The 106,027-nt window shown below is 39.4% G+C and overlaps 2 protein-coding genes and 2 pseudogenes across 11 annotated transcripts in view; 1 reads left to right on the top strand and 3 right to left on the bottom strand.

Moving 5' to 3' along the window:
* The window catches only part of Jade3 (jade family PHD finger 3), a 94,628-nt gene extending 73,633 nt beyond the window's left edge, over nucleotides 1-20,995 (bottom strand). For 2 of the 5 annotated variants that reach the window (XM_011247477.2, XM_030251375.1), the window contains exons 1-3: nucleotides 20,896-20,995; nucleotides 17,176-17,284; nucleotides 11,009-11,096 (exon numbers count right to left, since the gene is read on the bottom strand). The gene's annotated coding sequence lies outside the window, so the exon portion shown is untranslated. Of the gene's footprint in view, nucleotides 1-11,008; nucleotides 11,097-17,175; nucleotides 17,285-20,476; nucleotides 20,808-20,895 lie in introns of those variants that run through there. The other 3 variants (NM_001289684.1, NM_199317.2, XM_011247476.2) reach the window with 2 other exon arrangements.
* A 19,658-nt stretch (nucleotides 20,996-40,653) lies between these two features.
* On the bottom strand, nucleotides 40,654-81,826 carry Rp2 (retinitis pigmentosa 2 homolog). 6 transcript variants are annotated; one of them, NR_110967.1, is made up of 9 exons: nucleotides 81,479-81,826; nucleotides 68,761-69,426; nucleotides 64,488-64,602; nucleotides 49,001-49,086; nucleotides 42,956-43,092; nucleotides 42,228-42,258; nucleotides 42,063-42,131; nucleotides 40,983-41,099; nucleotides 40,654-40,860 (listed from the first exon to the last, which is right to left on the bottom strand). NR_110967.1 is itself a non-coding variant. In NM_001290644.1 (6 exons), the coding sequence occupies exons 3-6, from the start codon at nucleotides 69,406-69,408 to the stop codon at nucleotides 48,572-48,574; spliced, it is 933 nt and encodes a 310-aa protein (NP_001277573.1). In that variant the 5' UTR covers nucleotides 69,409-69,426; nucleotides 81,109-81,267; nucleotides 81,479-81,826; the 3' UTR covers nucleotides 45,449-48,571. The 6 variants fall into 6 exon arrangements, 4 of the variants coding, with proteins under 4 accessions (NP_001277573.1, NP_001277572.1, NP_598430.1 ...); NR_110966.1 differs by lacking the exon at nucleotides 42,956-43,092; NM_001290644.1 differs by lacking the exons at nucleotides 40,654-40,860; nucleotides 40,983-41,099; nucleotides 42,063-42,131; nucleotides 42,228-42,258; nucleotides 42,956-43,092 and adding exons at nucleotides 45,449-48,655; nucleotides 81,109-81,267.
* On the bottom strand, nucleotides 54,088-54,720 carry Gm14537 (predicted gene 14537; annotated as a pseudogene).
* Gm9085 lies at nucleotides 62,592-63,764 on the top strand (annotated as a pseudogene).
* Nucleotides 81,827-106,027: the final 24,201 nt, after the last annotated feature.

Here is a 106,027-nt window from a genome sequence, read left to right as displayed (position 1 = left end):
TCTTAAAAGTCTTGACACGTTGATCAATGGAATAGAATTGAAGACCCAGAAATAAGATCACACACGTACGGTCACTTGATCTTTGACAAAGATGCCAAAAATATACAAAGGAAAAAAGAAAGCATTTTCAATAAATGGTGCTGGTCTAACTGGCTGTCTGTATGTAGAAGAATGAAAATAGACCCATATTTGTCACCTTGTACAAAGCTCAAGCACAAGTGGATCAAGGACCTCAACATAAAACCAGATACACTGAATCTAATAAAAGAAAGTGGAGCCGGGTGTGGTGGCGCATGCCTTTAATCCCAGCACTTGGGAAGGAGAGCCAGGCGGATTGAGTTCGAGGCCAGCCTGGTCTACAAAGTGAGTTCCAGGACAGCCAGGGCTACACAGAGAAATCCTGTCTGGAAAAAACAAAAACAAACAAACAAAAAACAAACAAAAAAAAAAAAAGGAAGAGAAAGTGGGAAAGAGCCTTGAACTCATTGGCACAGGGGGAAACTTCCTAAACAGAACTCCAATGGCTCATGCTCTAAGATCAAGTATTGATAAATGGGACCTCAGGAAACTGGAAAGCTTCTGTAAGGCAAAGGACATAGTCATTAAGACAAATTGGCAACCTACAGATTGGGAAAAATTCTTCTCTAACCCCTTATCTGATAGAGTGTGAATATTCAAAATATAAAAAAGAACTCAAGAAGTTAATCACTAAAAAACCAAACAACCCAATAAAAAATGGAGTATAGGGGCTGGTGAGATGGCTCAGTGATTAAGAGCGCCGACTGCTCTTCCTAAAGGTCCCGAGTTCAAATCCCAGAAACCACATGGTGGCTCACAACCATCTGTAACGAAATCTGATGCCCTCTTCTGGAGTGTCTGAAGACAGCTACAGTGTACTAACATATAACAAATAAATGAATCTTTTAAAAAAAATGGAGTATAGAACTAAACTGAGAATTCACAACTGAGGAATCTAGAATGGCTCAGAAACACCTAAAGAAATGTTCGAAGTCCTTAGTGATCAGAGAAATGCAAATCAAAATGACCCTGACACCAATCAGAATGGCTAAGATCAAAACCTCAGGTGACAATACATGTTGGAGAGGATGTGGAGAAAGAGAACACTCCTCCATTGCTGGTGGGATTGCAAACTGGTACAACTACTCTGGAAATCAATCTGGAGGTTGCTCAAAAAATTGGAAATAGATCTATCTGAAAACCCAGCTATACAACTCTTGAGAAAATACACAAAAGATGCCCCACCATGCCATAGGGGCACATATTCTATTATGTTCATAGCAACCTTATTTGTGATAACCAGAAGCTAGAAACAACATAGATGTCCCACAACAGAAGAATGGATACAGAAAATGTGGTTCATTTACACAATGAAATACTACTCAGCTATTAAGAACGAGGATATCCTGAGTTTTGCAGGCAAATGGATGGAACTAGAAAATATCCTGAGTGAGGTAACTCAGACCCAAAAGGACGTGCATATTATGTACTCACTAATAAGTGGATATTAGTCCTCCCCCTCAAAAAAAAAAAAGAGTACAGAATTCCCAGGATACATTCCACAGAACGTGAAAAGGTCAACAAGCTGAAGTGCCCAAGTGAGGACACCTCAGTCCCACTTGGGAGAGAGAAGAAAGCAATCACAAGTGGGGAGGGGGGAACTGGGAGGGAATGTAGACAGGATGTGGGGGCAGTGGAGGAGACTGGGGAACCGGAACTGGTATTGAGTGAGGGAAAAGGACTGAAGTGCTGAGGGCCAACAGAAAGAATGTAAACAGGGAACCTCGGGAAATAGAAGGTTGGTGAGACCTTCCAGAATGCACCAGAGACCTGAGGGGTGAGAGCCTCTCAGTACTCAAAAGGAGGCATCTTAAATGAAATGCTGGAGAGTAAGGAGAGGGAAATTATAGAGCCCACCTCCAGCAGGAAGAGAGGACATCAAGTGAGGGATGGGGTTGCCATCCCACAGTCACATCTCTGACTCATAATTGTTCCTGCCTGAAAGAATTACAGGGATAGAAATGGAGAGGAGCCTGAGGAAAAGATGGTCCAGCCACAGGCCCAAAGTGGGATCCAGCTCAAGGGGAGGTCCCAAGGCCTGACACTATTGCTGAGGCTATGGAGAGCTCACAAAAAGGGACCTATCATGACTGCCTTCTGAAAGACCCAACAAGCAGCTGAAAGAGTTGGATGCAGATATTTGCACTCAACCAATGGACAGAAGCAGCTGACCCCTGTTGTTGTTTTAGGGAACGCTGAAAGAAGCTGAGGAGGGCGACCCTGTAGGAGAACCAGCAGTCTCAATTAATCTGAACCCCTGGGATCTCTCAGACACTGGACCACCAAACAGACATCATACACCAGCTGATATGAGGCCCCCAACACACATACAGTAGAGGACTGCCAGGTCTGTGCTTATTCAGAGATGACACACCTAACCCTCAAGAGACTAGAGGCCCCAGGGAGTTTAGAGATCAGGTGGGTGAGGGTTGGGGACATCCACGTGGAGACAGGGGGGTGGGAAGTATGGTATGTGGAACAGTAAGGGGGGAAGGGGGGATAAAATATGGAGTATGAAAAAAATAATAATACAAACGGAAAGTAAAATTCAGAAGTATTTGATTTTCTTCTGCCCTTTTCTTTACCTGGTCTATTTCTACTGTTTTTGATTTTAAGTACAGCAATTATATTTTGTTAGAAGACTTGCTTAACTTGCTTCCACTCCCAACCTGGGTTGAATACTAACCTTCTGGCTTTAATATTTACCCCTATAGTAATGTGATTATCTGACCATGTCTCCCAGCCGAGCTTAAATTCCTGGGAGGCAAAGAGTGTGTCAAATCTTATCTCTGTGCCTATTAACCAGCCTTAGACTTGATAGCCAGTAGGATGTTTGTAGGATGTATGCATAGACGTGTAAGTTCTTGACTGTTGGGCCATCTGTCCAGTGCCCTCCACTGTATTTGTTTCTCTTTTTAATACAGTGTCTATTACTGAAAGAGGAATATAGATTCACAGGAATACAGATACCATGAGCTCCAGGTATCTGCCTATCTCCTTCCTCCCCTTTCTACCTCAGTTCTGAAGTTACTAATGTATACCACAGCATTAGGCTTTATATGAATACTGGGAATCCAAACTCAGACATCATGATTATATGGCAGGCATTTAAAACTGAGTCATCTCCCTGGTCTTCAGGGAAAATTTTTTTAATGGAACATGGCTAATATCTTTAGAAGAAGGTCACAGAATATGGTAAGAGAAGAAACTAGAGCTGAGACTTTTAACTCTTCATCTAAGTAAGCTTTCAGTTGTACCATGCATTAAAATATCATTTAAACTGAGTGTGGTGCCACATGCCTTTAATCCCAGAACTCTAGAGGTAAAGGCAGTAAATTTCTCTGAATTGGAAGCCAGCCTAAATTTATACAGAGATCCAAACCAGCTAGGTGCAGAGTGAGAACCTTTCTCAAAAAACCAGTCACATAAACCTGGCACAAATATAGAAATTATATTCTAGAGGTATTAAATTGATCTTTGAAGGGCTAGAAAATATAAATATTCTAAGTAAACCAATGAACTGATTTAAAGAATGAACTTAAAATACTTCATATTCTATATACTGTATACAAAAACTTACTGAGTTAAAAAAGGAATAAAACACAAAAATTACTCAAAAGAAACCAAAGTGGTTATGTTAATATAAAAGTTTACCCAGGAGGGCTGGAGAGACGGCTCAGCGGTTAAGAGCACTCACTGGCTGCTCTTCAGAGGTCCTGAGTTCAATCCCCAGCAACCACATGGCGGCTCACAACTATCTGTAATGGGATCTAATACCCTCTTCTGGTGTGTGTCTGAAGACAGTTGACAGTGTACTCATATAAATAAATATATAAATAAATGAATCTATCTTAAAAATATGAACCCAGATTGAAGATATTAAAAATGACAAAATATCACTATATGAAGTAGACAGAAAAAATATTGAGTGTGTACATATCTAAATACAAACTACAAAACAGGTAAAGCAAAAACTAAGATGAAAGGATGAACTGAAAAGTCAAAATTATGGATAGAGACCAACATCCTTCCTTCAACAATTGGTAGAACTGCCAGAAAGTCAACAAGAATATAGAAAAACTACTCAACACCATCAACCGGCAGAATTTAATCAGCCCTTTTAGAACAATGCATCCAACCACAGAAAACTATGTTACTTTGAAGTATTCATAGAAAAGATATCAAGATAGACCACATAGAGTCATAAATCAAGTTTTAAAACACTGATATTATTCTGACCATAAAAGAATCAAAGTATAAGTGCAGAAAGATAAAAGAAGTATTGACATACACAAGTTTCTGTAAGGCAAAAGACACCGTCAATAAGACAAAAAGGCCACCAACAGATTGGGAAAGGCTCTTTACCTATCCTAAATCAGATAGGGGACTAATATCCAATATATATAAAGAACTCAAGAAAGTGGACTCCAGAAAATCAAATAACCCCATTAAAAATGGGGCTCAGAGATAAACAAAGAATTCTCACCTGAGGAATACCGAATGGCTGAGAAGCAACTGAAAAAAATGTTCAACATCCTTAATCATCAGGGAAATGCAAATCAAAACAACCTTGAGATTCCACCTCACACCAGTCAGAATGGCTAAGATCAAAAATTCAGGTGACAGCAGATGCTGGCAAGGATGGAAAGAGGAACACTCCTTCATTGTTGGTGGGATTGCAAGCTTATACAATCACTCTGGAAATCAGTCTGGCAGTTCCTCAGAAAATTCGACATAGTACTACCGGAGGATCCCGCAATACCTCTCCTGGGCATATATCCAGAAGATGTTCCAACCGGTAAGAAGGACACATGCTCCACTATGTTCATAGCAGCCTTATTTATAATAGCCAGAAGCTGGAAAGAACGCAGAGGCCCCTCAACAGTGGAATGGATACAGAAAATCTGGTATATTTACACAATGGAGTACTATTCAGCTATTAAAAAGAATGAATTTATGAAATTCCTAGGCAAATGGATGGGCCTGGAGTATCATCCTGAGTGAGGTAACCCAATCACAAAAGAACTCACATGATATGTACTCACTGATAAGTGGATATTAGCCCAGAAACTTAGAATACCCAAGATATAAGATACAATTTGCTAAATACATGAAACTCAAGAAGAACGAAGACCAAAGTGTGGACACTTTGCCCCTTCTTAGAATTGGGAACAAAACACCCATGGAAGGAGTTACAGAGACAACGTTTGGAGCTGAGACGAAAGGATGGACCATCTAGAGACTGCCATATCCGGGGATCCATCCCATAATCAGCTTCCAAACGATGACACCATTGCATACACTAGCAAGATTTTGCTGAAAGGACCCAGATATGGCTGTCTCTTGTAAGACTATGCCGGGGCCTGGCAAACACAGAAGTGGATGCTCACAGTCATCTATTGGATGGATCACAGGGCCCCCAATGGAGGAGCTAGAGAAAGTAACCAAGGAGCTGAAGGGATCTGCAATCCTAATAGGTGGAACAACAATATGAACTAACCAATACCTGCCGGAGCTCGTGTCTCTAGCTGTATATGAGTTAGAAGATGGCCTAGTCGGCCATCAGTGAAAAGAGAGGCCCATTGGTCGTGCAAACTTTAACTGCTTCAGTACAGGGGAATGCCAGGGCCAAGAAGTGGGAGTGGGTGTGTAGGGGAGTGGGTGGGGGAGCGTGTGGGGGGACTTTTGGGATAGCATTGGAAATATAAATGAAATAAACACCCAATAAAAAATAACAGGAAGTAATAATCCATTTTCCTTAATAACTCTTAACATCAATGGACTCAATTCTCGAAAAAAGACATAGACTAACAGACTGGATACATAAACAGGACCCAGTATTTTGCTGCATACAGGAAATGTACCACAGTGACAAAGACAGGCAATACCTCAGAGTTAAATGTTGGAAAACAATTTTCCAAGCAAATGGTCCCAAGAAACAAGCTGGAGTAGCCATTCTAATAACGAATAAAATCAATTTTCAACCAAAAGTTATCCAAAAAGATAAGGAAGGACACTTTATACTCATCAAAGAAAAATCTACCAAGATGACCTCGCAATTCTGAACATCTATGCTCCAAGTGCAAGGGCACCCACATTCATAAAAGAAACTTTACTAAAGCTCAAAGCACACATCACACCCCAGACAATAATAGTGGGAGTCTTCAACATCCCACCCTCAGCACTCGACAGATCCTGGAAACAAACTAAATAGAGACACAGTGAAACTAACAGAAGTTATGAACCAAATGGATCTATCAGATATTTGTAAAACATTTCATCCTAAAGCAAAAGAATATACCTTCTCCTCAGCACCTCATGGTACCTTCTCCAAAACTGACCATATAACTGGTCATAAAACAGGCCTCAATAGATACAAAAATATTGAAATTGTCCCATGCATTCTATCAGATCACCACGGACTAAGGCTGGTCTTAAATACCAACAAAAACAATGGAAAGCCACAAACACTTGGAAGCTGAACAAGGCTCTATTCAATGATAACTTGGTCAAGAAATAAAGAAAGAAATTAAAGGCCTTTTAGAATTTAATGAAGATGAAGACATATCATACCAAAACTTATGGGGCACAATAAAAGCAGCGGTAAAAGGAAAACTCATAGCTCTAAGTGCCTCCAAAAAGAAACTGAAGAGAGCTTACACTAGCAGCTTGACAGCACACCTGAAAGCTCTAGAACAAAAAGAAGCAATACACCCAAGAAGAGAAGATGGCAGGAAAGAATCAAAGTCAGGGTTGAAATCAACCACATAGAATCAAAAACAACTATACAAAGAATCAACAAAACCAGGAGCTGATTCTTTGAGAAAATCAACAAGACAGATAAACCCTTAGCCAGACTAACCAGAGGACACAGAGACAGTATCCAAATTAATAAAATCAGAAATGAAAAGGAAGACATAACAATGAAAATTTAAATTTATCAGAATCTATTGTTGATGTGCTGTTTTAAGGATGTTCACAAGGTGTATCAAAAGGTACATAAATATCCCAAATTACAAGGCACTACTGGGTTCAAATACCATAGTAGATGTTGGGACTATCAAAAAATGAAATTTAAAGAATTATGATTCATGTTAAAAAGCCTAATGAGGGCTGGTGGGATGGCTCTGTGGGTAAGAACACTGACTGCTCTTCCGAAGGTCCTGAGTTCAAATCCCAGCAACTACATGGTGGCTCACAACCACCTGTATTGAGATCTGACTCCCTCTTCTGGTGTACCTGAAAATAGCTAGAGTGTAATTATTTATAGTAATAAATAAATCCTTTTTAAAAAGCCTAATGAATAAAGCAGATAATATGTAAGTTCAGATAGATCATTTCAGCAAAGAAATGGAATCTAGGAGAAAAAAGCAAATACAAATACTAAAAATAATAAAGTTTTAAAAATTAGTAACTCAGTGAGCTCAACACTAAATTTGATGCAACTAAGAAAACAATAGCTTGAAGGTCATGTTTATTTATCAGGCCACTAAAAATTAAAACAAAGGAGGATGGAGAAAGAAGAAGAAAGGAAAGAAGAAAGAAGGAAGAAAGAGAAGGAAAAAAGAGGAGAAGGGAGGAAGAGAAGGGAGGAAAGGCCAGAGGAAGGGACGGAGAAAGGGAGGAGGAAAGGGAAGAGGAAAGAGAAGAAGGAAGTGAGGTAGGAAGGAAAGGAGGAGGGAAGGAAGAGGAAGGAGAAGAGGATGAGAATAACTGCCACCACCAGCACCATCAGCACCACCAGCACCACCCAGCATACTCTGGAATGATGGTTCAGTGTGTAAGAGCACTTGTTATTCTTGCTGAGGATCTGGGTTGGATTCTGAGAACCCACATGCTGGCTCCACAACATTCTGTAAATCCAGTTCCAGGGAACTCAACACTCTCTTCTGGTTTTCACAGGCATTGCACACATGTGGTACACTGACATACATGCAGGCAAAAATAATTAAAACAGCACAGAACATTCAAGAACTGTGAGCCATTAACAGTATAACTAACTTGGAGTTAGAATCCCAGACAAACAAAACAAAAGCTGAATTATTTGAAAAAATAGCTGAAAATTACACACAGAAACCACAGATAAAGGAAGTTTGAAGACTATTAAACAGGATAAATAAGAAAAAATATAAAAGCCGGGCGTGGTGGCGCACGCCTTTAGTCCTAGCACTTGGGAGGCAGAGGCAGGCGGATTTCTGAGTTCGAGGCCAGCCTGGTCTACAAAGTGAGTTCCAGGATAGCCAGAGCTACACAGAGAAACCCTGTCTCAAAAAACCAAAAAAAAAAAAAAAAAAAAAGAAAAATATAAAGCCACATCTAAGTATATCATATTCAAATTGCTTAAAATCAAAGGTAAAAAGAAAACCTTTAAGGTTGTCAGAAGCAAAGAGAGACATTAGATGTACACAAGGATAATAATTATGCCACACTTAACTAGATGATATGCAACACTGGAATAATATATTGAAGGAGGAGGAAAATCTCTTCCAGCCATTATTCTATATTGCACAAATGACCTTCAAAAGTGAGTAGAGTATGAAAACCTTCTCAGACAAAGAAAAACAATATACTACCATCAGACCTACCCTAAAAATGTTTTAAATCCGCTTTTCATTAAAATTAAGTTTTACTTTAATATAACATTTTATTAATTCTTTTGAGAATTCCAGACATACATACAATGTATTTGGATCATATTCACCACCTACACTTTCCTCTAACTCCTCCATGATCTACCCTTACCTCTCTTCCAACTTCATATGCTTTGAAAAAAACTAACTCACTTAAAGTCCAATGTGTGCTGTTCATATATGCATGTGTATAGGGCCATCCACTAAAGCATGGATAATCTATTAGGGACCACATTTCTAAAGAAAACTGACTCTCCTCCTAGTAGCCATTACTCTCAATAGCTCAACTAGAAGTAGGATCTTCTTCCTTCCCCTCCATAGTAGAATGTTGTCTGGTTAAAGAAAATTCTTTAAGCAAGTTGGGAAACTAGGATCAAGAAAAGAAATAAAGAGCACTGGAAAGGGAACAAATGAAGGTAAGTTATAACATTTTTCTAAAATGTTTAAGAAGTCAATTTTTCATCCATCAGCCAAAGGCTAATTTTACAACCAAGCCTTCTAAGATAACAGCCTCAAATCTACTAAGGTAAATTGCTTTCTACAGAAAAAAATCTATACAAACACAAACAAAAAAAAAAAACCCCAAAACCAAAATTCTACAGCCAGTATTATTCCTAATGAGAGATGGCAACAAATTAAGTGATCCTTTCTCACTACATTTCTAAAGAAGGAAAATATCAGAGTATTAATTTTACATATTTCAAGATTAACTACGAAATTACAGTACTTAAGGAAGTATACAAAACTATAGTTCTTGAGAAAGTATGTGAACATAGTATATCATAGCTGGGGATGAGGTTCGGTGCTAGAGCACTTGCCCAGCATGCTTTAGTCCATGGGATCCACCCTCAGCACTGCAAAGAAAAGAAGGTAGTATAATTAATGGAAAAATGGTTAAAACACACAGATTTATGGAGCGGAGTTGCTCAGAAATAGATGCACAGATGCAAAGAAAATTGAAGAAATAGAAGACAGACTTTTTAACAAATGATGCCAAAAAACATCCCATATGCAGGAAAATGAACTTCAACACATATCCCCTTCCATGGCTTACTGGAATCCGAAATGACAGAACCCCTTTGGAGGACAGTGTGTCCATTTCTGTCAGATAAACATCAGTAATCCCATTCCCATGTATTCATCCAAAAGGAACTGAAAACTTATGCTCACACAAAGACCTATAAACTACTATTTATCACATCAATTTCCTCTAGTCTACATACACACATAATTCAATGCTGGAGGTATAGCTCAGTGGTATAGTATGTATGTAGTACACGGAAAACCGGAAAAATCTGCATAGGCTCAATGCCCACCCCAGCACCACAAAAAAAAAAAAAAAAAAAAAAAAGTCAGAACTATACCAAGAAGCATTTCAAGGGGAAAAATCTTACCTGGAATTTCTTTTTCTTTTAATCTCATCAAGTCAAGTTGGGAAGGAGTCATGGGAATTCCTATAACTATGTATCAGCTCTTCTTAAAAACACATTTAACTTTTTTAAAAAAGATTTTATTCATTATCTTATTTATTATTATATGTAAGTACACTGTAGCTGTCTTCAGACACACCAAAGGAGGACATCAGATCTCATTATGGATGGCTATGAGCCACCATGTGGTTGCTGGGATTTGAACTCAGGACCTTAGGAAGAGCAGTCAGTGCTCTTAACTGCTGAGCCATCTCTCCAGCCCCCACATTTAAATTTTGAAATAGGAAAATAACACACCTTAAAATTCAAAAGGTATATACAGAAGAGGTTACGCAGTGAAAGATCTCACTCTCAACCACTAGTCCAGGTCATTCATGCCCCGAAACTGTCAGTGCTTAAACAGCCTGTCTATGTAATCAAAAATTTACATATTCTTGCCATTACTATCTGTTTTACATAAATGGTAATGCATGCTCTACTCTGTTTCTAATATACAATGTAACAATACTGTTTTATGTAACTAAGTTCTGACTGGTACTCAATATATCACTAATCTTCTGTTACTATAAGCAATATTCCAATTAACATATAAGTATTTGTTGAATTAAGTCTTGGATAAAGTGCTAAGTCAAATACTATGTTTATAAATATGGACAGCTCTTTTCAAGCTCCTGACTTAAATATCAGGAATTCTAAATTTTTATCCTAGGAAGAAATAAGGAAACCTAAGATTCTGCCATCACCCAAATTTCAAGAGGAATACACACCCACCCCTGTGATGCACAAAAATGAGCATTTTAACTCAGTTTCCCACATTTCTGAAGACCATTACATTTTATATAATAAATTTCAGTCCTAAAGAGCGATTACCTCTGAGATCTTCCAACGTAAGGTCAAAGTCTGATGCCCCCACACTGGTAGATCTTGGCCACTCCACAGTATGATGCTGGATTCGTCACTGCAACCACAGGAATATTTTTAAAATTGGAATAAAACATATTTACAAAGAATCCTTTATCCATACTACAATGCCCAATTTCTTCTCTTAGATAAAAATTATATTAAAGGGGGAGGGAGAGGGGTCCGAGGCAAAATTGCCACTTTTTCCTTTCATCTCCTGATGGTAGATTACCAAATCTTTTTGCTTAACTACAAATGTGATTAAACATGAATGGGTGTGGAGGAAACACAGGAACTCCTTTGATAAAAGCTATATAAGATCAGAGAGCAGTTGACACATTTGTGAGAAAATCTACTTCTAAAACCACACTGCCTCCCTATGGCTTTCCATTCATTACCAATTATTATGCATTATTGCTATAAAGGCTACCAATTTATTCACAGCTCCTTATATCCACTCTTTAAATGGTCTCCCACAATGACTTTGGACTAGGTCATGAAAGTACTCTTGTGACTTAGCAATGGAACAATAGTAAATGTAGCAGGAATGGATGCTTGAAAAAAAAAGTACTTATGTACTGGTTGGGTGCTTACTCTCCCTTGCTTCTCTCCCTTGAGACTCTGAGACCACTAGACTAGACTAGCCACCTAGAAGAGACCACAAAGAGTGGTGAGCCATCCAAGCTTAGGGCCTCTTTCCTAAACACCAGCTGGCTAAGCAAAGCCATCCTAAACCATCAAGCCACCAACTAAGTGATTTCTCTTACCTCTAAAAGTTAACTAGTACAGGCTACTTAAAAGTATGTTTGTGCAGGGCGGTGGTGGAGCACACCTTTAATCCCAGCAGAGGCAGAGGAAGGCGGATTTCTGAGTTCGAGGCCAGCCTAGTCTACAAAGTGAGTTCCAGGATAGCCAGGGCTATACAGAGAAACCCTGTCTCAAAAAAACAAAAAACAAACAAAAAAAATTATGTTTGTGACCCAATATATATGGCAAGGGGAAAAGAAAACCAATTTTCTCATGAGGTTTATGCTGTACATAAAAACAGTTCTAAATACAAAAACTTCCACTACCTGAATGAAAATATAAAAAAAATAGTAAAAAAAATGTTTCAGTCTTTCTAGTCTCATAAATGTGCTGTCTACCATCACAGATTGCAAACACACAAAATTTAAAAATGACAAATTTCAGAGGCTGGAGAAATGGCTTAGCAGTTAAGAGCATTGGCTGCTCTTCCAGAGGTCCTGAGTTCAATTCCCAGCAACCACATGGTGGCTCACAACCATCTGTCTTGGGACCTGATGCCCTCTTCTGGTGTGTCTGAAGATAGCTACAGTGTATTCATGTACATAAAATAAATCTTTTTTAAAAAGTTGACAAGATGCTGGCGAGGATGTAGAGAAAGAGGAACATTCCTCCATTGTTGGTGGGATTGCAAGCTTGTACAACCACTCTGGAAATCATTCTGGCAGTTCCTCAGAAAATTCGACATAGTACTACCCGGAGGATCCCGCAATACCTCTCCTGGGCATATATCCAGAAGATGTTCCAACTAGTAAGAAAGACACATGCTCCACTATGTTCATAGCAACCTTATTTATAATAGCCAGAAGCTGGAAAGAACCCAAATGCCCCTCAACAGAGGAATGGATACAGAAAATGTGGTACATTTACACAATGGAGTACTACTCAGCTATTAAAAAGAATGAATTTATGAAATTCCTAGACAAATGAATGGACCTGGAGGGTATCATCTTGAGTGAGGTAACCCAATCACAAAAGAACTCACATGATATATACTCACTGATAAGTGGATATTAGCCCAGAAACTTAGAATACCCAAGATATAAGATACAATTTGCTAAACACATGAAACTGAAGAAGAACGAAGACCAAAGTGTGGACACTTTGCCCCTTCTTATAATTGGGAACAAAACACCCATGGAAGGAGTTACAGAGACACAGTTTGGAGCTGAGACAAAAGGATGGACCATCTAGAGACTGCCATATCCGGGAATCCATCCCTTAATCAGCCTCCAAATGCTGACACCATTGCATACACTAGCGGGATTTTGCTGAAAGGACCCTGATATAGCTGTCTCTTGTAAGACTATGCCGGGGCCTGGCAAACACAGAAGTGGATGCTCACAGTCATCTATTGGATGAATCACAGGGCCCCCAATGGAGGAGCTAGAGAAAGTAACCAAGGAGCTGAAGGGGTCTGCAATCCTATAGGTGGAACAACAATATGAACTAACCAGTGCCCCCCAGAGCTCATGTCTCTAGCTGCATATGTATCAGAAGATGGCCTAGTCGGCCATCAGTGGAAAGAGAGGCCCATTGGTCGTGCAGACTTTATATGCCTCAGTGCAGGGGAATGCCAGGGCCGGAAAGTGGGAGTGGGTGGGAGGGGGAGTTGGGGGAAGGGTGGGGGGACTTTTGTGATAACACTGGAGATGTGAATGAAGAAAGTACCTAATTTAAAAAAATCAAAAAAAAAAAAAGGAAAAAAAGTTGACAAGTTACCATTTAGTCACAGAAGTACCTTACTTATGATACATTTAAACTAAAGCCTTATATTCCACTGTTCCATTTGTAAGTCCAAATCCAGGTTTCCAGAAATTAATTTTCCTCTCAATTCCAATTGTTTGTTTATTTCATGGGGCTTAATGGAAGTTAGATAACTTCCCTTAATGCATCCTAAAATGTAAGATATGAAACTAATTAAACTTCTTTCTACCTTTTTTTAGTATGATGGCAACTCTTCTTCTTTTTTTTTAAAGGTATACGCCTACTGCCTGACTCTTGCACAGTTTTAATTGGGTATTTTTTTTAAAAGATTTATTTATTTATTATATGTAAGTACACCGTAGCTGACCTCAGATACTACAGAAGAGGGCATCAGATTTTGTTACGGATGGTTGTGAGCCACCATGTGGTTGCTGGGATTTGAACTCAGGACCCTCGGAAGAGCAGTCAGTGCTCTTAACCACTGAGCCATCTCGCCAGCACTAATGGCAACTCTTCTTACAACATTCAGAGACAGTCTAAGCTACCTACCTATGCATTTAACATAGGTTTTATACAGAAACATTGCCTATATTGGAATGCAATATGAACAGTGAAGAAATTACATAAAGCTTTTTTTAGAAACCACTGAATACTTTTCTGAAGTACTCACACATGCAGTTAGGAAAAATTTTAATAAAATACTTTCAAGGAGGCCTATGCTTATTTATCTTTAAAATAAAGCATAAGCTTCTTAATGAGGTTCCACAAAGTCTACCAATGTTCTGCCTACCTTGTCTCTCTTCACAGATCCAGCCAAAGCTCTGTAAATCCTTTATTCCTCCATCCCACCTCAGTGCTGTCCTACCTCCTATTCCCTCCACCTGCCAATCTCTTCTCTCTTCACTTTACCTAGTTTATTATTATTATTCATTCTTGAGGTTCCAAGAGCACTCCACTGGTCAGTCACAGAGGAATGAATTCTCTCTCTTCCTTACTGTGTGTATGTATGCGTGTGTGACCTTGAGCAAGTTGGCTCTGTTTCACCATTTCAAGATTCACACCTCTAAGAGATATCTACTGCTCAGAGAGCTAGCTGTTCAGTACTCAACTTAAGAGAAAATGGTTACCAAATCACTACTTCTATTGTATTTATTATCCCATAAGGTAACTGCCGTCATCTTTCCTAATACAACTAATAATTAGGTATTTATCTAATTTATCTTTTTTTGAAAAAAAAACAAACAAGAAATTCCCGCTTGGATCCTACCTTAATATCTAATATTTTTTATGTTACTCACAACATATTGTATTTTTTGTAAGAGGAGATGAAATGAATATTTATAGAGCAACTATTACTTCAACTAAATGCTCATTACCATCCTAGAAATATGCTTTGGCATATGAAGAAACTGAGGCATAGAGAAGTAAACTAGCCAATATCAAATGCAAGAGCCAAAATTTGAGTCCAAGTTTGCCTGATTCCATTGTCTGTGGTGGATGCATGACATCAAAGAATTCTCTAACGCATGAACCTTGTCATTTAACAGCAGAAGGCCTTAAAGATATGTATAGTTGCATCCAGGTAAGTGACTCTCACATGTCTACTCTTCAGCTCCTTAACCAGGCCTCTGTTGCCATCAGCAGAACATTCCTCCTCCTGTGAGAAGATTCCTTACATTCTTTCCACTGGACATTAAACTCTTAAGGGTATGAGTATCTTTCACCTTTTATACCCCTAGCAAACAGAAAGCACTCAGTATGTTTGCTGAATGAATTAAATAGCGGCTATATTAATGGCCACAGAACTGAGGGGTTTCATAGTATTAAAATTTGACAGAGGAAAAAGAAAAACAAAAAAACCAAAAAACAAAAAAGAAAAAAAGAAAAAAAGAAAAAAAGGAAAAAAAGAAAGAACAAAAAAAAATTTTGATAGAGGAAAGCCAGGCGTAGAGGCACACGCCTTTAATCCCAGCACTCAGGAGGCAGAGGCAGGTGGATTTCTGAGTTCGAGGCCAGCATGGTCTACAGAATGAGTTCCAGGACAGCCAGGGCTACACAGAGAAACCCTGTCTCAAAAAAAAAATTGACAGAGGAAAGAAAACATGATGAGAACAGTGAAAGGGAAAGGGTACGTCTTAAATACTTTTACATTTGGTCATGACTTTTTTACCTAACATCAAAGATTCTACTAGATTTACAAACATATGCTTGGTAGCTACACGGGGTCTTTACCTCTGGGGTCCTGTCCCTCCACCAATGTTCTGCTACACCAGTGGTTGCATCTGAGATACTCTTCACAACAGAATAGCCTTGACAAATACCACCCTCTCACTGTTTATGCTCAAATGATTTGTAAAAAAAAAGAAAGAAAGAGCAAATGAACACAAACTGCTGATAACTGGTAACCTTGGATAAAGGGAATACAGTACGCTTTTATACCAATCTTGCAACATTTTTAAAAATTATAATACTTTATCAAAATTAAGTTTCAAAATCTAGAAAAGAATAATAGCAGCAATTTTCTTAGAAGATTTCAACAGAGGGTCCAGTGTACCAGCCAAGCTGATATCACATTCTCTTGTTAGCTAGTCCAAAAACAACATTCTGGCCAAGCAATGCCCACTCTTTACAATCCCAGTGCTCAAGAGGCTGATGCAGGAGGATCATGAGTTGGAAAGCCAGTCTGGGCTACACACACACACCAGCCGGGCGCAGTGGCACACGCCTTTAATCCCAGCACTTGGGAGGCAGAGACAGGCAGATTTCTGAGTTTGAGGCCAGCCTGGTCTACAAAGTGAGTTCCAGGATAGCTAGAGCTATACAGAGAAACCCTGTCTCGAAAAACCAAAATAATAATAATAAAAATAGAAAAAAAACCTGTCTCAAAACAACAACAAAAAACCTACACTGGCTTTGGTGTCTTTGCTTATCAACAGGTATTAGAGGAAAATGTTCTCTTTGGGTAGTGGGGCATAGCCACAGCTTCTGAGTTGGAGCAGAAAAATTGTTTGTAGCTTGAAGAGCACTCATGATATCATAGATGTCTCCTATTTGCCAAAGTCCCAATATAACTTCTTTTTCTCCTTAGAAATATATATATATATTTTTAAATTTATTTTTATTTAATGTATATGAGTACACGGTCTCTATCTTCATGCACACCAGAAGAGGGCATCAGATTTCATTACAGATGGTTGTGAGCCACCATGTGGTTGCTGGGAATTGAACTCAGGACCTCTGGAAGAGCAGTTGGTGCTTTTAACCACTGAGCCATTTCTCCAGCCCCCAGAAATATATTTTTTAATTATATTGTGTTTTTTCAGATTTATTTTATTTATTTATTTATTTATTTATTTATTTATTACATATATGAGTGTTCTGCCTTCAAGCATACAAGAGGGAATCAGATCTCACTACAGATGTTGTGAGCCACCATGTGAGTGCTGGGAATTGAACTCAGAACCTCTGGAAGAGCAACCAATGCTCTTACCCACTGAGCCATCTCTCCAGCCCCTATACCTTCTTCTTGCCAGATCCTTTTTCTTCAGGGCAAATCAGGACTCCTAGGTACCCACAAGAACACGCATGTCCTCATGTTCAGAAAAACAGCACTTTGGAGTTCTTACCTCCCCTTTTCCAAGTCTAGCAGATTGGATCAGACAAGTTTTTCCCAATGACTCAGCAAAGAGGCACTTTTGATTATAGGAGCCTTGCTTCTGTTGTCTATGGAAAGACCTACAGAAAGGACAAAAATGGAGCACGGGGAGTCACAAAACAGAAAACTTAAAACAATAGTAAATTATCTGTAATGATCACCTGCTAGCACCCTTTTATTCATTACTTCTAACCATCCAACCCCACCCCACAAACCTGAAAATGCTTTAATTTTCTTAGCTACAGTAAACTAGAACAATACAAATTTGTAAATCAGCTACACGTCCCCACTTTATAAAGGTATTGGGATAAGGGGTAGGTAGCTCAGTGGTAGAATGCTTGCTTAGCATAGGCAAAGCTCTGGGTTCAATTTTCAACACCAAAAATTATGGCTAGGATACAGCCAGATGGGTATCACTGGACACCCACCTCTCATTTAGAAAAATGAGGCAAGTAAAGATCACAGTAAATTAAGCCGGGCGTGGTGGCACACGTCTTTAATCCCAGCACTCGGGAGGCAGAGGCAGGCGGATTTCTGAGTTCGAGGCCAGCCTGGTCTACAAAGTGAATTCCAGGACAGCCAGGGCTATACAGAGAAACCCGGTCTCAAAAAAAAAAAAAAAAATCACAGTAAATTATCCCCTAATAAGAAATTATCTTAATATAAATCAGCATATTCTATTTTCTTCAGCTCCTGTTTTTTCTAAGCTCCATGAAGAGGTACATACATTATGTCCCATGATAATATTCAACCTCATTTTTAGCCTTCCTCTCTGCATCCATGATCAAAGCTTCTAAGAGCTCTCTAATGTCACGTTTCCATAAACACCTGATAGTTCCTGATTCCCTCAACACCCTCAAAAATATGATTAGTTTCAGCTAAACTTCAAAGTTAAAAAAAAAAACAGGAGATGGCTTTGTATCGCTTAGAGAACATTTGTTATGGTTGGTAGAACATAAGAAAGGGATAAAATAAGCAGTATAAAAAGGAGATGGCCATACAAAATCTATAAGTCTTCAACATCCTTGTACTTTAGCTTTTACTAACTCTTATCACTCGGGTATGATAACTGCCCCTGCATTATTAGGTGTGATGATACTGAGAATCTCCTCTACAGGCCAGAAAGTGGTTCGCAAATGTTCCAAAAGCTTGTGTGTCCTGAAAACAGCCTCCAAGTCATTCCTGGGTACTTCCTTTTGAACTGCCCATGACCAAGATTCATATCCCAGTGCCATGGCTTGATTCAGAAAAGAAGAAAGAGTGTGGATCCTGGAGTTAGAACACTGTAACCTGTATTAGTTGCTAACTGAAAAAATTGTGAGGAATAATATTGTATTTTAAAGTATTTTAAAGCAACAGTATTGGAATAAGAGCTCTTCTCTAGTGAACAGAGGTGTACAGAACACATGTGAAAGAAAGGTGACAATGATGGTAACTAATGTCGAGAGCTTAATATGAATTGGGCACTCTTCAATTGAATATGAACAGCATCCCCCTCCCAACTTCTGTAATCCTTGACGGGAGAGTTTATCCTCTAATAACTCAAGTATTTGAAGTCAGAGCTCATCTAAAATAAAAAAAGAAAATGTTAGTTATGGAAGTAGAACACTCTTAAGGTTAAACAAAAAAAGAAAAAAATCTATTTTTACTTATCCAGAATCATCAGATAATATGTAAGAGCCACACTATTTAAAGGGTACAAAGGCTAGGCTCTATATTCCTACCATTACAGATGTTATAGAAATATTAAACTAAGTAAAATACAATGCTTTGTTCAAGTGGACTCTGCTGTGCTCTGCTCTCCACCCCCACTCTCCACCCTCCAGGCTGAGGAGAAATGGCTGCAGGCAAGGTATTTAAGAGAAGCACTCTGGGAAAGAAGATTCTGGTTAGGTGCACTAGGCAACGAGGTTGTGCAACCAGTTTCTACCTATTTTGTTTTTCATTACTTTTCAGAGTTTTGAGAGGAGCAGTTATCTTTATCTGACTGAACGCAGGGAATGAGGTCACCTTTTCCTCTAGGACACTGAAATCTCTGTCACCATGGTTTTTATTTCTTATACAATCAAACTGTGGCGGGTGGAGGGTGAGGTTCTCATCCTCAGCCTTACAGTTAAGTGCATCTCACAAGGCGGGGTTGGTCGACCCTTGTGCACATCTTTCCTTGTGACTCAACGCCAGTGGAGTGGTCAAACAAGTTTCTTGTGAAAGCCCTACAAGGTACGTATGTCCTAGGGCTGCAAAGAGATAAACTCTTAAGTGTATCTTCACATGCCACCATTAAGGACACTCACTAAAGAGTCCCCCCCCCCCACACTTTCTTCCCACCCCACTTTCTTCCTTACAAATAATGAACGCTGTTTGCCCTGTGTAATTTAAAGCCCAATTCCACCAAAACTCTGCTCCGAAAAGCAGGAGGAAAAGGCTGGGAGGATTAAAAAAATAAAATAAAATAAAATCGATGTGGCTCCCTCAGAGGAGCTGGAGAAAAGTTAACAACTATGCCCGGTGGCAGAAAAATCTCCCCTTAATTGGCATATCCCTGGCGATTTTCCCACCCCTAGACCTCAGGGCGATTGCGGGCTTCGAACACTCACTGCGTCCTAACAATGACTGGAGAAAGGAAAGTTCGAGGACGGAAGGGCACCCGCACTCCCACTAGGTTGGCATTTCAGCTCTCAGAGTGCCTGGTTGCTCCCCACACTGCCCGTCTTGCCCTCTCCGGACCCTCAGTATCTTCCCGCTCCGCAAGGCTCAAACAGCCAGGGTGCGCCCTCTCGCTGCTCGGACCCGGCAGCCACAGGCAGCAGAAAGAGCATGCCCTCTAGCCCCGAGGTCTGGCCCCAAGAGTCCCTGATAGCACAGGACAAGCACGGAAAGGGGCACCCGGAGGGGACTCCGAAGGGAACGGCCGCCACAGTTATGGCGCTCAACGCCTCCGGAGGTGTCCGGGAGGCTGTAGCCCAGCTCGTGTGTCCGTGTCCGCGCGCCCCCCCCCAACCCCCCGCCCGGGCCACCGGGCACAGCGCGCCACCAGCAGCGGGGCGACTGGGCACTTTACCTCAGCCCACACACGCTCTGTGTTCCGGGGCTCTCGGGGGGACCCCGGGGCAACCGCTACGTGGAGCTGGAGCGACCCCGAGGGTGGCAAGGCCGGGACCCCAAGCTCCACGCCGCTCGCGTCCCACTCCTCGAGGCCGCCACTCCCGCCACTAAACCCGCACTACGCCCACAACCTCGCTGGTGCCGAGGCCACCCTCGAGAGCGCCTACCTCCGGCGCAGCGTCTCGCTCCGCTCCTTCCTCGCCGCACACTGAGGGCCCCCTCAACGTGCCGGGCGAGTCTGGCTAGGGTGGTAACCGCCCCCTAGCCGCCTGCTTTCTTCTCTTCCCTCCCTCGCACCTGCCCCCTAATCTCACCCCGCCCTCCTGGCCGGGCCTTCCGAGGAGCCGAGGGGGCCGCCCCCTAGCGCTCTGCTCCCGCCCCCGGCCCTGGCCGCCTGGCCCTTCAGGCCTCAGCTCTGGACAGGCTGCTGGGCGGCGGCGGCAGCCGAGGCGGCGCGGAGCACTATTGTATTCCTGACACTGTGCGCTCCCACGCTCCGCCTCTTCCCTTTCCTTCCTCATCACTGCAACTCCCCGCCCCACCCCCCCCCACCTCCCCCCACCCCCGCCGGCTGCGCTCGCCCTACCCGGCTGACTCCCCGCCGTCTGCTCGCCGCGCGATCTTCTGGCGGGCTGGGCGCCGTCACGAGCGCCACCGGCTTCGAGGCTCCACCCACCTCAAGCTCCCGCACGCGCGGCGCGGCGCTTCAGGTGGGTTCTCCTCCCCTCCTGCTGCGCGCGCTGCTGCCCTGAGGCGTCCCAGCCCTGCTAGGCGCTTGGGCCAGCGAGGTGCACTGGCTCCTGCTCCGGCAAAGTCCAGCCTGAGCTTTCCCACCCTCCTGACTCGATTGTAAAGTTCTACGAGTGCAATTCGTCCCTAAACTCTAAGACGACCATTATTTCTGACGTTTAGACTTGAAGCATGGATAAATAATAAAAGCCAGGAGGCAATTGACAACACATTAATCCAGTTGTGAGCAAAAATGCTTTATGATGGGGTGGGACTTCTTGATTTCTTTTTCTTTTTTTCTGATGTCGACTTAGCCTACAGCTCCCAGTTATTCAAACCCTCGTCCAGGTGTTCCTGGGGAGATATTTTGGTACTATAATTAAAGATCGGTTGACTTAAAAGTAGGGGTCGCCGTCTTGGATAGTTTAGGTAGGCCTATCAGAATTATTTGGAAAAAAAACTTTAAACTAGGGCTGAGACAGACAGAGAGGGTTGGATAGAGAATGTAAAACTGGTGTACAGAGCGAGTTCCACTACAGCCAGGGTTATACAGAGAAACACAAACAAACAAGAAAAAGTTCACCATGAATGCCTGCTTTGGTCTATTCTATGCCCCTGCGTTCCAGCTCCCTGGTCATCTGCCCTGCAACTTTTTGTTTTGCTTAGCCATTGTCACAATTATGGAAGACAATAGCGTCAAATAAATAAGGGAGACATGATGTATAGTAGTAATATATAAAACAAGTGTACATAATTTACTACTGGTTCCTGGACCTTTGAAATACAGATGCTTGAAAACAACTTTTTTTAATTTACCTTGCTAGAATTGAAAATGCATCATTCACAATTATGATGAATTAATATAGTTATTTTCACTTATATTTCTAGGTTTAAACAGAAATGTGAGCTCTTGTATTTTGTCTGTTTTTCATATTGTAGATATGATTCTACTTTATTTTATGTAAGTCTATGAGTGGTAAAATATTTAGTCCACAATTACTGTTACAGTTGAATTATTTAAAAATAAAAATTCATGTGGGCAGTGGTGGCACACGCCTTTAATCCCAGCACTTGGGAGGCAGAGGCAGGCAGATTTCTGAGTTCGAGGCCAGCCTGGTCTACAGAGTGAGTTCCAGGACAGCCAGGGCTACACAGAGAAACCCTATCTCAGAAAACCAAAAAATAAAACAATAAAAAAAATAATAAAAATTCCACAGTCATAAAAATTCAAAGGGGTCCCATGCATCTTTCTAAGTACTTCTCAAGTTTTCTCCCAATAGTAACCTTATATAACTATATCAAAACCAAGATAGTGGCACTTGTCCAATCTGAAAAGCTCATTCAAATTTCATCAACTTCACAAGCATCCATTTCTGAGTCTGAATATATAAGTTCTACACAATTGTATCACCTGTGAGTTTCCTATGACCAACACAACAGCTCAAAGATTCCCCCTGGTACCCTTTATTAACATTCACATTTTAAGAGTTTGTCCATTGAAGGATATTTGGGCTGTTTACAACAAACTTTGCCTCCTAGGCCATGGAGATAGCTCAGTAGGTAAAAGCACTAGCAACCAAGCCTGATGACTTGATTTTGGTCCCTTAAGTTTGGAAAGAAAGAAATGAGTCTTGAAAACTGTCCACATAGGTCACACGCAGACACAGACAGACACACACACACACAGACACACACACACACATGTACGGGCACCTTTTTGGTGATATGTCTGCTCATGTTTTTTGGACATTTTCTAATTGGATTATTTCTTACTATTAAATTTGAAGATTATAATAAACAAGTCCTCAGTATGTAAATAATCAGAAAATGGATTTCCCATACACAGCTATCTTTTCATTTATTTGACAAGACATTTTTGCAGAGATCCAGTTTATCCAATTTTGCATTTATGTGTAGTGCTTTTGGTGTCATATCTAAAACATCTTCACCTGGTTTCACATGCCCTCTCTCATGTTTCCTCTAAAAAGTGTTATAGTTTTTATTTATTTATTTATTTATTTATTTATTTATTTTTAAAGATTTATTTATTATTATATGTAAGTACACTGTAGCTGTCTTCAGACACACCAGAAGAGGGAGTCAGATCTTGTTACGGATGGTTGTGAGCCACCATGTGGTTGCTGGGATTTGAACTCTGGACCTTCGGAAGAGCAGTCAGGTGCTCTTACCCACTGAGCCATCTCACCAGCCCTAGTTTTTATTTTTTAAGTCGGTGGTTTACTTTGAATTATTTTTGTTATAAACTTGGACCTAAGATAGAAATTCTTATTTTTGCCTATGAATACTTGATGACTGAAATAAAATGACTGTCTTTGCTTCATTAAATGGCTTGTGTATCTCAAAATCAATTTGGCCACGTGTATGGGGCCATTTTGGCTCTTTTGTATTCTATTTATCTACATCTCTCCTGTGAATACTAATCTTAATTGTGATAGCTATAGAGTAAGTGTGGGATCAGTCCCTTGCTTTATTCTTTTTACAGATTGTTTTGACTATCCAAGGTAATTTGCCTTTGTTGTTTTTTGTTTGTGGGTTGGTAGTTTTGTGGAGGTTTTGTTGGTGGTGATGGTGGTGGTGCTGCTGCTGGTTTTATTTTGTTTTTGTTTTTTGTTTTTTTTGGGGGGGGTGGTTATTTTTTGGGTTTTCGAGACAGGGTTTCTCTGTGTAGCCCTGGCTGTCCTGGAACTCACTCTGTAGACCAGGCTGGGCTCAAACTCAGAAATCTGCCTGCCTCTGCCTCCCAAGTGCTGGGATTAAAGGCATGCGCCACCATGGCTGGCTTTGTTTCGTTTTTATTGAAGCAGGGTCTTATTATGTTGCTCTGACTGCCCTGTGACTCACAAGAGACTCACCTGCCTCAGTTTCGCAAGTGTTGGAATTAAAGGCATGCACCACCACACCTGGCTGGTAATTTGTCTTTTCATATACCTTTTGTAATGGACTTCTTTTGTATTTTTTTTTAAAAAAAACTTTGATGAAATTTTAAGAGAAATTACATCAAACCTTATATCTCTATAATATATAAGATATAATAATTTCCATATGTGTTTGGGAAAAACTGACATCTTCCCAACATTCTGTTCTAATCCTTCAACTTGATAATTCCCATCCGTCCATTTAGTGATAATCTTTGGCTTCTTTATTGGCACTGTGGAATTGTCAGTGTATAGATCCTATGCAAGTTTTGTTAAGCATGTAACTAAGCACATCATTTCCTTTGGAGTGCTTAAAACTGGTAATGCGTTTAAATTCCAGCAGTATATTAATTGTTGACTGTCAGTATAACATAGGAATATAACTGATGCTTGTGTGTGCTGATCTGAATATCTTGTCACATACTGAACTCAATTATTGGTTCAATGAATCTTTTGGCAGGTACTTTGGAAATTCTATGTAGAGAACTGTCGTTGAGGCACTTTCCACCAAGCCTGAAGTGAATAAATATAATGTAAAAGAAAGAATGAAGCTTGTGTTGTGTGGGAGTAGAGATGGTTTTATCTCCTTTCTAATCATGTGCTTTTTATTCCTTTTTCTTGCCTGATTGCACTGACCGCAGCATTTGAATTATGTGGAATGAAAGTAATAGAAGACAACCTTTGTTTGCATAGAACTTAGGAGGAAACATTTCATCTTTCACCACTAAGTATGGTACTAGTGGGTTTTTAGAAGATGTTCTTTATCAAGTACAGAAAGCACCCAGGTAGTCATAGTTTGTTTAGATTTTTACCCCAGAGCTGAGGACCAAACCCAGGGCCTTGTGCTTGCTAGGCAAGCACTTTACCACTGAGCTAAATCCCCAACCCCCAGATTTTTTTTTTTTTTACTATAGATGAATGCTGAATTTTGTTAAGTATAATATGAGCATATGATTTTTCTTCATTAGCTTGATGAATATGGTAGATTAATTGATTGAATATTGGGATTTTGTTGTTTAGGCTTTTTATTGGTTTGTGGTTTTATTTGGTTTTTTGTTTTTGAGACAATCACTACGTAGCCTAGGGTGACCCCAAACCTGTAATCAGCCTGCCCATGAGTAAGGTATATAACATGCCTGACATTTTGTCTGAAAGTTGTTTTTTTTTCCAATATTTTGCATTTGTGTATGTGGTGTGCATGCATGTATGCCTTTTTACATGTGTGTGGGTGTGTATGTGGGGAGTGAACTTGTCCATGTGTGGAGGCCAAAGATTGATATCAAGTGTCTTATTTGATTGTTCTCTACTTTGATTACTGAGGCAGGCTAGTAGAAGTAGACACCTTGCCTTGAAGAATTCCTGTCTCAGTCTTCCCAGTGATGGGGTCACAGATGGACCACGCCTGCCCAGCTCTTTACATGGGTCCTGAGGATCTAAATTGTCGACCTCGTGCTTACACGGTATTTTCTCTACAGAGCTAACTTCTCAGCTCTGTTTATTTTTATTTTTTAAATTCAAAAGCTGGGTATAGTGGTGCATGTCTTTAAGCCCAGAACTTAGGAGGCAGAAGCAGGCAGATTTCTGTGAGTCAGGTGTACATAGAGGGTTTAGGACAATCAGAGCTACATAGAAAGTCAGTCTCTCTCTCTCTCCCTCTCTCTCTCCCTCTCCCTCTCCCTCTCCCTCTCCCTCTCCCTCTCCCTCTCCCTCTCCCTCTCCCTCTCTCTTTCTCCTTCATTTGGAGGTTCCACCGAGATTTGTGTGACACCCAGGAACCTCGAAGACTCCTTGTAGGTACATTTGTGTGAGTCTTGTATGTTGTCTGTTGTCTAAGTGTTTGAGACTGGTTATCTGGCAGCTGCCTCTGTGGGCCGTAAGGACCTAGTGGCTGCGGGAGGGAAATGGCCTAAGGCAACCCTGGAAGACGTTCCACAGGTGAAGGGGAGGTCGACGTGGAATCCGACCCGGCAGGAAGTGGGTGGACACAGAACCTCACCCGCTCGGAGGTCGCGTTTGGCTGGCTTAATAAGTCCAGACGCGGACACGTGTGTTTAGATGTACTAGTGTCTTGTGTCTTTGTTTTGTTGTTGTTGTTGTTGTTATGGGACAGGCAGTGTCAACCCCTTGTCTCTGACTGTGGACTTGGACTGACGTTAGGACAGAATTTGTCAGTGATAGTTACCAGGCATTCCTTGTGACTCTTGTGACTTTGCACCTCCTTGTGACTCTTAACTGGTATTTTTGGTATTTTAAAAGTCCTCTTGCAGTTTGCAGAAAAGACTGTTTCTTGTGAATGATTTGGGGTGTCACCTCTCCTGAGTCGGAACGTGAGAGAGTCCTCACATTGTGGGTCTTTCACGTGCGTGCGCGCACACACACACATACACGCCCATACATATTTTTAAAGTTACTTACTACATACACTGTGCATAAACATATTTAAATTACTTATTTATTTTGGGTGGGTGTGCCATAGCACAGATGCGGAGGCTCAGAAGCTCAGTAGGCGACTTACAGGAGTCCGTTTTCTACTTCCCTCATTTGGGGAACCATGGGATCAAACTCAGTCAGGTTTAGTAGCAAACAACTTTATCTGCTGAGTCATCTCCCCAGGCCCGCACACCCAGTAGGCCTGACTTGTTTAAGCTTTTGTTTGGACCAACCTTATACAGTTACAAAAAAAAAACCCAAAAAAACAAAAAAACAAAAAAACACTCCTGGATTTAAGTAACAGTTAACAGGAAAAACCACTCCTGACTATAGTAAGATAATTTGTGTACCTTTCTGGGTTCTAAATTCTATGTTACTAATAATTTGCTGTAGATTTGTGTCCAAGTTGTCAGATTAGGCAGTAGTTTGGAAAGGAATGGGTATTGTCTTTGTCTAATTTTGGTAATTAGATAAATGCTGTTCTCAACAAATGAGACAGGAAGTTTTGAAAAAAAAAAGTAAGTAGCAGGGCTTTAGTGGGAATGTAGGAACTTTGGTCTTAGGAATGTCCTTACCATTTCCAGGAATGATATTTGTGGTTTACAGTGCATAATCTGTCGGCACAAATGTGTGTCCCAGGATACACACTCAAGCCTGTTTTCTTTTTTTAAAGATTTATTTATTTATTATATGTGAGTACACTGTAGCTGTCTTCAGACACTCCGGAAGAGGGCGTTAGATCTTGTTACAGATGTTTGTGAGCCACCATGTGGTTGCTGAGATTTGAACTCAGGACCTTCGGAAGAGCAGTCGGTGCTCTTAACCACTGAGCCGTCTCACCAGCCCCTCAAGCCTGCTTTCTAAGACATAGGAAGCCTGACTGTTTTATAAGGCTTAATTGCAAAGTGTATATAGCATTTGGAACTTGGGTTAGGGTCTAGTCCACCATTTCCAGGACTAAACAACATGTTCACTGCACCCAAACTGTCTAAATAATATGCTTTATGGTGAATACCTATCTGCTTTCTTACTGGGAGCTAGAATTTTAAGTGCTAGGCAGGAAGTGCCTACATGACCAACCCTCAGTATTGCCCCAGGAACTGAGTTTCTAACAGCTTCCCTTGTAGACAACATTTCATACATATTACAACTTCATCCCTTGGGTCTCTCCTGGGAGGGGATTCCAGGAAGTTTGCATCTAGTTTCCTCTGGACTTCATCCTTTGCTAGTTTTGTTCTGTCTTCTTGAGCTGTAATGACTCATAGCCAGAAGCATGGCTCTCTGCAGCATTGTATAAGGCCTTGTGCTGAATCATCAAGCATGGGAATGACTCGGAGAACCCTTGACACAAATGTGTTCCCTTTTCTTTGTTATTCTAGAATAGACCGTGTTCTTTACATGTTTGGTAGCATTATCCACTGAAACCTAGCAGGCCCACAGCTTTTGTTTTGGAGACCTTTAACATTTCAAATACATTTCTTAAAAATAGCTATTAGGCTACATAGGTAGTAAATTCTCAAATCAGTTGCGATTTGGTACTTTGTGGTTTTCAAAGATCTATTTCTTCTCAACTGTCACATTTATATGCATAACATTCCTCTATTAGTCCTTGTCAAGTTTGTGATGTTAGTGACTATCTTCTCTCTGACTCTGTCTCTGTCTCTGTCTCTGGTTCTTTTGAGAGGGTTTCTCTGTATAGCCCTGGCTGTCCTGGAACTCACTCCATAGACCAGGCTGGCCTCGAACTCAGAAATCTGCCTGCCTCTGCCTCCCAAGTGCTGGGATTAAAGGTGTGTGCCACCACTGCCCAGCTTCAACCTCCCTCTTTATCTTGGTCAATATTTTTAATTTTTTTTTGAAAAATCATTGAGATTATAATTACATCATTTCTTCCTTTGCTTTTCTCTCTTAAAATCCTCCTATGTTCCCCACTCAGTTGCTCACTTTTAAATTCATGGCCTCTTTTTATTTAGTGGTTGTAATTTTTAAAAATGGATTATTTATTTATTCATTAATTCACTCACTCATTTAGTGTGTGCATGTATACCTGAGAACACACATGCATGTGCCCCAACTTGTATATTGAGGTCATAGGACAACTTGCCACAGTCAGTGCTCTCTTTCTACCATGTAGATCCAAGGATTGAACTCAGATCCTCAGTGTTATCAGCAAGCACCTTTACTCACTGAGCCAACTTGGTAGCCCTTATAGTCTCTTAAGGTAAGAGTTTACTTGATTTGAGACCTCTTCTCTTTTTTTCAAATATAAACATTTACTGCTGTAAATTCTCATGTTGGCATATCTATAGTCCACAAACATACTATATTCTTGTTTTCATTCAGTTTGTTTTTGTTGTATTTAACATTTTTCTTTTTTTCCTTTCTTTTCTTTTCTTTCTTTCTTTGTTTCTTTCTTTTTGTTTTTTTTGTTTTTTGTTTTTTGGTTTTTCGAGACAGGGTTTTTCTGTATAGTCCTGGCTGTCCTGGAACTCACTTTGTAGACCAGGCTGGCCTCAAACTCAGAAATCTGCCTGCCTCTGCCTCCCAAGTGTTGGGATTAAAGGGGTGTCCCACCACCCTCCAGCTAACATTTTTCTTTTATATATATTTTTGATCTATGTATGTACTGTCTAGTTTCCAAGTATTTGAAGATTTTTCCCTTTTGATTTTTCTATTGGTTTCTAATTTGATTTCATTATGTCAGAGAATGTTTTGTCATTCTTTTATATGCAGTGATGCTTGTTTTATGACCCAGAAGATGGGCTATGTTGGGCATAGTGCCCTATAAATTAATACCTATGGCTTTATGGGGTTATTCATTCATAATCTTGCTAATTTTCTGTATCACAAATAGTTCTATTCCTAAGAAGAAGGCATTGAAATCTCCCGCTATAATTATGGATTTGTGTGTTTCTTTCTTAGTTCAATCAGATTTTACTTCATGTATTTTAAAGCTGTTTATTGTTACATTTAGGATTTCTGTGCCATTTGAACAAATTGATTAATTTATCCTTGTATGATATTCCTTTTCATCCATGGTAATTTATTTTCTCTGAACTCTATTTTATATTAATATATAGCTGTTCTTGCTTTTAAGACTTTAATCTTTGTATGATTTTCCCCTTTTTATTTTTCCTACTTATGCTATTTGAAATAGCTTTCTTGTAGATAGCATAATAGTAAATTTTAAAACTCGTTTTGTGCATCTCTTTTAATTCATTTAGTTAGAAAAACCCAAGCTGATCACTGTTATTTATACTTAGCTTTCTATTATCTGCCTTTTTTATTTCTTTGATTCTCAATCCTTTCTTTTCCTTGTCTTGCCTTATTGTGGGTTGCCCAAATAAATTTAAAAATTCTATTTTGCATGTTTTTCTAGGTATTAAAATATATGTATGACATATTTCAGGTTACCAATCTCAACATTTTACAACTTTTAGTAAGACATAGAAAATTTATTTCATATTCTTTGAGACTAGTCTTACTGTGTAATTCTGCCTGTCCTCAACCTTGTAGCACTCACGTTGCCTCTGCAAGTTCTCCAAGTTCTGGGATAAGAGATGTGAACCACCACACTTGCCTGGAAAACCTTGGTTTTTCTTTTCTCCTTCTGCTTTTTAAATAGTCAGATGGTATATTTGTTGCTTGATTTTGGGCAGAAAAAGCATACAAGGAAAGGGGTTGTATATTAGATTTATTCTGAGTGTTACCTGTGTCATTCATTGTTTCCTTTCATTGTTTCTAAAGTTCCGAGACCCCATCCTATGTCGTTTCCTTTACCCATTTATTAATGGTACACTGCTAGCAAAAGTTTTTATAAATTTTCTATCATCTGAGAATGGCCTCATTTCCCTTTCACTACTGAAGGCTATTTCCCCTGAACATGGAATTCGGAGTTGACAATTCTTTCCTTTCATCATTGAAAAGTCTATCACTTCCTTCTGGCCTTTCTGGTTTTAGGTGAGAAATCTGCTATCATTTAAATCAGCAAATGAGTGTTCCTTTATAGGGAATGCTTGATTTCTCGCTCTAGCTGCTTTTAAGAAGTACCCCGACCCCTGGCACTTTGTCTTTAGTTTAAGAGTTTTGTTACACTGTGTCTTGGTGTGAGTATTTTTGTCATTTCCTGGCCTAAACTTGTGGGCTTCTGTTGCAGTGACGATTTAAATTTTGGGGCCATTCTAGTCTACTCTGCATGTTATTCAGAAACCACCGTGAAAACGTGAATCACAGCCACACTGCTAGTTCAGTTGCAGACTTGCAGGTGTGATGATCTGGGCAGGTATCACATTTGGGCCAGGCAGGTGCCTTCCAGGCACTTTCTGTGCAGACTTAAAGAATCCCTTTCTCCAGCTCTCTGCTCCATGACATCTTTCCTTTACTCTAATTAGGAGGGTGTGGGGCACCAGCTGCCGCTGGCAGACAGGGTGAAAGTCCAGATTTCTCACTCGGTCTCCACTGGCTTGGAAACAGCGGCTGGGAGGGGGAGCACCTGTCTGCATCCTCTGCTGGTGCCTGGTAGTGGGAGGGGAGTGGCAGATGTCCTGACTCCTCATGAGCTGACTCCACTAGCAAGAGAGAGAAAAGTGCCTCCTAGCACCCTGCCTTGCGGTGAGGGTCGAGGGATCTGAAACTCACTTGGTCCCCTGAAAGTGTCAAGTGGGCTTGGGAGTTGGAAGGTGTCTGCTAGTGCTGCCCATTACCACTGCGTGGGCCGCTGACATGAAGTGCGAACTCAGTTTTCCCTGCTACTGTGGTGGAGTGGGGGTGGAGGTCTCTGTGACTAGCTGGGTATCCACCAAAGCTGCCAGCTGGGCAGAGCACGCCTCTGCCAGCTGCCTGGTGCAGTTGGAGGATTGGAGCTCCTGCTGGCTCTTAGCTGATCCTGCCAACCAGCACCAGGAAGAAAATACTTCCCCAAGCTCCCTGGTGCCTTCGGGACTCCTGCTCAATCTCAGCTGGTGTTCTCTGAAGGAAGGAGTGCTTTTCCTTCAGCTGTCTTGGGCCACCAAAGTAAGATGACAATCTCTAGACCCTACCTGGGCCCTGTTGAGCCCCGGGCTCTAGGCTTGGGTTTCACTGCTGATACCAGTTAAGGGTGTTTTCTCCTTTCCCAGTGCTTTGGCCACAAAGAACAGGTTTTTCTTCAGTTTGCTTTACTTTACTGGAGGCTCTTGATTATAGGCCTCTTTAGTACCCATTCTCAACTCTGTGGAAGATAAAAGGAAAAGCCAAAGAACTCACGCAAATGCTGTAGGTCCTTCAGACTCCAAGGCCCCTGTCCCGGTGACTTTCTGCTTTCTACCCTGCAGAGTCCCTTCTAATGAACCTTTGCATGGTTTCTCAGGAATTTTAGTTATGCACAGAAGGGAACAGCAAGGAGAATTGACTAACTACTATCTTTTTTTTTAAAATGAGAAGATTTCTTTTTTTTTAAGATTTATTTATTTATTATATATAAGTACACTGTAGCTGTCTTCAGACGCATCAGAAGAGAGCATCAGATCTCATTATGGATGGGTGTGAGCCACCATGTGGTTGCTAGGATTTGAACCCAGGACCTTCGGAAGAGCAGTCAGTGTTCTCAACTTCTTAGCCATCTCGCCAGCCCAACTAGCTACTATCTTGTCTGAAACATAAAGCAAGCTTTGTAGTGCTAAGGATTGGATCTAGGGCCTTACACATACTAGCCACATATTCTGCCACTGAGCTATATATCTCCAGCTCTCTTTTGTTGTTATTTTATTAAAAGACTCTCACATTGTAGCCTAGGATATCCTGAAATTCAGTATGTAACCTATGCTAACCTCAAACTCACAGCAATCCTCCTGTCTTGGCTTCCTGAGTGCTGAGAGTATAAATGGGTGCCACCTAGCTCAATCTCAAATTTTAAAATAAGTAAATAGATGTTTTTCTGTTTCAGAAATTGACAGTGTCAGAATTTGACAGTGAGGGTAATGACTTCAGTTTGCACTTCAAAGACAGAATTATTTTTCCTTTCAGAGGCATGAGGGATTGTTTATCTATACTTCTTGAAGCACTAGTAACTAGTGGCTAGTTGATGAAACAGGGTGCAAGATCTTGAAACTGCTTAGGCTGTTTCAGCGGTGTAACTTGCCATAAATGAGCTCGGGGAATCCTAAGTGAAAGGACCAAGGAAGTAGAGAGGATTAAATAATCTTTCTTTGCAAAGCTCCCGTCCTTTTTTTCTGCTCTTATTTTTCTTGACCCTCACACTACAAACCTGACATGATAAGAATCTGAGCTGGGCGTGGTGGTGCATACCTTTAATCCCAGCACTCCGGAGGCAGAGGCAGGCGGATTCCTGAGTTTGAGGCCTGGTCTACAAAGTGAGCTCCAGGATAGCCAGGGCTACACAGAGAAACCCCCCACCCCCCCAAAAAAAAGTCTGTAGCAGGCAGCATTTTCCTTGAACAAGTAAATACCTGCCTTCCACATGGATTCCTCTGCCTGTGAACTGCACTGTGTACATAGATCTGCATAGAAGGGTCACTGGCCAAAATGAGAATGGTAGTTACTAATGGGGAGTAGGAAATTAAGAAGTTTGTAGATTTAGCTCTTATTTTTTTCCAGGGAAGATACACTTCTATTTATAGTTAACAATTAATAAAGCAAAAACAATCAGTGTTTTTATATGTGTCAAGCCACACGGGTCTGATTCTGAAAAGCCTTTAAGTTATGCTTCATTTCTGCTCAGTAAAATATTGTTTCACACTTGTGAAACCTGATGACACTTTACATTTGTCCAGAACATTCTACCATGGCTCACAACAACATTTTTAGATAAAAAAAATAGGAAAATCTCTGACTCGTCAAATAAAAAATGCAACTTTAAGCACACAATTTTATCTACACTCAAGGTTGAGAAGATAATGTGTAAAAATGGCCTTTGTGTGTTAAAGTTTCAAAATGAAATGCCTCCACAGGCTCATGATTTGAAAGCCTGGTCTGTTTCATGACAGTATTTTGAGGGGTGCTAGGAACTTCAAGGAATTTGGTCACTAGGGGCATGTATCTTGTGTCTCTTCACCCACTTTGTGCTACGAGGTGATTTGTCCAGACTACAAGCTCCCCTTACCATGACTCCATGTGTTAAGGCAACAGAGCCAGGGGGCTATGGACTGCATCCTCTGAAACCAGGAGACAAAGTAAACCTTTCATCTCTATTTTGTCACCGATTAAAAAACTAATACACTATACACAGAAGTCAATACAAAAGATCTAGCTAGTAAGAAGTTTTTGGTGGTGTTGCTAATATAATTTTATTTCATTTCATTTTATTAAGAAAAAAGTGGTGGGGATGGAGCAGAGACTGAGAGAACAGTCAACCAATAATAGGCCCAACTTAAGACCCATCCCCCGGGCAAACACAATCCCTGTTACTACGTTTTCAGACAGGAGTCTAGCATGGCTGTCCTGTGAGAGGTTCCACCCAGCAGCTGACTCAGACAGATACAGACACCTACAGCCAAACAGTGGGTGGAGCTTGGTGACTCTTATGTAAAAACAGGAGGAAGGATTGCAGGCCCTAAGGGGATAGGAATTCCACAGGAAGAGCAAGAGTCAACTAACCTGGACCCTTGTGGCCCTCAGAGACTGAATCACCAACCAAAGAACATACATGGGCTGGACCTAGGCCACCCGCACATATGTAGAAGATATGCAGGTCTTCATGTGGGTCCTGAACAACTGGAGCAGGGGCTATTCCAAAAAGTTGTTGCCTGTTTGTAGGATATGGGCTGCCTCAATGGGAAAGGATGCACCTAGCCCCACAGAGATTTGATGTGCCAGGATTGGGGGATAGCCAAGGAAGCCCCTACCTGCTCAAAGGAGGAGGGGGTGAGGGAAGGACTGTAGGAGGGGGTGACTGGGAGGTGGGGGGTAGTGAGTGGGAAATAAAGTGAATAAGTAAAAAATAAATTTAAAAAATTGGAGGCTAGGGAGGTGGCTCAGTACTTACAAGCACCTGCCACCAAGCTTGATGACCTGAGTTCAAACCCCAGAACCAACATGGTAGAAGGCGAGAACTAATTCTTTCAAGTTGTCCTTTAACCTCAGCATGTGCACAGTGGCATGTGTGTACACATACAATAAATAAACCTAAGAAATTTGTTTTAAAATTTTATTTGTCATTCAAAATAATGAGTTTCATTATGACATTTTCATACAAAGTTATCAGTGTATCTCACTCATACTCATGCCTGTGTGACCTGCCCCCTGTCCCTCTCCCAAACTGGTACCCCTTTCTCCTCTTGTATAATCCTGCTTCTGCATTCATGTTACACACAGATACACACAGACTAACTTTTCCTCCCTCCTTCCCAAGTTCCTCTTTCTCCCTTTATCCTCTGTCTCGATTGCTTTCTTGATTATGCATGAGCGAAAACATGCAATACTTTTGCTTTTTCTATTACTGGCTTTTGTTCCCAAATCCCCTTCGCACCCTTTAGATTTTTTCCTTCCCCGATAGTCCACCTTCTACTTTTATCTCCCCATCTCTTTCACACACACACACACACACACACACACACACACACACACACACACACACACACATACACACACACACCTAAATTCTGCATATAAGGGAAAATTGTCTTTCTGAGTCTGTTTGCAATGAGAATTTTCTAGTCAGTGTGATAAACTAATGAGAACTAGAGATCTCACTTGGTTCTTTACTGCTTTGGCGGCTGCTGGTGGTGGTGGTGAGAATGTGTGTGATACTAGAAATGTGCTGTACAGCTGACTACATTCCCAGCCACTGGCTTTTAATGCAGGGTCTTCCTATGTAGCCCAGATGACTTTCAACTCATAACTGTCCTGCCTCTTTCTTCAGTGTTAGGATTTTGGGTATGTATTGCCATACTCAGCGGAGAGAACTTTTAATTCACAAGACTTCATATGAAGGATATATTCATGAAAAGGGATCAAAATGTTATTTGTAGACTGTATACTATGTATTTAACTTACATTTCCTCACCTAATTCTTCCCAAGCCCTCATGATAGTAATAAGTATTTACATTTTACAGGTAAACAAAGGAGCCTAGAGAAAAAACAACTTACCCAACACTTCAAAATAAAAGTCCTTTCAACTTACATGTAGGTGTTCATATTCTACAGTACTCACAATCTCTAGGAGAAATCTCAAGGAAAAGTGGAAAGAACCAACTAAGCCAGCTCCATGCTCTTTTCACATGTGTGGCACGAGAAAATAATTTCTGAAAGAAATAGTTATTCTTTGAAATCTTGGGTATTCACTTCAATTGAAGAACACATTTTCGTATCAGTTAATGGCAAGCAGCTTAGCATACTCCAGGAAATTGTTTTAGTCACTACGGTTTCCTCTTCCATGTGGTTAGTGAATTTTGTAGACCAAGGATATATTGAAACTCTCTCTTTCCTCTCTCCCCTGTCCCTCTCCCCCGCCTCTCTCTTTTCCATTGCAGTGGTTAATTGTGGATCTTAGCACAGTTAGGTCACAGCCCCAAGTTATTCAATTAGATATTAATCTGGGTGATCCTGTGAAAGAGTTTTATAGACGTAATTCAAATCTATAATCAGTAAGGGATTTTAAAGGAACATTATTCTAGATAACAATTCAGTCAGCTGGGGGCCTTTAAGCAGAACTGAGCTTCCAGTGAAGAATTCGGATGGCCTGCCCTAAAGGTAGCAAACTTCCGAGTTGCCTAGCCAACCTCCAGAATGTCTACCCCAACCCACACTGTTTCTCTGTGTATGTGTGTATACAAAGGAGTTTCTTTCTCTAGTGGAATCTTCACTAATGCAAGCACACACTTTACAAATCCAGATCTACATGCATTTTCAAGATGTTTTGCAAATCCAGATCTACATGCATTTTAAAAATTATTTTCCCCAAGCTTTCTTTAGACTGTATTTTTTATAAACCAAAGAGATTCTTTCAAGAAGAATTCCAGAGAATGGTCAGCTTTAGAGACAAATCATCCTTGTCCATATTTGAAGGAAAGCGTGCTGTGTCCGGCTTAGGAAAGCCTTCTTCCTCTTGGGAACCATCATCGAAGTGAGTTCTCACAGGCTCTGTAGTCAGCTTTCTGAAGATAGAAGCACCAAAGCCTTATGGGACAGAAGCTATGAAATTTGCTCTCAGCCACCTTCTATGTATGGATTATCCAAGTCTGTCCATAAATCCTGCGTGCTGGACAGGATTTAAAAAACTGGGGCCTTAAAAAAATTACAATAGCAATATTTTTGTTCCTTATGTTCTCCAGAAATTTCTTGGAAAAGTTTGACTTTACTGAGACACATGATCCACGTATTTTAATTTCTCTCTTTCTCTGAAGGAACTTATGGGTTAATTTCAGAAATGATCTTAAATCTCGTTCTTCTGATTTTAACAGTATTTTTAAAATTCATATATTACAGAAAGTTGATCCCTTTAAAAATCACTTAATATGAACAACAAATATGCATTAAATGGAGCAAAACACATAAACCAAAATTGGCAGAGGATAGAGAAATAGCACAGAAGAGCAAAAAAGAGACAGTAGGGAATAAAAGGGAACCAGAGATCAGAAAAAATAGTATAATTATCTATAAAATTTTGTGATTTAAGTTTTCTGACAAGAGGAGCCTGTGTGGGAGGAAGGAGGGCCCACAGTGGGGTGGGAGCAGGGAACAAAAGGGGTAGAGATGTGCATGTATAGCAGTGCCATAAGGAGACTCATTATTTTGTTCATTTATTTTTAAAAAATTCTCTAGTGTAATAGAAAAAGAGATAAACTACACACTTCAAAAATTTCAAGAGAGGAGATCAAAAAGCAACGTTTTAAAAGACTTACAAGTATTTTTGATATAAAGGAAGACATTGCCTTCAGGGATTTGTTATTGTTGCTTTAACCTTTTGCTTTCTTTAAAACACACACACACAAACACACAAAAGCAATGCCTCTAACCTCAAGCACCATGAGCAAGGTTTTAAAAAGATATATCTAGAGGCTGGAGACATGGCTCAGTGGTTAAGAGCACTGGTTGTTCTTCCAGAGATCCTGAGTTCAATTCCCACCAACCATGGTGGCTCACATCCAACTGTAATGAAATCTGATGCCCTCTTCTGGTGTGTCTGAAGATAGCTACAGTGTACTGATACACATTAAATAATAAATAACTTTAAAAAGGTATATCCAGGGAGCAGATTTTTTAAATTTTGCATTTTATTTAATTGCAGTAATTTGGGAAGAACTTGTCTGTAACTGCACAAAAAGCAAAGCAATGAATTCTTTGTGTTTCTTACTTAATGTTTGACCCAAGGACCTGCTTTGTCTGGTGGAGGTAGCCAGGTGTAGGGTCAGAGACCAAGGATTCTCCTGAAGTGTTTGTTGACCCAGTGTGGCTATCAGAGAGCAAACAAAGGGAAGAGAATGCACATGTGAGGGTGGGGTGCTTTCCAACCTGGACATTGGCTTGATAGCCAGCTGTTTGATGTTTTCTAAGCAGTTGGTCAGATTAATGTGATATTTGCTTACCCACTATCCATTCTTTTCATCTTTTTTGTCAGAATCTCAATTTTCCAAGACAACATTGTACTTAGTACAATTGTCTCCTTGGTTCCCTTGAAGCTGTGATAGCTGTATAACCTAGCTCTGGCAAATGAGCTATGAGTCTACTGAGTAAGTCTTTTGGCAAAGTTATTGTTTCCTTGATGAAAAGAGACAGCATTCATTCGCTTTTACTGTTCACCCGCTTTAGTCTTTCTGCTTAGAATGCAGTTACAGGACTTAGAGGCGTGGGAGCTACTCCACCAGCAAAAAGCAAAGCCACATTTAAGATAACAGAGCAGTAAGAAAGAAAGGCTTTCAAGATACTGTGGAGATTCTGGGTTGCCTAACTTAAGGTTTTGAGTTGTTCCCGGAACCCTGCTTAATAATTTTCCCTACCTTCCTAGTTAACTTCCACACTGGTGGCTCATGGGAGCCATTCAATGAGTTACTGATTTAGTGGTAGTCGTGTCTAAGAAGTCTCCTCAAACAAGTCTGTATTTGCATTTATCCAGCTTCAGGCAGTTTCAGGCAGCCTGAGCCTGGAGGGGCTGTGTACAGAGGTCTTAGTATAGGTCCACAGAGAGCTTTGTGTCACTTTGGAAAAACATGTTTTTCTCTCTTTTCAGAGCAAAGGCTAACATTTTTACCTTATTTTGTAGATTGCCTCAAAATAACTGCCAAACAGGCCAGAATCCTCATTTTGCAGATGAGGAAATTGAAAATATTGTTTAGGTGACAGAGATTTTTCACAGTGGTATGTAGCAGGAAGTGTGTCATTCTCAGATCTGAGGCTTCTCTATCTTTTGTGTGTGTGTGGGGGCAACTCTGACATGAGTAGTGTGGGAAAAAAATCAGGGATTAGTGGCTTCCTGATGCAAAGACAGCTTGGGTTTGTACTGTATGTTGGGCAGAATTTGAGTATCTGCAAAGGGAGTGGGAAAGGGGATTCTTGATACAGAAAAGAATATAAGCAAAATATCTTATTTTTTCATTGATTGCCTCTGATTTAATAGTCAGAAAGCCTAATGTCTAAAGCAGAGGATTGATTTCTTGAAGCATTTATCTGTTAACACCATCGCCTGCCATAGTAACTATGAAAAAGTCATTGTTCACTTTGGGGGGTGTGGGTACATGGGACATACTTGCTGTTCAGTTTTCTTTTTCTTCCCTCCACCCTCTTCTCCCTGCTGAGAACTGAACCCAGAATCCTTGGATTACTAAGCATGTAGCATACCCATGAGTCACCTCCCCAGGTTGCTGTTCCATAGATAACAAGCCACAGAGCTCTGCTCTTCTCTACTGTGCCTTTACTCTCAGTGAAGGAGACTACAGAGGAAACAAGGAGACAGATTCTCTAGTAAGAACCCTAGCTAGGAGGCTGATGAAGTCACTGTAGGGTCAGTAGCACCCATCGGGGTTTTAAGGTTGAATGTTCAAAAGGAGAACATGCCTGAAGGAAACATTGCCCAAGCCAGGCTAGTTAAGAGCTGCTTAGTGGGGGCTGGAGAGATGGCTCAGGGGTTAAGAACATTGACTGTTCTTCAAGAGGTCCTGAGTTCAATTCCCAGCAACCACATGGTGGCTCACAACCATCTGTAATGGGATCTGATGCCCTCTTCTGGTGTGTCTGAAGATAGTGACAGTGTACTCACATCCATGAAATAAATAAATAAATTAATTAATTAATTAAAAAAGCTGCTTAGCAAGTGCAAAACCACTCAGGTAATTCTAAAATGTGAGCAATGGAACTGAGAAAACTGTATGTTGCCAGTAGAAAGAGATGCATGGGTGGTAAGAGCAGAGTGCATGCAAGGACAGAAGTGATACTTTCAGTTTAGTACATGGGAGGCCAGGAGGACTGTTATTTAGTTACTATTTAAATGCACACAATGAGCAGAAAGTTGGCATCGAGAAAATGCAATCAGATGAACAGCCAGCCATGCTTGGTAGGGTCCTTGAAGCTGTGAGGAGGTTTATGTACTTCAAGGAATGAACAGAAGAGCCACAGCTATCCTTAACATACCCCAGCCTCTCATATTCCATTTACTACTTGGATATATTTTGACATAGCAAACCTGGCTTAAATAGTTGAAGACATTAAAATGAAATTGAGTCCCAACATGATGCCAACTCCAGCATGACTTTCTGGATGTATTGATTTAACCAGTTTTCAAAGCCTCCATTGGAATCTGAACCAGAATCTCCAGATTTAATCTCCTGTCTCAGGAATTTTCTCCTTTGCTAGATCTTGCATTGACTTAGAACAACAACCACCATGACCACAAGTGAAATACTACCCTTACTTTCCAAATAGTTTCATCTCTTCTGTTTTTCCTGCTCCCCGGGAAGTCCTAATATGGCATTTTGATGGTGTATGAGAAAATATAATGCTTAATAATTTTCTCCTTACCTGTTTTTATTTCTAGCACCTCTTATCAAAAGAAAATTTGAGCTTTATATAACCAGTTAGATATAAATAATGCTCATTTCCCAGTTTAGATATAATAATGAGTGCTGCTAAACTTTTGGTATTAAATTGTGTTGTCTCAAAGTATCTAGATTAGCCAAGCATGGTGGTGCTCACCTTTAACCTCAGTACGTTGATCTCTGTGTATAGCCAGCCTGATTCGCATAGTGAATCCCAGGCCTGCTAGTGTTGCAAAGTGAGACTCTGTCACAAAAAATACATAGAAAAAAAAGCATAGAAATGAAAGTAAAGGAGTTAGACTCTTTTATTGTTCATGTGTTTATTTGGAGATAGGGTCTCATTATATAGCCCACAGTAGCCTTGAACTCATGGTCTTCCAGCCTTGCTCAAAAGTATTGAAAGTAGACAAGCACTGACCCACGTGGACATGACTGAATCTTCTACCATGATGACAGATGACGTGGAGAAGGATAAAGGAAATCTAGAGGATCTAGACAAAGAGGCAAAGTCCTAAAGCTGAAAAATGAGTCTATCAAAGTACTTAGTGAAAAAGACAGTAATCATGTAAGGACTTAATCTAGGGAGGCATTTTAAAGAATAATGGGAAGGTACCTGGAGAGATGGCTCAGTGGTTAAGAGTACTTGTTGCTCTTCCAGTTCCTAATGTCCATATGGTAGCTTACAACCATTTGTAACCACAGTTCAGGGGATCCAATGCTCTCTTCTGACCTGTGCAGGCACCAAGCATGAAAATACACATACATACATGCAGGCAAAACACCCATTCATTAAAAAACTTAAAATGATTTTAAAATTTTAAAAAAATGGAGGGGTACACAGTGAAACAGAGAAGGTGTGAATAAAGAAATATGTAGGGACTTTTTGACAAGATTAAAAGCACCCTTGTTAAGTATAGCAGCATGGGCAGAAGCAGGAATCATTCTTGTGAGGTATAAAGAAGCAACAATAAAAGTTGTGTTAACTGACTGGATATCTCGCTGTTCACCGCTCACTTCTTATCCTTTAATCTAGTTCTTCCTGAACTCCATTGTTCCACTGGTCACTAAGCAAGAATCGTCCTCTCTGAGCCCCAGGGCCAGTCTTTGGTTTGGAGCCAAAGGTCATTTCTTGCAGCTGTCTCTGAGCACGAATCCTTGCCTTCCCTGAGCTCCATTTCAAAAATAAAAAATAAAGACCCTGTCTTTAAAGAAGCATTTCCACTTGCTGTTTCTTTTTATCTTTTGCTTACCAACATTTTTTAACATTCAAATTTTATTTTGAATTCGATAATTCATTTACAAAGTTTAAAGATCAGGACTGTAAGAGGTATCAAATCTCATTCTCATTTTTTGAGGGTTCCATTTTTGTCTTTCATACTTCTGCCCTCATCACCTTTATCCACTCTTTCTTCCTGCACATAACTTTGCTTCCTCTTTTAGTAGTTCATGTAAGAATGGGGTTCATCATGATAGTTCCAACCTTGCGTATACGGGATTTTGTTGGAGTCACCATTACCTTCTTATGCACAGTCTACTTGTTAATCTTTCCTTTTCCCAACTAAACTTCAGTGTGTGTGCGTATGTGTGTGTGTGTGTGTGTGTGTGTGTGTGTGTGTGTTGTTGGAAAAGGCTTCACATAAGTAAGTGAGTCTTGTTCCCCTAGTAACCACAAGGGGACAGCAAAGAGGCTTACATTGCAGTTCAGTGACTATGGTTTGAGCTTGACAGGCCATCCAAACTTTCTGACACTCAGTTTTCTTTCCTATCCAAAATGAAAAATCGGGATTGTTAGCCTCTTCACAGCCCTAAAACTGAGACTCCAATGAGAGAAAATGTAAGGATGGTATGGAGCACTTACCTAGCAAGGTCCTGGGTTCCATCCCCAGCACCTAAAATTATTCTTAAATTATTTATTGTCTGTTTCTAAGAACAATATAAAAGAGTCTATTAATGAGCCTATAAAACCAACCTGAATTTTACAATTGGAAGTGCAGCACACTGCAGGAAAACAGCACTCAAGTCCTACCTGCCACTTATACTTGTTTTTTTCTTACTAAGTTACCTAATTGTGTGAGATGTATGGCCCTTACCACTAAACTACTTTAAAAAGCATCGCATCCACTTTGTTCAGCACAATGATACTTAACTTTTATAAATTACTTGTCGTTTTCAATGGACACAAGCATCAGTTAATTAGATGTCATACAATTTAAGTTATTTTCTCAGTGTCTAATTAGAAGTGGATAAGGGTAAACCGAAGAAGTGAAGGCAGGTGACAGGAGGATCAGAGCCAGGGTGAGAATTCTGAGGGCTATACCAATTATGTTCACTATTTATAGATGAGAATAAGCCTTCACCAAGAAAGTATGAAATCAGTTTCTGAACATCTTACCACTAAAAGTCATAGTGTCATATACAAAAAGGGATGAAATATAATGACATTTCTATTCTCTAATATTCTCTATATACCAAGAAAGAAAACAAGTCAAGAGTAAAGGAATTACTTCACGTAACAAAAAGGCCTTCACTATTAAGATAGCATAAGTCTGCATAAGTCTATAAATCTGCATAAGCTGTTCTAAATACCTGAGGAAAACCAACTTTTAAGGAGGAAAGGTTTATTTCAGTACTTGTTTTCAGTCAGCTGGTCCATTTCAGGCCTCTGGCAAGGTATAGTGTCACAGAGTTGGACATAGATAGCAAAGGTGTTCACTTCATGGTATCTGGGAAGCATAAAGAGAGTGGGGAGGGTCCTGGTTCAAATATGCCTGCCAGCAGTCACCTTCACTAGACTCTATTTCCTAAAATCACCACCTTCTGGCAGTACCACAGGCTAGTGACCATTCCTTTAATACATGGACTTTAAAACTACATATATATATATATATATATATATATATATATATATATATATATATATATATACACACACACACATATATATGTATATTCTTTTTTCTTGAGATAGGATTTCTCTGTGGCTGTCCTGGAGCTCACATTGTAGAGCAGGGTGGTCTTGAACTCAGAAATCTGTCTGCCTTTGACTCCAGAGTGCTGGGATTAAGGGTGTGTGACACCATTGCCTGACTATATTCTTATGTAATTTCATATATGAATACAATATATTTAGAACATATCTATCCCCCAACTTCTCCCAGGATCCCACCACATCACCCTTTCAACACCTACGAGTAGATCCATATCCATGTTAGAATGTTGACTGGCTTGATCTTGTAGAGAGGAACCAGGCAGGCAATTACAGTGTTGGAGGGTTAATTGGCTTGATCTTGTGCAAATGCTAGGCAGGCAACTATAGCTGCTGACTTTAGGAGTGCAGGGGCCCTATTATACTCAGGAGACACTATTTCATTGCAGTCTTCCCTGGCTCTTACTACAATCTTTTTTTTTTTTTAAAGATTTATTTATTTATTATATGTAAGTACACTGTAGCTGTCTTCAGACACACCAGAAGAGGGCGTCAGATCTCGTTACGGATGGTTGTGAGCCACCATGTGGTTGCTGGGATTTGAACTCTGGACCTTTGGAAGAGCAGTCGGGTGCTCTTACCCACTGAGCCATCTCACCAGCCCCTCTTACTACAATCTTTCTGCCCCTCTTCTGCAATGCTTCCTGAGTCTTGGGGGAAAAATATAATACAGATGTCCCAAACATGGACCTTTTAAATTTTTCATTATTGTGACAGGGCATACATGTCAAGGTTAGAGGCCAACTATGTGTAATCAATTCTTTTTAAAAAAAAAGATTTATTTATTTTATGTATATACATACACTGTCGCTGTCTTCAGACACACCAGAAGAGGGCATAGGATCCCATTACAGATGGTTGTGAGCTACCATGTGGTTGTTAGGAATGGACCTCTGGAAGAGCAGCCAGTGTCTTAACTAGGGAGCCATCTCTCCAGCCCATGTAATAGACTCTTCTACCTTTATGTGGGTTCAAATTTATATTACCAGTCTTATACAGCAAGTTCCTTTACCTGCTAAACCTAACACAGGGACCTTTGAGAGACTCTTCAGATTGAAGCTACACTACTACATGACTACCAGTGACGTGAAGGCTGGCTTTTTTAGCGTTAAACTTTTTAAAAAGTATGTTTTAAGGATCCTTTGCTGTTTTGGAAGTAGTACAGTATTTAAGATACAGTGCAGAAATCAAGCCACAAAACCCAATCCCAATGGATCACACTTCCTGCATTTATTTTGCAAACAAATTTATTCTTTGGGAATTTCATGTGACATATTTTGAACATATTTATCCTTTACCCCTAACTCCTTCCATAACTACCCTCTCTATCTTCCCCTTCCTTCTGATATAATTTTGTTTTTTTTTTCCTTTCATCAAATCCAGTTTGTCTTTCTAGCTAGTTTTGTGGGTATGGCCTGCCTATGGTCAACCTACCAGGGTCACATCATTCAAGAAACCTGATTCTCCCTCTCCCAGAAACAATCAAATACCAATAGCTTCTTAAGTCATGGTGGGATTTTGTGCCCACCCTCCCTGCTCCATGCAGGAATTTTTGTCTGGCTGGAGCATGCACAAGACTTGTGCTTGCTGTCACAGTCACTGTAAGTACTCAGTCATCTGTGCAACTGCCTGTTTGGATCCGGAAAATAGTTTCCTTGATGTTATCCACAACCCTGGATCTTCCCAACCTCCTCTTCTAAAAAGGATCCCCGAGCTTGGGAGGGATGAGAGTGATACAAATGTCCTATTTAGGACTGAGCCTTTAAAAGACAAAATGTTGTCTTGAATGGGTTTGAAGGCACCACGATTCTAGAGCTTGTAGAGCTAACAGTATAGAATGAGCATCTTAATTTTTTTTTTTTTCGAGACAGGGTTTCTCTGTGTAGCCCTGGCTGTCCTGGAACTCACTCTGTAGACCAGGCTGGCCTCGAACTCAGAAATCCGCCTGCCTCTGCCTCCCAAGTGCTGGGATGAAAGGCGTGCGCCACCACGCCCGGCACATCTTAAATTTTAATGTGCATCAAAATCACTTTCCTGTTTATAAAGAAAGCTTAAATATATCTTTTATGAGAAAAACAAAGTATAGACATCAAGAAATATCCAACAGGAAGCAATTTTATTATTGTGTTATCATTTCTGCTTGTTCTCAATGCTCCAAATGTTCTTAATGTACTTGTTGAACCTTTATAAGTAGAAATAAACATAATGTTATCTTTTTACAAACAAACCAATTTGCACTTTCAGTATTTGTTTTGTGAGATAGGAAAGGAGGACAAAGACTGGTAAACTTGACAATAAAAAATACCATCTACTTTTATAAGCCTGAATGAAAATTTATCACACTTCTTTATTTTTTGAGGCAGGCTCTTGCTATATAGCCCAGACTGGCCTGGAATTCAATATATAACCTAGGCTGGCCTTGAATTCCTGAGTACTAGAATTACAATTGTATATGCTATACCCAGCATATTTTTAAAATATGGAAGGAAAGATGCCTAATCTTAGCAAATATTCACCCATAACAAAATGTGACTTATTTTAGCAAAGAAAACATGATGTAAATTCCTTATATCAAAATATGTTTCTTCCTTTTCATTTCTTTAGAGTACCTTGTGTATATACACATGCACATATATACATCAAATACATACACACGCAGTTTAACAGTTCATTTCTCATTAGTATAAAACAGAGATTAGACCACTTTATTTTGTTTTTAAAATTAAAAGTTGTATAACAAAACACCCAAAAGAAAATAAAAATTTTATCAAATTTTGGTACAAGTATGAGTAAATATAGAGTACTCTTCAAAAAAGTAGCATTGAACCATTTTAATTTTAATATTTATTTCAAAGTATTTTTAAAACACTAGATAATTTTATAAATGCCACATATAAATATACAGACCCAAAATATAGCAGTACTATTAATGCAAGAGAAGTAAACTAATAAGATGCTTAAACAAATATGACAATAAAATCAGTTTTCATGGCTATTAATTTTTCATGAATTTAAAAAACTATTCAGAAATAAAATATAGTTAGTATATCATGATTACTATTGAAGTCTAGACTTGCAGAAACAACATAAAAGTACTTGTAAAAAGTTCCCATCTAAATGGATATAAAGTTTTAGGTTTTGGTTAACATACTAAATTTGGTGGGAAAATCTTAAATTAATGTCTCCTTTATATAATATTCTTGAGTTTTTACACACCATTATTGATACGATTAAAAACTCAATGTATACCCCCTATAACATTGCATTTTAGTTTTGAAATAGCAAGTATTGAGATTATTTCAAATGTGGGTAAAGAAAATTAGTAATATAATCAAGGCAGAAAAGAATGCATTTAATTTAGCTTAGCTCAGGGAAACGTTAATGCCTCTGATCACTATTTGCAAAGACCATTTGTAAACTATGATAGAAATTATTATACCTGCCCTGCCAGCAGTTTTTATTTGCACCTTATGAGATCATATTGACTCTGTAGAACATGATGCTCTTATAATAAAAGAAATGTTGAAATGCTGATGGTAGGCTAGGCACAGTGTAGGTACTCAATATTATTAATTCAAAATAAAAAAGCATTATTTCTACACATTTACAATTCAACATGATAGTTATAAGTTGGCCTGAAAGTTTCCAAAACCACTTTAAACAGGAAAATACACTTTTGGTAACAACCATGGAAGGAATTTTTACAAGTGGCCATTTTCAATCTCAGTTTTATAAAAATAAAAGTTTCCATTTTGAGTCCTATAAATGAGCCTATGAAAGCTGTTCTTGCTCCCTGCCAAATATGATAAAATCGCCCTATCAGCACTTTCAGAACTGATTAGTTTAGATAACAATACACCCTATTTCAGTTTCCCTTGAAAACTGAATCTGTGCACCTTTAGACTGGATCCATCAATGTGTATTTCTGAACAATTCCCATTCCTCCTCCTGGAAGTTACTATTATCAAATAGAATTGAGAAATAATGATTTCAAGTAACCAAAACTTTTATCATACTTTAACACTAGTTGACATGAGCAAAAAAAAAAAATGGATGGAGATTTTGAATAACCTGTCTAGATTATCATCATACCTAAGTGTTCCTTACTTAAAAGATTCCTTACTTATAAGATTTGCTCTAGGTCTCTTGCTAGTCACAATAGCTAGTCACAGACACTGATCACCTCTGTCAAATCTGTTGCTCATTGGTGTTCTTTTGTTTTGTTTTGTTTTTCGAGACAGGGTTTCTCTGTATAGCCCTGGCTGTCCTGGAACTCACTCTGTAGACCAGGCTGGCCTCAAACTCAGAAATCAGCCTGCCTCTGCCTCCCCAGTGCTGGCATTAAAGGCGTGTGCCACCACGCCCTGCTTGGTCATTGGTGTTCTATAGTTTTATGTTGTATCTAACTTTTTCTTATTAGAAAACAGGAGAATCATCTGGCAGTTGTGCTTAGAAATCAGCTGTACTACTTGGAAGTAGTCCTTAAACCAGCAATGCCAGGATCAGTTAGAAGTATTTGCAAAGCTGGTTATCTTAGCCTTTTCTTACTTGCCAAAGCTGTTCTTGAACTCCTGAACTCAAGTGATTCTTCCACTTAGGCATCCCAAGTAGCCTGGGACTACATATGCCATGACCACATTCAGCTTTCAAATACCCATTTTAAAAAAATCTCCCAATTTACAAAATAGTATGTCAACTCCATGTACAAAATCTCATTAGTCATATAATGCAAGAAGGAAATGATTATTTAACTGGCTATGTATGTATTTTTTTAAAGTGCATAGGTTTATTTAATTTCACCTAGTAACAAATGCCTCTAAATTAAAAGAGAAAATAAGAAACAAAATATATTCTTAAATGAATTATCATAGAGCACTAAGGTAAGTTGGAAAGTTTAAATTACCAGAGATATGAAAGAACTTTTAATTAGGAATAAAATCATGATTATTTCCTAATAAGACTATTGTATGAAAAGAAATAAAACTGCAAGCTTACTGAAGCAAGTTAAATAGTTTATGATTAAAACTACTCAATTTAAATGAATTATTTTAGATACTCAAGTAAATAATATGGTATTCAAAGAGTTATTTAAAAATAGCTTTTAACAATTATAGCATTAGTAAAAATTACTAATTGCTAAATGACTAACATATGTAAGGATATTATCAAACTGTCTGTATATAAAGGATGGAAGGGGCTTAATACCACAATCCGCTTCATATCCCCATCTGGATCTCAGCAAAGTTATAGAAGCTATCAACATCTCCAGATGCGGTCTCCTTCTTTTCTGATACAAACATCTATTCCAAATACAAAATAAACAAAAATTAGTTCTGTAGCCCTTAACTGTCAAAGGCTACCTCTTCTCAGAACAAAGTCACAGGCTTGGGTTTTCTTTTTAAGTTTTTAGAGTTATTTTGTATGTGTATGAATGTTTTGCCTGAATGTATGTAGTATGTATACCACACACATGCCCAGTTTCCTCAGAGGTTAAAAGAGGGTGTTGGATCCTCTGGAGCTGGAGTTACAGATGGTTGTGATGGTGATGTTAAGGGATATACCATAAATACAAGTACTGTTTGATTATAAGGGAAAGGAGATAAAATGGAAAGCTGGATTGAGATATAGTCAGTAAGATCTTATACCTTTGTCCCGTTGAACATCCCATTTACAATAAGGTGACATTCTTGTACAGCGTCATCTCCATTAAATTCCAAGGCAATCACAGGACCTGAAAGGAACCCCAAGAAGTGTTTTCATAGCAGAAATACAAATATATTGTAAAAGTAATCCTTGTATTCCTTTTATTTTATATTTTTGACCCAGTCTCACTATTTAGCCAGGGTAGCCTGGAATGCACTCTGTAGACCAGACTGCCCTTGAACTTTTCCTCATTCTCGTGCTTCTGCCTCCTGAGCACTAGAATTATAGGTATGCACTATGCCCAGCATTCATGAATGGATTCTTCCTAAGAAATACCGAGTATCTTTATCACGTAGGAAAGGAGATAAATAGAAGGGCACATACTTCAGGGTTTTTTTTTCCCCTATCTTTACCATAAAACACTGAGTCTCATCCTATGATGAACAGCTCCTATATATAGGACTAGTGTCACATTTTTAAAAGTGTGTGTGTGTATGTGTGTGTGTGTGTATGAGCATGTAGAGGGCAGGTGACTTGTAGAGGCCAGAAGAGGTCATTAGAATTGGGAATTGTCTGGTTTCTCCTCCTCCTCCTCCTCCTCCTCCTCCTCCTCCTCCTCCTCTTCTTCTTCTTTTTTGGTTTTTTTTCGAGACAGGGTTTCTCTGTATAGCCCTGGCTGTCCTGGAACTCACTCTGTAGACCAGGCTGGCCTCGAACTCAGAAATCCACCTGCCTCTGCCTCCCAAGTGTTGGGATTAAAGGTGTGCGCCACCACGCCTGGCTTATTCTCCTTTTTAAAACAAAACAAACAATACCAAAGAATCTCCACTCATTTAGCAGTACAAAAAATAGTGGGAAAAATACCAAACAAGATAAAAAACAATCCAAGTCAACATAAACAAGTCTTGCCAGGCAGCTGGCCTTCCTTCCAGTTCCCTTACTTACCAGCCAAGCTCTAGGCCACAAACTATGGAACTAAACCAAAGGGGAATTAAGGCTAGGCACCAAAGCAATACCTCCTTGAAAAAAATTTCCCAAGTGTGTCTTAAAGCTACATTCTAAAAGCAAAGATTTTAATCCTCTGAATGGAAAGATTTGTCCCTCCTTTCCCATCCATTAATTTGAATACTTTTAAAACCCCTATGACTTATATTTAGGGGTAGAAATTCTACCTTTGGTAGACCTGGACTAACACAGATTTTTTTTTTTTTTTGGCAAGCATGGCCAAGACTAGTTAGACCAAGAAAATGTGAACTTTAATTAATGTTTATTCAGTGATCACCATATTCCTATAGCCGGGCGTGGTGGCGCACGCCTTTAATCCCAGCACTCGGGAGGCAGAGGCAGGCGGATTTCTGAGTTCGAGGCCAGCCTGGTCTACAGAGTGAGTTCCAGGACAGCCAGAGCTACACAGAGAAACCCTGTCTCATAAAAAAAAAATCATCATATTCCTAACAGATCAGCCTTTCATCTCCTATGATGATGGAGAAATTCTGACCTCCACGGGTTTACAAATGTGTTTTGAAAACAGATATAAACTGATTAAACAAACATAAAACAATAATAGAGTACTAAGTATGAAATACTAAAGTGATATGAAATGCTAACTTTAATGTCGTTGTGTGTCCTGCACAAAGCACAACAATGAGAAGGATATCGTTAAATTTGATGCTAAAATAACTGGAGGGTTATAATTTAATACAGTAAACATATAGGAAAGGTAAACAATACAGCTGTCAACTGTACCCTCAGACCTAGAGAACAAGCTAGACTATGAGCTCCAAGCACCACAGTATCTGTAGATTATGATAGGTACCAAGTAAAAGAAAAGATAACTGCTAACATTTTCTCATTCTTGGCAAAAAGGTGAGTGATAAGAAGAGAGTATCAGGGAGATCCTCTGCCACAGGGCTCCGTACCCAAATAGTGCCGGGATGGAGTGAGCCTCCCAGGAGCACAGACAGGACTGTGAGTGCAGGGAGGACCATCACTCACTGCTGCTCAGAGGAACCCACTCAGAACCCTCAGGACACAGGAACAGAGGGGCGGCCTGGGACAGGAGTCCAGGAGCGCTACAAAGCTAAATACAGAAATACCACCAGGAGAGAGCTGATTTCCCTGGAGTACCTACACACCTGTGAGCCCAGGTAAGACCACCACTTCTCTTCAAATTCCTGGCCCAAGAGGGACACTCACAGAGCCATCAGGACACAGGAACCAAGGATCAGCTGGGGACAGGATCCTTCTGGTTTCTGTCTGCACCCCAGACCTGACCCTGTACCACATCTCTCCATACCCAAATTCCTCCCAGAGAGAACTGTCTCCCAGGAGTACTGACACACAGGCTTGCAGGAGGGACAAGCCAAAGTCAGAGACAGCAAGACCAGCTAACACCAGAGATAACCAGATATTGAGAGGTAAGCACAAGAACATAAGCAACAGAAACCAAGACTACGTGGCATCATCAGAACCCAGTTCTCCCATCACAGTGAGAACCCTGGTTACCCCAACACACCAGAAAGGCAAGATTCTGATATCAAAATCACATCTCATGGTGGTGATAGAGGAATTTAAGAAGGACATAAATAACTCCCTTAAAGAAATACAGGAGAACACAGGAAAACAGGTAGAAAACTTTAAAGAGGAAACACAAAAATCCCTTAAAGAATACAGATAAACACAATCAAACAAAACAAAACAATCCAGGAAGAAATCACAAAGGGAGACAACACTGTACATAAAATAAATAAATAAATAAATAAATAAATAAATAAATCTTTTTAAAAAAGAAGAGGGTATTGAATGAAACCTTGCATGGGGTAATAATTCTAAAGGTAGCTTTTAAGGAAGAAGTTCTTATGCTAGCGAACCTATTCTAAGCCTCAAGCCTGTTCAGAAAAATGTAAAAAGATAAATATCAAAAGCCCCACCCCCCAAATGTTTACCTATTGAAAGAAAGAAGAGGATCAAAGTAGTAGCATGGATGCAGGTGAAAATTCTCTCAATGTACTATTTTATATAACTTGAAATTGGAAAGTGTGTCAGCATCTCAAAGCCAAATGTAAATGTGGAAAAAAAGGTTCTAAAACTTAAAAGCAAACTAAAATAAATGAATCTATCAAGTTAGTGATATGGCCATACAGAGACCTAGTCTAAGCAAGCTTAGAAGGCAGTGTTTTGTCTGTATACCCTCAGTGGAATACGGCCTAAGTACAAAAAGATAGAAGGGAATTTTAAAGTTTCATTAATCTTACTCATAGTAAAAGTTGCTGCTATTTATAAAACCACTGTGTTAAAACAATATAGTAAGAAACGAAAACTTTCAGAAGAAAAGTATTGTAAAAGAAAAAAATTTACTAAGTTCTATATTGTCTATGAGTTAGTATAATAGTTTGGATTTTAGTCCATGTGCTAAAAGCTTAGTAACCAGCCCAAAGTACTGAAAAGTCGTAGAAACAAACGCTGAAGAGAAGGCGCAGAGTGAGAGATTTCCATATCGTTAGGGGCTAGTCACAAAGAGCATCGTGGAGCCTCATCTCTTCTTCCTTTTGTTTAAAGTACAGGGCGAATGGGCTTTTTCCTGATGTGTTCCTATCATGGTGTACTGTGGGAAAGCCCAAAGGAACAAGGTCAATCAGTCACAGACTGAAAGCTCCAAAGCTTGCAAGTCAAAATAAAACCTTCCTCTTAAGTTGTTTGCTTCAGTTAATTTTTTAAGAGCCTTTTTAAAATTTATTTTTTAATTAGGTATTTTCTTCATTTACATTTCAAATGCTATCCCAAAGTCCCCCAGCCCCCCCCCCACTCCCCTCTTTATGTAGTTTGGTCAGGTGCCCTGTAGTGTTTATGGGATTAAATTGTTCTGCTATGTTTCTTGTAGAAGTTAAATGAAAACCTTGTTTACATTTAGGTTTATTTTTTTTGACAAGAATACTTCATAGGTGGCAGTACCTCTTTTTTGCTTTAAATACAAATGCCCACAGTGTTTGACTAGCGTTTCTTATCATGCTAAGAGTCATCAGCAGATTCAGGTGGCAGTGACCTTTTCAATGTGAATGAAATGAATAGGATGTCAAGACCATAGGCGTTTTGCCTGAACCAATTATTTTAACAGGAGATGCAAAATGATCACTTTCTGGTTATCTTATCACCTCTACATTTGTTAGCAGATGTTAAGAGAACACCTTGTACATCAGCACTGTTTGGTTGACTTGAAATGTGCTCATACGAGATAAAAAAGAGGAAAAGTAAGCATCAGTTTTCAGAGGACTGAAGTGGTACCCTAGCAATCCTCAGTAATGCCCAGTGAGTTGGATTCCTTTTTGTCTAAATACCATTATGAACTCAAGGACTTTTATATAGTCAGTGCGTTTTAATAAGCTGTAATTATTCCTTCTGATTTCGTCATGCCTCATATCCTTTTAATACATTCTATTGCCCTTGGATAATTTCAGTGCTTTAAACTCAATAAGATATTTCAGCTAGGTTTGATGGTAGAGACAGTCTCTGTCAGTTGCTGCCAGCTTGGTCCACCAAGTTCAGGCCAGCCAGTGCTAAATAGTAGGTTTTTTTTCCTTTTCAAAAGGAAAAATAACAACAAAAGAAAAACAGCAACAAAAAAATAGACAATAATGTAACAAGGTACTATATCTACCACCATGGTTTAACAGTTTCCAAACATGTGCACAAGTTTTCCATTGCTATAAAAATAACTGAAGCTAATGTTGTGCTGCACTTGAATTTCACATTCTTAGCAAAATAATTGCCTGAGCACATATACTCCACACTTTCAGACAGCCACTTATTCTTCATCCTCCTCTTCCTTCTCCTCTCTTCCTTCTCCTCTTCTTCCTCATCTTCTGGTTCATTCTTCTTCTTTGAGTCTGTTGGCCTACCAGGATCCTTCTTTTTTTTTTTTTTAAAAGACTTATTTATTATATTCATCATAGCTGTCTTCAGACACTCCAGAAGAAGGCGTCAGATCTCATTACGGATGGTTGTGAGCCACCATGTGGTTGCTGGGATTTGAACTCAGGACCTTCGGAAGAGCAGTCGGTGCTCTTAACCGCTGAGCCATCTCTCCAGCCCTCAGGATCCTTCTTTCCTGCTTCGCTTTTGCTCTTGGCACAGTATGCAGCAATTTCCTGTTCGTACTTCTCCTTTAGTTTAGCTGCTTTCTGCTCACACGGTTGTTTCTCTTTGGCAGATTGCTCAAACCACATCGCACCCAGTTTCTTCACAGGATCTCCAATAGACAGGCCAGGGTGTTCAATTTTGATCTTTGGGCAATTTTCAGAGCAAAACAGGAAGAAGGCAAATGGTGGTCTCTTTGGAGCATTTGGATCTTTTTTCTTTCCTTTCTTATCACCTTTGGGAGGAACATAGTTCTTCATCTCCCTGTCATAACGAGCTTTGTCACTCTTGGCCAAATCTTCAAACTTGGACTTTTCCTTTGCAGACATGGTCTTCCATTTCTCGGAGCATTTCTTGGAGAACTCGGTGAAATTGACTGACGAGTCGGGATGCTTCTTGTGCTCTGCACAAAGAAGGCGTATGAGGACATTTTGCCTTGCAGCTTGCTGGGGTCACCCTTGCCCATGACGATGGCACGGCATCTACCTGGCACGAGCTCTTCCCTCAGACCTCCACAGAGAGACTTCCAAGCTCCGGCGAGAACTGCTTTATCGCTAATGTAATCCCCAGCCTCTTGCTTTTAATAATTGCATTTTAAAAGGACCATGCCATTCCTCTGTTCTAAAACCTCCAGTTAAATATGATCTCCATTTTTCCTATTTTATACTGCTGTAAAAATGCATGAGAATTCAAAGCAATAACATTACCAATCATTATTACAGTGCATCATAATAAACATAAAAGAAATGATAAAGGACAGAAGATGGGAAGGGAGATCTAAAAATATGCTTGCAGTTTCTTAGACTATAAGTGAAGTTGGCTGCAAATTATCTAAATTGTAATTTACTTCTGTGAAACAAAGTTTTAGAAAAACATGTACAATCAACAAGTCAATAGAAGGTTAAATGGAATTATAAAAATGCTCAATTACATTTATAGAGGTAACAAAAATATAATAGAAAAAAACTAGCAAGATGACTTTAGTCCAATTTTATCAGTAATCTACTTTGATATGAATGTTCTAGAGACAACAGTTAAAGACTGTCGGACTGGACTGAAAAGCAGAAAACAACTACATGCTCTAAAAAAATTTTACTTAATTATATATACTTGATAAGAAATATATTATATACATTATATATATAAAACAAATAAGTAACCTTATTAATTTTAGATAAAATAAATTTTAGAGCAAAGAAGATAATTGGAGATAAAGGGTACTATTATATAATAAAGATTCTCCAAGATGTAACAATCCTAATTGCATATGCAATTAACAGACTTTCAAAATATACAGTTAAGCCTCAAAGATTAGAAAAAAGAAATGTCACAAATCCTTATGACACTTGTAGACTTTAACATTTCTCTCATTAATGTATGAAATAAATAGGCAGAAAGGAGAGAGATGACTTCCTTGCATGTTATTATCAACTAAGTTGACATAGTAGTTATTTCTATAACATCCTACCAAGCAAAGAGAATTTACAGTATTATCAAATAAGCATAAAATCTAAACAAAATAGACTGTAGCCTGCGTCATAAAACAGATTTAACTTACTGTAGAAAACAGTACGTTTGCCTTTGTTGGGGGTATATGTACTTGAGTGCAAGTGCCCATGGAGATCAGCAGAGGGTAGCCTGGAGCTTGAGCCACCCAACATGGGTACTGGAAATTGAACTTGGGTTCTCGGGAAGAGTAGCAAGTGACCCTAGTGACTGAACTATCTCTTCAGCCTCCACAAGTGATACTAATGACTAAACCAACTCTTCAGCCCCCAAGTCGTCCTTCCTTCTCCTCCTCCTCCTCCTCCTGCTCCTCCTCCTCCTTCTCCTCCTCCTCCTCCTCCTGCTCCTCCTGCTCCTCCTGCTCCTCCTCCTCCTCCTTCTCCTTCTCCGTTTTCTCTTTCTCCTCCTTTTTCTTTCTCCTCCTTCTTCCTCTTCCTCTCCTTCTCCTGCTCTTCTTCCACCTTCTTTCCCTCTCTCCTCCTCCTCTTCCTTTTTTTTTGAGACATAATTCAAATAAATAGCCCAATCTGATCTTGAACTCACATATAACCCAAACTGCTCTGAACCTCATGATCCTCAAGAATGTGTTACTATACTGGCTTCACAATGACTTTTCACTAAATTAAATGTCAAGTTCTTTTCTCTATAAAGGATCAGATAAAAAATATTTTAGGCCTTGAGGACTATACATTACCTGCCAGTAAACAGCTCTTTGGTTGTAGCACAAAAGCAGCAGAATACACAAAAGAATGCTTATGACCATACTCACATAAAATTTCATTTTCTAAAGCAGGTATTTTGCTAAATCTTGAACTGAATGAATATGAAAACAAAATGTGTTGAAATTTTCAGGATACAGCTAAAGTATTAAATACATATACAGTAGGAAGAAAATCAGTATTAAATACACATACAGTAGCTCATTTGTCTACTTGTTAAAGTTCTTCTGCAAGCTCCTCCAAGTCCTTTAAGTGTATGCGACTCCTCTACCTGCTCTGCTGTTGCAGCTGTTCCCAAATCTGCTTGCTGTGCATGATCCCAGCTGAGTGAGGCTCAGCCTTCTTGTTTTATCCCTTGTATATAAGCAAGCATCCTTTATTCTGTCTCAATTGTGCCTCATTTTTCACATTTTGGAGATTCTTATGGATTTTGGTGTTGGTATGGCCCCCAAACATTGTGTGCATTGTACCTAAGTGTCTTCACTCAAGCAAGCTGTTAGCTGTAAGTTTTTCAATGTCAAAACAAACTAATATCTGTGATTTATTTTCTTCTTTTTTTTCCTTTTTCTTTACTTATTTATTTTATGTATATGAGTACAATGTAGCTGCCTTCACACACACCAGTAGAGGGCATCAGATCCATTACAGATGGTTGTGAGCCACCATGTGGTTGCTGGGAATTGAACTCAGGACCTCTGGAAGAGCAGCTGGTGCTCTTACCCGCTGAGCCATCTCTCCAGCCCATATCTGTAATTTATACTCAAACTTTAAGAAACTAGAGAAAGAATAAATCATATCTAATGTTAAAGTAAGGAAATAATAAATATGAGAACAGAAACCTAATGGAATTGAAAGGAAATTGAAATGCAAAGCACTTCTTTTTAACTATCAATAAGAAGCAACACATGAAAAAGTACCAAATGTTGTTAATCAAGAAAATGTCAATCAAACCTACAATGAGATAGGAACTTCTCATACATGATAGGTGGGTTATTACCACAAAGAGAAATATGTTGCTAAGGATGTGGAGCAAGAAGAACCCTTGTGTACTGCTAGTGGGAATGTAAATTGTTATAGTCATTATGAAAATACTTAAAAATTTGAAAGTAGAACTACCATATAATCCAGAAATCCAGCTTCTAGGTATACATTTGAGTGGATAAAAAAGTGCAATGGCGGGCTGGAGAGATGGCTCAGCGGTTAAGAGCACTGACTGCTCTTCCAAGGGTCCTGAGTTCAAATCCCAGCAACCACATGGTGGCTCACAACCATACATAATGAGATCTGATGCCCTCTTCTAGGTGTCTGAAGACAGCTACAGTGTACTTAGATATAATAATAAAGAAATCTTTTTAAAAAAAGTGCAGTGGGCTCACTCTTGGTGGCTTTGCATCCTACAGGCAGGCAGATTCTGTGAATTTCAGGTCATCTGAGGTTACACAGTAAGACCTTGTCTCAAAAAAATGTCTCTCTCTCTCTCTCTCTCTCCCTCTCTCTCTCTCTCTCTCTCACACACACACACACACACACACACACACACACACACACACCTATTTTGCCATTAAAAATTTTTGCGATCTGGATTGACATGGGTGAGCCACAGGGCAGTATAAGTTAAATAGATAAAAACACTGTATAATTTCAGTTATATGTGGAGTCTTGAAAATTTGAATAAGATAACATGGTGGGAATCCCAGGGCCTACAGGCAACTGCAAGGTGGTGGTTACACCATGTAGACTTATAGTTATATGGTTAGGAAGTTGGGGCTGCATGTATAGCTTGAGCTGTCTCCTGCCTAGAATGCATGGTGTTCAATCCCCAGCACAACCACTCCGAGACACATACATAAAGATCAGTTCTTAAGATTTGATGTACAGCAGTGGTGACATAGCTAGTAATACTATATTGTATACTGGAAAATTGTTATGATGACACTTTAAAGGTGTCATCTTCCCACAAAAGGGCCATCACGATGGCTCAGTGGGTAAGGTTTGCTGCACAAACCTGGAAACCTGAGTTAGTACCCAGAACCCAGTAAAGATAAAAATGGAAAAATGACTTCACAGAGTTGCCTCTGACCTCTGACCTCTATACTGTGCTATGGCAATGTACCCATATGCATACACACAAATATACATACATACATACATACATACAATAAAAGATTTTTACATAAAAATTTAAAGGTAATTATACAACTTAACAGTTTGTGGTAATCATTTATAATACATGACATATATACATATGTCAGACCACTACATTATATGCCTTAAAATGTAATATCTGGTAATTATAATCAATAAAGCTGAAAAAAGTTAAAGTTATCAAACAAAATGTAAATAGACTGATGGGAACGTGAGAGTAAAAGTTTCCTGAAAACTTGAGTTTGATCCCTGGGACGCACATGGTAGAAGATATTCGACTCCCACAAGTTATTCTCTGGCTTCTACATTCATCCTGCAGCACAAATGTGCTCTGCTCTCCCCCACACAAGATAAATAATCAGAGCAGATAGCATCTCATGCCGAGCTGAGGCTGTGATGTAAAGAGGGCTACTCTGCCTCTTCTACAAAACCTATAACCCTGTCTAACCCGAGAAAACAGCCAGTAATCCCCAACAGAATGATAGTCTTCAAACTAACTGGAAGTGTTTCAAAGTTTCGGATTATGAAAAACAAGAGAAGGTTGACAACTGTGACAGAGTTGGGGAGATGAAGGAAACACAGCAACTAAAGCCAGTGTGAGATCTGGAACTGAATTCTGGAACTGAAACTTGCATAGTCAAAAATCTGGTGAAAGGAAAAAGAATGAGTTAACATTTTACCAAGGTGAATTTCTTGGTTTTGACAAATTTGCATTGGCTATGTTAACATTTAGAGACTCGGGTAAAGGGTATACAGAATATTGTCTTTGCAAATTTTCTGTAAATTTAAAATTATTCTAAAACTTTATTAAAAATAAAAAGCATACAAATGTCTACTAGCTTATCTCATTTAGACTAAACCACAAAGCCTGCAGTGGCCTGCAAAAGCACCATGCTGTCTGACGGCCCTTTACTAATGCTAATCTACTGTGTGTGTTCAATAAAAGAAACCTCTAAAACAAAAAGGTAAACAAGATGCCCGACAGTCTGAGAAACTACCAAAAATGTTGATTCCAAGGACACATCAGAAAGACTTCTGAATCACTCCTTTTGAGACACTAGTTGGAAATTTATATTTTTAAAAACATCCTAGATAGTTTTGAGGATTAGTCAGGTTTGGAAGTCTTAGAATGGACAACAGATTCTCTTATTAATAGTCAAATAGTAATATTTATTAACTAAAACTAGATAATTGGAATTAAAGACTAGTTTAGATTCAGCCATAAATTAAAATAAAAGTAAAATTTCAAGACTAAGCCTACCATTTTAAAAAATGGCTTTCAACTGACAGCAATTCTGCTCCTTAAAGGACATTAGGCAATGCCTAAAAATATTTTGTTGTTGTTGCTACAACTGAAGAAATTAGTATCTAGTGGACAGGAGCCAGAGTTCTGTTCAGCATTTTATCACACACAGGCCAGTCCTATCCAGGACAAAGAATTACCTGACTCAAGATGTCAATGATGCCAAAGTTGAGAAATCCTGCCTGAGAATGACTATTGGTCACTTTAAAAGAGGGCCCAGTCCAACCTTTTGGAATATTAGCACTGAGTCTGCTTGCTGGTCCATATGAAGTCACTACTGGGCAGCTTGGATTTTTCTCAAAAATTTTAAGGGTTTTGAGAATAAAATGGATACTTTTTTAAAAAAAGGTTTTATTTATTATTTGTATGTATGGGTGTTTTGCCTGCATGTATGCCTGTGGATCATGCAGGGTCTGAGGAACCCAGAAGAGTGCATCAGAATGGCGGGAACTGAAATTATAGCCAATTGTCAAACACCACGTGAAACTAGAACGTGGGTCCTCTGGAAGAATAGCCACTTCTCTTAACCATTGAGCCATTACTCCAACCCTTCCAATTCTTATTTTGAAAAAAAAAAATCACACATTCTAAAAACATGGAAAGAACAGCATACATATTCATCTTATTATTCAAGGCCAGCCTGGTCTGCGGAGTGAGTTCCAGGACAGCCAGGGCTACACAGAGAAACCCTGTCTCAAAAAAAAAAAAAAAAAAAAAAAAAAATCCATCTTATCTTTAACTATAGTTACTAAGAGTCAAATTTTGGCCACAGAGATTTTTATTATTTTACATTTATGTGTTTATTTATTTATTTATGTAGATGTGGGTGTGTGTAGGTGCTCATGGCAAGGCACGCTTATGGAAGTCAGTTCTCTCCTTCTTCCATGTGGGAGGGACCCAGGAGCTGAACTCAAGTCATCAAGCTTGGTGGCAAGTGCTTTTACTCACTGAGTCATTTTTCGGGCCCCTACACACCCATGCTTTGTTTTTCTTTTGCTGACACAATGATACTCCACATTCATAGCCTACCTAACCGCAATATGATTTCATACCTAAGAAAATGAAATAACTATCATTTCAAACTCCTGGTTTAAGATCTACCTAGTCTGTTCCATATCATTCCCATAGCCAATCAAGGCTCTCTCGTTGCATTCACTATTACATCTTTTTGCATTATTTTAATCCAAAAGACTTCCTCATCTGAAGAAACCTAGCTTGTTATCGTACAGGATGTCTTGTATTTTGGACTTGGTTCATTGTTTCCTTATGGTGTCATTTAACTTACTTTCTTTCCTATCTTGGTTCACTCATCACATTGATGTTAAAAAAAAAAAATCCCTGTCTCCAGATTTGAAAAAGAAGAGAACAAGCAAAGACAAGAGAGGCAGGAGGCAGAAGGTAAGAGGTAGCCTGTAATCCTAATGCTCCCCTCCCCCAAACCTGGCCCTGAACCATGGCTGACGATGGCCTTGAACTCACAAATCCCTCTTCCTCTTCCTCCCAAGCACACAGAGTACCACTTCACTCAAGCCTCGCCTCTTCCACAGGTGCATTTCTTTCTGATGTTGCATTACCTTCATTACGCTTTTGTGGGGTTTATTTATTATTCGAAATTGAATCCAAGTCCTCAAACATACTAGGCAAGCAGTCTTACCACCAAGTATACTCCCAACTCCCATTATTCTTTTCCTGGTCAAATTGTCCCCAAATTTTGCCAATGCAGACTCCTTCAAGCTGGCTCTTTTGACTTGATATGACTACATCAGTGTTTTGAGTACCTCCTGTAAGTATCTCTCCTTTAAAGACTGGTTTGTATGATGTTTATTTCCTGAAATTCTTATAACACCTGCTCACTAATTTTTGTTCTACTTTGGTAGCATTTTACTATTCCCATATGAAACATATTATTTAAAGGCAGATACTGTTGAGGTCGAAGTAATTCTACAATACTTCTTTGCTAATAGTGTACAAATCTATAATCCTTGATTCAGATTACTGACTTCAATACTAATCCTCACACTTTAGGATCCATTAGACTTATCGCTCAATTCCATTTCTGAAAGTTGACGAGAGTTTCAAGGTTCATTTTCAAGATTTCATTTAAATGTCCTATGTCAAAATATATTCTGAGGTAGATTCAAGCACTAGATTGGAGTAAATCTTTCCACTACTATAATAACCGTAAAAGGATATGCTAACACTTAATAGCCCAATTACACACAGCATTACTGATTAAAATTATCCCAACAGTCCTCCAATGGTTTTTTCATATATAATTTTAGAGTTCATTTTAATTTATTTATACATAAACACACATGCAGATGTGCCCTGTCTGTAGGGTTTACCTAATTAGCATTGCATATTGCTATTCATATCAACTTGGAGCCTTGAGCAAACAATGTTCCTACTTCCAATAGATAATACTTTGGCCTCCTGAGTCAATACACCCTTAAGAAATATAAAAGTCCATCTTGGAGATGGCTTGCAATTCTCAAGGTTTGAGCTGTGGGAGGAGTGTCCCCCTCCCTCCTGGTCTCCTGCCTCTTACTCCTTCTGGATAGGTTTTATTGAGAAATTTTTGCCCCACTCTTGCAGGTGACTTGGGTCTCAGTTTTTTTCCTTTTCTTTTTCTTTCTTTTTTTTCTTTATATCTTGCTCCCCCTTGTTTGTGTTGTGTGTGGAAATTGCAAACTCGGCAAACACAAATACTGTGCCTAAATTGTATAGATCTGTGATTGAAGATGTTATTAATGACGTACGAGACATTTTTTTCTGGGTGATGGAGTGGAGGAACAGGTCCTGATGGAACTAAAAACTTTGTGAGAGAATAAAGTAATGTAGTCTAGGGCAGTGGATGGATTTCATTGGAAGAAGAGCAGCTTTTGTTGCAAGTTCAGCAGCAGCATCACCACCACCATCAGCGAGCCCAGCATCAGCATCAGCATCGCATCTCCACCACCATCAGCCAGCACAGCATCAGCAAGCACAGACCCAGCAGGTTCTTATTCCTGCATCACAGCAAGCTATAGCACCACAAGTTACTGTTCCTAAATTGATACAACATAGGAATCCATCAAGTATTACGAGTGCTGCCGGCGTAACTCCTGTTCAACAGAGACTAACAACTTCAGGCCAGCTGCTTCAGGTGGTCAGAGCAGCCAATGGTGCCCAGTGTATCTTTCAGCCTGAGCAGTCATTTGTTCTACAAGCTATACCACAAATGCAGCCTGGTGGAGTACAAGTGCCTGTTATCCAGCAGGTCCTACCCCACTTCCTGGAGGGATGTCACTACAGACAGGCGTCATCATCCAGCCACAGCAAATCTTATTTATAGGAAATAAGCCTCAGGTCATTCCTACAACCATGGCAGCACCCACAGCAGCACAAGCACAGATGCCTGCAGCTGGACAGCAGCAGCCACAGGCCCAGCCTGCCCAACAGCAAGCTCTGTTGTGCTGCAAGTTGATGGAACAGGGCATACATCTCCTGAGGAAGATGGAGATGAAGACTGTGATGATGAGGAGGAGGAAGAGAAAGATGGAGTTGATGATGGGCAGGTGGAAGAAGAGCCCCTCAAGAGTGAAGATGTTGTAAGTGATGAGGAAGGGCAGAACTCTTTGACACAGAAAATGTTGTTGTATGCCAGTACTTATAAGATACACAGAAGTATAAATGGAAATTTCATCTCAAGGATGGCGTTATGAATCTTAACGGAAGAGATTATATATTTTCCAAAGCCATTGGAGATGCAGAGTGGTGAAGAGTTGCTTCTTTCCTTTTATGAATAAGACAAAGAAACTTAAAAAGTTAAAATGGATGGTTTGAAACTTGGAACATCTATCAGCCGAAACTTCACTTCTGCATGTCAGAAAAGTGCAGTAGAAGCAAAGCTACTGAAGCAAAGCTAGACCTTGATCACATAGACACTACTTCAGACTGGCAAGTCATGGAACTATGGCACCTGGGGTTGCTGGGCGGGGGCGGGGGCGGGGGTGGGGTTGTGTAACAAAACTGTAACTGTCAATTTTAAATACAGGAACCTGCCACTGGTAATTAGCATGTAAAAAAAAACCAAGAAAATATAGGCAAACAGCAGCCCGTCGGCAAGGTATACAGTCCAACTCCTCTCCTATGTACATTTCTCTTTTTTTTAAGATTTATTTATTTATTATATGTAAGTACACTGTAGCTGTCTTCAGACATTCCAGAAGAGGGCACAAATCTTGTTACAGATGGTTGTGAGCCACCACGTGGTTGCTGGGTCTCTTCAGAAGAGCAGTCAGTGCTCTTACCCACTGAGCCATCTCTCCAGCCCCTATACATTTCTTTAACAGCTGAAATTTACTGGTGGCATTCACTTACTAAAACATTCTACTTTTTCATGAGAAGTTAATTATATGAAAACAGAAAATATTGACTTTGTATTTCTTACTTCCTTTTCAGTATGGCCAAAGCACATCTTTATCAAGTGCTTTACAACAATACAAAGGTACAACAGTAATAAAATAAAACTAAAATAATGTAGAAATGTGACTAGTTTAAGTACTAAACACAGAACAGGAAGAAAGTGAGTTATACAGGGTTTTTTAGGCATTGAGAAAAAACAAAAGAGGAAGAGAAGGTAATACAGAAGGAAAAGAAAATGTTAAGATGGCCAGTCAGGAAAATAATTACAGAAAATACCTTTGTTTAGAAGAAGTAAAAAATCTGATGCCTTTTCCTGGAAAACCCTTTGGGCGTCTTCAGTTTTCATTGACATTTCCTTTGTCTGCACTAGGGAGAAGCCTTTACCAACCATCTGTGGAGAATAAAATTTCATTTAGACTTTAAAATGAACTTCTGGTATGAAAACAAAGTTTTGTTATTTCAGCATTTTTCTGTATATAATGCAACACAGCATTCTGAGTTTTGCTTTGGTTCTGGCTAATTCAGACTCTGGTGCACTTTCTCTATTACATTTACATGTATAGAAACTTAATTTAATGATACAGCAGATACTCAATGAAAAATACCATAGTTCATTACAATCAATATAATTTATTAAATATAATAAAGATGTTATAATAAAGTGGAAAAAATACCTAATGTTAAGCTTAAAAGCCATCCTATCAATTTGTATAGCAATAGTGCAAGAATGCAAGACTACACTTAAAGAGGCATTTACTATGTACATGAAGTTTTCTGAACTTTATGCATGCGCATATATATAGAGCCTCTCATGGTTAAGAAACCTGTGCAAGGTCATATAGCTACTTTAATTCAAATTAATCTGATGGTAGATCAAATCATTTTAGGCCAAGTGATTGTGGAACATGCCTTTAATCCAAGCACTCAGGAGGTAGAGGCAAGTGGATCTCTCGAGTTCAAGGCCAGGCTGGTCTATAAAAGTGAGCTCCAGAAACCCTGTCTCAAAAAACCCAAAAGAATTCTTTATTAAAAAAAATCAGTTAACTATGTATTTTTCAAGTTTGTACTGATTTGATTGTGAATATTTTCCAACCTGTTCTATAAAGTCAGTGGTAACGGCTCATAATATTTACTATGAAGCTGTATCTATTTTAATATTTTCACTGAAGACATTTAGAGACACCTTTACATAAAAATCATGGTAACTAACCAAATTCAATTATAAAATATACTTAAATAATTCAAACCTTGCTTACCTATTTTATCCTGTACATAAATGTGATTCATATCAAAGCAAACAAGTACTTTTGGCGGTGAGAAACTCAAGTCTTGGTAACTTCCCTTAACTCTGCATGCAGCGTGCTTTCTGTTTTAACCAGCTTTTGTAGAATGTCCTGCCTTCTCAAGTGTCATACTCCCTAGCTCAGACAACTACGTGTTGAGTTTGTAAAACAATAAAAAATGCAATTTTATGATATTCCTCAGCAAACCAGAGTTGGAAATTGAATCTCCAAGTCTACGCTATCCTAACATAGCTGTGCTGAGACAAACTTAATTTTTTTCATCTCAGAACTAACTAGTTTCTTTGCTAAGTCAAGTATTATTTAAACTAATATATAATCTCTCATCTTCATACGTAGGTCTTTCCTTTCCTAGCACCATGGACTGAGTTGTGATAGCAGTGCGTTTAGTTGGGCTCCTCATGCCTTGTGTACTCATGAATGGTTTTGAGGATGCATGGAGTACACTCATTGAAAATTCAATCATGTGTGAGCCAACACATTCAAGTCGCATTGCTCACTTGCTAGTATTATGCTACATACAAAGAACATTTATATTCACTTGTGTGGAAAACAACAAAAGAAAATAACAACCATGGAACCAAAAAAGTCAACATCAAATGGAAAACTCTGGGACCCACATGCATTTTTGCCCTTCCCAATTAAACACGGGAATTAACCTATGAATTCTGTGAACAGGGAGGTTGGCCAACCATGGGACTGCCAAGTGCATTGCCTGTGGGAGTCATCTTTAACCTATTCCAAAATTATCATTTTAAATGAAGAACACGCTTTCCAGCACACACTACAAACTTTTTAGGTGGGTAGGTGGAAGGAACCTCCCCACAGTTTAAATCTATAACGATGTCCCTTTAAAAAAAGTTTTACAATAAAAAACGTGTAGGTCTTTTACTATTCAGCGTGCTTTAATACTCTCCATATGTTTCCTTTTCGGTTTCTCTCTTGCGCCCTCTTCCCTTTTCTTTTGTGTGTGAACCAATTAGTCCATAGGGCTTCCTTACAGAGTGTAAGTGAGGCGTCATTTACAGGAACACTGCTGACCTCTAAACTACTTCATGTTTTAATCATTCACTTCTTAATAATGTCCTTTCTGAACTAGACAGTTCTAACCAAAGCACCTCTAGTTTAGAAGCCTCCTGAGTCGCATTCCTACACCTCCCATCTATCAGCTTTCTTTCAGCACAGGGGCAGCACATCAGCTTTGTTTTAGGGTTAATACACAGGAACACTATCAGCCTGAATGGATGAATCATAGTTCCACTGTTTACCAGCTAGCTAAGTGACCTTTGCCAAGTTACTTACCCTGTCTATGGTTCATAAGGTTGTTTTAAATAGTGTATTACTTCATGTCAATAATTTTTAACAGTGCCTGACACAGTAAAACTACATACATATCTAATACTATTTAAGTGTAGACTACTATTATTAGTGTAGGATTTTTATTTTGCATTCTAGAAGGATTTTTAAAGAACATCACTCATCTAAGCCATATTCTTGCAAAGTCTATCATGTCACACATCAGATACCAAAGGTCAAAAAGTTCAGAGCATTCATGACTCATAAATAAAGACTGGGTTGATGGCTTTTTTTTTCTTTAAGCATGTTAATATATCTGTATATCCACTCCTGGTTATCTACCAAAGAAGTTTAACTTCAATGATTAATCTTTTGAAAATTATATGTAGTAAAAATTCATCATACAAAAGAAATTTGCCACACAACAGAGTGAAGATATTTACTTCTCAGATATTGAATTAACATTGTGACTAGACAGTGCAAAGGCTACAAGCATATTTTTCTACATTTTACAAAACCCATAGCATGCTTCTTATCATACTGGCATAACAAAAGAAAACATCAACAACTGAAGCCAGACAGAAATGGCTTAAGCCATTGGGACACAGAGGCAAAAGGATTATGGGAGGTTGAAGATACAGACTGGTCTACATAAGTAAGTTTCAGGCTAGGTATAGCCATATATATAGATACAGAGAGACCCTGAATTTAAAAAAAAGCAATAATGAATAAAGTATCAAAGTCTTAAAATTATACGTTTAGGTTCTATAGTTTTAAAACCTCTGCCTCAAATATACTTTGTAGAGTTCAGACATGGATTCACTGCATTATAGATCTGTAACTATAGAGATACGCATTTTTACTTTTTGTCAAGAAAAATCATTCCTTTTTCAACTTTACAACAATCCCTTCAGAAAGAAACTTACTTATCCACTTCGGAAAGCTTGATTTTGTTGTTGTTGGGTTTTTTTTTTTTGTTGTTGTTGTTGTTCTTGTTGTTTTCGAGACAGGGTTTCTCTGTGTAGCCCTGGCTGTCCTGGAACTCACTCTGTAGACCAGGCTGGCCTCGAACTCAGAAATCCGCCTGCCTCTGCCTCCCGAGTGCTGGGACTAAAGGCGTGCGCCACCACTGCCTGGCCAATGTATCTTCTGACTGGTACACCTACCAAAAAAGGAACTCCTGCTCCTGAAGCCTTAACTGCTCCCCACTCCAATATTTTTCAAGGGGAAGCTGCTGTGCATTAACTCTTCTTTACTGAATGAAGTCACTGAAAGCCACTGCTCATAAGTGTTAGAGCTTTTGACATTCCAATCCCAACCTTATTCATATTATTCACCCATCCCAGCCTATCAATGACAATGGGGCAAGAGCTAATAAGGAGCCCAGTGTGGATGGGACTGTGATACACACTGTCACAGCAGACTCTAAATGTATTCTTAAGTGTCATTTACAACCAATTAAAACTCCAAAGAAATTTCCTCAGTAAGTCATTAGAAAAGGCCATGCAGTACTGTTGTGAGTGTGCGTAGAAATTGTTTATGATGAAGTGACAGTTCTTGAGGCAAAGAATTGTATCTCTATGCCTTCATTTCCAGCATCAGCTATGATCAATTATTTCTGAGTTGCAACTAATTACAAAGTATGTAAGCAAAGATGTGGAAAATAAACATGCATCATATAATGAATGAAATATGGTAACAGCATGACCCACATATAATTGGTGCTAATGAATGCTTACTGATTTGAGCTAGGATGAAAAGTTTTCTTAGAAAGGATTTTGAGGCCCAAGTGGTCTGCTTCTAAGGCAAGCCTGTGGAGGCAAGGTATGTAGAAATACTGGCAAGGAGGGCTGCCAGTATTTCTAATAATAAATTTGAATACAAGAAAACCTAGAAAGTCTCCAAAGTAGCATAGTCCTAGCTATGTCTATTTCTCCTCTCTTTCTCCTTACCTCATCAATTAGTTTCCTGGCATTTGCAGTTGTATAATCATCGGCAAATAATACCACAAGACATGATTCATCACTGTACTTCTGTCTCTGACCCCGGGACACAGGAACAATGCTTCTATTGGCTTCTGTGGAAATTCGCACAGCTTTGAATTCTTCAGTCATTGGGATAGGAACATAGTCTTGAACCACGGCATTTTCTGGAAGAAGGCTCCAGTTGAGCTCTCCTGACACAGGTGTAAAATCATGAACATGACTCCAAATGTTATTGAAGATACTGAGGCCTGCATCTTTGAATTGGGCTGCTAATTCAGGGTAGTACCATTGAAAACAGCCAAACTTGATGTTTGTGGAAGATTCAATAATGGGTTGAGTAGCACAGCACAAAAAGACTTCCAACTTTCTACAGTCTCTCACACGAAATTGCTGGCAAGCCAATGTGCACTTGCAATCTCTACAATTTCGGAAAAAGACACTGCCTTTCACTGGTCCCAAAAAAATTACACAGTTAGTGCAGTCATCAATGGTAATAGTAGCTGAGTGGTCAAAAATATAGATGTTACAGTTCTCACAGTCTTGAATGACAAATTGTTGTCCTGCCACTTTTCCAGGTAAGCGACCTACTGTTTCATCCTTCAGTCCACTAAACATGTAATCTTTTGGATCAACCTGCAGAAACAAAATATGTAACTTTGAGTATTGTTAACATTATTCACCAAAACTAAGTAAGTACCTATGGGATGCCAGTACAGTTAGTTGTTAATGCTAAAACCTAAGTTCCTCAGTCTCATTGAAATAGGAAGCTTTTTGTTTGTTTGTTTTCAGTAAATGAAAAGAACGATGGAGGAAATCGGGAAAGAAACCAAAGTTCAAGGGCACATTCACTAAGTGCTATGTGTATTTCTTGGATCCTGTTTCAACCATTTCTTTCTTTCTTTTTTTTTAAGATTATTTATTATTATATATAAGTACACTGTAGCTGTCTTCAGACGCATCAGAAGAGGGCGTCAGATCTCATTACGGATGGTTGTGAGCCACCATGTGGTTGCTGGGATTTGAACTCAGGACCTTCGGAAGAGAAGTAGGTGCTCTTAACCACTGAGCCATCTCTCCAGCCCCTGTTTTAACCATTTCAACTTTAAGTATGCTTTTTTGAGCCAACTGGGAATAGTCAGTCACACATACACAAAAAGCCTGTTAGATAACCTTAAGGGTTTTTATTTTTTCATTTTCTAAGTATGATAATAGCTCTGAAGTTACAAGAGGGGTGAACTTACCAATTTTAAGTAATCTAAAGTTTCTAGCCATGGCTAATATATAACTACACCCTAGGAAATGCATCCACTCTTTCTGCTATCAAATTTCATTCTTGGGTATGCAACCTTAAAGGGAAGCCCGTGTGACACTATGATTTGGGTCTTCCTGTGAGTTAACTGAGGTGACATATGGTCACTGCTAATATCAACAGTCTTTCAGCCTATTTAGAATCGGTATAACCACAAATTAATATGAAGGACAAGGTCAAGAATATTCTAATGGAAGTAGATATGTAAGCCAGGCATGGGTTACACACCTGCAATCCCTGCACTTGGGAATCTGAGGCAGGAAGATTACAAGGTAGGCAAGGGCTACAGAACAAGAGTCTGTTTCAGATACAACTGCACAAAAACAATCCTAGGAAATTAAAGCTTATATCCTTTGTATCTATCCTAATCAGGACATACTAATTCAGGCTAGAATAAAGCTCAGTATTAAAATGTATGTTTAGCATGTACATGGCCTTGGATCCATCCCTGTAACTGAAAATTAAACATTAAAAATATAGATACATACTATTTCAGCTTTCTGGTGATTTGCTTTTCCTTGTGCTTCAATTTTAAAACTTCTATTTGGGCCAGTGGGGGAGGCAGGGGGACCGGGAGGGGATAGGGGTTTGTGGAGGGGAAACTGGGAAAGGGGAGAACATTTGAAATGAAAATAAATAAAATAACCAATAAAAAAGAAAAAACCCTCTATTTCTTAAAAATATCTTAAATTGAATATAATTCTTTACCCTACTAGAAAATGACACTTGGTTTTGAGTTTCTAAATCCTGAGATTTTCATACACCACAGACAATGGAAGAATCTAAAGACACAAAAGCCTTGATATGTTAGTACTCACATCTACAAATTTTAATCACACATCGACTGAGCTATTCATCCAATGTAACTTTTCAAAATTTGCCACCCTATTAGATATTATAAACTATGCCTCACATAATCTCTTAAATAATAGTATCTAGAATGTCACATTTTTTAAAAATTTTAACTGTGCTAATCAAAATATAGTTAGAAAACTCAATGATGGAGTGCATTTAGCATGCCTGAGGCTCTTAGTCTGATCATCAGCATATATCTCCAACACACACACACACACACAGAGAGAGAGAGAGAGAGAGAGAGAGAGAGAGAGAGAGAGAGAGAGAGTAAAAAGGCAAGTCTGGCAGTTTAAAAACAGCTCTGAAAGTGTATTATAAATTGATTGGAACTATTTAACTGCTTATGAATATAAACATTAACATGCAAAACTATGTATTACAAACAGGTTTTTATAGCTACAGGACATATATTTGCCTATATACAAAGTAACATATAAGCATGTTAATCATTGATAAACTAGCTTAAAGTGACTTCTATCATACACAATATTATATTTATCTAGTTTTACATAATGTCCTAGGATGAGCACTGGTCTATAGCATAAGACAACGAGAGGTCTTTTTTTCTAGCGTAATTTTTGTCACCTATGAGTATCATGATCTTGAAAGTCACCCTACCTTTCTGGATCTTTAGTCAGTCAACCAACACTTGGATACCCAAAATGAACCAGACAGTATTTTAGGCACTAAAAGGGAAGTAACAGATACCTAAATAAACCATTTAAACAACCTGACCATGTGGTAAGAGCTGCTGGGAATATTTTAGAAATCCAGAGATGGGAAACATAGAGGACAACCCAAGGTACAAAGTGAGAATGAAAAAAGTTGGAGTTTATTGGAAAGACCGGGAAAGAAAGACAGTACCAGACAAAGATAACAGATTGAACAAGGTAAAATTTTTCAGTCATCAGGAAGAAAATGCAAAGGGGCCTAGTATTTCCAGAAATACTGGAGTGAAACTAACTAATAAGGCAGAGGTCCTGGTATAAAGTTTGGAAGCTATCTATGAACAACAGAAGCCACAGAACAATTTAAATATGTTAAATTTACATTTCAGAACAATTAATAAGAATATGGGGGGTTGGAAAGATAGTTCTTTGCTGCAAGCCGGGCATGGTGGCACACACCTTTAATCCCAGTACTCAGGAGGCAGAGGCAGGCAGATTTCTGAGTTCGAGGCCAGCCTGGTCTACAAAGTGAGTTCCAGGACAGCCAGGGCTATACAGAGAAACCCTGTCTCAAAAAACAAAAAAACAAAAACAAAAACAAACAAACAAAAAAACCACTTGCTGCTCTTCCAGATTTGAGTTTCGTTCTAGCACCCACATTAGATGGCTCACGACTATCTGTAACTCCAGCTCCAGGGGATCTAATGGCCTCTCCTGCGGGCTTACATATATACACAAAAATAAAATAGTTTAAAAGGAATATGGAAATCTGGAGTGTGAGTCTGAGGGGCTTAGCCAGAATGGGCTGAAGTAGTTAGAAGGAACGAGAAGGATGGGATAAATTTGAGAAATGTTGAGGAAATGGAATTAACAGGTGTGCTAAATAAAGCAGGAAGATTGTCAATTTGAAGCCAGCTTAGGCTATACAATGAGACCCTACCAAAATCAACAGCCAAACAAACAAAAGGCAAACATATCTAAGAAGCTAAAGTATTGCTCGATTGTATAGCACTTGCCTTGGCCCTTGGTTCTATTCCTCGCACTTCCAAATGAAATAAACTAAAATATTAAATAAAATCTAAGGAATACTTTCTAACACTACTTCTCCTAATTACTTATAGGTAAAAACAAACAACAACAAAAAAACAAATTAAAATCTAAAAATACAGAATTGGGGAGATGGCATAGTTGGCAAAGCACAGGCACATCAAATATACAGGCTGTTGCAGGAAAATCTCCAGCTCAGGTCCAGCCTTTGTTAAATAGCAAGACCCTACATCAAACAAACAAAACCGAAACAAAAGTCTCAGAAAAAAATTCTCTTAAAAAGATAGTTCTAACATAGGGACCCGAGTTCAGTCACCAGCAGTTATATAAAAAGTTGGATGTGGTGGAATACACTTATCACCACAACAGCACTGCAGAGTCAATGACAGGCAGAGCCTTATAGCTCACTGGCCCACTGCCTAGTATATGTGGAGAATCCCAGGACACTTGCTTGTCTCAAAAGACTGTAAGTGTGTGTGTGTGTGTGTGTGTGTGTGTGTGTGTGTGTGTGTGTGTGTGTGTGAGTGTGTGTGAGTGTGTGTGTGTGTGAGTGTGTGTGTGTGTGTGTGAGAGCGTGTGTGTGTGTGTGAGTGTGTGTGTGTGAGTGTGTGTGTGTGTGAGTGTGTGTGTGAGTGTGTGTGTGTGTGTGAGTGTGTGTGTGTGTGTGTGTGAGTGTGTGTGTGTGTGAGTGTGTGTGTGTGTGTGTGTGTGAGTGTGTGTGTGTGTGTGTGTGTGTGTGTGAGTGTGTGTGTGTGTGTGTGTGATGCCTAAGGAATGACACTTGAGAATGTTCTCTGGCTTCCAAAAGCACCATGAATATACAAAACAAAACAAAACACCAAAATACAAAAAACAAAAACAAAAAACCAACAACAGATAAAACTAGAAATGAAGAAAACCTGAATCCACAACAAGTAAGCTTGCATTACACATCTAAACAAGATGTAAAATGCAAAAAGTAAAATTACTTGTCCATAAACACACACTGAATAAAATTGGGGGATTGGAGAGATAGCTCAGTAGTTAAGGGTGCTTGTTGCTCCTGCAGAGGACACAGGTTTGATTCTCAGCATCCATATGTCACTCACTGCTGTCTATAACTCCAGTTCCAAGGAATCCATTGCCCTCCTTAGGTACCAAGAATGCATGTGGTATACAGACATACATGCAAGCAAAACACATGCATACATAAAATAAACACATCTAAATTTTCTCTTAAAAATTAAAGCTAGGTGCGGTGACACACACCTATAAAATTAGCACTTAGAAGGCTGATTTAGAATAGTCTCAAATTTTGAGACTACCCTGAAAAAAAAAAAGGCTCAGAAATTTAAAAATAGTAGATACTTTACAAACACGATCTAGAACTGCCATGGAATGTTAACTGTATTGCAATTAAATGCTAAAATAATACATAAGAGAAGTTAAAATCACAGATGTAATTAATAATTTAAACATTAAATATAATAAAGAACAACAAGGTCAAAACAAGTTTTAATAGACAAACTGTCAAGAATGATTAAGAAACAATACAATAGAATGAATGAAAACAAGGATATGATTATAAACAGGTTTAAAGCAGAGTATAAGGTGCTGAGAGATGCTTAGTCGTCAGGAGCACTTACTGCTCTTGCAAACAACCTGGGTTTAGTTCCAGCACCCACATCAGACACCTCACAAATGCCTGTAACTCCAGTTCCAAGACTTCCGATGCCCTCTTCTGTGGGTACTTGCATGCACACTGTGCACATGCATACACATAAAATTTACAAAATCAATAAACCGCTAAAAAACAGAATATAGGTAACTATATAGCCATTTTAGTCAATGAATCTTGGTTACCCCAGAATATAACTCCTATAATGTGGGTTATACAGGTATTATATGAATAGTAACTAAATCTGATAATCAAGTACCTTTTTTGTTAGGTGTATGAGTGTTTTGCCTGCATATATGTGCCCATGGAGGCTAGAAGAGTGTATCAGATCTCCTTGGAACTAGAGCTATGGATAGTTGTGAGTCACCATGTGCTAGGAATCAAACTCGGGTCCTCAGAAGAACACCCAGTACTCTTAATGTGGAGCTCTCTCTCCAACCCAATCACACACTGTTTTGAAGAGAACTTGAATCTTCCCCACATCCCACTCTCCACTCCATCTCCAATGAACTGAGAGTCTGATGCTGATCAAGAACAAAAGAGTAAGGCTTAGGAGCTAGCCCAGTAAGAGCACTTCACTTGTCTAGTATATGGAAGGCCACAGTTCAATTCCCAACACTGAAAAAAAATGGGAACAAACTGGCACTCAGGGACATTCAGTTAAGTCACACGTCAAGTTGATCAATTTCTGGCTAGGGAAATAAAAGAACTATAGCAGGCAGAGGCACTGCTTCTGATAACTACTGTAGGTCTTTCCTCCCTTTATGTAAAGGGAGACTGAGGCTGCTTTCCTCTGTGAAAGCCAGTACCAGGACGTGGGAACATAGTTACGGGGCAGGCAATGGGAGCTTGGTCTACTTCCAGGCCTTAAAGTGAGAAAGAACATCAAAGGGTGGCTTAAGTCCATTCTGCATTAAATTTTAGGAGGAAAAAAGTATTCTCTGATCATGTTTCCACGTGTCTTTTTGGCACTGATACATTAATCACAGCGGAGGTAGTTAGAGCAAAGGTGAATAGGTAAAGGGAAAAGACCACCAGGATTTGGCTGATTTCTACAAAGCTGAATGGGCAAGAGGAGCAAGGCATGTGTGGGTCTACACTCAAACAAATTAACACAGACACACACACACACACACACACTACTAGGAGTTAAGATTTCTTGTTGCAAATGTCGGCATAAAATCTATTGCTAAATCACTGAGCTGTTATTTTAATAGGTTTGAGTGTGCTGTGGACTTAATATTCGTGTCTCCCCCCCATTTTTAATGCTACTAGAGATTGAACCCTGGGCCTCGTGTATGCTAGGTAAGTACTCCACCACTGAGCTGTATCTCCAACCAGTCTCCCCAAATTTCTCCTTTGAAGCTCTAGCCTTCAATATGGTGATATTTGGAGGTGAAGCCTTTGGGAAGTAATGAGAGGCCTTCATAACGGGATTACTGGCCTTGTAAGATGTGGGAAAGAGTGCTGGCGCCGGTGAATACAGAGAGGAAAAGTCTTGAAAGGATACAGCAAAAAGACAGCTATCTAAAGCCAAGAAGACAGGCCCACTAGACAGAGATGCTAGAATGTGCTAGCATCTTGATCTTCTGAGTCTTGGGCTCTAGAACTCTGAAACCTAAACTTGCTGTGTAAGCCATCCAGAATGTGGCATTTTGTTACGGCGGCCTGGCCTAGCTGGCTTCAACTAAGAAGCCCTTCATCTCTATCTTTACCAGCACTTTTTGTGGGGTTGAGGGACTTGACTGGGCTTACTTTCTAGTAAATCTTATGAAGTCACCAATCCTGTGGGATTAGAACTCTACACTTATGAACATTATGTAAGCTTTTTTCTTTCTTTAGTGGCTCTAACTTCAAATATAATCATGGAGGATTTAGGCCTTCAAAAAATTTTGACTAATACTCATAACAGCTTCTAATACTGCGGGATTCAGTGTAATCTATCTTCTTAGTTTTTCCTAGACATTCCATTTTTACTGGCTTATGAGGATAAATTAATCCTGTAGCTAAAGATTCTATAATTCGCTTTACAGTATAAAATTACTTGGATTGTCAATCACTATTCAAGGGAGAAATATAGGATATATGTTACTATATTTTCTCAGAAATTCCTAAAAGTTCTTCAAGTCAAAACTTAATAACTAATTTCTAGCTTAGAATAATTTTGTAAACGTTACTAGTTCTTAAAATGTCTAAAATTACAAGCATAGATAGGTTATAGTCTAAAGTATTTTAACATATGAGCCTTGATGAAATGTACATAGTTTATATCTCTATGTATTACCTATAGCCCACACTGGCCTCAAACTTGCTGCATTAGCAGGAGTTGGATCAACAGTACTATTTAAGTATTATTTCCCTAACAGAAAACAGCAGTGAACATCTTAATTCTTTACTAGGCAGCAAGCAAATTTTCATTAAATTTAATTTCTGGAGTTAACTTCAGTAATGATATCCTGAGATATACTAATGGAATCTATTCACATTAATGGAAATCCAGTTTGTAAAAATAAAAAGTATTTTTAAAGAGTAGCTTGTAGCAGATATGCTTACTTAAGCTTTAAGGTATACATTAAATGTTTTCTCTAAAGACATCTAATAAAATATATCTAATGAAGGGTTAGAGAGATGGCTCAGCCAGTAAGAGCACATAGTGTTCTTGCAGAGAACCTGAGTTCTCAGCACTCATGTCAGATGGCTCATAACTGTATGAGACTCCAGCTCCACAGGATCTGATACCTGTTTCTGCTCTCTATAGGCATTGCTCTCATGTGTACAAACTCATACCAGATTTTCACATACATACACACATAACTGTAAAATAAAAAACTTAAATATATTTGTAATAAAATATCAAAATTAGAAATCGTTATTTGGGAGAAAAGATCAATTAGACTCAATAAAATCAGAGGTCCTTGGATCCTGAAGTTCAGAATACACATGGAGAGTGCTTGGCCTTCAGCCCTAGTTGAGCTCCCAACTGCATGCCTGTATCAACCTGACAGTCACCTTTGGGGTTAAGCCACCCTGAAGGCGATCCTGGAACCCCTACTCAAGTTGCCACAGTTGATACCATATAGAGTCAACCCTGCTTAACTGTACACAAAGGGCAGAGTCCTAAACAAAAGCAGTATTTGCCAGTGTTTTAAGGTATTAAGTTTTAGGATGGTTTAGTTCATGTCAAACGGCAACTAAATTATCTCACATACTTAGATGATGATGAAAATAGCATCGAGCTTCCTATCTACTACAGATACTTCTTTTTAGCAGGTCACCTATCTAACCTCTGAAGGTTCCACACAGACATCAGTTTCCCATAAAGTCATCCTTTCTATTGATGAACAATTCTTGGAATTAAATTCTCCTATAAGTTGTGCTTGAAGTGTCTCTGGAGATGACAATTACTATCTAATGTCTCTTCTTCAGGGCAAGTCTTTGCCTCGCTAAATTGTGCAGAACTCTTTAGGACTAGCCAACTTTATAACTAAGAAGCTTGATATGCACAAATTGGCTGGTTTACCCAAAGTTGAACAACAGACAGTTGAATTTCTGATCTGAGACTTTGGCTTTAATAAGCACTATTTCGAATAATCATGAGACAAATGTAGCAGATACAAGTGTGTTCTTCATACTCAAATCACAATTTTCATACCTAAGCCATCATTTGGGAAACTAATTCTTTTTTTTTCTTTTTAAGGAGTCAAGATCTCAGTCTCACAATGACCATACTCACACAGGGCAGCCTGAAACTCAGGAGGCTGGCCCTGTACTCAGAAGCACCAAGCCTCCAAAGTTGCTAGCACTATAGGCTTGCACCACTTTGCCCAGCCAGAGAAACTATTCTTCTTTCCGTTATTGAGGAATATTAGCATGAATAAGTGGAACTGAAAACTCCCTTTGTGTGCCACTCATCTTCACCCCATTTTGCCTCAGTATTTCCCGTTTTCACTCCAAAGGGCAAGGAAGATCTCGGAGGGCAAGAATAATAAGTTTGGCTCTTCCTTGGTGTTTGAATACATATACATTGAATAATTTGCTTAACTATTAAAATACAGCATATAAATAATAAGAAAAGGCATTTCTTTCTAAATGATTTAAACAGAGATCTTAGAATCCAAACTATTTCTCATTTCAGGGTAGTTTTTTTTTTTTCTTTTTCAAAGTCAGCAGCAATGGAAAATGAATTCCTTCCACTGTTGACTGTAATATGTAAGTTGCCATGACACCACTTAGTCCTCAAACATTCTTTCTAATTGAGACAATTTCTCCTTGCTTCAGTCCCTTAAGGCTGACCCAATTACCCAACACAAAACCCAAAACCCATGGGGTACCCATCAACTCTGATTATACAACCTAAGGAAACTTTAAACACCACTTTTCCAATGGTAAGGAGATTACAGTCAACTCATTAAAAAAAAACAAAAAACAAAATCTCTTACAGGTTGACTAATTGCTTGCTCTAACTTTAAACAGCACAGACCTAGACTCCATGATATTATGAAAACCTGAGACAAACCATTTCTGTTGCTACAGATACAATGTATCTCAGTTATTTCGGTAAGCTGTGTATTTACACTCAATTCCTTGTAATGAAAAACACACACACACACACAAAAGTTTCAAGAGATAGCAAGACCAGGGTCAGTAAAAGTACCATTGGAGGGCTAGGGGTATAGATCAGTGGTAGAATGCCTGCCTAACATTCTGTGTTCTATTCCCAGCACCACAAAAAAGGTTTTAACTTTTATTATATCTATATAATATATATAATAATAATATATTATGGCATCTTATGTATACTATGTATTATATAGAATATAATTATATATCTAGCTATTTTATATATATATAGGCTTATTGTACATTTCCAATAACAGCTCTTACATCTCTACAACTATAGTACCTAGCAATGCTCTCAAAAAGGGTTCCTTTATTATTATTACACATACATATCTATGTATGTTTAAGTATGCATAAATACAACCTACTGAGTCTGTTTTTGCTGTTTGTATGAATCTGGTTTCAAGGCTGACCTCTTTATTGAATAAAAACATTTTAAAACTATAAATGAAAAAAATTTAATGTTCCTATTTACACCAGAAAGTTTAATGCAGCACACATGGTGGGAGAGGCGACACTTAGATATTAGTATCCACTAAGCTATTTTTCAGTACTTTAACTTAGATAAAGAGCACAAGAAAAAGAGATCACAAAACACATTCATATGAAAGATCCCAACTATCAGGGTGTGGTAGCCCAGCCCATAATCTCAGTACTCAGTATGCTCAGGCAGGTAGATTGCCTGAAATCCAAGGCCAGCCTAAGCTACATACCGTTTAACAGGCTAGCCAGAAGTACATATCAAAACATTGTCTCTAGCATAAGTTGGTGATGCATGCTTACAATTCAAGCAATCAAGAGATGGAGGCAGGGGAATCAGATAGATACTCAGGGCTATGCAGAGTTACATGAGACCTTGTCTCAAAATATAACAAAAAAGATCCTGTTGCAAAAATAACATAATAGCAAGACCAGAAGACCCCAATTAATCAGAACTTTGTAAGTAGAAGTTAGCAGAAAGACAATTATTATGGAACAGTGAACCACAGCCAACCAAGACTACTGAAAAGAAAAGCACACTTTTACTTTTAGCCTGACACTTCTAAACAAAATAAGACAAACAAAAACTCTCTCTGCAGCAGGAAGTTCAAGTTTAAAGAGCATTGTTTAGCTAGGGATGCCACTCAGTGGTAGAATGCTTGCCTAGCATGGCTCAATACCCAGCGCTGGGGAGAAAAAATTTAAACAGCATTATTAGAAATCCCAAGGCTGTTGAAAATGAATACTTCAAAATCCTCCTACCAAATGATTTTGATGGGTACAATCTTCATATAAGACAGAAAATACAACACTTTCCTACATGACAAAATACTGCTATATAAGAGGAACAAAAGGCCACATGGCCTAAGAAAGGTTTCAGAGTCAAAGGCAAAAAGCTGAGCCTGAGAATTCAGCTTCCATTTGTTAAAAGCCAACATTTTGAAAATGTCATTTATATGAATGCCTAAATTCTGCTGGGGATTTGAAATGATGCAGGATGATTTGTCATACCAAACAAGGATGCAGGATGACTGGTTATAACAAAACAAGACTTTAGTACTTCTGGTCAAAGTTGTTGCATTAAGCAATAGTTAACTGTTCATGACACCCATTTAAAAGAACAAGCGTTCTTATTTTGTTTGAGAAACTATAATAATTGATGTCTATTAAGTGTTTTACAAAGCAACTACACTAAGAAGAAAAGAAGAACTTTGTAGAAAGAGGAACCATTGTGAAATGTATGCCTAAGTAAGTGTGTTTTGTGCAAGATTAGGAGACTTTTTCAAACCTTTTGAGATATATATATATATATATATATATATATATATATATATATATATATATATATATATATATATATATATATATATATATATATACACACACACATATGTATATATGTGTGTGTGTATGTGTGTGTGTACATATATATATATATGGCATTTTCGTTCATATAAAGCTGCAATAATAAACTACTTCCTGGTTTGTGTTGGGTACTTTCACCTTACACAATACACTCCAAGACTGCCTCAATTTTCATTATTCTTTTCTGATAAATGGAAGACGAGAATAAAGGTAGACATGAAACAGTCCATTTAATAACTGAGTAACACCAAGAGGCACCAAAAGCGATTTTCAGAGGAGAGCAGACAAAAGAGTAACAGCTTGGGAATACAAACCGCAGAAAAGATGAGAACCAGTCTTGCGTGTGTAATTCGACCACTGGACCAAACCCCTTTGGCCAACGCTGGTGAAATGAGCTGATTGGAGATTCAGCACCTTCCTGGCTCTTTCCCTCCCTGGAGTCCTTTCTAGAATCCGGAGTCGGGGTGCAGAGCCTACAGAGAGGCCCTGGGAGTCTAGTTAGGCTGACCACTAACTCTATGCCTCCTTTGGGCCCTTCACATCCCGCCCCCAAAGTCGTGCGACTTCAGCTGCCTGTGCGCGCCAGTGAAAGCCAGTTGTGGGCCACCCGCCAAACTGCCCGCTTTCATCTGCTGCAAAGGGCAGCCGAGGAGGGCCCAAAGCAAGGGATCCCCAAAACATCACCTTCTCCCGCTGGTCCCAGCTGTACAGCTTGGGCTGCTCCTCCTCTCCCTCAGCCTTTTCACTCTTCCTCCTCTTAGTGAAGCAGCAGCCCATGGTGCGGCCTAAGGGTCTTGGTAGTGGACCCCACTCGCTCAGACACCTTTCAGAGGGTGGCGGGAAGCCAGGGTGACTCGGCCAACAGCTCCCCGGACACCGCCCAGGGGAGCAGCCCCGCCGCCAGGAACCCTCAGCACTCCCGCCAGGCCCAACACCCTTCTCCGCCCAACCCCCTAGGTCTCCGTGACGACCTATGGCAACCAATAAGCGGGCAGCAGCCTCTGAGCCAATCAATGCCTCGCAAGCTGCTCTGCTCCTATGAGCTCAGGCCAAAGTATTCATTCACCAATCCTACGTCAGCGGGGGGCTGGCCAGCTCAGGTGCTCTCACCGAGGGCCCCGTCCCCAGGTCGGTCCTACTCCACCCCCAGCTTCTCCCCTCTAGTGAACTAGGCTGGGCTAGCTGGCTGCTGTTTGATTGGGCTGAGTACCTTTTCCTGACCCGGTGCTCAAATTTCGAAAGTTTCCAAAATTTAAGCTCTGGAGGGGATGCCATACAGAGTAGTGGACTTGTTTTATGACAAAAATTGCTAGGGAAAAAAATCTTGCTGATTTTGTAAAACAAATTTGTGTCCTTCACTCCTCCCTTTCAGTACCTTTCTAGGGAACCCACAAGCTTCTGGTCGAACTGTTCATGTCTGGTGTCTGTAGAGGTCAGGAGAGGGCTCAAATCTCCTGGTTACTAATAGTTGTAAGCCATCAAGCAAGTGCTAGGGAGCGAACCTGGATCCTCTGCAAGAGGAGCAAATGATCTTAAACACTGAGCCATCTCTCCAATCCTTTGAGGGATGTCTAAAAGCTTCCACTTATCTCTCCAAAATTGGACAAGTATTTAGGATAAAAACCTAGTATTGTCTCCTTACTAGAACAGTGAATCTGGGAGCAAAAGGATATTACAAAAAGGCATGTACCTTTGAATCTCTCAGCTTATGCATCCAATGACAGAAGCACATATAACCTTTTTCCAATCTCTTCCAAAAGACAGTAGTCCAACTATAGAGGGTAAGAGAGGCATGTTGACTCACCACAAAGGAGCTTTAGGAACTCAAGCAGTGCAAAGTCTAATAGAGGATATAAACCCTATCATATAAACAACCTGATCTGTTCAAAGCAAATGGTACAAAGTTCGCGTGAAAACATAAAAATATACACAATCATTAACATTTGTTGTATTTGGGTGGACTTTGAGTACAATGCCCATGTATTGCTTTCATAATAAGTTGATTTCTCTGAGATACAGTATTAAAACATCATGATAAGACATCAAATGCAGACTAGCACTTTCAAATTTGTTTATCTTTTTACTTGACCATACCTATCACATTTAATGTAGATTCTAAAAGAGCCTCTGACTCAATTTGGGCATTAAGATTGTTCCTCCTTTCACTTCCTGCCCTTTTTGTACAACCAGGAAGAAGGGTACAGTGCTTAAGAATTATAAATGACCTGAAAGTTAAGCTCCAGGTCTTGGACAATAAAAGCTGTGCATTACTGCCTTTTTCTTCAGTCAGATCAAAGTTCTATGTGAGGATAGTTTTGTATTAGAGCCCTGCTGCTAATTTATATTCATAGAATAGCAAAAGTTTGATCACTGCAGAGTGCAGAATAAGAAGCTGAAATCCAGGGATGAATCTGTGGTCACAATGAATGGAATTGAGCAAGAACTAGAAAAATTCAGATCCTCTGTCCCTCATGGATCATGTTCTTCATAAAGACACAACTCAATAAAACTAATTTTAGAGAAAGAATTTCTAAAACTCATTGCTTTGAGCACACCCTTTTAAAATTATTTGTTTATTTTATGTATGTGTGTACACTGTCACTCTCTTCAGACACAGCAGAAAAGGGCATCAGAGCCCATTACAGATGGTTGTGAACCACCATGTGGTTGCTGGGAATTGAGCTCAGGACCTCTGGGAGAGCAGCCAGTGCTCTTAACTGCTGATCCATCTCTCCAGCCCTAACTCATTGCTTTGAAACACATGCTCTTGAGAAACTCAAATCTGAAACAAAATCTAGATCAACCTGTAATTAGTTTTTAGAGATCCTCAAATAAAACTGAAGGCACTTGGTTAACTCTCATCTCACTGTCAGTCTAATCCCAAATCAAATTAAATCAAAATTAAATTGAAATCATACAAATTATAGCTGGGTGTGGCAATATATTCTCAGCATTTGAGAGTTAGAAGCAGAATGGAGTTCAAGACTGGCCTGGGCTACTTGAGACACTGTCTCTTCTTTCCATATAGCCCCCACCAACCCAAGAACAACCAGGATTAAAAAGCTAATACACAAAGATTAGTGATCTGTTTTGCTCTCTTGCTCTTTTTTCTTCTTCTTCAGAGGTGCTAGGGATTAAACTAAAGCCTTGCACATGTTATACCTACTAGGCAGGTGCTATACCACCAACATAAATCGTGAATACCTCCCTGTGCCTTTACAAAGTACTTTAAATTTTGAGAAAGGGTCTGGCTAAGTTGCCCATTAACCCAGACAGGCATTAAACTGAGTCCCCTGTTTTTGCCTCTCAAGTAGCTGGGATTAAAAGTCACCAGGCCTATGTCTCTCTGTCTTTATCTGTCTCTCTGTCTGACTCTGTCTCTGTCTCTGTCTCTGCCTTCTCCATGTCTCTCTTTAGTTCCTTCCACCATAAATTCCCATGACTTTTTTTGGCAAGCCAGCTCTGTCCTTACTAATCAGCATATACATTGCTGCCAACTGCCATTCTATCTCGAGTCCTGACTCTTCTGTCCCAGTGTGCAGAATGTACAATGAGCCCCTTATACATTAACTCAGACTCTGAAGGGAGATAATCAGACAATTTTTTTTGCCAGTTAATCGTCTGTAGACAGATGTGCACATATGTTCTAATTGCTGCAATGGCAGGAATGAGTTCCATATTATAAAAGTAGGTGGTGAACAAGTCCTACAAAAGTATGTGCTAGACACAAGCATAAGTTCAATTACTTCTGCCTAGGTAGACACTTCCCACCTGTCTTAGTTAGGATTTTACTGTTGTGAACAGACACTATGACCAAGGCAACTCTTATAAGGACAACATTTATTTGGGGGCTGGATTACAGGTTCAGAGGTTTAGTTCATTATCATCAAGGTGGGAGCATGGCAGGCATAGTGTAGGTAGAGTTGAGAATTCGACATCATCAACTGAAGGCTACTAGTGAAAGACTCACTTCCAGGCAGCTAGAATGAGGGTCTTAAAACCCACACCCACAGTGACACACCTACTCCAACAGGGCCACACCCTCTAATAGTGCCACTCCCTGGGCCAAGCATATACAAACCATCACATTTCACTCCATGGTCCCCATAGCCTTATTCAAACATATGAGTCTATGGGGGCCATACCTAAACATAGCATAATGCAAAACACATTTAGCCCAACTTCCAAAGTCTCCATAGTCTATAGTAGTATCAATAATGTTAAAAGTCCAAAGTTCAAAGTCTCTTCTAAGATTCATCGAATCACTTAACATTCCCAAAGCAAAACAGGAAACCAGCTGGGCAAACTCTAAACTCTGTATCGCCATGTCTGACATCAAAGCAGTCTTCAGATCTTCAACTCCATTTTCATCTTTGTTGACTGGAACAATTTTTTTTTCTCCTGAGCTGGTTCCACTCCCTGTTATCAGCTTTCCTCAGCAGATAGCCCAATGCTCCGGCATCTTGAACATCTTGGGGTCTCTAAGGCAACTTCAATGTTACAGCTTCTTGTTTCAATGTCTGGAATCCACACATGATCTTCTGGGCTCCTCCAAAGGGCTGCTGTCACTTCTTCAGCTCTGCCCTCTGTAGCACTCTAAGCTCAGGTTGGTCCGCTCCACTGCTGATGCTGTTTTGGTGGTCATCCCATGGTACTGTCATCTCCAATACACTGGGGTCTTCCTCTGCAAATAGGCTTCACCAATAGCCTCTCAAAGGCTCTCTTCATGGTGCCAAGCCTCAAATCCTTTGCATGACCCCTTCAGTCCTGGGATGTCAACTGAGGCTTCACCTTCACCAACGGCCTTCCATGGCCTCTCACAGTGCCAAGCTTCAGCTGTTCTTCATGATGCCTTCATGCCTTCAAAACCAGTACCAAATGGGTAACTCTTACACATTACCAAGTACAGCTGCTGCAGGAGGTATAACCTTGGCTATCTTTGGAGCACAGCTTCTTTGTGCTCTCAGAAAACACTTCCCAAAAGATTTCACCTCAGTGATGTTGGTCTCTTCTTAATCACCACTAATTTCTTAGCTCCAGCTAACCAGCATCACTTGTTCCAGTAATCCCTTCTATTCTGGACTCTAAAGCCAGAGTCACGTGACCAAAGCTGCCAAGTTCTGCTGCTTGCTGGGGCTGGAACATGGTCGTCTTGTTCTATTACACTATCACCAGCTTTCCACCAGTTTTCCAATTCCTTCACTGCCTAAGCTTGACTGTCCTGGAACTTGGAATTCAGAGATCTGCATGTCTATCTCCTAAGTACTGTGTGGTCCACCAAGCCTGGATTTAAGTTTTCCTTCATGTAGAACATTCTCTAGGCTGGCCTTCAACTCAGAGATCTTCTTGTTTTTGCACCCAAGGATTAAAAGCTTGTACTACCATGTCTGGACCTAAACTTTTAGCTGGGTGATATCCTGCCCCAATGTCACTACTCCCTTAATTCACTTTAATATCCTTGAACACAGGATTTAGCTCCTGGTGGCCCTTTAATATCATACATTTTAATATTTTTCCTTTTTAACTTTGCTATGCTTGTTTAAAATGTTCTTCATGAGACTTAATCAGATAACAAAGTCTATGATGAGTGTTTCTGAGACTTCCTTTGTCGATGTAATTAATCTGAGTCTCTTCACCTTAGCCTCAGGCAGATGCCTCAGACAAGGGCAAAAAGCAGCTACATTCTTCACCAAAACACCACAGAAACAGTCTTTATGCCACATTCTGCAATTCTTCTCCTCTGAAACCTCTTGGGTCAGGTCTGCACAATTCAAATTACACTCAGTCTTTCATATTCCTACTAGGATAGCCCATTAAGCCCCATTTAAAGTTTTCCACTGCTTTCCAAACTCAAAGTCCCAAAATCCACGTTCTTCCAAACAAAGGCATGGTCAGGCCTATCATAGCAATACCCTAGTCCTTGGTACCAACTTCTGTCTTAGTTAGGGTTTTACTACTGTGAACAGACACCATGACCAAGGCAACCCTTATAAGGACAGCATTTAGTTGGGGGTGGGGGAGAATAGCTTACAGGTTCAGAGGTTCAGTCCATTATCACCAAAGCAGGAAGCATAGCAGCATTCAGGCAGTCATAGTGCAAGAGGATCTGAGAGTTCTACATCTTCATCTGAGGGCTGCTAGTGGAAGACTCACTTCCAGGCTGCTAGGATGAGGGTCTTAAAGCCCACAGCCACAGTGACACACCTACTTCAACAGGGTCACACCTCCTAATAGTGCCACTCCCTGGGCCAAGTATATACAAACTATCACACCACCATTTACACTCCTGTTTTGTTTTTTTTATTCCCTCCCAATACCACCTTCTCAACCCCCTCCTGTTATTTCTTTCTGTGGAAAGCTTCCTTTTGTGTTTAGTTTTATACACATTGTCTGTCTTAGAATGTCGAGTTGAGGCTTTATGTCTGACCACAAGTTTGAGAGATAGTTCTGGTTCTCCTATGTCTTGACCATAGACACATAGTTACTTCTCAGAAGACAGGCTTGAAGCCACATATATTTACAGCATAAATACATCAATACCACTAGCAATGTTAGCTAGAAAATTCCCCATGTTGACCAGACATGCCTTTGTTCACTCTGCACTCTCCTGAGGGGATACACAGAGGAAAAAGGAGGAGCAGCAGTTCAGTTATCTATTGGTGCACAGTGAACCAGCTGAAACATAATGACTTTAAAATGCTAAATTTACTCATGAATCTGCATTTGGGCAGGAATTGACAGCTGCAACTCAACTTTGAGCCACAGTACATCTATAGCATAAGCTTGGCTAGCTCTACTAGAAGGCTGATCAGGAATTCCTCTATATGAAATCTCAGGAATTCTCTTCAGCATACAGTTAATTGGACTCCATATGTGGTACTCAGGCTCCAACAGTGAGTGTTCCAAAGACCAAAACAAATGCCATAAGGCCACGAATAGCATTACCTCAGAAGCCACAGGTCATTTCCACTGCATTCTATTGGCCATCTAAAGCTCACTGTGACTCACAGACTAAACAAGAGCAGTAAGTACTGTAAAGTATAGATCTTTTAGGTGTCACCTCAGAGTTAATACAAAATATTGAAGAAGTGGATTAGAGCATTTCAGAACAAAACTTGCACATGTTTTCTTTTCATACTTTCTCAAACAGTTGTTTTGGATCCTCTTTTACTTCCAATTATTTTTAAAAGCATTTCTCTCCTCTTGGTTGTGCTGGGGTAAGATTAGTTATTTCCTCTGTTTTCATGGATGTAGTTAATCTTAGGTTGAAGTGAAAGACCCACAACGTGAGGACTCCCCCACGTTCTGACTCAGGAGAGGCGACACCCCAAATCACTCACAAGAGACAGTCTTGCTGTAAACTGCAAGAGGACTTTTATTCAAGAGCGGTATTGGGGCTACTGTCATACACCACGCAGGGGTAGAGGACCGTGGCACCCCGAGTAGCTAGGTAAGGGAGTATTTAAAGGAAGAAACCACAGCTCAAGGAAGTAGGGAGGGCGTTGTTGGAAAATACCAAAGATACCAGTTAAGAGTCCCAAGGAAGTGCAAAGTCACAGGTGTCACAAGGAATACCTGGTAATTGTTCGGGTTATCTCTCAAGACAGTTAAATAGCACATTTGCATAGCAGGTTCCGGCAATGGTCAGGGTGACTTTCTTTGAATGAACACTCTTTGAACCCAGGAAGCGGGTGGGTGGAGGAATGTCGCTAGCTGTTTTATGATTAGCATACCTTGGTGCATTAAGTCACAGAGGTCACATTCCCAAGCCTGGGTCTAAAGGCCTAGAATTTTGTTTTTACGTTATACTTTCATAAGTCTTCTTTCTAGAACCTATAGGGCTTGCCGGGCCTTTAATCCCAGCACTTGGGAGGCAGAGGCAGGTAGATTTCTGAGTTCGAGGCCAGCCTGGTCTACAAAGTGAGTTCCAGGACAGCCAGGGCTACACAGAGAAGCTCTGTCTCGAAAAAAAAACAAAAAACAAAAACAAAAACAAAACAAAAAAAGTGAAAGTTTTACAGGGTATAGGACATTTGCAGTCTCTTAGCATCTGGAATATCCAGGTCCTTCTGGATTCTATAGTCTCCATTGAGAAGTGTAATTCTAACAGGTCTGCTTTCATATGCTATTTGGTCTTATTTCTTGCAGCTTTTAATATTCTTTCTTTGTCCTGAATGTTTAGTGTTTTGATTATTATGTGAAGAAGGGACTTTCTTTTCTGGTCCAATCTATCTGGTGTTCTGTATGCTTCTTGTATCTTTATAGGCATCTTCTTCCAAAGAAGGAAAAATGTTTTCTATAATTTTGTTGAAAATATTTTCTGGGCCTTTGTGCTGGGATTCTTCTTCAATTCCTGTTCATCTTAGGTTTGGTCTTTTCATAACGTCCCAGATTTCCTGGATGTCAGGAAATTGGGTCAGACATTTTTTAGATTTAACAGTTTCTTTGATGAATGTATCTGTTTCTTTCTAGCGTGTCTTTAATGCCTAAGATTCTGTCTTTCATCTCTTGTATTCTGTTGGTGAAACTTGCCTGAGTACTTCCAGTTTGAATTCCTAGACTTTTCATTCCCAGAATTTCCCCTTAGTTTGTGTTTTTTATTTCTATTTCAAGTCTTGAACAGTTTTACTCATTTCCTTCAGCTGCTTGTGTTTTCTGGCTCTCTTTATGGTATTTATTCATTTCCTCTAATTATTTGAGAGGGTTTTTTTGAGTTTCTTTAAGGGATTTATTCATTTCCTTTTTAAGAACCTCTAGAATTGTCATTCAGTTAATTTTAAAGTCTTTTTCTTGTGCTTCAGCTAAGTTGGAATATTGAACGCTTGCTGTGGTAAGATATCTGGCTCCAGTGGCGACACACTGCCCTGGCTGTTGTTGATTGTGTTCTTACACTGGTGTCTATTCTTCTGCGTTGGGGGTGATTGTAGTTCTAGGTGCTGATTTCTGGGTTTGTTTTCATTGGATGGTTGTTTTGTTCCTTGGTTTCTGTTTCCTCTCTAGATTTTCAGAGTTTGATAGCAGTGTGTTGTCTGTTTTACTGCCCTGCTGGGCTGGTGCATTCAGAGGGAGTGCCTGCTGGGAAGGAGATTAGAACAGAAGCCTGGAGAGGTGGGAGGGGGTGGAGAGGATGGGGCTGCAGCTGGTGTTCTGTTTGCAGTGCCTGAGGGATTGGCTCTGCTTGGGAAACAAATAAGAGAGGAGAAGGTCTGCCTGCAGGCTACCTGATCTGGCAGATGTGGCCTGTGGTTGAAGTGGGAGCTCAAAAATATCCTTAGGATTTTACTTTAAGAGAGAGAAGCTAGTTTTCTCTTCCCATGTATACTAAAATAAGTTTTCATCTGACACCCAGAAGATCCCAATTATATGATTGCTACCCATCAACATTTATGTAATTTAAAAACAGTTTAAAGGGGCTGGAGAGATGGCTCAGTGGTTAAGAGCACTGTCTGCTCTTCCAGAGGTCCTGAGTTTAATTCCCAGCAACCACATGGTGGCTCAACCATCTGTAATGGGATCCGATGCCCTCTTCTGGTGTGATCTGAAGACAGCTACAGTGTACTCATATACACAAAATAAATAACTCTTTTAAAAAAGGAAAACAATTTTAAAACAGTGTGTGGTAGGGAGAATGCTTGGACAAAATAACTGATGCCACAATACAAAAGTTTAGTTAAGGATATATATTATAATACTCAGATGTGGCACATACCCAAAATCCTAACACTCAGAAGACCGAGGCAGGAGAATCACAAGGTGTAGTTCAGCCTGGACTACACAGAAAGTTCAGACTCTCTAAAAAAAAGTTATCTGTGATAATAATTCTGAACACTTATCAAAGAAAAATATTAGCATCATGTAGCTAGCCAATACCTAAGCAGACCCAGGCACCCGGTGCTTAGAAAGTAATACTTGTTTTCTCTTCTTCCCCCTCCTTTGGTTTTTAACAAGGCAAATAAACAGCAGTGCTTAGCCTAGACACAAATCTTCCCCCAGAGTTTTTCTGCTAGGTTTGGTACAATTTTCACTTCCCCTTCTCCCCACCACAACACCCAGCTGCACAGCACATTCTTAGACAAGGGTGCACATGTGTGTCAGGGAGGGAAGTATCTCAATGATTTCTATCAGGCATCCCTTGATTCTTGTGTACAGAGAATGGCATCTAATCAACAATAACTCACTCAAAGACTGGAAGAAATTCAAGATTTATAGATTCTGAAGCTTCTATAATATATATCACATCTTTTAAAGAAAAATAGTACAAAATGATTAACACAAAATAGCCAGGACCTTTCTTAGAGTATATTCAAGATTCATACAAGCAAAGGGTTCTAAAGTTCCCATTTCATTAGATGAACTATCAAACTATCTACCTAGCTAAGCACCTTTAAGTCCAGCCAGCACTTGTGAGGCAGGAACAGGTAGATCTCTGTGAGTCTGAGGCTAGCCCAATCTACAAAGCAAGCTCCAGGTTATGTAGTTAGGGCTAGAAAGATGACTCAGCCATTAAGAGCACTTACTTTTCTTGTAGAGGACCTGGATTCTGTTTCCAGCACCTACATGGCAGCTCACAACCATCCTTAACTCCTGTTACAGGGGATCAGAAGTCTTTTTGCCTAGGCACTAGGCATGCATGCAATACATATACATACATGGAGGCAAAACACTCATACACATAAAATACAAATAAAGTAAATCTGTAAAATGGCCTGTCTAAAAGTACTATAGATACTATTTCTTGAGGAGTCAGGATCTAAATTTACACATACTATGTATTTTTTGTTGGTATCAGGACCTCCAAAACCCATGACATCACATAGGCAGGACCCGCAGACCTGTTGCCAGGGCAACAGCCGCCATATTCCCAGAATCCATTTGGTTCACCTCCCACCTTTACAGAGAAGCAAATAGGTGTAGGCTTATGAAAGCCAGTCAAAGATTAGCTAATAGAGTGAGATATGTCCAAACCAAATCCCAATTCATACATTATAGACTTGTTAGGAATCTGCAAAGAAAAGTGTACAAACATTCTGATGAACAGAGGAACACATTTAATCAAATACTTTTTCATTGCCCACTAAGAAAGGTAACTTAGCACCATGAAATCTATGTGCAGGTCCAGTGTTTCAGATTTAAGTTAGTATGACTGCAAGCTTTTCTTTTCTCCAAATATTTACAAGGCTGACACTTATGCTTCCTATTAAGATGGTCTGAGTTCTTATCATGTTTGCTTTTTGCTAGCAAAAATAAACCCAGTCCCAAATTTTATCCATACTTTGATTTTGACAATAGTATTTCATTTTATAGATAACTCATTTGCTTTCTAGTTGATAAGAAACTGTACCAAATGTATTAGCTGTATTAAACAAATTACATTCTTGGTTCCGAGTTGGCTGAGCCTTAGCTGGGCTTGTTGGATGGTGCTCCAGAACAATCTTCAAAGGTCATTCAAGGCACGTATCAGGACACACAACTGTAAAGCTAACACTTAGGAGAAGCTGACGGCCACAAATTAAAGGGCAAAATGGTTACATAGTAAGATCAGGTCTCAAAAAATCCAAGGGGATGGGGCTAGGAAGATGGCTCATAAAGTAAAAGTACTAGCTGCACAAGCCCAAAGATTCACATTTGATGCCCAAAACCCACATTAAAAACAAACAAACAAACAAAACCAAACAACAAACAGATGCTGGGCCAGAGAGATAGCTCAGATGGTCAGGCTGGCAACCTGACTTCAATCCCCAGTACTCTCTTGTAGTGTAAGGAGAGAACCAACATCCAAAAAGTCAAATGAAACATCTCACATCTGTAATTCCAGCACTTATATGGCAGAATGGGAACTGGAAACAGGAACATTTCCTGAGAGTTTGGAGGCTTGACATCTTGGAGTGCAGCAACAGAAACAACAATACCTTGCATTAACAAAGTAGAGGACGAGAACTGACTCTTGAAAGTTGTACTCTTGCTGGGCAGTGGTGGCCCAGCACTTGAGAGGCAGAGGCAGGCCGATTTCTGAGTTTGAGGCCAGCCTGGTCTACAGAGTGAGTTCCAGGACAGCTAGGGATACACAGAGAAATCCTGTCTGGAAAACAAAACAAAACAAAAGAAGAAAGTTGTACTCTTATCTCCAAAAACCAAGGAATGGAGATGTAGCTCAGTGGCATATCAATTGCCTAGCATTCCCAAGACCTTGGATTCCATCTCTAAGAAGGGGTGCTGGGTAGCCAGGCATGCAATCATATTGCTCAACTCCATATTTTATATGACTTCTTTAAAAAAGATTTACTTTATGTTTATTTGTGTGTGTGTATGTGTGTGCAGGTACCCTCTGTGGCCGGAAAAGGATGTCGGAGCCTCTGATGCTGGAGTTACAGGTGGTGTGAGTCACCTGACAAGGGAGCTGGGAACCAAACTCTGGTCTTCTGCAAGATCAGTGAGTGAGTCCAATAGCTGAACTATCTCTCCAGCCCTGAATCATTAGCATATTCCAGAATAATGTGATTGATGCTATTGTCACTGATCCAGAGCTAAATCACAGTATTTGAGTTTTGCCATTAGGGTGTCCCTCACAAGCCTGAAGGATCTTGTTTGGCTTTGGTTTCATCTTCTGTGCTGGAGATGGATTCCAGGGTCCTCTGCTAACGGAGCCCACTGAGCTCCATCTTCCGTCAATAATCTAGAGTTTAAGGCCAAATTAACTCTCTCCTTTGGTTTTCAGTGTCACAGAAAATGCATTTCTTGTGATGCATTCTAACCTCCTAGCCTATACTGAACATGTCAAGTGAAACAACTAAGCAGTGAATCTGGGTGGCAGAACAGATGAGACCATGCTAGTCTGTGAAGTCCAGTTTCCTCAGAATGTGTATGCTGAAATTCTAGCCCTCTGTACCTAAGAATGTGTGGTTATTTAGAAGTCTTTACAGGGGTAAATAAGACAACGTGAGACTATTATCATTAATCCAATAGAATTAATGTCCTTATTAATGTTTGAACACAGGTATATCAATGGAAAGAAGCTATAATAAGACATGGAAAATAAGTCACTTAAAAGCTAAGGAGAGCCGGGCGTGGTGGCACATGCCTTTAATCCCAGCACTCGGGAGGCAGAGGCAGGCGGATTTCTGAGTTCGAGGCCAGCCTGGTCTACAAAGTGAGCTCCAGGACAGCTCCAGGACAGCCAGGGCTATACAGTGAAACCCTGTCTTGAAAACCCAAAAAAAAAAAAAAAAAAAAAAAAAAAAAGCAAAGGAGAGAAACCTCCACTAAATTTTGCTTTCATGGCCTTAGGAAGAACTAAACCTGCAAACACCTTGAATTTGGACTTCCAGCTCTGTGAGGCAATACATTTCTATTGACTAAGCCCCTCCTCCAATTCTCTGTCCCTTTGTTAGGGAGTGTAAACCACTCAGAGACGTATGTGGGGGTTTCTTTTCACTCATATGTAATGGGAATTTGGTTTTGGTCAGGTTTGTGATCAGAATGCAAAATTTTCCTGTGTGAATGGTTTTACACATTTGTCAGAGGAGCCATGGGACCTTTTAGAATGGCCTTTTGGACTTAGAGAGTTTCCCAGAGGACAAGAAATATTTGCACACACACTTATAGCTCTGAAGAAACAAAACTGAACAAAACACATGTAATAAGTACTGTACTTCAGCTTTAAAATTCTGCTTTGGGGGCTGGAGAGATGGCTGAGTGGTTAAGAGCACCGACTACTCTTCCAGAGGTCCTGAGTTCAATTCCCAGCAACCACGTGGTGCTCATACCATCCGTAATGGGATCTGATGCCCTCTTCTGGTGTGCTTGTAAACAGCAACAGTGCACTCATATCTAAAATAAATAAATAAATAAATCCTTAAAATCTCGTTTCACTCTATCCATAACCAAAAAGTGTTTCACGTGGTACCTGCTAATGTACATGTGCTATCCCTTTAAGAAAAGCACTACCATGGTGGGGAAGGGGAGGGGCTGTTTTACCAGACCCATGAATATGAAGTGGTAATCTTAGTGTGGCTTCATACATATGCCCTCAAGATTGCTTTAGCTCTTTGAGATATATAAATATGTATGTGTATACATTTACTATATGTATTGAGATATATAAATATATAAATCCATATACATATTAAGAATTTTTCTATTTTTTTAAAAATTTACATGGAGGTTCACAGCTTTAATCTTAGCATTCAGGAGACAGAGGCAAGCAGATCTCTGTGAGTTAATGAGTTCAAAGTCACCCCAGTTTATAACAGCGAATTTCTAGTCAGTCAGGGCTATGTAGTGATGAGACCCTGCCTCAAAATTATGTATATAACTGACATTAAAGTTTTACTAGGAGTTTCACTGAACTGTAGATAAATTTTCATAATATGGGGTTTTTAACAATGTAATTCTTCCCATTCATAAGTATGGAATATATTTACATTAGTATATTATATTGAGTATATATGGTAAAATAACAGATTAGTTGTTAACAGAATTTGACAGTTGTAGGGACAGTAATTCAGATTTTTTTTGAACACCACAGTTTAGATCATAAACAGAATTGATTAATAAAGCAATTGTGTGTTAATATGTGGTAGGTACTGTTCTGGGCACAGGATATACAATATAAACTATATAGAAAAATCTCTTGGTTTCTTGGTCTTATTTCTTTTATTTTTTTAAAATTTTATTTCATGTATATGGTTGTTCTTGTTTGTTTGTTTGTTTGTTTGTTTGTTTTTTACCAACATATATGTCAGGGCATCACATGTGTGTTTGATACTGGCAGAAGACATGGTATTTCCCTGGAACTGAAGCTGCTATGTGGGTGCTGGAAATTGAATCTAGGTAATATTGAATATTTTATCTTTTTTTAAAAATTTTTTAAAGATTTATTTATTTATTATATGTAAGTACACTGTAGCTGTCTTCAGACACTCCAGAAGAGGGAGTCAGATCTTGTTACGGATGGTTGTGAGCCACCATGTGGTTGCTGGGATTTGAACTCCAGACCTTCGGAAGAGCAGTCGGGTGCTCTTACCCACTAAGCCATCTCACCAGCCCTGAATATTTTGTCTTGGTGGCTTAAAAATATATATGATGGGCTGGAGAGATGACTCAGCTGTTAAGAGCACTGACTCCTCTTCCAGAGGCTCTGAGTTTAGTTCCCAGCAACCACATGAGACCGATGCCCTCTTCTGGTTTGTCTGAAGACAGTTACAGTGTACTCATATGCATAAAATTAGATAAAATAAAATAAATATATGAAAGTTGGGCTGGTGAGACTGTTTAGAAAGCAAAAGCTCTTGCCACCAAGCTTGAATTTGATCCCTGGATCCACATGGTATAAGGACAGAACTGGTCAAGCAGATCTGGTATCCACATATACATCAGAATACAAGCATACCTGTCAACACACAACCCCACACACACTGAATAAATGTACAAAAGTGAATGACAAGTGGTGATAAGCACAAAGATGCATAATACAGAAACATAGTCAGGGACCCCCATCGATCAATCCCTCCATGCTCTGCATATGCATGCTGTTCTTCCTACCCAAAAGTAAAATCTATTTTCCTCTCCTAGCTTAGACTGTTTTTGTGTCCCTCAAGCAAGAGTATAATGCAACAATATTGACATGCAAGTTCTTAACCAATAAAAAGCCTGGCAATTTCTACTTCATTTAAAGAAGAAGAAGAAGAAGAAGAAGAAGAAGAAGAAGAAGAAGAAGAAGAAGAAGAAGAAGAAGAAGGAGAAGAAGAAGGAGAAGAAGAAGAAGAAGAAGAAGAAGAAGAAGAAGAAGAAGAAGAAGAAGAAGAAGAAGAAGAAGAAGAAGAAGAAGGAGAAGAAGAAGAAGAAGAAGAAGAAGAAGAAGAAGAAGAAGCAGCTGCCCAGCATTCCCACATTCAGCCTTCATTTAAATCTATCCTAGCAAACAGAGGTTGAACTTCCAGCCCATAAATTTTGAGAACATAAAGTTGTTGGTATTTTAAGCCAGTAGGTTTTGTGGTGGTTTGTTTGTTATATTTTGTTATACAAAATAGATAACTGAGGGAAATGGTCAGGGGGAAACTGGAGAAAAAAAAAGAGAGGCAAGTTTATTAGTTTAGAGAAGATGAGCACAAACCCAAGGGAAGTGAGGGGTTAAAGCATATGGCTATTGGGAGCAAGTGGATTCCAGGTAGAGGAAACAAACTAGAATGTGACACTGAAAGCTAGGAAATTTTTGGTGTGATCATATGAATGAGATGTCTTGCATAAATCTTGGGTATTTGACTTCTTGGTTCCCATATGTGGCTGTTTGGAGGATTAGAAGGTGTGGGCTAGCTATGGAGGAAGTATGACATTGGATGTGGGCTTTGAAGTTTCAAAAGACTCTTACCACTTAGAGTTAGATCATCATCTGGCTTCATTTTTGTGTCTCAAGATGTGAGCTCTCAGCTGTTGCTCTAGCATCTATCTGCCACCTACTACCTCTGCTCTGCCCTCATGTTATCCCAGTAGAACCTGTAAACCAAATGAACTATTTTGTGTTACCTTTCTCATGGTGTTTTTTTTTTCTGTTTGTTTGTTTTTTGGTTTTTATGAGACAGGGTTTCTCTGTGTAGCCCTGGCTGTCCTGGAACTCACTCTGTAGACCAGGCTGGCCTTGAACTCAGAGATCCGCCTACTTCTGCCTCCCGAATGTTGGGATTAAAGGCATGCGCCACCACGCCCAGCTTCTCATGGTGTTTTATCATAGCAATATAAAAGTAACTGACACTTTTGGCATGCTCTAAGAATAGAACAAAAGCCAGTGTTCCCAGTGCACAACAGGAAAGAGGATGATTGATAATCTGGGAAGTGGATTGGTACTATCAGTGTAGGCAGGGGCATAAACAGGACTGTGAGTTAGACTCAAGAAGTTTCTGGGTAGCTGAAAGGTATAATATGTGGTTGATGTGTTGAAAGGCTCCCTTGGGAATGGAGAACAGAGGGAACGCAGGAAGAACAGCAGGGCCAACAATTAGATTACTACAGCAGTGATCTAGGTCACAGTTGATTCTGGGTTGAACTAGGAAGTCAAGAGGAAAAATGTTGAGAAGTAGATTTTTTGTTAAAGGCAGAGTTCATGGGATATACTGATGAGTTCAAATAGGAAAGGCATAAAAGAATAAAGACCAAGTTGAGTACCTTGTGAGATGTGATTTCTATTTATAGAAACAGGAGAGTATGAGGGAGGAAACATTGAATGTACTTCTTGAAGTGTTTAGTTTGGTGTATGCTTTAGGTAACTAAAATATTGATTATCTGGGACTAGGGTTTATGGTTGATCTTTACTTAAAAGCTACTTATGACAGTTATTAAAGTCACAGTATTTGAAGAGATTGACTAGAGTGTAATACCTCTATACCTTCTCTATATCTAGAAAAGAAAAATCTATATAAAGAAGGAGCTATGGAGGAGGATGAGTCAGCAACAAAATCTGGTAATAGACTTCAAGTTTTAGACAGGATGGAGCTAACCCATTCCATGCTACTCCTGTCATTAATTAAAAATAAATAATCTGAACAAAGTTGGTAAAAGAGTTGAATAGTCATCAGGAGACTCAGAGATGTGCTGAAGAGAACTTTGGGACTTTAGAAGTACTATGGTAACCAGACATGTTGGCCCATATACAACATTCTAGCACTTGGAAAGCTGAGGCAGGAGGATCACCATTAATTCAAGTCTAGTCTGTGCTACATTTGAGTTCTACCATAGTCTAGCCTATAGTCTGGCATGAGAGTCTATCTCAAACAAACAAAACTCAACAATAAAAGAGCAACACCATAGTAGTCAGTCTTGTGGGGGTTTTGTTGTTGCTGTTGTTGTTGTTTATCTCCTTAATATCATGGCCTAGGCAGTAGAGAGGCCCCAAATCTAGAAGTATCAATAGGCACACACAAAAAAACAGCGTCTTCATAAAAGCCCACTCATCCCCCATTGCTAAAAGACCAAGTAAAGGCAACTCAACAAAATAGAAAAAGTTTGATTCTACTTGCCCTGTTGCAAGTGTGCAGCATCAAGATAGACATACCCTCACCCCTTCAACTAGGAAGTGGCAGAAGATTACCAAGAGAAGAGAACTAAAGAAAGTAATTAAAAAAAAATCAACCTATGAAATTCTGTGTTGACTTCTTAGCAGCTTGAGTATGAAACTAACCAGAAACAACAGAGAAGTACTTGGGAATTGAGTACCACCCAGATTTCACAATAATTTCTGGGTACCAAATATCTGAGCAGATCCAAACAGTGCTGCAGAGATTAAAAAGTAAATGTGCATTTGGACTGCAGCCCAGAAATGTGGGGTAAGATTATGTTTCCTTAACCTAAACAGATTGTCTTCTAGCTTAGAAGACTCAAATAGGAACCAGAATCTCATAAAGTAATATCTAAATTGTCTAGGACGTAATAAAAATTGCTAACTCTACCATGAAATATGAAAATTTCAACTTGTGCAAGTGAACAGGATCGACAGTTGCGAACACCGCGATGACACAGGCTTGGAGCCGTTTCATGATGATTTAAAAATACTTGCCATGTAAGTGCTCCAACAAGCAGTCATGAACACTATTTAAATTGCTGAAAAAATAGAAAGTTACATCAAAGAAAAAAGATACAGCTATGAGCCACATGGAAAGTTCAGAGATGCAAAGTACAACAGTGAAAATTAAGGTAAGTTCACTAGACTGGTAAGATGGCTCAGCAGTTAAGAGCATTGGCTGCTCTTCCAGAGGTTCTTTTGTTTGTTTGTTTGTTTGTTTTTTTTTGAGACAGGGTTTCTCTGTGTAGCCCTGGCTATCCTGGAACTCACTCTGTAGACTAGGCTGGTCTCGAACTCAGAAATTCTGCCTCCCAAGTGTTAGGATTTAATGTGGAAGCTACCACTTTCAGGCCCAGAGGTTCTTAGTACAATTCCCAGCAACCACGTGGTGGCTCAGGACTTCCTATAAGGGATCTGATGCCCTCTTCTGGCATTCGGGTGTACATGTAGCAGAGCACTCATACATTAAAAAAAAAATAATAATAATAATAAAAATTTAAAAGCTCACTAGATGTGTGCAATGCCAGATTGGAGACAAAGAAAAGAGCCAGTCTACAAAAGATAGACAACAGAAAAATATCCAAAATGAACCAGAGGAAAAACAAAGATTTTAAAATAATTAATAGTTTTGGGCATCTATGATAAAACTTAAACATCCACAAACCAAAAATTCAAGAAATGGCACAAACCATAAAAATAAACTTTAGGGCTGGGGAGGTGGCTTAGTCAATGAAGTGTTTTCCACAAAAGCACAAGGACCTGACTCTAGATTCCTAGCACTCATATGAAAAGCTAAGAATAATGACACATACCAGTAATTCCAGAGCTGGGGAGGTAGAGACAAGTGTATCCTGGGGGCTTTCTGCTCAACCAATTAGTTTAATCTTCAAGCTAAAGGTTCAGTGAAAGACCTTGTCTTAATAAACAAGGAGGAGTCAGGTGTCATATTTTGGTCCCTTAATCCCAGCACTTGGGAGTCAAAGGCAGGCTTGTCTCTATGAGTTTGAGTTCAGCCTGGTCTATATAGCAAGTTCCAGGCCAGTCAGGGCTACATAGTGAGACCCTGTCTCAAAAAACAAATAAACAAACAAAAACAACAACAACAAAAACAAGGTAAAGAAGCAATTGAAAACACCATCATTTTGGGGAAGTAACAGTGGCAGGAGCTAGAGACAGTTGATTACATTGCATGGTAGTCAAAAGGCAGAAAAGAAGGATTTAATATTGTCCTGAGCTTGAATTCTTTATTCTTACACAGTTAAGAATCTCCTGCTTAGGGAATGGTGCCTCCTACAGTAGGCTTGTCTCCACACCTCAAGTAAGGTAATCAAAATAATACTCCACAGACATGCTTACAAGCCAACTTCATCTAGATAGTCTTTCACTGGTATTCTCCTCCCAGGTGATTCTAGATTGTGCCAAGTTAAAGCTAACTATTCACCACACTATGTCTTCATCAATAGATTAGTACAATGATATATTCAAATTTTGAATAGACTATCAGTATGTGGTGGAACTGTGGAAGGTAATGAAGGCCTGAGTGGAGGTGATGGGCTGTTGGAAGTATGTTCTTAAATATATGTGACCCCAATCTTGTCTTGTCTCTGCTTCCTAGCTACTGTTAATTCTACCAAACAAGAGTAAAGACCACTACCAAAATTAGTCAAATTCTTAGCAAACTTTTTTATATGTGCACAATATAGCTGGTCTGGTGACTGCCTCTCTCTAAATGCAGGATTTGAGAGGACTGTCCCCAAAATAGGAGAAGTGGAGTTTTTATAGCCTCAAAACTGCAAGGCTAGGGGGTTTCCAAGGGCTGGGGATTTCCAGAGGAGTTTTAGTTACATAGAAACTTGTCAGAATATCTCAAAATTATTTGACAGAACATTTTATCTTATGAGGGTAGAGGTGTGAAGCCCAAGGCACAGTTTGGGTCCTGGACCAAGAAGAATTCCAAGGCTCAAGGTACAGACAGTCCAAATTCCAAAAACCATAAATCTAAGCTTTACAGAAAACAGAAGCAAACTTATTTTGACCTTGTAACAGGATGACTTCTAATTTTAATATGGAGCCAAGTTGGCTCATCACTACCAGGAAGAGAGCCGACCCTGCCATATGTTTCTGCTCACTATCATCAAATTCTGTCTTTCCTCAAGCTAAAAGCAAGCAGAAGATCCATCTACTTTGGAATGAAGTCTTTCATCAAACTAAATCTTTCTTCTTGTTGTATTTCCTGCAGGGCTAGCAATTAAATCCAGGGCTTCATAGCCACACCCCAACCCTCTGACTTTTTTTAAAAATTTATTTATTTATTTTTTTTATTACGTATTTTCTTCAATTACATTTCCAATGCTATCCCAAAAGTCCCTCACCCCCTCCCCCCCAAACCCCCTGACTTGTAAGGGGTTTTGTTTCTCTCAGAGATTTGTCACAGTGATGGAAAGCTAACTAGCACAAATATAAGGGGATGGCAAAAGAAATCTCTTTGTGGTCATGCCACATTTCTATATCATAAAAGATGGTTGCATGAAATCCCAACAATGTGTGCAATAACAGGTTTTGATCATATATTATGTTCATTGTAGACATCTAACTAAGAGTAAAGTTGGCTACACACATCCACTCTGGAGTATTTATGTTGCTAATTCCAAGATAAAATGTTAAAAAAAAAACCAAACTAATGAGAAATCAGTGAGATAAAGGAAGAATAGAGAAGCCAAAGGAATAATCTTTTATATAGACTTAAATATCCTAGGATTTGTTTGAACGGAGGTTGTTAAAGGACTTAGATGGGAAGGGCTCTGACACAGAAGTAGGGACAATAGCCTGACTGGAGTGTGTTTGAGAGAAACAGGAAGGCGAGGGATTAGGAACAATGAATATAGTGTGGAAGAGTGAAGGTATGCTTTGTAAGAAACACAACCAAATAAAATAAAATAAAACAAACAAACAAAAACAAAACCAAAAAAACTCAAACCAAAAAAACACTCAATAACAATAATTCTCATCTCAGTTTCCATGTTCTCTAAGTTACAAGTTAAACTGTAAATTATAGTTCATTGTCAAGAAATGCCTGATGAACATTCTTAGTAGGTTCTGGTGTAAAATATATGATCCTTCTCTGCTTTGTTTTGTAGTTCTGAATTATGTCATCCCCAGGGCCTCTAAGGGATAAATTATGCTACTTGTTAATAACCAGGGTGGCAAGGGACTGTGTTTGAAGATAAGACGGAAAAATAGTGCTACAGATTAATTAATAATGGGACACATCTGGATGTTTTCAGCTCCTAGACTCCAGTAATGATACTATCTCCTTGACTACTGGCAGTTGGGTGCTCATGCCTCAAAAACAAAAACAGTCTTGTAGAAACTTAGACATAATGCATAGAAAATTGCCTTTCCTCTGCAACATAAAAGAAAAAAAATCCCCACTATGATGGTTTCTCCCATCACAATAACAGATTTTGCTATAGACAGATTACTTAAAAATTAAGTCCTTCTAAAAGACACAATTTAGAGATTTATGTATCATGTTTAAGTAAGATCCTACAGCATCTGTGTTAGAATAAAATAGTCAAAATAAAAATCATAATCAAGGAATCAGATTCAAGCTGTCTATGACCCCATAATGTAATCAGGACTCTGAGACAATTTCACCTTATTGTTAAAATAATTGGAGCTAACAAATACCTAAAGCCATACTCTTAAGGGAGAAGTCAACACCAACCCGCATATGTTTTAGTACTTCATTCATTCACATATTCATCTATTATATGCATCTAATATGCTAAGTATATTAAGTATCCCAGAGATAGATGTATAAACAAGTGTGCTCTTCTCACAGAGCTTGCAGTCTAGATGGAAAACAGGCCAGCAACTAGAAAACAAGCTAGTAATTTTTTGTGGTCCTGAGTTTAATCTCAGGACCTCTCAGCGCACTATACCATTGAACAACACTCCCCTCCTCTTTGTTATTATTAACATTTGCTGTGTGCTGCTCACACATGATCTCAGCACAGTCACACGTCAGCCTTATGAGACAGATGCTAGTATCATTCCTATTATCACATAAGAAAAAAAAAAACTAAAACCAGGAGAATTTAGGTAAGTTAGGCCAGGCCATAAGTTGACAAGTCTATGTTCTACTACAAAGTCAAGAGCACTGCAATAGTATCTGAAGCCTAGGAATGTAGGGAAGATTTTCTGGGCTGCAGACTTTAGCAGAAAGGAAGGTTATAGAGATGATCAAGAGTTATATCATCGTGGGCACATCAAACCTTTAACAACCTTACCAAAGCAATGTAATGGTATATGTTTTAGTTATCTATAACCTCAGGGCAATCCACTACAAAATTAGGGACATAGTTAAACCACATTTAATTGTTCACAGTTAGGAATTTGGGGAAGCTTAGTAGGGCCCTGCAATCACTATTCTTGGTTGCCAACTTCATTACATCTGGAGTTAACTAAAATCCAAAAATAGAGGGCACACTAGTAGGGGATTTCTTTCTTTCTTTCTTTCTTTCTTTCTTTCTTTCTTTCTTTCTTTCTTTCTTTCTTTCTTTCTTTCTTTTTTTCTTTCTTTCTGCTTAATTTTAAGTAGGAAGATCCACTTCTTTTTTTTATTAGGTATTTTCCTCGTTTACATTTTTAATGCTATCCCAAAAGTCCCCCATACCCTCCCCCACAATCCCCTACCCACCCACTCCCCCTTTTTGGCCCTGGGGTTCCCCTATACTGGGGCATATAAAGTTTGCAAGTCCAATGGGCCTTTCTTTGCAGTGATGGCCGACTAGGCCATCTTTTGATACATATGCAGCTAGATCCAAATTTATTTATTTATTTATTTATTTATTTATTTATTTATTTCATGTATGTGGGTACACTGTCACTGTCTTCAGACACACCAGAAGAGGGTATTGGATCCCCATTACAGATGGTTGTAAGCCACTATGTGGTTGCTGGGAATTGAACTCGGGATTTCTAGAAGAGCAGCCAGTGCTTTTAACTGCTGAGCCATCTCTCCAGCTCTCTAAAGGTGGGAAAACAGATCTTTAATTTGGGCCATACCTTCTGCTAGAAGATGGAAGGTTTTGTTCTTTGCCTGCCTGCTTTCACTTTGTTAGCAAGTCCATTCCTTTGCAGGCATTAGAACCTACTTCTTTGGGATTCCAGTTTATGCTGAAGATGAGCTGTACCATCCAGCCTCATGGACTGAAGAACTACAGGATTCTTGGACATTATGTTCTTAGGCAGCCTTGTTGGATTAGCTGGGCCACAACCTGTAAGGGAGAAATACTAATTCTAAAAATTTTGTTACTCTAGAGAACCCTGACTAATACAGGCCCCTCTAGACTCCTCTTTGTGTGGTGTCAGTTGAGGTAGCCCCACAGTGGTAAAGGGATCTAGATATCCTTGGTCATATAGCTTTGAAGTTGGTGGAGACTTTTAGCTGGGTATCACAGTTATGTTATGCATAATTTCTAAAGTAAAAAAGGAAGTTGCCAGGTCTCTTAAGACCCGGGCATGGAACCGAAATGACAGAACTTATAGAATGAAATCTCTCTTTATGTATAAAAAGGGATTTATTAAAACGACTTACTGTGGTCCAACTAATCTAACAACATCTACCTATGAATGGAATGTACAAGAATCCATGGAACTGACACATTATTTCCATCCTTCTACTGGTAAAAGTAAATTACAAGATCAGATTAAGGGGAGAGAAACAGGCTGTGCCTCTTTCCTAGAGGACTGACAGAATCATTGAAAAAGGTCACCAGACCAGCTATATTGTGCACATATAAAAAGGTTTGCTATGAATTCGACTAATTTTGGTAGTGGTCTTTACTCTTGTTTGGTAGAATTAACAGTAGCTAGGAAGCAGAGACAAGACAAGATTGGGGTCACATATATTTAAGAACATACTTCCAAAAGGCACATAAATAACCATGTGTGGCTGCACACACCTGTAATCTCAACACTTTGGAGGCTGTGAGAAGCAAATAGCAACTTGGAGGCCAGTTTAGGTTGTACTGAGACTTGAAAAAAAACCTGAAAACAGAGAGAGGGAGAGAGAGAGAGAGACAGAGAGAGAGAGAGAGAGAGAGAGAGAGAGAGAGAGAGAGAGAGAGAACACAGGGTAGGGGAAGTGGCATGTCATTACTTAGATGAGAGGTTATATAGCCTGAATTGGATTATTGTTCTGAAACTGGATGGTGAGCTTATTAAAAACACAGACTCCTGGGCTGAAGAAATGACTGTGGTTAAGAGTGTATATTTGTTATTCCAGAGGACTTGTGTTCAGTACCAAGTACCTACATCAGATGCCTGTAACTCCAGTTCCAGTAACCCAATACCCATTGTTGGCCTCCTTAGGTACCTGCACATATGTGACATCTGCCCCCATAAATAAAAACAAATCGGGCTGGAGAGATGGCTCAGCGGTTAAGAGCACTGACTGCTCTTCCTAAGATCCTGAGTTCAATTCCCAGCAACCACATGGTGGCTCACAACCATCTGTAATAGGTCTGATGCCCTCTTCTGGTATGTCTAAAAACAACTACAATGTACTCATATAAATATAATAAATAAATCTTAAAAAAAGGAAAAAATAAATCTTTAAAAACATATACATATTTCTGGGGCTGGAGAGAGGGTTCAGAGGTTGAGAGCATTGGCTG

Source organism: Mus musculus, chromosome X, assembly GCF_000001635.26.
Source record: "Mus musculus strain C57BL/6J chromosome X, GRCm38.p6 C57BL/6J".
NCBI classification, from domain to species: domain Eukaryota; kingdom Metazoa; phylum Chordata; class Mammalia; order Rodentia; family Muridae; genus Mus; species Mus musculus.
This window is presented reverse-complemented; position numbering and strand designations above follow the sequence as displayed.

What these genes read in the sequence shown, in the direction of transcription:
- Rp2 (NM_133669.5), bottom strand. Translation starts at nt 81,571, where the DNA reads ATGGGCTGCTGCTTCACTAAGAGGAGGAAGAGTGAAAAGGCTGAGGGA. An exon ending in GCTGGGACCAGCGGGAGAAG is followed by an intron (nt 69,427 to 81,478) that starts GTGATGTTTTGG and finishes TTGTTTCTGCAG; the next exon opens with GTTGATCCAAAAGATTACAT. An exon ending in GGATGTTCAACGGGACAAAG is followed by an intron (nt 48,656 to 49,000) that starts GTATAAGATCTT and finishes TATTTGGAATAG; the next exon opens with ATGTTTGTATCAGAAAAGAA.